General features: G+C 44.2%; 11 protein-coding genes and 2 long non-coding RNA genes across 14 annotated transcripts; 4 read left to right on the top strand and 9 right to left on the bottom strand.

Annotated features, from left to right (window-relative positions):
• Window positions 1-60720: 60720 nt before the first annotated feature.
• LOC309704331 (uncharacterized protein) lies at window positions 60721-76494 on the bottom strand. Of its 2 annotated transcripts, XM_082529415.1 has the most exons (8): window positions 76001-76494; window positions 74979-75130; window positions 73472-73672; window positions 71432-71610; window positions 67088-67288; window positions 64900-65100; window positions 62768-62968; window positions 60721-60900 (listed from the first exon to the last, which is right to left on the bottom strand). In XM_082529415.1, exons 4-8 carry the CDS (start codon window positions 71600-71602, stop codon window positions 60889-60891), a joined length of 786 nt encoding a protein of 261 aa, XP_082385541.1. In that variant the 5' UTR covers window positions 71603-71610; window positions 73472-73672; window positions 74979-75130; window positions 76001-76494; the 3' UTR covers window positions 60721-60888. The 2 variants fall into 2 exon arrangements, with proteins under 2 accessions (XP_082385541.1, XP_082385540.1); XM_082529414.1 differs by lacking the exons at window positions 74979-75130; window positions 76001-76494 and adding an exon at window positions 74639-74904.
• Window positions 75521-77703, top strand: LOC309705628 (nanos homolog 3-like; the record flags this gene model as incomplete). The annotated part of the gene is made up of 3 exons (XM_082531540.1): window positions 75521-75536; window positions 75936-76029; window positions 76482-77703. 3 exons carry the CDS (start codon window positions 75521-75523, stop codon window positions 77173-77175), a joined length of 804 nt encoding a protein of 267 aa, XP_082387666.1. The 3' UTR covers window positions 77176-77703.
• Window positions 77704-78865: 1162 nt separating this feature from the next.
• On the top strand, window positions 78866-81742 carry LOC309704332. Its single transcript, XR_014276192.1, has 3 exons — window positions 78866-79283; window positions 80018-80078; window positions 80565-81742. It is a non-coding gene; the product is annotated as an uncharacterized lncRNA (long non-coding RNA).
• Window positions 81743-84959: 3217 nt separating this feature from the next.
• Window positions 84960-107365, bottom strand: LOC309705578 (uncharacterized protein; the record flags this gene model as incomplete). The annotated part of the gene is made up of 8 exons (XM_082531501.1): window positions 84960-84991; window positions 85200-85317; window positions 86074-86274; window positions 99324-99524; window positions 105709-105909; window positions 106246-106300; window positions 106878-106938; window positions 107218-107365. 8 exons carry the CDS (start codon window positions 107363-107365, stop codon window positions 84960-84962), a joined length of 1017 nt encoding a protein of 338 aa, XP_082387627.1.
• On the bottom strand, window positions 86934-87946 carry LOC309705812 (cytosolic arginine sensor for mTORC1 subunit 2-like). Its single transcript, XM_082531801.1, has one exon. It carries the CDS (start codon window positions 87794-87796, stop codon window positions 87224-87226), a length of 573 nt encoding a protein of 190 aa, XP_082387927.1. The 5' UTR covers window positions 87797-87946; the 3' UTR covers window positions 86934-87223.
• On the bottom strand, window positions 88211-89753 carry LOC309704899 (thioredoxin-interacting protein-like). Its single transcript, XM_082530388.1, has one exon. It carries the CDS (start codon window positions 89730-89732, stop codon window positions 89163-89165), a length of 570 nt encoding a protein of 189 aa, XP_082386514.1. The 5' UTR covers window positions 89733-89753; the 3' UTR covers window positions 88211-89162.
• On the bottom strand, window positions 89815-91857 carry LOC309704897 (uncharacterized protein). Its single transcript, XM_082530386.1, has one exon. It carries the CDS (start codon window positions 90824-90826, stop codon window positions 89918-89920), a length of 909 nt encoding a protein of 302 aa, XP_082386512.1. The 5' UTR covers window positions 90827-91857; the 3' UTR covers window positions 89815-89917.
• On the bottom strand, window positions 91928-93007 carry LOC309704898 (uncharacterized protein). Its single transcript, XM_082530387.1, has one exon. The coding sequence runs from the start codon at window positions 92954-92956 to the stop codon at window positions 92048-92050; it is 909 nt and encodes a 302-aa protein (XP_082386513.1). The 5' UTR covers window positions 92957-93007; the 3' UTR covers window positions 91928-92047.
• LOC309705576 (uncharacterized protein) lies at window positions 93977-109942 on the top strand (the record flags this gene model as incomplete). Its single annotated transcript, XM_082531499.1, has 3 exons — window positions 93977-94132; window positions 96264-96343; window positions 108721-109942. The coding sequence occupies 3 exons, from the start codon at window positions 93977-93979 to the stop codon at window positions 109412-109414; spliced, it is 930 nt and encodes a 309-aa protein (XP_082387625.1). The 3' UTR covers window positions 109415-109942.
• Window positions 109943-111104: 1162 nt separating this feature from the next.
• On the top strand, window positions 111105-113981 carry LOC309704333. The gene is made up of 3 exons (XR_014276193.1): window positions 111105-111522; window positions 112257-112317; window positions 112804-113981. It is a non-coding gene; the product is annotated as an uncharacterized lncRNA (long non-coding RNA).
• A 5191-nt stretch (window positions 113982-119172) lies between these two features.
• LOC309705462 (cytosolic arginine sensor for mTORC1 subunit 2-like) lies at window positions 119173-120185 on the bottom strand. Its single transcript, XM_082531299.1, has one exon. The coding sequence runs from the start codon at window positions 120033-120035 to the stop codon at window positions 119463-119465; it is 573 nt and encodes a 190-aa protein (XP_082387425.1). The 5' UTR covers window positions 120036-120185; the 3' UTR covers window positions 119173-119462.
• A 1873-nt stretch (window positions 120186-122058) lies between these two features.
• Window positions 122059-124096, bottom strand: LOC309704324 (uncharacterized protein). The gene has a single exon (XM_082529406.1). The coding sequence runs from the start codon at window positions 123063-123065 to the stop codon at window positions 122157-122159; it is 909 nt and encodes a 302-aa protein (XP_082385532.1). The 5' UTR covers window positions 123066-124096; the 3' UTR covers window positions 122059-122156.
• A 70-nt stretch (window positions 124097-124166) lies between these two features.
• Window positions 124167-125246, bottom strand: LOC309704329 (uncharacterized protein). The gene has a single exon (XM_082529412.1). The coding sequence runs from the start codon at window positions 125193-125195 to the stop codon at window positions 124287-124289; it is 909 nt and encodes a 302-aa protein (XP_082385538.1). The 5' UTR covers window positions 125196-125246; the 3' UTR covers window positions 124167-124286.
• Window positions 125247-144179: the final 18933 nt, after the last annotated feature.

Here is a 144179-nt window from a genome sequence, read left to right as displayed (position 1 = left end):
GCCCGTATCCCTAGTCCAGTGCACACAATCACTTTCGGTGCGGAAGTGGTTGTAGTCCAAGGCTGGAATGAATGGCATATTCCGTTCAATGTGTCCATTCAAGATCCGGAGATTGGTCCGCTCCTCACTGGACAAGAGAGTGGAGAAGTTGATGACCGGAACCCATATCTCAGAGTAAGGGAACTTCCGTTTGGCTGCCCTTACTGCCGCCTGCATCTGTTTGATGGCAGTCTGTTTCGGTTTCTGCAACCTACAGTTGATCCCAAATGCGAGGACCACCTTTTCCACTGTCACTTGGGATGTTGCGGCCGAGATAAAGGCTTGTGCGTGTCTGAAATTACCCCCAGGATAACTATCTACCTGAAGGTCACGGATTGTGAATGGGGGAATCCGGGCGAGGTTCGAATCCCCTACAATCAACCATTTTTTGTTGACACTCAAGGTCCAGTCGACCATCTTCCTATCAGTGTTAATGTGTCGCGTGACTTTGTTTTTGAACCGCAGTGGGGTACTCGTCACCTCCCCTGAGCCATCTTCCATTCTATCAAACAATGGACTCCACTCCAGGTCAGGTGAATCCTGGTGCGCAGTGGGGTCCAGGTGCACCATCGCCGACACTTGAATGCTATCTCGGTTTCCCGGTTGGGGACGTGTGCCAGCGACAGCGGGGACCAATGGAGGAGTGCCGCCTAGCCTATTGCCCTCCTCCCCATCCAGGGGCTCAAACTGTGTCAATGGACGTTGTGCACAAGTGGCACCCAGTCCGTCTATCTCCCCCTCCATGTTCACTATGTCAAAGTCAAAACTGTCGTCCTGTACCACTACCCCCCGACGGGCCCTCCTCCCCTGTCTTTCGGGCCTGGGGTCGCTATGTTCCATGAGTGGGGCAGCCTGAACACTTGGTTCAGCCTGTCCATCTTGGGGGGGCCCTGGTGTCCCCTCAGACACATCACCAGTCATAGTTGCCACTGTCCGGTTTTTCTGGACATGTGGGGCATCGATGGTGACAAAGTTAGCCCGTGGAGGACGCACTTGTGGTCGTTTCTGTGGGCGTGCCCGTTGTGGTGGTTCATGTACGTCTTCTGACTGTTGTTCCGTGTCCAGGGGAACTGGTGTTGGTTGCGTTTCGAGGTCCATTTCCACCTCGGTACATGTTGCGACCAATGCCTCCGCATGGTCGATCACCTCCTGGGTGATTCGGGGCAAGTTTTTCTTTGCCCATCTGGTGGCCACCTCAAAGGCCGTTTGCCAGTCAGATGGCAGAGTCCCACTGAGTTCTGACAAAACATCTTCCAATATGGTTGTGTAATGATCCTCAAGAATGATGAGTGTGGTATGTCCCCAATTCCTGGCATTGCCGTCAATCAAGTCCCTTGTTGTTCGATTGGGGCATGCAGGCTTAATCATGGTGGACAGGGTCTCGACCATGCGAGAGATCATGACAGGTTCAGGTTTCCCTGGTTCCTGGGAAACGTTCTGTAAATGGTGGACCACTTTGATGACCGAATGAAGTTGTCTGACCAACTTGGCAAATTTTGGGTCCGTGGGTTGCCGTTGACGGCCTTGGTTCAAGCGCTGAGGTCCGGCAACTGAACCAAAAGTTCCGTGTCGGGTCACTGAAGCGTAGGACCGTGATTGAGGTCCCAGATATCTAGCTGAGGTACCGAAGGGAGGCGCAGGCCGGTTAGGATGAGTGTTTGGGCCCCTCCTCCAATTGGAGGCGGGCGGTGCACGGGCCATCCCTCGGTAAGGGGCCTGGACCTTGGATTGTCCACGGCGTCCGCCATGGCGCACCAGGGTCCAGTCAGAAGTCCATCCAACCATGGTGAGTTGGATGGAGGCGAGTGGTTTTTTAATTGGTTTTTCTACCAAATTTAAATTAAATTTTTAAAGTAAATTTTTAAAGCTTTAACTTAAATATGTAATTTTTAACTTAAATTTTTAAAGAAATAAAATCAAAAAATGAATTGGTTTTGAAAAAAACCTTTTAGTTATTAAAGAAAAAAGAAATCAAATTATAATAGGCCAAATGAATATGAATTTGTGTGCCTATGTGGCAACGTTTCGACCTGTGAAGGTCTTCTTCAGGCCAGGCACACAGAAAAACAAATGAAAAACAGGCTTGCTCTCAGAGGTCTGCTCTGTCCGATGGCTTGGAATGAAATGAGCAGCGAGTGCCTTCCCCTTCTATTTATACCCTCCCACTTTTTTTCAGTTTGAATTTAGTTTTAGAAAGCCAAATTAGTGTTTTTACCCTTTCGCTTTTAATTTTTCGAATAGAATTTTTACAAATGTATTTTTTAATCACTCCTCACTGGCAAAAACATATTTTTAGAAAGATTTTAACTTTTTAACCATGTAAATAATTTATAATCGTAGAAACAATTTTTTAACCACATTTAACCATGTCTACTGTATTTTTTTTATTATTGTGTATGTAGTATTTTGTTGTAAGTCATGAATTGAGTGTTTTTAATTAATTGTAAATAATTTTTATCCAGTAATTAGGGTTAGGGCCAAATCAAAAAATATTTAATTATGAATTATGAACCCAATTAATTAGGGTTAAGGCCAGAACATCAAGTGGTTAGGATTAGGGTTTGTCACGTGGGTTGGGGCTAAAGTAAGGAATAGGGTTGGGGCCAGATTAAGGTTAATTAGGTTAGGGTTAGGGCCAGATTAATGGAGTGGTTAGGGTTAGGGCCAGAATATGGGTTGGGGCCCATTTTTTAAGGGTTTTGGGACAAATTAGTATTCAAGTGGGTGGGATTAGGGCCAAATTGGGTTAGGGTTAGGATTCAGTGTTTGGGTGGGGCTTAATTTACCTTCAGATTTCAATTGCTTTTAATATTTAATCCATGAGGCTGTTTGGTATCTAGCCAATAGATCCAACGCCTTTCCAATTTTTTTCTCTCTACTTCCGTCCAGGAAGAGTTGCTTTGGATTCCCGACACTCTGACTGATTGTAAGCCATGCAAAACAAAATGATGAACTAACGGAATGTGAACATTCTTTTGGTTTCTCACATTAAATCTATGTTGGGTCATTCTAAGAAGGATTGAATTTTTGGTTTGTCCAATGTATTGCTTACCGCATCTCGCACAAAATATGAGATAAATGCAATTGGTTGTGTGCGGTGAAAAAACTTGTTTGATTTCAAAAATAGTCTTTTTCACCCTATTTCTCACAAATTTGAGTCTCACAAACATTCCCGAAAGGGTATTCCTTTTCTGAAATGCTTGTACAGATGGTAATCTTGCTCTTACCAGAATGTCTTTCAAATTTTGATGTCTCCTATATGCCGAAATAACCGAATAATCCTGTAATAGACCCGAATTTTTGATGATCAGTTGGTAATTGTCCTTAAATTTGTGATGAAACCTTCCAGTCATAGTACCAAAATCAGTAACTAATGGAATAATGTTCTTCTGTTCTCTTTGTTTAGAGACCTGGAAGGTTTTAAGACATTCTCTCAAAAAAGGCCTTGAGTAACCCCTGCTCCTTAGAGCCCTGAAGAGAATGGTTACAGCTTCCCGAAAGTCCTTGTCCTCCGTGCAAATCCTTTTAAATCTCATTAATTGTGACTTCACTAATCCTCTATAGATGTGTTTCGGATGGAAACTGTTTTTAAATAACAATGCATGTGTATCAGTGTCTTTAAAATAAACTTTGATGTCCAATTTCTGGTCCGAATTGAAGGATTCCCCTTTATACACCGTCGTATCCAGAAAATGGATAGATCTTTCACCTATTTCGTACTTTACCCGAATTGACGGATCATGGGCATCTAAAATTTGGATAAAATCTGCAAAATCCTCTTTTGAATAAGTCCAAATTCCAAAGATATCATCGAGATATCTGAGATAATGGAGAGGTTTCTTATGGCACTTGTCTAGGGCTTTCCCCTCCCAGTCCGCCATAAAGATGTTTGCGTAGGCCGGGGCAAAAGTTTTGCCCATGGCCGTGCCTTTAATTTGTAAGAAATACTCCCCATTAAACTCAAAATCGTTTTTGGTCAAATTGATTTCTAGAAGCTGTAACAATTCCGTGTCCGGTCTGTCCGGATCTGGATACTCCAAGAACACATTTTCGACAGTAGACAGTCCTGACCTGATGTCTATATTCGTGTATAGACTGTCTATGTCTATGGTGAAAAAGAAGGACTCCACTGGAATTTTTAATCCATGAATTATGCTGATGAAATGATATGTGTCTTTGAGGTATGCCGGATGCTTCATCGACAGTGGAGTCAAAAAGTAATCAATAAATTTGGCGGTCTGATATGTCTCGCTCCCGCAATCAGAGACGATGGGTCTACCCGGAGGAATTTCGAAGGGCACTGTCCACTTTATTGGATCCTTATGAATCTTGGGCAGGATGTAAAATCTACGTGGCCGGGGTTCACAATCACCCTTCAAATATTGTCGTTGTCTGTTATTAATGTATTTTTTATTGTACAAATCATCAATTATCCTATGAACTTCAGGAACAGTTTTTAAATAAATTGGTTCTTTTAATTTGGTGTAATATATTTTATCACTTAATTGGCGATCGACTTCCCTTATGTACTGATCCCGATCGAGGATCACCACCACACTGCCCTTATCCGCGGGTTTGATCACTATGTGCGTATTTTTCATCAATTGTTGTAATTCGTCTTGTTCTTCTGGTAATAAATTCGGTTTCTCTGTATAATTTTTAAAGTGTTTATTAAAATCCTTTTGATCTTTTTTAACCAAGAAATTGATTTCTGGCGGCAGCTTCTCTGCAGGTGGTGTCCAATGAGATTTAGCCATGGGAAATGAGACCTTATGCTGTTTTGTCGAATTCCTGAAGTATGCAGCCAATTTGAGTCTCCGGTGGTAATTTTGCATGTCAAATTCAAATTTAGTTCTCTGATTCCAATTAAAGTCCATCGTCGGAACAAAGGTCAACCCCCTGTTTAGGAGAGACTTCTGCGTGTCCGACAAGGTAAAGTTTTTGGCTAAGACCATTACATTTTGGGAGAGAAGGGGCATCACTCCCTCATTCCCGTCCTGTAAGGGGCTTAACGGGGGTTCAAGTTTAAATAAGTCGCCCAATGGTCCAACATTGCCCGGCCCGTATCCCTAGTCCAGTGCACACAATCACTTTCGGTGCGGAAGTGGTTGTAGTCCAAGGCTGGAATGAATGGCATATTCCGTTCAATGTGTCCATTCAAGATCCGGAGATTGGTCCGCTCCTCACTGGACAAGAGAGTGGAGAAGTTGATGACCGGAACCCATATCTCAGAGTAAGGGAACTTCCGTTTGGCTGCCCTTACTGCCGCCTGCATCTGTTTGATGGCAGTCTGTTTCGGTTTCTGCAACCTACAGTTGATCCCAAATGCGAGGACCACCTTTTCCACTGTCACTTGGGATGTTGCGGCCGAGATAAAGGCTTGTGCGTGTCTGAAATTACCCCCAGGATAACTATCTACCTGAAGGTCACGGATTGTGAATGGGGGAATCCGGGCGAGGTTCGAATCCCCTACAATCAACCATTTTTTGTTGACACTCAAGGTCCAGTCGACCATCTTCCTATCAGTGTTAATGTGTCGCGTGACTTTGTTTTTGAACCGCAGTGGGGTACTCGTCACCTCCCCTGAGCCATCTTCCATTCTATCAAACAATGGACTCCACTCCAGGTCAGGTGAATCCTGGTGCGCAGTGGGGTCCAGGTGCACCATCGCCGACACTTGAATGCTATCTCGGTTTCCCGGTTGGGGACGTGTGCCAGCGACAGCGGGGACCAATGGAGGAGTGCCGCCTAGCCTATTGCCCTCCTCCCCATCCAGGGGCTCAAACTGTGTCAATGGACGTTGTGCACAAGTGGCACCCAGTCCGTCTATCTCCCCCTCCATGTTCACTATGTCAAAGTCAAAACTGTCGTCCTGTACCACTACCCCCCGACGGGCCCTCCTCCCCTGTCTTTCGGGCCTGGGGTCGCTATGTTCCATGAGTGGGGCAGCCTGAACACTTGGTTCAGCCTGTCCATCTTGGGGGGGCCCTGGTGTCCCCTCAGACACATCACCAGTCATAGTTGCCACTGTCCGGTTTTTCTGGACATGTGGGGCATCGATGGTGACAAAGTTAGCCCGTGGAGGACGCACTTGTGGTCGTTTCTGTGGGCGTGCCCGTTGTGGTGGTTCATGTACGTCTTCTGACTGTTGTTCCGTGTCCAGGGGAACTGGTGTTGGTTGCGTTTCGAGGTCCATTTCCACCTCGGTACATGTTGCGACCAATGCCTCCGCATGGTCGATCACCTCCTGGGTGATTCGGGGCAAGTTTTTCTTTGCCCATCTGGTGGCCACCTCAAAGGCCGTTTGCCAGTCAGATGGCAGAGTCCCACTGAGTTCTGACAAAACATCTTCCAATATGGTTGTGTAATGATCCTCAAGAATGATGAGTGTGGTATGTCCCCAATTCCTGGCATTGCCGTCAATCAAGTCCCTTGTTGTTCGATTGGGGCATGCAGGCTTAATCATGGTGGACAGGGTCTCGACCATGCGAGAGATCATGACAGGTTCAGGTTTCCCTGGTTCCTGGGAAACGTTCTGTAAATGGTGGACCACTTTGATGACCGAATGAAGTTGTCTGACCAACTTGGCAAATTTTGGGTCCGTGGGTTGCCGTTGACGGCCTTGGTTCAAGCGCTGAGGTCCGGCAACTGAACCAAAAGTTCCGTGTCGGGTCACTGAAGCGTAGGACCGTGATTGAGGTCCCAGATATCTAGCTGAGGTACCGAAGGGAGGCGCAGGCCGGTTAGGATGAGTGTTTGGGCCCCTCCTCCAATTGGAGGCGGGCGGTGCACGGGCCATCCCTCGGTAAGGGGCCTGGACCTTGGATTGTCCACGGCGTCCGCCATGGCGCACCAGGGTCCAGTCAGAAGTCCATCCAACCATGGTGAGTTGGATGGAGGCGAGTGGTTTTTTAATTGGTTTTTCTACCAAATTTAAATTAAATTTTTAAAGTAAATTTTTAAAGCTTTAACTTAAATATGTAATTTTTAACTTAAATTTTTAAAGAAATAAAATCAAAAAATGAATTGGTTTTGAAAAAAACCTTTTAGTTATTAAAGAAAAAAGAAATCAAATTATAATAGGCCAAATGAATATGAATTTGTGTGCCTATGTGGCAACGTTTCGACCTGTGAAGGTCTTCTTCAGGCCAGGCACACAGAAAAACAAATGAAAAACAGGCTTGCTCTCAGAGGTCTGCTCTGTCCGATGGCTTGGAATGAAATGAGCAGCGAGTGCCTTCCCCTTCTATTTATACCCTCCCACTTTTTTTCAGTTTGAATTTAGTTTTAGAAAGCCAAATTAGTGTTTTTACCCTTTCGCTTTTAATTTTTCGAATAGAATTTTTACAAATGTATTTTTTAATCACTCCTCACTGGCAAAAACATATTTTTAGAAAGATTTTAACTTTTTAACCATGTAAATAATTTATAATCGTAGAAACAATTTTTTAACCACATTTAACCATGTCTACTGTATTTTTTTTATTATTGTGTATGTAGTATTTTGTTGTAAGTCATGAATTGAGTGTTTTTAATTAATTGTAAATAATTTTTATCCAGTAATTAGGGTTAGGGCCAAATCAAAAAATATTTAATTATGAATTATGAACCCAATTAATTAGGGTTAAGGCCAGAACATCAAGTGGTTAGGATTAGGGTTTGTCACGTGGGTTGGGGCTAAAGTAAGGAATAGGGTTGGGGCCAGATTAAGGTTAATTAGGTTAGGGTTAGGGCCAGATTAATGGAGTGGTTAGGGTTAGGGCCAGAATATGGGTTGGGGCCCATTTTTTAAGGGTTTTGGGACAAATTAGTATTCAAGTGGGTGGGATTAGGGCCAAATTGGGTTAGGGTTAGGATTCAGTGTTTGGGTGGGGCTTAATTTACCTTCAGATTTCAATTGCTTTTAATATTTAATCCATGAGGCTGTTTGGTATCTAGCCAATAGATCCAACGCCTTTCCAATTTTTTTCTCTCTACTTCCGTCCAGGAAGAGTTGCTTTGGATTCCCGACACTCTGACTGATTGTAAGCCATGCAAAACAAAATGATGAACTAACGGAATGTGAACATTCTTTTGGTTTCTCACATTAAATCTATGTTGGGTCATTCTAAGAAGGATTGAATTTTTGGTTTGTCCAATGTATTGCTTACCGCATCTCGCACAAAATATGAGATAAATGCAATTGGTTGTGTGCGGTGAAAAAACTTGTTTGATTTCAAAAATAGTCTTTTTCACCCTATTTCTCACAAATTTGAGTCTCACAAACATTCCCGAAAGGGTATTCCTTTTCTGAAATGCTTGTACAGATGGTAATCTTGCTCTTACCAGAATGTCTTTCAAATTTTGATGTCTCCTATATGCCGAAATAACCGAATAATCCTGTAATAGACCCGAATTTTTGATGATCAGTTGGTAATTGTCCTTAAATTTGTGATGAAACCTTCCAGTCATAGTACCAAAATCAGTAACTAATGGAATAATGTTCTTCTGTTCTCTTTGTTTAGAGACCTGGAAGGTTTTAAGACATTCTCTCAAAAAAGGCCTTGAGTAACCCCTGCTCCTTAGAGCCCTGAAGAGAATGGTTACAGCTTCCCGAAAGTCCTTGTCCTCCGTGCAAATCCTTTTAAATCTCATTAATTGTGACTTCACTAATCCTCTATAGATGTGTTTCGGATGGAAACTGTTTTTAAATAACAATGCATGTGTATCAGTGTCTTTAAAATAAACTTTGATGTCCAATTTCTGGTCCGAATTGAAGGATTCCCCTTTATACACCGTCGTATCCAGAAAATGGATAGATCTTTCACCTATTTCGTACTTTACCCGAATTGACGGATCATGGGCATCTAAAATTTGGATAAAATCTGCAAAATCCTCTTTTGAATAAGTCCAAATTCCAAAGATATCATCGAGATATCTGAGATAATGGAGAGGTTTCTTATGGCACTTGTCTAGGGCTTTCCCCTCCCAGTCCGCCATAAAGATGTTTGCGTAGGCCGGGGCAAAAGTTTTGCCCATGGCCGTGCCTTTAATTTGTAAGAAATACTCCCCATTAAACTCAAAATCGTTTTTGGTCAAATTGATTTCTAGAAGCTGTAACAATTCCGTGTCCGGTCTGTCCGGATCTGGATACTCCAAGAACACATTTTCGACAGTAGACAGTCCTGACCTGATGTCTATATTCGTGTATAGACTGTCTATGTCTATGGTGAAAAAGAAGGACTCCACTGGAATTTTTAATCCATGAATTATGCTGATGAAATGATATGTGTCTTTGAGGTATGCCGGATGCTTCATCGACAGTGGAGTCAAAAAGTAATCAATAAATTTGGCGGTCTGATATGTCTCGCTCCCGCAATCAGAGACGATGGGTCTACCCGGAGGAATTTCGAAGGGCACTGTCCACTTTATTGGATCCTTATGAATCTTGGGCAGGATGTAAAATCTACGTGGCCGGGGTTCACAATCACCCTTCAAATATTGTCGTTGTCTGTTATTAATGTATTTTTTATTGTACAAATCATCAATTATCCTATGAACTTCAGGAACAGTTTTTAAATAAATTGGTTCTTTTAATTTGGTGTAATATATTTTATCACTTAATTGGCGATCGACTTCCCTTATGTACTGATCCCGATCGAGGATCACCACCACACTGCCCTTATCCGCGGGTTTGATCACTATGTGCGTATTTTTCATCAATTGTTGTAATTCGTCTTGTTCTTCTGGTAATAAATTCGGTTTCTCTGTATAATTTTTAAAGTGTTTATTAAAATCCTTTTGATCTTTTTTAACCAAGAAATTGATTTCTGGCGGCAGCTTCTCTGCAGGTGGTGTCCAATGAGATTTAGCCATGGGAAATGAGACCTTATGCTGTTTTGTCGAATTCCTGAAGTATGCAGCCAATTTGAGTCTCCGGTGGTAATTTTGCATGTCAAATTCAAATTTAGTTCTCTGATTCCAATTAAAGTCCATCGTCGGAACAAAGGTCAACCCCCTGTTTAGGAGAGACTTTTGCGTGTCCGACAAGGTAAAGTTTTTGGCTAAGACCATTACATTTTGGGAGAGAAGGGGCATCACTCCCTCATTCCCGTCCTGTAAGGGGCTTAACGGGGGTTCAAGTTTAAATAAGTCGCCCAATGGTCCAACATTGCCCGGCCCGTATCCCTAGTCCAGTGCACACAATCACTTTCGGTGCGGAAGTGGTTGTAGTCCAAGGCTGGAATGAATGGCATATTCCGTTCAATGTGTCCATTCAAGATCCGGAGATTGGTCCGCTCCTCACTGGACAAGAGAGTGGAGAAGTTGATGACCGGAACCCATATCTCAGAGTAAGGGAACTTCCGTTTGGCTGCCCTTACTGCCGCCTGCATCTGTTTGATGGCAGTCTGTTTCGGTTTCTGCAACCTACAGTTGATCCCAAATGCGAGGACCACCTTTTCCACTGTCACTTGGGATGTTGCGGCCGAGATAAAGGCTTGTGCGTGTCTGAAATTACCCCCAGGATAACTATCTACCTGAAGGTCACGGATTGTGAATGGGGGAATCCGGGCGAGGTTCGAATCCCCTACAATCAACCATTTTTTGTTGACACTCAAGGTCCAGTCGACCATCTTCCTATCAGTGTTAATGTGTCGCGTGACTTTGTTTTTGAACCGCAGTGGGGTACTCGTCACCTCCCCTGAGCCATCTTCCATTCTATCAAACAATGGACTCCACTCCAGGTCAGGTGAATCCTGGTGCGCAGTGGGGTCCAGGTGCACCATCGCCGACACTTGAATGCTATCTCGGTTTCCCGGTTGGGGACGTGTGCCAGCGACAGCGGGGACCAATGGAGGAGTGCCGCCTAGCCTATTGCCCTCCTCCCCATCCAGGGGCTCAAACTGTGTCAATGGACGTTGTGCACAAGTGGCACCCAGTCCGTCTAGGGTTAGGGGTTAGGGGGGTTAGGGTTAGGGTTAGGGTTAGGGGGTTAGGGTTAGGGGTTAGGGTTAGGTATTAGGAGATTGTGTCTTTGTTGTCTCCACCTGGAGCTAGGTTGCACGGTCCTAGCGGTTGACTGGACCCTCAATCTCCTTGTGATCTTATAGTGTTGTATAAGTGCTTGTCCTCTCCAATATATAATCCCTGTTTGATTATGTTTATCCAGGGAAATGGCTAAAAGTGCTCAGGTCTTAAATAAAAAATAGGCTTAATTAAAAACTAACATGTGAACAGACCCTCCCACACCTCCATAGGGGAAATCTCACCCGTTTATATAAGAAATTAATTTAATTTTTGGAATTAGTAAATATAATAATACATGCAGCTGTTGTGGAAACCAGCAAACACAATCAATTATTTTTCAAAACTTTTATTTACACATCCTGTTAGTACATTTTTTGGAGGCTAAGGAAGATCTGCTGACATATCAGTATATTTCTTGATCCCCTTGTTTGGGTTGGATCTACTATAAAAAATAAATAAATAATAATACCTAAAAAACCGAAAAGCACAACCTATTCCCCCTCTCACAATGTTAAAATTTACATAAATGAGCTAAACATAACATTTACCCAGGGAATTATAATAAAAATAAAAACGGAGGCCATTCCACTGACCGCCAGGCTATCCGAAGTGGATTTAAAAGACCAGCTCAATGAAGCTAACAAATACTAAAAACCCACAGGATGACATTTATATTAAAATTCTCTTCATCCTGGGTGGTCCTAAGGTCAGCTAGTTTTTCATCCTTAAAAGTATCCAGCCCGCTCCCAAGTGCATCCATTTTAACTAACCTATGCCTCCACATGACTATGTGATATGATTTTTTTCATTGGCAGCAGTGTTACTTTAAACTACGCCGCCTCAAATCAAGCCTCACTTTTTACTGATATATTAAAATGAATGGGGATCTGTGCAGTCACATGAAGTATTTACTCCTATGTGGACCGCATTGGCCCAGTTTGGGCCATTTCTCATCATCTCCCCAATGTACTGCCTGTTTCGGCTGTAGCTATATATCCTGTCATGTGGAGTGGATGTCCCTGTCGAGCCAGGCCAGATAAAAAGAACAAAGTTAAAAGAGACCAATAAGACCAAAAAATCTCTTCAATAAAGCGATCTATTTAAAACACAATCCACTTAATCCCACCCTCATTATTTTCCTTCCCTCCCTTCTCCTCAAACCATAAAAATTAAAACAACACCTGACCATATTCAAACTATGTGTTATATGTTAGCAGCCCACTTGGTTTAAAATTCCTATTAGAACGTCAAAACATATGTCCCTGTCTCCCCCAGGCCTCACCTCCCCTCCCAGACCAGTCTTTGAGCCTTCTCCTAAAACCCTCATCATTCTGGATTCCAAGATTAAAAAGTCTTACCGGGGAACTCACCTGCCTTTACATCTGCGGTTAGGCTTTCCACTGGATCTTGTTAGAATAGTCTTTATTTGCTGTTCCAGGGTCTGTGAGCAGGGTGGTGTACTTTTTAAGTGTCTCTGAACCAAGTCTCTTCTTACTGTTGCTCCTTCACACAGTCTCGTTTTTGTGGAGGTCGTAGTTGACTATGGTTCATACACACGCTGCAAACTCTTTATGCCATACAGGATATATTACAGGTAAAAAAACATTGGAGTTCCCCTCTTAAAATCCAGAAAATTAAAAGGGCTAAAAGAATAAAAATCTCTCCTCCTCTCCCCCAGAGGTTAATCTTAAAAACCGGGAGGGCTAATTCTGCTTCATCCCACTAAAAAAACCTTTAAGAAATATGAGTAGGGAGGGCTAGACTTGCTTATTCCCAACTCTATATTAAAACTCTCAGTCGGGAGGGCTAACTTGCTTATTCCCGCTGATTTGCGTTTAAAAAGGTTTAAATAAAAGTGGGAAGCGTAAGTTCCTCACTCCCTGGTTCAATTATCCAATTTAGCCTTCAATGGGAGAACAAAGTGCGTTTCACTCCCACTAAAAACTAAGGCTAAAAAAGGCTATTAAGATCTCAATCACCTTGTTCTGGGGGAGGTAAAAATCCTTGCTCATGCCGGTCTGAGAGGCATCCCTTACGTTTCGCGATACTCTCGCTTCTTCAGAGGGAACAGCGCAAGTGAGGCCAGGAGAGACAAAACAACAGTTTAAATGATTCTCTGAGGGACGCCCACCTGTGTGGGCCCTCCTCAGGATAGGTCGCACCGGGTCACATGATCGTGTTCCTCCCATGGTGCATTCACAATCACTTTCTTAATCATGTACGTTCTATTATCCACAGGCTATAAAATACATTTCAAAACACATAAGAAAAGGACAGATGTAAATTCTAAAAAATAAAATAAAAGCTGTTTAAAACAATATATCCTCAATTAAAACCTTTATTAAGATCAAGTTAAAAGGAGGAGGAGGAGGGAAGGAATTCCACCCTCTTCTGAGGACCTGCCTGGCAGCCAGTGAGAGGCTTACATGATTGTTCATAACATTTAAGCATAGCCCATCTTAAAATTAAGGTTAGGGCTCCCACCCTCACGGGTTATGTTTAGGGCAACTGATCCTGGGTCAGGGTTCATATCACGGCCCTCTCATGGTTAAGGTCAGGGCCTTATGTCCAGGTCAGGTTATCAGAATCTGATTTCCACACATCAAGGGTTTACATTGTAGCTCATATCATTTCAATCATGTCCTTATATAGGATAGCCTGTATCCATCAAAGTCCAAGGTCCACAAAGCACTTTCTCAATTTAAGTTCATTCCACACTTTATTTCAGATCAACGTCCGGAGGGGTCCAGCATAACAAACCACTGGCACAGGCTGGTTAGGTATTAGGAGATTGTGTCTTTGTTGTCTCCACCTGGAGCTAGGTTGCACGGTCCTAGCGGTTGACTGGACCCTCAATCTCCTTGTGATCTTATAGTGTTGTATAAGTGCTTGTCCTCTCCAATATATAATCCCTGTTTGATTATGTTTATCCAGGGAAATGGCTAAAAGTGCTCAGGTCTTAAATAAAAAATAGGCTTAATTAAAAACTAACATGTGAACAGACCCTCCCACACCTCCATAGGGGAAATCTCACCCGTTTATATAAGAAATTAATTTAATTTTTGGAATTAGTAAATATAATAATACATGCAGCTGTTGTGGAAACCAGCAAACACAATCAATTATTTTTCAAAACTTTTATTTACACATCCTGTTAGTACATTTTTTGGAGGCTAAGGAAGATCTGCTGACATATCAGTATATTTCTTGATCCCCTTGTTTGGGTTGGATCTACTATAAAAAATAAATAAATAATAATACCTAAAAAACCGAAAAGCACAACCTATTCCCCCTCTCACAATGTTAAAATTTACATAAATGAGCTAAACATAACATTTACCCAGGGAATTATAATAAAAATAAAAACGGAGGCCATTCCACTGACCGCCAGGCTATCCGAAGTGGATTTAAAAGACCAGCTCAATGAAGCTAACAAATACTAAAAACCCACAGGATGACATTTATATTAAAATTCTCTTCATCCTGGGTGGTCCTAAGGTCAGCTAGTTTTTCATCCTTAAAAGTATCCAGCCCGCTCCCAAGTGCATCCATTTTAACTAACCTATGCCTCCACATGACTATGTGATATGATTTTTTTCATTGGCAGCAGTGTTACTTTAAACTACGCCGCCTCAAATCAAGCCTCACTTTTTACTGATATATTAAAATGAATGGGGATCTGTGCAGTCACATGAAGTATTTACTCCTATGTGGACCGCATTGGCCCAGTTTGGGCCATTTCTCATCATCTCCCCAATGTACTGCCTGTTTCGGCTGTAGCTATATATCCTGTCATGTGGAGTGGATGTCCCTGTCGAGCCAGGCCAGATAAAAAGAACAAAGTTAAAAGAGACCAATAAGACCAAAAAATCTCTTCAATAAAGCGATCTATTTAAAACACAATCCACTTAATCCCACCCTCATTATTTTCCTTCCCTCCCTTCTCCTCAAACCATAAAAATTAAAACAACACCTGACCATATTCAAACTATGTGTTATATGTTAGCAGCCCACTTGGTTTAAAATTCCTATTAGAACGTCAAAACATATGTCCCTGTCTCCCCCAGGCCTCACCTCCCCTCCCAGACCAGTCTTTGAGCCTTCTCCTAAAACCCTCATCATTCTGGATTCCAAGATTAAAAAGTCTTACCGGGGAACTCACCTGCCTTTACATCTGCGGTTAGGCTTTCCACTGGATCTTGTTAGAATAGTCTTTATTTGCTGTTCCAGGGTCTGTGAGCAGGGTGGTGTACTTTTTAAGTGTCTCTGAACCAAGTCTCTTCTTACTGTTGCTCCTTCACACAGTCTCGTTTTTGTGGAGGTCGTAGTTGACTATGGTTCATACACACGCTGCAAACTCTTTATGCCATACAGGATATATTACAGGTAAAAAAACATTGGAGTTCCCCTCTTAAAATCCAGAAAATTAAAAGGGCTAAAAGAATAAAAATCTCTCCTCCTCTCCCCCAGAGGTTAATCTTAAAAACCGGGAGGGCTAATTCTGCTTCATCCCACTAAAAAAACCTTTAAGAAATATGAGTAGGGAGGGCTAGACTTGCTTATTCCCAACTCTATATTAAAACTCTCAGTCGGGAGGGCTAACTTGCTTATTCCCGCTGATTTGCGTTTAAAAAGGTTTAAATAAAAGTGGGAAGCGTAAGTTCCTCACTCCCTGGTTCAATTATCCAATTTAGCCTTCAATGGGAGAACAAAGTGCGTTTCACTCCCACTAAAAACTAAGGCTAAAAAAGGCTATTAAGATCTCAATCACCTTGTTCTGGGGGAGGTAAAAATCCTTGCTCATGCCGGTCTGAGAGGCATCCCTTACGTTTCGCGATACTCTCGCTTCTTCAGAGGGAACAGCGCAAGTGAGGCCAGGAGAGACAAAACAACAGTTTAAATGATTCTCTGAGGGACGCCCACCTGTGTGGGCCCTCCTCAGGATAGGTCGCACCGGGTCACATGATCGTGTTCCTCCCATGGTGCATTCACAATCACTTTCTTAATCATGTACGTTCTATTATCCACAGGCTATAAAATACATTTCAAAACACATAAGAAAAGGACAGATGTAAATTCTAAAAAATAAAATAAAAGCTGTTTAAAACAATATATCCTCAATTAAAACCTTTATTAAGATCAAGTTAAAAGGAGGAGGAGGAGGGAAGGAATTCCACCCTCTTCTGAGGACCTGCCTGGCAGCCAGTGAGAGGCTTACATGATTGTTCATAACATTTAAGCATAGCCCATCTTAAAATTAAGGTTAGGGCTCCCACCCTCACGGGTTATGTTTAGGGCAACTGATCCTGGGTCAGGGTTCATATCACGGCCCTCTCATGGTTAAGGTCAGGGCCTTATGTCCAGGTCAGGTTATCAGAATCTGATTTCCACACATCAAGGGTTTACATTGTAGCTCATATCATTTCAATCATGTCCTTATATAGGATAGCCTGTATCCATCAAAGTCCAAGGTCCACAAAGCACTTTCTCAATTTAAGTTCATTCCACACTTTATTTCAGATCAACGTCCGGAGGGGTCCAGCATAACAAACCACTGGCACAGGCTGGTTAGGTATTAGGAGATTGTGTCTTTGTTGTCTCCACCTGGAGCTAGGTTGCACGGTCCTAGCGGTTGACTGGACCCTCAATCTCCTTGTGATCTTATAGTGTTGTATAAGTGCTTGTCCTCTCCAATATATAATCCCTGTTTGATTATGTTTATCCAGGGAAATGGCTAAAAGTGCTCAGGTCTTAAATAAAAAATAGGCTTAATTAAAAACTAACATGTGAACAGACCCTCCCACACCTCCATAGGGGAAATCTCACCCGTTTATATAAGAAATTAATTTAATTTTTGGAATTAGTAAATATAATAATACATGCAGCTGTTGTGGAAACCAGCAAACACAATCAATTATTTTTCAAAACTTTTATTTACACATCCTGTTAGTACATTTTTTGGAGGCTAAGGAAGATCTGCTGACATATCAGTATATTTCTTGATCCCCTTGTTTGGGTTGGATCTACTATAAAAAATAAATAAATAATAATACCTAAAAAACCGAAAAGCACAACCTATTCCCCCTCTCACAATGTTAAAATTTACATAAATGAGCTAAACATAACATTTACCCAGGGAATTATAATAAAAATAAAAACGGAGGCCATTCCACTGACCGCCAGGCTATCCGAAGTGGATTTAAAAGACCAGCTCAATGAAGCTAACAAATACTAAAAACCCACAGGATGACATTTATATTAAAATTCTCTTCATCCTGGGTGGTCCTAAGGTCAGCTAGTTTTTCATCCTTAAAAGTATCCAGCCCGCTCCCAAGTGCATCCATTTTAACTAACCTATGCCTCCACATGACTATGTGATATGATTTTTTTCATTGGCAGCAGTGTTACTTTAAACTACGCCGCCTCAAATCAAGCCTCACTTTTTACTGATATATTAAAATGAATGGGGATCTGTGCAGTCACATGAAGTATTTACTCCTATGTGGACCGCATTGGCCCAGTTTGGGCCATTTCTCATCATCTCCCCAATGTACTGCCTGTTTCGGCTGTAGCTATATATCCTGTCATGTGGAGTGGATGTCCCTGTCGAGCCAGGCCAGATAAAAAGAACAAAGTTAAAAGAGACCAATAAGACCAAAAAATCTCTTCAATAAAGCGATCTATTTAAAACACAATCCACTTAATCCCACCCTCATTATTTTCCTTCCCTCCCTTCTCCTCAAACCATAAAAATTAAAACAACACCTGACCATATTCAAACTATGTGTTATATGTTAGCAGCCCACTTGGTTTAAAATTCCTATTAGAACGTCAAAACATATGTCCCTGTCTCCCCCAGGCCTCACCTCCCCTCCCAGACCAGTCTTTGAGCCTTCTCCTAAAACCCTCATCATTCTGGATTCCAAGATTAAAAAGTCTTACCGGGGAACTCACCTGCCTTTACATCTGCGGTTAGGCTTTCCACTGGATCTTGTTAGAATAGTCTTTATTTGCTGTTCCAGGGTCTGTGAGCAGGGTGGTGTACTTTTTAAGTGTCTCTGAACCAAGTCTCTTCTTACTGTTGCTCCTTCACACAGTCTCGTTTTTGTGGAGGTCGTAGTTGACTATGGTTCATACACACGCTGCAAACTCTTTATGCCATACAGGATATATTACAGGTAAAAAAACATTGGAGTTCCCCTCTTAAAATCCAGAAAATTAAAAGGGCTAAAAGAATAAAAATCTCTCCTCCTCTCCCCCAGAGGTTAATCTTAAAAACCGGGAGGGCTAATTCTGCTTCATCCCACTAAAAAAACCTTTAAGAAATATGAGTAGGGAGGGCTAGACTTGCTTATTCCCAACTCTATATTAAAACTCTCAGTCGGGAGGGCTAACTTGCTTATTCCCGCTGATTTGCGTTTAAAAAGGTTTAAATAAAAGTGGGAAGCGTAAGTTCCTCACTCCCTGGTTCAATTATCCAATTTAGCCTTCAATGGGAGAACAAAGTGCGTTTCACTCCCACTAAAAACTAAGGCTAAAAAAGGCTATTAAGATCTCAATCACCTTGTTCTGGGGGAGGTAAAAATCCTTGCTCATGCCGGTCTGAGAGGCATCCCTTACGTTTCGCGATACTCTCGCTTCTTCAGAGGGAACAGCGCAAGTGAGGCCAGGAGAGACAAAACAACAGTTTAAATGATTCTCTGAGGGACGCCCACCTGTGTGGGCCCTCCTCAGGATAGGTCGCACCGGGTCACATGATCGTGTTCCTCCCATGGTGCATTCACAATCACTTTCTTAATCATGTACGTTCTATTATCCACAGGCTATAAAATACATTTCAAAACACATAAGAAAAGGACAGATGTAAATTCTAAAAAATAAAATAAAAGCTGTTTAAAACAATATATCCTCAATTAAAACCTTTATTAAGATCAAGTTAAAAGGAGGAGGAGGAGGGAAGGAATTCCACCCTCTTCTGAGGACCTGCCTGGCAGCCAGTGAGAGGCTTACATGATTGTTCATAACATTTAAGCATAGCCCATCTTAAAATTAAGGTTAGGGCTCCCACCCTCACGGGTTATGTTTAGGGCAACTGATCCTGGGTCAGGGTTCATATCACGGCCCTCTCATGGTTAAGGTCAGGGCCTTATGTCCAGGTCAGGTTATCAGAATCTGATTTCCACACATCAAGGGTTTACATTGTAGCTCATATCATTTCAATCATGTCCTTATATAGGATAGCCTGTATCCATCAAAGTCCAAGGTCCACAAAGCACTTTCTCAATTTAAGTTCATTCCACACTTTATTTCAGATCAACGTCCGGAGGGGTCCAGCATAACAAACCACTGGCACAGGCTGGTTAGGTATTAGGAGATTGTGTCTTTGTTGTCTCCACCTGGAGCTAGGTTGCACGGTCCTAGCGGTTGACTGGACCCTCAATCTCCTTGTGATCTTATAGTGTTGTATAAGTGCTTGTCCTCTCCAATATATAATCCCTGTTTGATTATGTTTATCCAGGGAAATGGCTAAAAGTGCTCAGGTCTTAAATAAAAAATAGGCTTAATTAAAAACTAACATGTGAACAGACCCTCCCACACCTCCATAGGGGAAATCTCACCCGTTTATATAAGAAATTAATTTAATTTTTGGAATTAGTAAATATAATAATACATGCAGCTGTTGTGGAAACCAGCAAACACAATCAATTATTTTTCAAAACTTTTATTTACACATCCTGTTAGTACATTTTTTGGAGGCTAAGGAAGATCTGCTGACATATCAGTATATTTCTTGATCCCCTTGTTTGGGTTGGATCTACTATAAAAAATAAATAAATAATAATACCTAAAAAACCGAAAAGCACAACCTATTCCCCCTCTCACAATGTTAAAATTTACATAAATGAGCTAAACATAACATTTACCCAGGGAATTATAATAAAAATAAAAACGGAGGCCATTCCACTGACCGCCAGGCTATCCGAAGTGGATTTAAAAGACCAGCTCAATGAAGCTAACAAATACTAAAAACCCACAGGATGACATTTATATTAAAATTCTCTTCATCCTGGGTGGTCCTAAGGTCAGCTAGTTTTTCATCCTTAAAAGTATCCAGCCCGCTCCCAAGTGCATCCATTTTAACTAACCTATGCCTCCACATGACTATGTGATATGATTTTTTTCATTGGCAGCAGTGTTACTTTAAACTACGCCGCCTCAAATCAAGCCTCACTTTTTACTGATATATTAAAATGAATGGGGATCTGTGCAGTCACATGAAGTATTTACTCCTATGTGGACCGCATTGGCCCAGTTTGGGCCATTTCTCATCATCTCCCCAATGTACTGCCTGTTTCGGCTGTAGCTATATATCCTGTCATGTGGAGTGGATGTCCCTGTCGAGCCAGGCCAGATAAAAAGAACAAAGTTAAAAGAGACCAATAAGACCAAAAAATCTCTTCAATAAAGCGATCTATTTAAAACACAATCCACTTAATCCCACCCTCATTATTTTCCTTCCCTCCCTTCTCCTCAAACCATAAAAATTAAAACAACACCTGACCATATTCAAACTATGTGTTATATGTTAGCAGCCCACTTGGTTTAAAATTCCTATTAGAACGTCAAAACATATGTCCCTGTCTCCCCCAGGCCTCACCTCCCCTCCCAGACCAGTCTTTGAGCCTTCTCCTAAAACCCTCATCATTCTGGATTCCAAGATTAAAAAGTCTTACCGGGGAACTCACCTGCCTTTACATCTGCGGTTAGGCTTTCCACTGGATCTTGTTAGAATAGTCTTTATTTGCTGTTCCAGGGTCTGTGAGCAGGGTGGTGTACTTTTTAAGTGTCTCTGAACCAAGTCTCTTCTTACTGTTGCTCCTTCACACAGTCTCGTTTTTGTGGAGGTCGTAGTTGACTATGGTTCATACACACGCTGCAAACTCTTTATGCCATACAGGATATATTACAGGTAAAAAAACATTGGAGTTCCCCTCTTAAAATCCAGAAAATTAAAAGGGCTAAAAGAATAAAAATCTCTCCTCCTCTCCCCCAGAGGTTAATCTTAAAAACCGGGAGGGCTAATTCTGCTTCATCCCACTAAAAAAACCTTTAAGAAATATGAGTAGGGAGGGCTAGACTTGCTTATTCCCAACTCTATATTAAAACTCTCAGTCGGGAGGGCTAACTTGCTTATTCCCGCTGATTTGCGTTTAAAAAGGTTTAAATAAAAGTGGGAAGCGTAAGTTCCTCACTCCCTGGTTCAATTATCCAATTTAGCCTTCAATGGGAGAACAAAGTGCGTTTCACTCCCACTAAAAACTAAGGCTAAAAAAGGCTATTAAGATCTCAATCACCTTGTTCTGGGGGAGGTAAAAATCCTTGCTCATGCCGGTCTGAGAGGCATCCCTTACGTTTCGCGATACTCTCGCTTCTTCAGAGGGAACAGCGCAAGTGAGGCCAGGAGAGACAAAACAACAGTTTAAATGATTCTCTGAGGGACGCCCACCTGTGTGGGCCCTCCTCAGGATAGGTCGCACCGGGTCACATGATCGTGTTCCTCCCATGGTGCATTCACAATCACTTTCTTAATCATGTACGTTCTATTATCCACAGGCTATAAAATACATTTCAAAACACATAAGAAAAGGACAGATGTAAATTCTAAAAAATAAAATAAAAGCTGTTTAAAACAATATATCCTCAATTAAAACCTTTATTAAGATCAAGTTAAAAGGAGGAGGAGGAGGGAAGGAATTCCACCCTCTTCTGAGGACCTGCCTGGCAGCCAGTGAGAGGCTTACATGATTGTTCATAACATTTAAGCATAGCCCATCTTAAAATTAAGGTTAGGGCTCCCACCCTCACGGGTTATGTTTAGGGCAACTGATCCTGGGTCAGGGTTCATATCACGGCCCTCTCATGGTTAAGGTCAGGGCCTTATGTCCAGGTCAGGTTATCAGAATCTGATTTCCACACATCAAGGGTTTACATTGTAGCTCATATCATTTCAATCATGTCCTTATATAGGATAGCCTGTATCCATCAAAGTCCAAGGTCCACAAAGCACTTTCTCAATTTAAGTTCATTCCACACTTTATTTCAGATCAACGTCCGGAGGGGTCCAGCATAACAAACCACTGGCACAGGCTGGTTAGGTATTAGGAGATTGTGTCTTTGTTGTCTCCACCTGGAGCTAGGTTGCACGGTCCTAGCGGTTGACTGGACCCTCAATCTCCTTGTGATCTTATAGTGTTGTATAAGTGCTTGTCCTCTCCAATATATAATCCCTGTTTGATTATGTTTATCCAGGGAAATGGCTAAAAGTGCTCAGGTCTTAAATAAAAAATAGGCTTAATTAAAAACTAACATGTGAACAGACCCTCCCACACCTCCATAGGGGAAATCTCACCCGTTTATATAAGAAATTAATTTAATTTTTGGAATTAGTAAATATAATAATACATGCAGCTGTTGTGGAAACCAGCAAACACAATCAATTATTTTTCAAAACTTTTATTTACACATCCTGTTAGTACATTTTTTGGAGGCTAAGGAAGATCTGCTGACATATCAGTATATTTCTTGATCCCCTTGTTTGGGTTGGATCTACTATAAAAAATAAATAAATAATAATACCTAAAAAACCGAAAAGCACAACCTATTCCCCCTCTCACAATGTTAAAATTTACATAAATGAGCTAAACATAACATTTACCCAGGGAATTATAATAAAAATAAAAACGGAGGCCATTCCACTGACCGCCAGGCTATCCGAAGTGGATTTAAAAGACCAGCTCAATGAAGCTAACAAATACTAAAAACCCACAGGATGACATTTATATTAAAATTCTCTTCATCCTGGGTGGTCCTAAGGTCAGCTAGTTTTTCATCCTTAAAAGTATCCAGCCCGCTCCCAAGTGCATCCATTTTAACTAACCTATGCCTCCACATGACTATGTGATATGATTTTTTTCATTGGCAGCAGTGTTACTTTAAACTACGCCGCCTCAAATCAAGCCTCACTTTTTACTGATATATTAAAATGAATGGGGATCTGTGCAGTCACATGAAGTATTTACTCCTATGTGGACCGCATTGGCCCAGTTTGGGCCATTTCTCATCATCTCCCCAATGTACTGCCTGTTTCGGCTGTAGCTATATATCCTGTCATGTGGAGTGGATGTCCCTGTCGAGCCAGGCCAGATAAAAAGAACAAAGTTAAAAGAGACCAATAAGACCAAAAAATCTCTTCAATAAAGCGATCTATTTAAAACACAATCCACTTAATCCCACCCTCATTATTTTCCTTCCCTCCCTTCTCCTCAAACCATAAAAATTAAAACAACACCTGACCATATTCAAACTATGTGTTATATGTTAGCAGCCCACTTGGTTTAAAATTCCTATTAGAACGTCAAAACATATGTCCCTGTCTCCCCCAGGCCTCACCTCCCCTCCCAGACCAGTCTTTGAGCCTTCTCCTAAAACCCTCATCATTCTGGATTCCAAGATTAAAAAGTCTTACCGGGGAACTCACCTGCCTTTACATCTGCGGTTAGGCTTTCCACTGGATCTTGTTAGAATAGTCTTTATTTGCTGTTCCAGGGTCTGTGAGCAGGGTGGTGTACTTTTTAAGTGTCTCTGAACCAAGTCTCTTCTTACTGTTGCTCCTTCACACAGTCTCGTTTTTGTGGAGGTCGTAGTTGACTATGGTTCATACACACGCTGCAAACTCTTTATGCCATACAGGATATATTACAGGTAAAAAAACATTGGAGTTCCCCTCTTAAAATCCAGAAAATTAAAAGGGCTAAAAGAATAAAAATCTCTCCTCCTCTCCCCCAGAGGTTAATCTTAAAAACCGGGAGGGCTAATTCTGCTTCATCCCACTAAAAAAACCTTTAAGAAATATGAGTAGGGAGGGCTAGACTTGCTTATTCCCAACTCTATATTAAAACTCTCAGTCGGGAGGGCTAACTTGCTTATTCCCGCTGATTTGCGTTTAAAAAGGTTTAAATAAAAGTGGGAAGCGTAAGTTCCTCACTCCCTGGTTCAATTATCCAATTTAGCCTTCAATGGGAGAACAAAGTGCGTTTCACTCCCACTAAAAACTAAGGCTAAAAAAGGCTATTAAGATCTCAATCACCTTGTTCTGGGGGAGGTAAAAATCCTTGCTCATGCCGGTCTGAGAGGCATCCCTTACGTTTCGCGATACTCTCGCTTCTTCAGAGGGAACAGCGCAAGTGAGGCCAGGAGAGACAAAACAACAGTTTAAATGATTCTCTGAGGGACGCCCACCTGTGTGGGCCCTCCTCAGGATAGGTCGCACCGGGTCACATGATCGTGTTCCTCCCATGGTGCATTCACAATCACTTTCTTAATCATGTACGTTCTATTATCCACAGGCTATAAAATACATTTCAAAACACATAAGAAAAGGACAGATGTAAATTCTAAAAAATAAAATAAAAGCTGTTTAAAACAATATATCCTCAATTAAAACCTTTATTAAGATCAAGTTAAAAGGAGGAGGAGGAGGGAAGGAATTCCACCCTCTTCTGAGGACCTGCCTGGCAGCCAGTGAGAGGCTTACATGATTGTTCATAACATTTAAGCATAGCCCATCTTAAAATTAAGGTTAGGGCTCCCACCCTCACGGGTTATGTTTAGGGCAACTGATCCTGGGTCAGGGTTCATATCACGGCCCTCTCATGGTTAAGGTCAGGGCCTTATGTCCAGGTCAGGTTATCAGAATCTGATTTCCACACATCAAGGGTTTACATTGTAGCTCATATCATTTCAATCATGTCCTTATATAGGATAGCCTGTATCCATCAAAGTCCAAGGTCCACAAAGCACTTTCTCAATTTAAGTTCATTCCACACTTTATTTCAGATCAACGTCCGGAGGGGTCCAGCATAACAAACCACTGGCACAGGCTGGTTAGGTATTAGGAGATTGTGTCTTTGTTGTCTCCACCTGGAGCTAGGTTGCACGGTCCTAGCGGTTGACTGGACCCTCAATCTCCTTGTGATCTTATAGTGTTGTATAAGTGCTTGTCCTCTCCAATATATAATCCCTGTTTGATTATGTTTATCCAGGGAAATGGCTAAAAGTGCTCAGGTCTTAAATAAAAAATAGGCTTAATTAAAAACTAACATGTGAACAGACCCTCCCACACCTCCATAGGGGAAATCTCACCCGTTTATATAAGAAATTAATTTAATTTTTGGAATTAGTAAATATAATAATACATGCAGCTGTTGTGGAAACCAGCAAACACAATCAATTATTTTTCAAAACTTTTATTTACACATCCTGTTAGTACATTTTTTGGAGGCTAAGGAAGATCTGCTGACATATCAGTATATTTCTTGATCCCCTTGTTTGGGTTGGATCTACTATAAAAAATAAATAAATAATAATACCTAAAAAACCGAAAAGCACAACCTATTCCCCCTCTCACAATGTTAAAATTTACATAAATGAGCTAAACATAACATTTACCCAGGGAATTATAATAAAAATAAAAACGGAGGCCATTCCACTGACCGCCAGGCTATCCGAAGTGGATTTAAAAGACCAGCTCAATGAAGCTAACAAATACTAAAAACCCACAGGATGACATTTATATTAAAATTCTCTTCATCCTGGGTGGTCCTAAGGTCAGCTAGTTTTTCATCCTTAAAAGTATCCAGCCCGCTCCCAAGTGCATCCATTTTAACTAACCTATGCCTCCACATGACTATGTGATATGATTTTTTTCATTGGCAGCAGTGTTACTTTAAACTACGCCGCCTCAAATCAAGCCTCACTTTTTACTGATATATTAAAATGAATGGGGATCTGTGCAGTCACATGAAGTATTTACTCCTATGTGGACCGCATTGGCCCAGTTTGGGCCATTTCTCATCATCTCCCCAATGTACTGCCTGTTTCGGCTGTAGCTATATATCCTGTCATGTGGAGTGGATGTCCCTGTCGAGCCAGGCCAGATAAAAAGAACAAAGTTAAAAGAGACCAATAAGACCAAAAAATCTCTTCAATAAAGCGATCTATTTAAAACACAATCCACTTAATCCCACCCTCATTATTTTCCTTCCCTCCCTTCTCCTCAAACCATAAAAATTAAAACAACACCTGACCATATTCAAACTATGTGTTATATGTTAGCAGCCCACTTGGTTTAAAATTCCTATTAGAACGTCAAAACATATGTCCCTGTCTCCCCCAGGCCTCACCTCCCCTCCCAGACCAGTCTTTGAGCCTTCTCCTAAAACCCTCATCATTCTGGATTCCAAGATTAAAAAGTCTTACCGGGGAACTCACCTGCCTTTACATCTGCGGTTAGGCTTTCCACTGGATCTTGTTAGAATAGTCTTTATTTGCTGTTCCAGGGTCTGTGAGCAGGGTGGTGTACTTTTTAAGTGTCTCTGAACCAAGTCTCTTCTTACTGTTGCTCCTTCACACAGTCTCGTTTTTGTGGAGGTCGTAGTTGACTATGGTTCATACACACGCTGCAAACTCTTTATGCCATACAGGATATATTACAGGTAAAAAAACATTGGAGTTCCCCTCTTAAAATCCAGAAAATTAAAAGGGCTAAAAGAATAAAAATCTCTCCTCCTCTCCCCCAGAGGTTAATCTTAAAAACCGGGAGGGCTAATTCTGCTTCATCCCACTAAAAAAACCTTTAAGAAATATGAGTAGGGAGGGCTAGACTTGCTTATTCCCAACTCTATATTAAAACTCTCAGTCGGGAGGGCTAACTTGCTTATTCCCGCTGATTTGCGTTTAAAAAGGTTTAAATAAAAGTGGGAAGCGTAAGTTCCTCACTCCCTGGTTCAATTATCCAATTTAGCCTTCAATGGGAGAACAAAGTGCGTTTCACTCCCACTAAAAACTAAGGCTAAAAAAGGCTATTAAGATCTCAATCACCTTGTTCTGGGGGAGGTAAAAATCCTTGCTCATGCCGGTCTGAGAGGCATCCCTTACGTTTCGCGATACTCTCGCTTCTTCAGAGGGAACAGCGCAAGTGAGGCCAGGAGAGACAAAACAACAGTTTAAATGATTCTCTGAGGGACGCCCACCTGTGTGGGCCCTCCTCAGGATAGGTCGCACCGGGTCACATGATCGTGTTCCTCCCATGGTGCATTCACAATCACTTTCTTAATCATGTACGTTCTATTATCCACAGGCTATAAAATACATTTCAAAACACATAAGAAAAGGACAGATGTAAATTCTAAAAAATAAAATAAAAGCTGTTTAAAACAATATATCCTCAATTAAAACCTTTATTAAGATCAAGTTAAAAGGAGGAGGAGGAGGGAAGGAATTCCACCCTCTTCTGAGGACCTGCCTGGCAGCCAGTGAGAGGCTTACATGATTGTTCATAACATTTAAGCATAGCCCATCTTAAAATTAAGGTTAGGGCTCCCACCCTCACGGGTTATGTTTAGGGCAACTGATCCTGGGTCAGGGTTCATATCACGGCCCTCTCATGGTTAAGGTCAGGGCCTTATGTCCAGGTCAGGTTATCAGAATCTGATTTCCACACATCAAGGGTTTACATTGTAGCTCATATCATTTCAATCATGTCCTTATATAGGATAGCCTGTATCCATCAAAGTCCAAGGTCCACAAAGCACTTTCTCAATTTAAGTTCATTCCACACTTTATTTCAGATCAACGTCCGGAGGGGTCCAGCATAACAAACCACTGGCACAGGCTGGTTAGGTATTAGGAGATTGTGTCTTTGTTGTCTCCACCTGGAGCTAGGTTGCACGGTCCTAGCGGTTGACTGGACCCTCAATCTCCTTGTGATCTTATAGTGTTGTATAAGTGCTTGTCCTCTCCAATATATAATCCCTGTTTGATTATGTTTATCCAGGGAAATGGCTAAAAGTGCTCAGGTCTTAAATAAAAAATAGGCTTAATTAAAAACTAACATGTGAACAGACCCTCCCACACCTCCATAGGGGAAATCTCACCCGTTTATATAAGAAATTAATTTAATTTTTGGAATTAGTAAATATAATAATACATGCAGCTGTTGTGGAAACCAGCAAACACAATCAATTATTTTTCAAAACTTTTATTTACACATCCTGTTAGTACATTTTTTGGAGGCTAAGGAAGATCTGCTGACATATCAGTATATTTCTTGATCCCCTTGTTTGGGTTGGATCTACTATAAAAAATAAATAAATAATAATACCTAAAAAACCGAAAAGCACAACCTATTCCCCCTCTCACAATGTTAAAATTTACATAAATGAGCTAAACATAACATTTACCCAGGGAATTATAATAAAAATAAAAACGGAGGCCATTCCACTGACCGCCAGGCTATCCGAAGTGGATTTAAAAGACCAGCTCAATGAAGCTAACAAATACTAAAAACCCACAGGATGACATTTATATTAAAATTCTCTTCATCCTGGGTGGTCCTAAGGTCAGCTAGTTTTTCATCCTTAAAAGTATCCAGCCCGCTCCCAAGTGCATCCATTTTAACTAACCTATGCCTCCACATGACTATGTGATATGATTTTTTTCATTGGCAGCAGTGTTACTTTAAACTACGCCGCCTCAAATCAAGCCTCACTTTTTACTGATATATTAAAATGAATGGGGATCTGTGCAGTCACATGAAGTATTTACTCCTATGTGGACCGCATTGGCCCAGTTTGGGCCATTTCTCATCATCTCCCCAATGTACTGCCTGTTTCGGCTGTAGCTATATATCCTGTCATGTGGAGTGGATGTCCCTGTCGAGCCAGGCCAGATAAAAAGAACAAAGTTAAAAGAGACCAATAAGACCAAAAAATCTCTTCAATAAAGCGATCTATTTAAAACACAATCCACTTAATCCCACCCTCATTATTTTCCTTCCCTCCCTTCTCCTCAAACCATAAAAATTAAAACAACACCTGACCATATTCAAACTATGTGTTATATGTTAGCAGCCCACTTGGTTTAAAATTCCTATTAGAACGTCAAAACATATGTCCCTGTCTCCCCCAGGCCTCACCTCCCCTCCCAGACCAGTCTTTGAGCCTTCTCCTAAAACCCTCATCATTCTGGATTCCAAGATTAAAAAGTCTTACCGGGGAACTCACCTGCCTTTACATCTGCGGTTAGGCTTTCCACTGGATCTTGTTAGAATAGTCTTTATTTGCTGTTCCAGGGTCTGTGAGCAGGGTGGTGTACTTTTTAAGTGTCTCTGAACCAAGTCTCTTCTTACTGTTGCTCCTTCACACAGTCTCGTTTTTGTGGAGGTCGTAGTTGACTATGGTTCATACACACGCTGCAAACTCTTTATGCCATACAGGATATATTACAGGTAAAAAAACATTGGAGTTCCCCTCTTAAAATCCAGAAAATTAAAAGGGCTAAAAGAATAAAAATCTCTCCTCCTCTCCCCCAGAGGTTAATCTTAAAAACCGGGAGGGCTAATTCTGCTTCATCCCACTAAAAAAACCTTTAAGAAATATGAGTAGGGAGGGCTAGACTTGCTTATTCCCAACTCTATATTAAAACTCTCAGTCGGGAGGGCTAACTTGCTTATTCCCGCTGATTTGCGTTTAAAAAGGTTTAAATAAAAGTGGGAAGCGTAAGTTCCTCACTCCCTGGTTCAATTATCCAATTTAGCCTTCAATGGGAGAACAAAGTGCGTTTCACTCCCACTAAAAACTAAGGCTAAAAAAGGCTATTAAGATCTCAATCACCTTGTTCTGGGGGAGGTAAAAATCCTTGCTCATGCCGGTCTGAGAGGCATCCCTTACGTTTCGCGATACTCTCGCTTCTTCAGAGGGAACAGCGCAAGTGAGGCCAGGAGAGACAAAACAACAGTTTAAATGATTCTCTGAGGGACGCCCACCTGTGTGGGCCCTCCTCAGGATAGGTCGCACCGGGTCACATGATCGTGTTCCTCCCATGGTGCATTCACAATCACTTTCTTAATCATGTACGTTCTATTATCCACAGGCTATAAAATACATTTCAAAACACATAAGAAAAGGACAGATGTAAATTCTAAAAAATAAAATAAAAGCTGTTTAAAACAATATATCCTCAATTAAAACCTTTATTAAGATCAAGTTAAAAGGAGGAGGAGGAGGGAAGGAATTCCACCCTCTTCTGAGGACCTGCCTGGCAGCCAGTGAGAGGCTTACATGATTGTTCATAACATTTAAGCATAGCCCATCTTAAAATTAAGGTTAGGGCTCCCACCCTCACGGGTTATGTTTAGGGCAACTGATCCTGGGTCAGGGTTCATATCACGGCCCTCTCATGGTTAAGGTCAGGGCCTTATGTCCAGGTCAGGTTATCAGAATCTGATTTCCACACATCAAGGGTTTACATTGTAGCTCATATCATTTCAATCATGTCCTTATATAGGATAGCCTGTATCCATCAAAGTCCAAGGTCCACAAAGCACTTTCTCAATTTAAGTTCATTCCACACTTTATTTCAGATCAACGTCCGGAGGGGTCCAGCATAACAAACCACTGGCACAGGCTGGTTAGGTATTAGGAGATTGTGTCTTTGTTGTCTCCACCTGGAGCTAGGTTGCACGGTCCTAGCGGTTGACTGGACCCTCAATCTCCTTGTGATCTTATAGTGTTGTATAAGTGCTTGTCCTCTCCAATATATAATCCCTGTTTGATTATGTTTATCCAGGGAAATGGCTAAAAGTGCTCAGGTCTTAAATAAAAAATAGGCTTAATTAAAAACTAACATGTGAACAGACCCTCCCACACCTCCATAGGGGAAATCTCACCCGTTTATATAAGAAATTAATTTAATTTTTGGAATTAGTAAATATAATAATACATGCAGCTGTTGTGGAAACCAGCAAACACAATCAATTATTTTTCAAAACTTTTATTTACACATCCTGTTAGTACATTTTTTGGAGGCTAAGGAAGATCTGCTGACATATCAGTATATTTCTTGATCCCCTTGTTTGGGTTGGATCTACTATAAAAAATAAATAAATAATAATACCTAAAAAACCGAAAAGCACAACCTATTCCCCCTCTCACAATGTTAAAATTTACATAAATGAGCTAAACATAACATTTACCCAGGGAATTATAATAAAAATAAAAACGGAGGCCATTCCACTGACCGCCAGGCTATCCGAAGTGGATTTAAAAGACCAGCTCAATGAAGCTAACAAATACTAAAAACCCACAGGATGACATTTATATTAAAATTCTCTTCATCCTGGGTGGTCCTAAGGTCAGCTAGTTTTTCATCCTTAAAAGTATCCAGCCCGCTCCCAAGTGCATCCATTTTAACTAACCTATGCCTCCACATGACTATGTGATATGATTTTTTTCATTGGCAGCAGTGTTACTTTAAACTACGCCGCCTCAAATCAAGCCTCACTTTTTACTGATATATTAAAATGAATGGGGATCTGTGCAGTCACATGAAGTATTTACTCCTATGTGGACCGCATTGGCCCAGTTTGGGCCATTTCTCATCATCTCCCCAATGTACTGCCTGTTTCGGCTGTAGCTATATATCCTGTCATGTGGAGTGGATGTCCCTGTCGAGCCAGGCCAGATAAAAAGAACAAAGTTAAAAGAGACCAATAAGACCAAAAAATCTCTTCAATAAAGCGATCTATTTAAAACACAATCCACTTAATCCCACCCTCATTATTTTCCTTCCCTCCCTTCTCCTCAAACCATAAAAATTAAAACAACACCTGACCATATTCAAACTATGTGTTATATGTTAGCAGCCCACTTGGTTTAAAATTCCTATTAGAACGTCAAAACATATGTCCCTGTCTCCCCCAGGCCTCACCTCCCCTCCCAGACCAGTCTTTGAGCCTTCTCCTAAAACCCTCATCATTCTGGATTCCAAGATTAAAAAGTCTTACCGGGGAACTCACCTGCCTTTACATCTGCGGTTAGGCTTTCCACTGGATCTTGTTAGAATAGTCTTTATTTGCTGTTCCAGGGTCTGTGAGCAGGGTGGTGTACTTTTTAAGTGTCTCTGAACCAAGTCTCTTCTTACTGTTGCTCCTTCACACAGTCTCGTTTTTGTGGAGGTCGTAGTTGACTATGGTTCATACACACGCTGCAAACTCTTTATGCCATACAGGATATATTACAGGTAAAAAAACATTGGAGTTCCCCTCTTAAAATCCAGAAAATTAAAAGGGCTAAAAGAATAAAAATCTCTCCTCCTCTCCCCCAGAGGTTAATCTTAAAAACCGGGAGGGCTAATTCTGCTTCATCCCACTAAAAAAACCTTTAAGAAATATGAGTAGGGAGGGCTAGACTTGCTTATTCCCAACTCTATATTAAAACTCTCAGTCGGGAGGGCTAACTTGCTTATTCCCGCTGATTTGCGTTTAAAAAGGTTTAAATAAAAGTGGGAAGCGTAAGTTCCTCACTCCCTGGTTCAATTATCCAATTTAGCCTTCAATGGGAGAACAAAGTGCGTTTCACTCCCACTAAAAACTAAGGCTAAAAAAGGCTATTAAGATCTCAATCACCTTGTTCTGGGGGAGGTAAAAATCCTTGCTCATGCCGGTCTGAGAGGCATCCCTTACGTTTCGCGATACTCTCGCTTCTTCAGAGGGAACAGCGCAAGTGAGGCCAGGAGAGACAAAACAACAGTTTAAATGATTCTCTGAGGGACGCCCACCTGTGTGGGCCCTCCTCAGGATAGGTCGCACCGGGTCACATGATCGTGTTCCTCCCATGGTGCATTCACAATCACTTTCTTAATCATGTACGTTCTATTATCCACAGGCTATAAAATACATTTCAAAACACATAAGAAAAGGACAGATGTAAATTCTAAAAAATAAAATAAAAGCTGTTTAAAACAATATATCCTCAATTAAAACCTTTATTAAGATCAAGTTAAAAGGAGGAGGAGGAGGGAAGGAATTCCACCCTCTTCTGAGGACCTGCCTGGCAGCCAGTGAGAGGCTTACATGATTGTTCATAACATTTAAGCATAGCCCATCTTAAAATTAAGGTTAGGGCTCCCACCCTCACGGGTTATGTTTAGGGCAACTGATCCTGGGTCAGGGTTCATATCACGGCCCTCTCATGGTTAAGGTCAGGGCCTTATGTCCAGGTCAGGTTATCAGAATCTGATTTCCACACATCAAGGGTTTACATTGTAGCTCATATCATTTCAATCATGTCCTTATATAGGATAGCCTGTATCCATCAAAGTCCAAGGTCCACAAAGCACTTTCTCAATTTAAGTTCATTCCACACTTTATTTCAGATCAACGTCCGGAGGGGTCCAGCATAACAAACCACTGGCACAGGCTGGTTAGGTATTAGGAGATTGTGTCTTTGTTGTCTCCACCTGGAGCTAGGTTGCACGGTCCTAGCGGTTGACTGGACCCTCAATCTCCTTGTGATCTTATAGTGTTGTATAAGTGCTTGTCCTCTCCAATATATAATCCCTGTTTGATTATGTTTATCCAGGGAAATGGCTAAAAGTGCTCAGGTCTTAAATAAAAAATAGGCTTAATTAAAAACTAACATGTGAACAGACCCTCCCACACCTCCATAGGGGAAATCTCACCCGTTTATATAAGAAATTAATTTAATTTTTGGAATTAGTAAATATAATAATACATGCAGCTGTTGTGGAAACCAGCAAACACAATCAATTATTTTTCAAAACTTTTATTTACACATCCTGTTAGTACATTTTTTGGAGGCTAAGGAAGATCTGCTGACATATCAGTATATTTCTTGATCCCCTTGTTTGGGTTGGATCTACTATAAAAAATAAATAAATAATAATACCTAAAAAACCGAAAAGCACAACCTATTCCCCCTCTCACAATGTTAAAATTTACATAAATGAGCTAAACATAACATTTACCCAGGGAATTATAATAAAAATAAAAACGGAGGCCATTCCACTGACCGCCAGGCTATCCGAAGTGGATTTAAAAGACCAGCTCAATGAAGCTAACAAATACTAAAAACCCACAGGATGACATTTATATTAAAATTCTCTTCATCCTGGGTGGTCCTAAGGTCAGCTAGTTTTTCATCCTTAAAAGTATCCAGCCCGCTCCCAAGTGCATCCATTTTAACTAACCTATGCCTCCACATGACTATGTGATATGATTTTTTTCATTGGCAGCAGTGTTACTTTAAACTACGCCGCCTCAAATCAAGCCTCACTTTTTACTGATATATTAAAATGAATGGGGATCTGTGCAGTCACATGAAGTATTTACTCCTATGTGGACCGCATTGGCCCAGTTTGGGCCATTTCTCATCATCTCCCCAATGTACTGCCTGTTTCGGCTGTAGCTATATATCCTGTCATGTGGAGTGGATGTCCCTGTCGAGCCAGGCCAGATAAAAAGAACAAAGTTAAAAGAGACCAATAAGACCAAAAAATCTCTTCAATAAAGCGATCTATTTAAAACACAATCCACTTAATCCCACCCTCATTATTTTCCTTCCCTCCCTTCTCCTCAAACCATAAAAATTAAAACAACACCTGACCATATTCAAACTATGTGTTATATGTTAGCAGCCCACTTGGTTTAAAATTCCTATTAGAACGTCAAAACATATGTCCCTGTCTCCCCCAGGCCTCACCTCCCCTCCCAGACCAGTCTTTGAGCCTTCTCCTAAAACCCTCATCATTCTGGATTCCAAGATTAAAAAGTCTTACCGGGGAACTCACCTGCCTTTACATCTGCGGTTAGGCTTTCCACTGGATCTTGTTAGAATAGTCTTTATTTGCTGTTCCAGGGTCTGTGAGCAGGGTGGTGTACTTTTTAAGTGTCTCTGAACCAAGTCTCTTCTTACTGTTGCTCCTTCACACAGTCTCGTTTTTGTGGAGGTCGTAGTTGACTATGGTTCATACACACGCTGCAAACTCTTTATGCCATACAGGATATATTACAGGTAAAAAAACATTGGAGTTCCCCTCTTAAAATCCAGAAAATTAAAAGGGCTAAAAGAATAAAAATCTCTCCTCCTCTCCCCCAGAGGTTAATCTTAAAAACCGGGAGGGCTAATTCTGCTTCATCCCACTAAAAAAACCTTTAAGAAATATGAGTAGGGAGGGCTAGACTTGCTTATTCCCAACTCTATATTAAAACTCTCAGTCGGGAGGGCTAACTTGCTTATTCCCGCTGATTTGCGTTTAAAAAGGTTTAAATAAAAGTGGGAAGCGTAAGTTCCTCACTCCCTGGTTCAATTATCCAATTTAGCCTTCAATGGGAGAACAAAGTGCGTTTCACTCCCACTAAAAACTAAGGCTAAAAAAGGCTATTAAGATCTCAATCACCTTGTTCTGGGGGAGGTAAAAATCCTTGCTCATGCCGGTCTGAGAGGCATCCCTTACGTTTCGCGATACTCTCGCTTCTTCAGAGGGAACAGCGCAAGTGAGGCCAGGAGAGACAAAACAACAGTTTAAATGATTCTCTGAGGGACGCCCACCTGTGTGGGCCCTCCTCAGGATAGGTCGCACCGGGTCACATGATCGTGTTCCTCCCATGGTGCATTCACAATCACTTTCTTAATCATGTACGTTCTATTATCCACAGGCTATAAAATACATTTCAAAACACATAAGAAAAGGACAGATGTAAATTCTAAAAAATAAAATAAAAGCTGTTTAAAACAATATATCCTCAATTAAAACCTTTATTAAGATCAAGTTAAAAGGAGGAGGAGGAGGGAAGGAATTCCACCCTCTTCTGAGGACCTGCCTGGCAGCCAGTGAGAGGCTTACATGATTGTTCATAACATTTAAGCATAGCCCATCTTAAAATTAAGGTTAGGGCTCCCACCCTCACGGGTTATGTTTAGGGCAACTGATCCTGGGTCAGGGTTCATATCACGGCCCTCTCATGGTTAAGGTCAGGGCCTTATGTCCAGGTCAGGTTATCAGAATCTGATTTCCACACATCAAGGGTTTACATTGTAGCTCATATCATTTCAATCATGTCCTTATATAGGATAGCCTGTATCCATCAAAGTCCAAGGTCCACAAAGCACTTTCTCAATTTAAGTTCATTCCACACTTTATTTCAGATCAACGTCCGGAGGGGTCCAGCATAACAAACCACTGGCACAGGCTGGTTAGGTATTAGGAGATTGTGTCTTTGTTGTCTCCACCTGGAGCTAGGTTGCACGGTCCTAGCGGTTGACTGGACCCTCAATCTCCTTGTGATCTTATAGTGTTGTATAAGTGCTTGTCCTCTCCAATATATAATCCCTGTTTGATTATGTTTATCCAGGGAAATGGCTAAAAGTGCTCAGGTCTTAAATAAAAAATAGGCTTAATTAAAAACTAACATGTGAACAGACCCTCCCACACCTCCATAGGGGAAATCTCACCCGTTTATATAAGAAATTAATTTAATTTTTGGAATTAGTAAATATAATAATACATGCAGCTGTTGTGGAAACCAGCAAACACAATCAATTATTTTTCAAAACTTTTATTTACACATCCTGTTAGTACATTTTTTGGAGGCTAAGGAAGATCTGCTGACATATCAGTATATTTCTTGATCCCCTTGTTTGGGTTGGATCTACTATAAAAAATAAATAAATAATAATACCTAAAAAACCGAAAAGCACAACCTATTCCCCCTCTCACAATGTTAAAATTTACATAAATGAGCTAAACATAACATTTACCCAGGGAATTATAATAAAAATAAAAACGGAGGCCATTCCACTGACCGCCAGGCTATCCGAAGTGGATTTAAAAGACCAGCTCAATGAAGCTAACAAATACTAAAAACCCACAGGATGACATTTATATTAAAATTCTCTTCATCCTGGGTGGTCCTAAGGTCAGCTAGTTTTTCATCCTTAAAAGTATCCAGCCCGCTCCCAAGTGCATCCATTTTAACTAACCTATGCCTCCACATGACTATGTGATATGATTTTTTTCATTGGCAGCAGTGTTACTTTAAACTACGCCGCCTCAAATCAAGCCTCACTTTTTACTGATATATTAAAATGAATGGGGATCTGTGCAGTCACATGAAGTATTTACTCCTATGTGGACCGCATTGGCCCAGTTTGGGCCATTTCTCATCATCTCCCCAATGTACTGCCTGTTTCGGCTGTAGCTATATATCCTGTCATGTGGAGTGGATGTCCCTGTCGAGCCAGGCCAGATAAAAAGAACAAAGTTAAAAGAGACCAATAAGACCAAAAAATCTCTTCAATAAAGCGATCTATTTAAAACACAATCCACTTAATCCCACCCTCATTATTTTCCTTCCCTCCCTTCTCCTCAAACCATAAAAATTAAAACAACACCTGACCATATTCAAACTATGTGTTATATGTTAGCAGCCCACTTGGTTTAAAATTCCTATTAGAACGTCAAAACATATGTCCCTGTCTCCCCCAGGCCTCACCTCCCCTCCCAGACCAGTCTTTGAGCCTTCTCCTAAAACCCTCATCATTCTGGATTCCAAGATTAAAAAGTCTTACCGGGGAACTCACCTGCCTTTACATCTGCGGTTAGGCTTTCCACTGGATCTTGTTAGAATAGTCTTTATTTGCTGTTCCAGGGTCTGTGAGCAGGGTGGTGTACTTTTTAAGTGTCTCTGAACCAAGTCTCTTCTTACTGTTGCTCCTTCACACAGTCTCGTTTTTGTGGAGGTCGTAGTTGACTATGGTTCATACACACGCTGCAAACTCTTTATGCCATACAGGATATATTACAGGTAAAAAAACATTGGAGTTCCCCTCTTAAAATCCAGAAAATTAAAAGGGCTAAAAGAATAAAAATCTCTCCTCCTCTCCCCCAGAGGTTAATCTTAAAAACCGGGAGGGCTAATTCTGCTTCATCCCACTAAAAAAACCTTTAAGAAATATGAGTAGGGAGGGCTAGACTTGCTTATTCCCAACTCTATATTAAAACTCTCAGTCGGGAGGGCTAACTTGCTTATTCCCGCTGATTTGCGTTTAAAAAGGTTTAAATAAAAGTGGGAAGCGTAAGTTCCTCACTCCCTGGTTCAATTATCCAATTTAGCCTTCAATGGGAGAACAAAGTGCGTTTCACTCCCACTAAAAACTAAGGCTAAAAAAGGCTATTAAGATCTCAATCACCTTGTTCTGGGGGAGGTAAAAATCCTTGCTCATGCCGGTCTGAGAGGCATCCCTTACGTTTCGCGATACTCTCGCTTCTTCAGAGGGAACAGCGCAAGTGAGGCCAGGAGAGACAAAACAACAGTTTAAATGATTCTCTGAGGGACGCCCACCTGTGTGGGCCCTCCTCAGGATAGGTCGCACCGGGTCACATGATCGTGTTCCTCCCATGGTGCATTCACAATCACTTTCTTAATCATGTACGTTCTATTATCCACAGGCTATAAAATACATTTCAAAACACATAAGAAAAGGACAGATGTAAATTCTAAAAAATAAAATAAAAGCTGTTTAAAACAATATATCCTCAATTAAAACCTTTATTAAGATCAAGTTAAAAGGAGGAGGAGGAGGGAAGGAATTCCACCCTCTTCTGAGGACCTGCCTGGCAGCCAGTGAGAGGCTTACATGATTGTTCATAACATTTAAGCATAGCCCATCTTAAAATTAAGGTTAGGGCTCCCACCCTCACGGGTTATGTTTAGGGCAACTGATCCTGGGTCAGGGTTCATATCACGGCCCTCTCATGGTTAAGGTCAGGGCCTTATGTCCAGGTCAGGTTATCAGAATCTGATTTCCACACATCAAGGGTTTACATTGTAGCTCATATCATTTCAATCATGTCCTTATATAGGATAGCCTGTATCCATCAAAGTCCAAGGTCCACAAAGCACTTTCTCAATTTAAGTTCATTCCACACTTTATTTCAGATCAACGTCCGGAGGGGTCCAGCATAACAAACCACTGGCACAGGCTGGTTAGGTATTAGGAGATTGTGTCTTTGTTGTCTCCACCTGGAGCTAGGTTGCACGGTCCTAGCGGTTGACTGGACCCTCAATCTCCTTGTGATCTTATAGTGTTGTATAAGTGCTTGTCCTCTCCAATATATAATCCCTGTTTGATTATGTTTATCCAGGGAAATGGCTAAAAGTGCTCAGGTCTTAAATAAAAAATAGGCTTAATTAAAAACTAACATGTGAACAGACCCTCCCACACCTCCATAGGGGAAATCTCACCCGTTTATATAAGAAATTAATTTAATTTTTGGAATTAGTAAATATAATAATACATGCAGCTGTTGTGGAAACCAGCAAACACAATCAATTATTTTTCAAAACTTTTATTTACACATCCTGTTAGTACATTTTTTGGAGGCTAAGGAAGATCTGCTGACATATCAGTATATTTCTTGATCCCCTTGTTTGGGTTGGATCTACTATAAAAAATAAATAAATAATAATACCTAAAAAACCGAAAAGCACAACCTATTCCCCCTCTCACAATGTTAAAATTTACATAAATGAGCTAAACATAACATTTACCCAGGGAATTATAATAAAAATAAAAACGGAGGCCATTCCACTGACCGCCAGGCTATCCGAAGTGGATTTAAAAGACCAGCTCAATGAAGCTAACAAATACTAAAAACCCACAGGATGACATTTATATTAAAATTCTCTTCATCCTGGGTGGTCCTAAGGTCAGCTAGTTTTTCATCCTTAAAAGTATCCAGCCCGCTCCCAAGTGCATCCATTTTAACTAACCTATGCCTCCACATGACTATGTGATATGATTTTTTTCATTGGCAGCAGTGTTACTTTAAACTACGCCGCCTCAAATCAAGCCTCACTTTTTACTGATATATTAAAATGAATGGGGATCTGTGCAGTCACATGAAGTATTTACTCCTATGTGGACCGCATTGGCCCAGTTTGGGCCATTTCTCATCATCTCCCCAATGTACTGCCTGTTTCGGCTGTAGCTATATATCCTGTCATGTGGAGTGGATGTCCCTGTCGAGCCAGGCCAGATAAAAAGAACAAAGTTAAAAGAGACCAATAAGACCAAAAAATCTCTTCAATAAAGCGATCTATTTAAAACACAATCCACTTAATCCCACCCTCATTATTTTCCTTCCCTCCCTTCTCCTCAAACCATAAAAATTAAAACAACACCTGACCATATTCAAACTATGTGTTATATGTTAGCAGCCCACTTGGTTTAAAATTCCTATTAGAACGTCAAAACATATGTCCCTGTCTCCCCCAGGCCTCACCTCCCCTCCCAGACCAGTCTTTGAGCCTTCTCCTAAAACCCTCATCATTCTGGATTCCAAGATTAAAAAGTCTTACCGGGGAACTCACCTGCCTTTACATCTGCGGTTAGGCTTTCCACTGGATCTTGTTAGAATAGTCTTTATTTGCTGTTCCAGGGTCTGTGAGCAGGGTGGTGTACTTTTTAAGTGTCTCTGAACCAAGTCTCTTCTTACTGTTGCTCCTTCACACAGTCTCGTTTTTGTGGAGGTCGTAGTTGACTATGGTTCATACACACGCTGCAAACTCTTTATGCCATACAGGATATATTACAGGTAAAAAAACATTGGAGTTCCCCTCTTAAAATCCAGAAAATTAAAAGGGCTAAAAGAATAAAAATCTCTCCTCCTCTCCCCCAGAGGTTAATCTTAAAAACCGGGAGGGCTAATTCTGCTTCATCCCACTAAAAAAACCTTTAAGAAATATGAGTAGGGAGGGCTAGACTTGCTTATTCCCAACTCTATATTAAAACTCTCAGTCGGGAGGGCTAACTTGCTTATTCCCGCTGATTTGCGTTTAAAAAGGTTTAAATAAAAGTGGGAAGCGTAAGTTCCTCACTCCCTGGTTCAATTATCCAATTTAGCCTTCAATGGGAGAACAAAGTGCGTTTCACTCCCACTAAAAACTAAGGCTAAAAAAGGCTATTAAGATCTCAATCACCTTGTTCTGGGGGAGGTAAAAATCCTTGCTCATGCCGGTCTGAGAGGCATCCCTTACGTTTCGCGATACTCTCGCTTCTTCAGAGGGAACAGCGCAAGTGAGGCCAGGAGAGACAAAACAACAGTTTAAATGATTCTCTGAGGGACGCCCACCTGTGTGGGCCCTCCTCAGGATAGGTCGCACCGGGTCACATGATCGTGTTCCTCCCATGGTGCATTCACAATCACTTTCTTAATCATGTACGTTCTATTATCCACAGGCTATAAAATACATTTCAAAACACATAAGAAAAGGACAGATGTAAATTCTAAAAAATAAAATAAAAGCTGTTTAAAACAATATATCCTCAATTAAAACCTTTATTAAGATCAAGTTAAAAGGAGGAGGAGGAGGGAAGGAATTCCACCCTCTTCTGAGGACCTGCCTGGCAGCCAGTGAGAGGCTTACATGATTGTTCATAACATTTAAGCATAGCCCATCTTAAAATTAAGGTTAGGGCTCCCACCCTCACGGGTTATGTTTAGGGCAACTGATCCTGGGTCAGGGTTCATATCACGGCCCTCTCATGGTTAAGGTCAGGGCCTTATGTCCAGGTCAGGTTATCAGAATCTGATTTCCACACATCAAGGGTTTACATTGTAGCTCATATCATTTCAATCATGTCCTTATATAGGATAGCCTGTATCCATCAAAGTCCAAGGTCCACAAAGCACTTTCTCAATTTAAGTTCATTCCACACTTTATTTCAGATCAACGTCCGGAGGGGTCCAGCATAACAAACCACTGGCACAGGCTGGTTAGGTATTAGGAGATTGTGTCTTTGTTGTCTCCACCTGGAGCTAGGTTGCACGGTCCTAGCGGTTGACTGGACCCTCAATCTCCTTGTGATCTTATAGTGTTGTATAAGTGCTTGTCCTCTCCAATATATAATCCCTGTTTGATTATGTTTATCCAGGGAAATGGCTAAAAGTGCTCAGGTCTTAAATAAAAAATAGGCTTAATTAAAAACTAACATGTGAACAGACCCTCCCACACCTCCATAGGGGAAATCTCACCCGTTTATATAAGAAATTAATTTAATTTTTGGAATTAGTAAATATAATAATACATGCAGCTGTTGTGGAAACCAGCAAACACAATCAATTATTTTTCAAAACTTTTATTTACACATCCTGTTAGTACATTTTTTGGAGGCTAAGGAAGATCTGCTGACATATCAGTATATTTCTTGATCCCCTTGTTTGGGTTGGATCTACTATAAAAAATAAATAAATAATAATACCTAAAAAACCGAAAAGCACAACCTATTCCCCCTCTCACAATGTTAAAATTTACATAAATGAGCTAAACATAACATTTACCCAGGGAATTATAATAAAAATAAAAACGGAGGCCATTCCACTGACCGCCAGGCTATCCGAAGTGGATTTAAAAGACCAGCTCAATGAAGCTAACAAATACTAAAAACCCACAGGATGACATTTATATTAAAATTCTCTTCATCCTGGGTGGTCCTAAGGTCAGCTAGTTTTTCATCCTTAAAAGTATCCAGCCCGCTCCCAAGTGCATCCATTTTAACTAACCTATGCCTCCACATGACTATGTGATATGATTTTTTTCATTGGCAGCAGTGTTACTTTAAACTACGCCGCCTCAAATCAAGCCTCACTTTTTACTGATATATTAAAATGAATGGGGATCTGTGCAGTCACATGAAGTATTTACTCCTATGTGGACCGCATTGGCCCAGTTTGGGCCATTTCTCATCATCTCCCCAATGTACTGCCTGTTTCGGCTGTAGCTATATATCCTGTCATGTGGAGTGGATGTCCCTGTCGAGCCAGGCCAGATAAAAAGAACAAAGTTAAAAGAGACCAATAAGACCAAAAAATCTCTTCAATAAAGCGATCTATTTAAAACACAATCCACTTAATCCCACCCTCATTATTTTCCTTCCCTCCCTTCTCCTCAAACCATAAAAATTAAAACAACACCTGACCATATTCAAACTATGTGTTATATGTTAGCAGCCCACTTGGTTTAAAATTCCTATTAGAACGTCAAAACATATGTCCCTGTCTCCCCCAGGCCTCACCTCCCCTCCCAGACCAGTCTTTGAGCCTTCTCCTAAAACCCTCATCATTCTGGATTCCAAGATTAAAAAGTCTTACCGGGGAACTCACCTGCCTTTACATCTGCGGTTAGGCTTTCCACTGGATCTTGTTAGAATAGTCTTTATTTGCTGTTCCAGGGTCTGTGAGCAGGGTGGTGTACTTTTTAAGTGTCTCTGAACCAAGTCTCTTCTTACTGTTGCTCCTTCACACAGTCTCGTTTTTGTGGAGGTCGTAGTTGACTATGGTTCATACACACGCTGCAAACTCTTTATGCCATACAGGATATATTACAGGTAAAAAAACATTGGAGTTCCCCTCTTAAAATCCAGAAAATTAAAAGGGCTAAAAGAATAAAAATCTCTCCTCCTCTCCCCCAGAGGTTAATCTTAAAAACCGGGAGGGCTAATTCTGCTTCATCCCACTAAAAAAACCTTTAAGAAATATGAGTAGGGAGGGCTAGACTTGCTTATTCCCAACTCTATATTAAAACTCTCAGTCGGGAGGGCTAACTTGCTTATTCCCGCTGATTTGCGTTTAAAAAGGTTTAAATAAAAGTGGGAAGCGTAAGTTCCTCACTCCCTGGTTCAATTATCCAATTTAGCCTTCAATGGGAGAACAAAGTGCGTTTCACTCCCACTAAAAACTAAGGCTAAAAAAGGCTATTAAGATCTCAATCACCTTGTTCTGGGGGAGGTAAAAATCCTTGCTCATGCCGGTCTGAGAGGCATCCCTTACGTTTCGCGATACTCTCGCTTCTTCAGAGGGAACAGCGCAAGTGAGGCCAGGAGAGACAAAACAACAGTTTAAATGATTCTCTGAGGGACGCCCACCTGTGTGGGCCCTCCTCAGGATAGGTCGCACCGGGTCACATGATCGTGTTCCTCCCATGGTGCATTCACAATCACTTTCTTAATCATGTACGTTCTATTATCCACAGGCTATAAAATACATTTCAAAACACATAAGAAAAGGACAGATGTAAATTCTAAAAAATAAAATAAAAGCTGTTTAAAACAATATATCCTCAATTAAAACCTTTATTAAGATCAAGTTAAAAGGAGGAGGAGGAGGGAAGGAATTCCACCCTCTTCTGAGGACCTGCCTGGCAGCCAGTGAGAGGCTTACATGATTGTTCATAACATTTAAGCATAGCCCATCTTAAAATTAAGGTTAGGGCTCCCACCCTCACGGGTTATGTTTAGGGCAACTGATCCTGGGTCAGGGTTCATATCACGGCCCTCTCATGGTTAAGGTCAGGGCCTTATGTCCAGGTCAGGTTATCAGAATCTGATTTCCACACATCAAGGGTTTACATTGTAGCTCATATCATTTCAATCATGTCCTTATATAGGATAGCCTGTATCCATCAAAGTCCAAGGTCCACAAAGCACTTTCTCAATTTAAGTTCATTCCACACTTTATTTCAGATCAACGTCCGGAGGGGTCCAGCATAACAAACCACTGGCACAGGCTGGTTAGGTATTAGGAGATTGTGTCTTTGTTGTCTCCACCTGGAGCTAGGTTGCACGGTCCTAGCGGTTGACTGGACCCTCAATCTCCTTGTGATCTTATAGTGTTGTATAAGTGCTTGTCCTCTCCAATATATAATCCCTGTTTGATTATGTTTATCCAGGGAAATGGCTAAAAGTGCTCAGGTCTTAAATAAAAAATAGGCTTAATTAAAAACTAACATGTGAACAGACCCTCCCACACCTCCATAGGGGAAATCTCACCCGTTTATATAAGAAATTAATTTAATTTTTGGAATTAGTAAATATAATAATACATGCAGCTGTTGTGGAAACCAGCAAACACAATCAATTATTTTTCAAAACTTTTATTTACACATCCTGTTAGTACATTTTTTGGAGGCTAAGGAAGATCTGCTGACATATCAGTATATTTCTTGATCCCCTTGTTTGGGTTGGATCTACTATAAAAAATAAATAAATAATAATACCTAAAAAACCGAAAAGCACAACCTATTCCCCCTCTCACAATGTTAAAATTTACATAAATGAGCTAAACATAACATTTACCCAGGGAATTATAATAAAAATAAAAACGGAGGCCATTCCACTGACCGCCAGGCTATCCGAAGTGGATTTAAAAGACCAGCTCAATGAAGCTAACAAATACTAAAAACCCACAGGATGACATTTATATTAAAATTCTCTTCATCCTGGGTGGTCCTAAGGTCAGCTAGTTTTTCATCCTTAAAAGTATCCAGCCCGCTCCCAAGTGCATCCATTTTAACTAACCTATGCCTCCACATGACTATGTGATATGATTTTTTTCATTGGCAGCAGTGTTACTTTAAACTACGCCGCCTCAAATCAAGCCTCACTTTTTACTGATATATTAAAATGAATGGGGATCTGTGCAGTCACATGAAGTATTTACTCCTATGTGGACCGCATTGGCCCAGTTTGGGCCATTTCTCATCATCTCCCCAATGTACTGCCTGTTTCGGCTGTAGCTATATATCCTGTCATGTGGAGTGGATGTCCCTGTCGAGCCAGGCCAGATAAAAAGAACAAAGTTAAAAGAGACCAATAAGACCAAAAAATCTCTTCAATAAAGCGATCTATTTAAAACACAATCCACTTAATCCCACCCTCATTATTTTCCTTCCCTCCCTTCTCCTCAAACCATAAAAATTAAAACAACACCTGACCATATTCAAACTATGTGTTATATGTTAGCAGCCCACTTGGTTTAAAATTCCTATTAGAACGTCAAAACATATGTCCCTGTCTCCCCCAGGCCTCACCTCCCCTCCCAGACCAGTCTTTGAGCCTTCTCCTAAAACCCTCATCATTCTGGATTCCAAGATTAAAAAGTCTTACCGGGGAACTCACCTGCCTTTACATCTGCGGTTAGGCTTTCCACTGGATCTTGTTAGAATAGTCTTTATTTGCTGTTCCAGGGTCTGTGAGCAGGGTGGTGTACTTTTTAAGTGTCTCTGAACCAAGTCTCTTCTTACTGTTGCTCCTTCACACAGTCTCGTTTTTGTGGAGGTCGTAGTTGACTATGGTTCATACACACGCTGCAAACTCTTTATGCCATACAGGATATATTACAGGTAAAAAAACATTGGAGTTCCCCTCTTAAAATCCAGAAAATTAAAAGGGCTAAAAGAATAAAAATCTCTCCTCCTCTCCCCCAGAGGTTAATCTTAAAAACCGGGAGGGCTAATTCTGCTTCATCCCACTAAAAAAACCTTTAAGAAATATGAGTAGGGAGGGCTAGACTTGCTTATTCCCAACTCTATATTAAAACTCTCAGTCGGGAGGGCTAACTTGCTTATTCCCGCTGATTTGCGTTTAAAAAGGTTTAAATAAAAGTGGGAAGCGTAAGTTCCTCACTCCCTGGTTCAATTATCCAATTTAGCCTTCAATGGGAGAACAAAGTGCGTTTCACTCCCACTAAAAACTAAGGCTAAAAAAGGCTATTAAGATCTCAATCACCTTGTTCTGGGGGAGGTAAAAATCCTTGCTCATGCCGGTCTGAGAGGCATCCCTTACGTTTCGCGATACTCTCGCTTCTTCAGAGGGAACAGCGCAAGTGAGGCCAGGAGAGACAAAACAACAGTTTAAATGATTCTCTGAGGGACGCCCACCTGTGTGGGCCCTCCTCAGGATAGGTCGCACCGGGTCACATGATCGTGTTCCTCCCATGGTGCATTCACAATCACTTTCTTAATCATGTACGTTCTATTATCCACAGGCTATAAAATACATTTCAAAACACATAAGAAAAGGACAGATGTAAATTCTAAAAAATAAAATAAAAGCTGTTTAAAACAATATATCCTCAATTAAAACCTTTATTAAGATCAAGTTAAAAGGAGGAGGAGGAGGGAAGGAATTCCACCCTCTTCTGAGGACCTGCCTGGCAGCCAGTGAGAGGCTTACATGATTGTTCATAACATTTAAGCATAGCCCATCTTAAAATTAAGGTTAGGGCTCCCACCCTCACGGGTTATGTTTAGGGCAACTGATCCTGGGTCAGGGTTCATATCACGGCCCTCTCATGGTTAAGGTCAGGGCCTTATGTCCAGGTCAGGTTATCAGAATCTGATTTCCACACATCAAGGGTTTACATTGTAGCTCATATCATTTCAATCATGTCCTTATATAGGATAGCCTGTATCCATCAAAGTCCAAGGTCCACAAAGCACTTTCTCAATTTAAGTTCATTCCACACTTTATTTCAGATCAACGTCCGGAGGGGTCCAGCATAACAAACCACTGGCACAGGCTGGTTAGGTATTAGGAGATTGTGTCTTTGTTGTCTCCACCTGGAGCTAGGTTGCACGGTCCTAGCGGTTGACTGGACCCTCAATCTCCTTGTGATCTTATAGTGTTGTATAAGTGCTTGTCCTCTCCAATATATAATCCCTGTTTGATTATGTTTATCCAGGGAAATGGCTAAAAGTGCTCAGGTCTTAAATAAAAAATAGGCTTAATTAAAAACTAACATGTGAACAGACCCTCCCACACCTCCATAGGGGAAATCTCACCCGTTTATATAAGAAATTAATTTAATTTTTGGAATTAGTAAATATAATAATACATGCAGCTGTTGTGGAAACCAGCAAACACAATCAATTATTTTTCAAAACTTTTATTTACACATCCTGTTAGTACATTTTTTGGAGGCTAAGGAAGATCTGCTGACATATCAGTATATTTCTTGATCCCCTTGTTTGGGTTGGATCTACTATAAAAAATAAATAAATAATAATACCTAAAAAACCGAAAAGCACAACCTATTCCCCCTCTCACAATGTTAAAATTTACATAAATGAGCTAAACATAACATTTACCCAGGGAATTATAATAAAAATAAAAACGGAGGCCATTCCACTGACCGCCAGGCTATCCGAAGTGGATTTAAAAGACCAGCTCAATGAAGCTAACAAATACTAAAAACCCACAGGATGACATTTATATTAAAATTCTCTTCATCCTGGGTGGTCCTAAGGTCAGCTAGTTTTTCATCCTTAAAAGTATCCAGCCCGCTCCCAAGTGCATCCATTTTAACTAACCTATGCCTCCACATGACTATGTGATATGATTTTTTTCATTGGCAGCAGTGTTACTTTAAACTACGCCGCCTCAAATCAAGCCTCACTTTTTACTGATATATTAAAATGAATGGGGATCTGTGCAGTCACATGAAGTATTTACTCCTATGTGGACCGCATTGGCCCAGTTTGGGCCATTTCTCATCATCTCCCCAATGTACTGCCTGTTTCGGCTGTAGCTATATATCCTGTCATGTGGAGTGGATGTCCCTGTCGAGCCAGGCCAGATAAAAAGAACAAAGTTAAAAGAGACCAATAAGACCAAAAAATCTCTTCAATAAAGCGATCTATTTAAAACACAATCCACTTAATCCCACCCTCATTATTTTCCTTCCCTCCCTTCTCCTCAAACCATAAAAATTAAAACAACACCTGACCATATTCAAACTATGTGTTATATGTTAGCAGCCCACTTGGTTTAAAATTCCTATTAGAACGTCAAAACATATGTCCCTGTCTCCCCCAGGCCTCACCTCCCCTCCCAGACCAGTCTTTGAGCCTTCTCCTAAAACCCTCATCATTCTGGATTCCAAGATTAAAAAGTCTTACCGGGGAACTCACCTGCCTTTACATCTGCGGTTAGGCTTTCCACTGGATCTTGTTAGAATAGTCTTTATTTGCTGTTCCAGGGTCTGTGAGCAGGGTGGTGTACTTTTTAAGTGTCTCTGAACCAAGTCTCTTCTTACTGTTGCTCCTTCACACAGTCTCGTTTTTGTGGAGGTCGTAGTTGACTATGGTTCATACACACGCTGCAAACTCTTTATGCCATACAGGATATATTACAGGTAAAAAAACATTGGAGTTCCCCTCTTAAAATCCAGAAAATTAAAAGGGCTAAAAGAATAAAAATCTCTCCTCCTCTCCCCCAGAGGTTAATCTTAAAAACCGGGAGGGCTAATTCTGCTTCATCCCACTAAAAAAACCTTTAAGAAATATGAGTAGGGAGGGCTAGACTTGCTTATTCCCAACTCTATATTAAAACTCTCAGTCGGGAGGGCTAACTTGCTTATTCCCGCTGATTTGCGTTTAAAAAGGTTTAAATAAAAGTGGGAAGCGTAAGTTCCTCACTCCCTGGTTCAATTATCCAATTTAGCCTTCAATGGGAGAACAAAGTGCGTTTCACTCCCACTAAAAACTAAGGCTAAAAAAGGCTATTAAGATCTCAATCACCTTGTTCTGGGGGAGGTAAAAATCCTTGCTCATGCCGGTCTGAGAGGCATCCCTTACGTTTCGCGATACTCTCGCTTCTTCAGAGGGAACAGCGCAAGTGAGGCCAGGAGAGACAAAACAACAGTTTAAATGATTCTCTGAGGGACGCCCACCTGTGTGGGCCCTCCTCAGGATAGGTCGCACCGGGTCACATGATCGTGTTCCTCCCATGGTGCATTCACAATCACTTTCTTAATCATGTACGTTCTATTATCCACAGGCTATAAAATACATTTCAAAACACATAAGAAAAGGACAGATGTAAATTCTAAAAAATAAAATAAAAGCTGTTTAAAACAATATATCCTCAATTAAAACCTTTATTAAGATCAAGTTAAAAGGAGGAGGAGGAGGGAAGGAATTCCACCCTCTTCTGAGGACCTGCCTGGCAGCCAGTGAGAGGCTTACATGATTGTTCATAACATTTAAGCATAGCCCATCTTAAAATTAAGGTTAGGGCTCCCACCCTCACGGGTTATGTTTAGGGCAACTGATCCTGGGTCAGGGTTCATATCACGGCCCTCTCATGGTTAAGGTCAGGGCCTTATGTCCAGGTCAGGTTATCAGAATCTGATTTCCACACATCAAGGGTTTACATTGTAGCTCATATCATTTCAATCATGTCCTTATATAGGATAGCCTGTATCCATCAAAGTCCAAGGTCCACAAAGCACTTTCTCAATTTAAGTTCATTCCACACTTTATTTCAGATCAACGTCCGGAGGGGTCCAGCATAACAAACCACTGGCACAGGCTGGTTAGGTATTAGGAGATTGTGTCTTTGTTGTCTCCACCTGGAGCTAGGTTGCACGGTCCTAGCGGTTGACTGGACCCTCAATCTCCTTGTGATCTTATAGTGTTGTATAAGTGCTTGTCCTCTCCAATATATAATCCCTGTTTGATTATGTTTATCCAGGGAAATGGCTAAAAGTGCTCAGGTCTTAAATAAAAAATAGGCTTAATTAAAAACTAACATGTGAACAGACCCTCCCACACCTCCATAGGGGAAATCTCACCCGTTTATATAAGAAATTAATTTAATTTTTGGAATTAGTAAATATAATAATACATGCAGCTGTTGTGGAAACCAGCAAACACAATCAATTATTTTTCAAAACTTTTATTTACACATCCTGTTAGTACATTTTTTGGAGGCTAAGGAAGATCTGCTGACATATCAGTATATTTCTTGATCCCCTTGTTTGGGTTGGATCTACTATAAAAAATAAATAAATAATAATACCTAAAAAACCGAAAAGCACAACCTATTCCCCCTCTCACAATGTTAAAATTTACATAAATGAGCTAAACATAACATTTACCCAGGGAATTATAATAAAAATAAAAACGGAGGCCATTCCACTGACCGCCAGGCTATCCGAAGTGGATTTAAAAGACCAGCTCAATGAAGCTAACAAATACTAAAAACCCACAGGATGACATTTATATTAAAATTCTCTTCATCCTGGGTGGTCCTAAGGTCAGCTAGTTTTTCATCCTTAAAAGTATCCAGCCCGCTCCCAAGTGCATCCATTTTAACTAACCTATGCCTCCACATGACTATGTGATATGATTTTTTTCATTGGCAGCAGTGTTACTTTAAACTACGCCGCCTCAAATCAAGCCTCACTTTTTACTGATATATTAAAATGAATGGGGATCTGTGCAGTCACATGAAGTATTTACTCCTATGTGGACCGCATTGGCCCAGTTTGGGCCATTTCTCATCATCTCCCCAATGTACTGCCTGTTTCGGCTGTAGCTATATATCCTGTCATGTGGAGTGGATGTCCCTGTCGAGCCAGGCCAGATAAAAAGAACAAAGTTAAAAGAGACCAATAAGACCAAAAAATCTCTTCAATAAAGCGATCTATTTAAAACACAATCCACTTAATCCCACCCTCATTATTTTCCTTCCCTCCCTTCTCCTCAAACCATAAAAATTAAAACAACACCTGACCATATTCAAACTATGTGTTATATGTTAGCAGCCCACTTGGTTTAAAATTCCTATTAGAACGTCAAAACATATGTCCCTGTCTCCCCCAGGCCTCACCTCCCCTCCCAGACCAGTCTTTGAGCCTTCTCCTAAAACCCTCATCATTCTGGATTCCAAGATTAAAAAGTCTTACCGGGGAACTCACCTGCCTTTACATCTGCGGTTAGGCTTTCCACTGGATCTTGTTAGAATAGTCTTTATTTGCTGTTCCAGGGTCTGTGAGCAGGGTGGTGTACTTTTTAAGTGTCTCTGAACCAAGTCTCTTCTTACTGTTGCTCCTTCACACAGTCTCGTTTTTGTGGAGGTCGTAGTTGACTATGGTTCATACACACGCTGCAAACTCTTTATGCCATACAGGATATATTACAGGTAAAAAAACATTGGAGTTCCCCTCTTAAAATCCAGAAAATTAAAAGGGCTAAAAGAATAAAAATCTCTCCTCCTCTCCCCCAGAGGTTAATCTTAAAAACCGGGAGGGCTAATTCTGCTTCATCCCACTAAAAAAACCTTTAAGAAATATGAGTAGGGAGGGCTAGACTTGCTTATTCCCAACTCTATATTAAAACTCTCAGTCGGGAGGGCTAACTTGCTTATTCCCGCTGATTTGCGTTTAAAAAGGTTTAAATAAAAGTGGGAAGCGTAAGTTCCTCACTCCCTGGTTCAATTATCCAATTTAGCCTTCAATGGGAGAACAAAGTGCGTTTCACTCCCACTAAAAACTAAGGCTAAAAAAGGCTATTAAGATCTCAATCACCTTGTTCTGGGGGAGGTAAAAATCCTTGCTCATGCCGGTCTGAGAGGCATCCCTTACGTTTCGCGATACTCTCGCTTCTTCAGAGGGAACAGCGCAAGTGAGGCCAGGAGAGACAAAACAACAGTTTAAATGATTCTCTGAGGGACGCCCACCTGTGTGGGCCCTCCTCAGGATAGGTCGCACCGGGTCACATGATCGTGTTCCTCCCATGGTGCATTCACAATCACTTTCTTAATCATGTACGTTCTATTATCCACAGGCTATAAAATACATTTCAAAACACATAAGAAAAGGACAGATGTAAATTCTAAAAAATAAAATAAAAGCTGTTTAAAACAATATATCCTCAATTAAAACCTTTATTAAGATCAAGTTAAAAGGAGGAGGAGGAGGGAAGGAATTCCACCCTCTTCTGAGGACCTGCCTGGCAGCCAGTGAGAGGCTTACATGATTGTTCATAACATTTAAGCATAGCCCATCTTAAAATTAAGGTTAGGGCTCCCACCCTCACGGGTTATGTTTAGGGCAACTGATCCTGGGTCAGGGTTCATATCACGGCCCTCTCATGGTTAAGGTCAGGGCCTTATGTCCAGGTCAGGTTATCAGAATCTGATTTCCACACATCAAGGGTTTACATTGTAGCTCATATCATTTCAATCATGTCCTTATATAGGATAGCCTGTATCCATCAAAGTCCAAGGTCCACAAAGCACTTTCTCAATTTAAGTTCATTCCACACTTTATTTCAGATCAACGTCCGGAGGGGTCCAGCATAACAAACCACTGGCACAGGCTGGTTAGGTATTAGGAGATTGTGTCTTTGTTGTCTCCACCTGGAGCTAGGTTGCACGGTCCTAGCGGTTGACTGGACCCTCAATCTCCTTGTGATCTTATAGTGTTGTATAAGTGCTTGTCCTCTCCAATATATAATCCCTGTTTGATTATGTTTATCCAGGGAAATGGCTAAAAGTGCTCAGGTCTTAAATAAAAAATAGGCTTAATTAAAAACTAACATGTGAACAGACCCTCCCACACCTCCATAGGGGAAATCTCACCCGTTTATATAAGAAATTAATTTAATTTTTGGAATTAGTAAATATAATAATACATGCAGCTGTTGTGGAAACCAGCAAACACAATCAATTATTTTTCAAAACTTTTATTTACACATCCTGTTAGTACATTTTTTGGAGGCTAAGGAAGATCTGCTGACATATCAGTATATTTCTTGATCCCCTTGTTTGGGTTGGATCTACTATAAAAAATAAATAAATAATAATACCTAAAAAACCGAAAAGCACAACCTATTCCCCCTCTCACAATGTTAAAATTTACATAAATGAGCTAAACATAACATTTACCCAGGGAATTATAATAAAAATAAAAACGGAGGCCATTCCACTGACCGCCAGGCTATCCGAAGTGGATTTAAAAGACCAGCTCAATGAAGCTAACAAATACTAAAAACCCACAGGATGACATTTATATTAAAATTCTCTTCATCCTGGGTGGTCCTAAGGTCAGCTAGTTTTTCATCCTTAAAAGTATCCAGCCCGCTCCCAAGTGCATCCATTTTAACTAACCTATGCCTCCACATGACTATGTGATATGATTTTTTTCATTGGCAGCAGTGTTACTTTAAACTACGCCGCCTCAAATCAAGCCTCACTTTTTACTGATATATTAAAATGAATGGGGATCTGTGCAGTCACATGAAGTATTTACTCCTATGTGGACCGCATTGGCCCAGTTTGGGCCATTTCTCATCATCTCCCCAATGTACTGCCTGTTTCGGCTGTAGCTATATATCCTGTCATGTGGAGTGGATGTCCCTGTCGAGCCAGGCCAGATAAAAAGAACAAAGTTAAAAGAGACCAATAAGACCAAAAAATCTCTTCAATAAAGCGATCTATTTAAAACACAATCCACTTAATCCCACCCTCATTATTTTCCTTCCCTCCCTTCTCCTCAAACCATAAAAATTAAAACAACACCTGACCATATTCAAACTATGTGTTATATGTTAGCAGCCCACTTGGTTTAAAATTCCTATTAGAACGTCAAAACATATGTCCCTGTCTCCCCCAGGCCTCACCTCCCCTCCCAGACCAGTCTTTGAGCCTTCTCCTAAAACCCTCATCATTCTGGATTCCAAGATTAAAAAGTCTTACCGGGGAACTCACCTGCCTTTACATCTGCGGTTAGGCTTTCCACTGGATCTTGTTAGAATAGTCTTTATTTGCTGTTCCAGGGTCTGTGAGCAGGGTGGTGTACTTTTTAAGTGTCTCTGAACCAAGTCTCTTCTTACTGTTGCTCCTTCACACAGTCTCGTTTTTGTGGAGGTCGTAGTTGACTATGGTTCATACACACGCTGCAAACTCTTTATGCCATACAGGATATATTACAGGTAAAAAAACATTGGAGTTCCCCTCTTAAAATCCAGAAAATTAAAAGGGCTAAAAGAATAAAAATCTCTCCTCCTCTCCCCCAGAGGTTAATCTTAAAAACCGGGAGGGCTAATTCTGCTTCATCCCACTAAAAAAACCTTTAAGAAATATGAGTAGGGAGGGCTAGACTTGCTTATTCCCAACTCTATATTAAAACTCTCAGTCGGGAGGGCTAACTTGCTTATTCCCGCTGATTTGCGTTTAAAAAGGTTTAAATAAAAGTGGGAAGCGTAAGTTCCTCACTCCCTGGTTCAATTATCCAATTTAGCCTTCAATGGGAGAACAAAGTGCGTTTCACTCCCACTAAAAACTAAGGCTAAAAAAGGCTATTAAGATCTCAATCACCTTGTTCTGGGGGAGGTAAAAATCCTTGCTCATGCCGGTCTGAGAGGCATCCCTTACGTTTCGCGATACTCTCGCTTCTTCAGAGGGAACAGCGCAAGTGAGGCCAGGAGAGACAAAACAACAGTTTAAATGATTCTCTGAGGGACGCCCACCTGTGTGGGCCCTCCTCAGGATAGGTCGCACCGGGTCACATGATCGTGTTCCTCCCATGGTGCATTCACAATCACTTTCTTAATCATGTACGTTCTATTATCCACAGGCTATAAAATACATTTCAAAACACATAAGAAAAGGACAGATGTAAATTCTAAAAAATAAAATAAAAGCTGTTTAAAACAATATATCCTCAATTAAAACCTTTATTAAGATCAAGTTAAAAGGAGGAGGAGGAGGGAAGGAATTCCACCCTCTTCTGAGGACCTGCCTGGCAGCCAGTGAGAGGCTTACATGATTGTTCATAACATTTAAGCATAGCCCATCTTAAAATTAAGGTTAGGGCTCCCACCCTCACGGGTTATGTTTAGGGCAACTGATCCTGGGTCAGGGTTCATATCACGGCCCTCTCATGGTTAAGGTCAGGGCCTTATGTCCAGGTCAGGTTATCAGAATCTGATTTCCACACATCAAGGGTTTACATTGTAGCTCATATCATTTCAATCATGTCCTTATATAGGATAGCCTGTATCCATCAAAGTCCAAGGTCCACAAAGCACTTTCTCAATTTAAGTTCATTCCACACTTTATTTCAGATCAACGTCCGGAGGGGTCCAGCATAACAAACCACTGGCACAGGCTGGTTAGGTATTAGGAGATTGTGTCTTTGTTGTCTCCACCTGGAGCTAGGTTGCACGGTCCTAGCGGTTGACTGGACCCTCAATCTCCTTGTGATCTTATAGTGTTGTATAAGTGCTTGTCCTCTCCAATATATAATCCCTGTTTGATTATGTTTATCCAGGGAAATGGCTAAAAGTGCTCAGGTCTTAAATAAAAAATAGGCTTAATTAAAAACTAACATGTGAACAGACCCTCCCACACCTCCATAGGGGAAATCTCACCCGTTTATATAAGAAATTAATTTAATTTTTGGAATTAGTAAATATAATAATACATGCAGCTGTTGTGGAAACCAGCAAACACAATCAATTATTTTTCAAAACTTTTATTTACACATCCTGTTAGTACATTTTTTGGAGGCTAAGGAAGATCTGCTGACATATCAGTATATTTCTTGATCCCCTTGTTTGGGTTGGATCTACTATAAAAAATAAATAAATAATAATACCTAAAAAACCGAAAAGCACAACCTATTCCCCCTCTCACAATGTTAAAATTTACATAAATGAGCTAAACATAACATTTACCCAGGGAATTATAATAAAAATAAAAACGGAGGCCATTCCACTGACCGCCAGGCTATCCGAAGTGGATTTAAAAGACCAGCTCAATGAAGCTAACAAATACTAAAAACCCACAGGATGACATTTATATTAAAATTCTCTTCATCCTGGGTGGTCCTAAGGTCAGCTAGTTTTTCATCCTTAAAAGTATCCAGCCCGCTCCCAAGTGCATCCATTTTAACTAACCTATGCCTCCACATGACTATGTGATATGATTTTTTTCATTGGCAGCAGTGTTACTTTAAACTACGCCGCCTCAAATCAAGCCTCACTTTTTACTGATATATTAAAATGAATGGGGATCTGTGCAGTCACATGAAGTATTTACTCCTATGTGGACCGCATTGGCCCAGTTTGGGCCATTTCTCATCATCTCCCCAATGTACTGCCTGTTTCGGCTGTAGCTATATATCCTGTCATGTGGAGTGGATGTCCCTGTCGAGCCAGGCCAGATAAAAAGAACAAAGTTAAAAGAGACCAATAAGACCAAAAAATCTCTTCAATAAAGCGATCTATTTAAAACACAATCCACTTAATCCCACCCTCATTATTTTCCTTCCCTCCCTTAGGGGGGGTTAGGGTTAGGGTTAGGGTTAGGGGTTAGGGTTAGGGGTTAGGGTTAGGGTTAGGGTTAGGGGGTTAGGATGAGTGTTAGGGGTTAGGGGTTAGGGTAGGGTTAGGGTCAGGGTTAGGGTTAGGGGTTAGGGTTAGGGTTAGGGTTAGGGGGGGTTAGGGTTAGGTTAGGGGGTAATAGCCAGAGCTTGACGGAATAAAATGGAATAACTGGGAAAGTAAGTGTCGTAGAGGGATGAAAGTGGTGTCTACGGGGGGGTTTCGGGGTGCTCCGGACACCCTGGTGAAGACCCCATGTCGATAGCACCAACGGTTCTGGACTTGGTGTAAATGGGTCCAAATTTGACGGAATAAAAAGGTCAAAGTGGCAGATAGGAGTGTCCGATCGGGCCGATTCCACCACCACTGTACTCAGCAGGCCCTGCCGGGTCGTTCGACACGCAGCATGGCAGGGATCGGTGACATAACATGTAGCAGTTTCCCTTCACAGAAGCGTCTGCAGCAGGTGGGTGGAGGAGGAGGCAGCAGAACCAGGCCTTTGGAGCACTGTGTCATCTCCTGGTCCTGATGCTTTGAATCTCCCTCTCTGTCTGTCTGTCTGTCTGTCTGTCACACACACACACACACACACACAGAAGCTGGTCAAGTGCTGTGCAACTGGGATTGCACCTGTCGTCCACAGGAGGGCGCCTAGCTGGGAAGTCCAGTACATTCCATATTAAAGTTGTTGCAAGTGCATTTTTTGTGTAAAAGACAGACACACACACACACACACACACACACACACACACACAGTAAGGTCTGAAGTGCAAAATTTGAATTACATTCCTTTGTATCTCTCCCTCTCTCTCTCTCTCTCTCTCTCTCTCTCTCTCTGTCTCTCTCTCTCTCTCTCTGTCAACACACACACACACACACACACACTCACACACACCAAAGCACACAGACAGAAGCTGGTCACAACTGCTGTGCAACTGGGATTGAACCAGGGGGGCTCCCTCTGCTGGCTCAATGCGGTACAAAGTGTCAGAAGCTGTTAGATATCTGCTTTTGACAATCAATTGCACCTGTCATCCACAGGAGGGCGCCTAGCTGGGAAGTCCAGTACATTCCATATTAAAGTTGTTGCAAGTGCATTTTTTGTGTAAAAGACAGACACACACACACACACACACACACACACACTGTAAGGTCTGAAGTGCAAAATTTGAATTACATTCCTTTGTATCTCTCCCTCTCTCTCTCTCTCTCTCTCTCTCTCTGTCTCTCTCTCTCTCTCTCTCTCTGTCAACACACACACACACACACACACACACACACACACACACACACACACACACACTGTAAGGTCTGAAGTGCAAAATTTGAATTACATTCCTTTGTATCTCTCCCTCTCTCTCTCTCTCTCTGTCTCTCTCTCTCTCTCTCTGTCAACACACACACACACACACACACGCACACACACACGCTCAATGGAGTATAAAATAAAGACCGGGGCAGTTCTCTCACTGGAGTCTCTTAGAGTGGAGGCTGCCCTTGCTAGCAAGAAGTTCTGTGTGTTTCTCTTCTCTGAGTCTTTACTGAAGAAGTGTTTTATAACATTTTCCTTAACAACTGACATGTGTTTTTTGTGTAAAAGAGAGAGAGACACACACACACACACACACACACACACACACACACACACACACACACACTCACACTCAGCGGCTCAGAGATGAGGGAAAAACAACAGAAATCAGGATAGATTTTAATGTCAGGAGATGCCCTGTGATGCTGGGGCCATTGTGTAAGATTGGAATGTGTACCAGTGGCTGGTGGGTGGTCCTTGAAGGTCCCAGGAGGAGGCGGCGAGGAGGCAGCGGGTGGCTGGGCTTCGGCCTTGGCCCAGGAACGTCATTTATTCTGCGTGGTGCCGCGTGTGCCCTGTGCAGCTTCGATGTGTGCGGCTGACGCTCTGTGGTTCCTGTTCCTGTCATAAAAGGCCCTGTACAAGGGGATAAGAAATGCATCATTGGTTACCAAAATAAAACAGTGTCTTTCTGCCTGTGTCATTCTGTTTGGTTTCTTTGAGCGTTTGTTTCTTAAATACACAGCAAGTGTCACTCTCTCTCTCTCTCTCTCTGTCACACACACACACACACACACACACCAAAGCACACACACCAAAGCGCGCACACACACACACACACACACACACACCAAAGCGCGCACACACACACACACACAGACACAGACACTGTGAGGTTTGCAGTGCAAAATTTGAATTTTAGTGCATGGTGATTTGTCTCCCTCCAGTGGCCCACGGCAGGTATGATGAGGCTTAAATGATAGGTTATGGGGAAAAAGCCAGGAGAGGATGGGACAAAAGTGGAATAACTGAAAAAGTAAGAGGTGTAGAGGGCTGATGTTGGTGTCTAGGTGGGGGTTTTGGTGGGTGCCGGACGCTGTGGCGAAGAGGCCACGCCGATGGCTTCTTCGGTTCTGGAGATATGGCGAATCGGACCAAAAAGGATGGGACAAAACGGTCCCAGTCGGAGAAAGGAAGGTGCAGAGGGCCTGGGTCCACCACCACTGTACTCAGCAGGCCCTGCCGGGTCGTTCGACACGCAGCATGGCAGGGATCGGTGACATAACATGTAGCAGTTTCCCTTCACAGAAGCGTCTGCAGCAGGTGGGTGGAGGAGGAGGCAGCAGAACCAGGCCTTTGGAGCACTGTGTCATCTCCTGGTCCTGATGCTTTGAATCTCCCTCTCTGTCTGTCTGTCTGTCTGTCTGTCACACACACACACACACACACACACACACACACACACACAGAAGCTGGTCAAGTGCTGTGCAACTGGGATTGCACCTGTCGTCCACAGGAGGGCGCCTAGCTGGGAAGTCCAGTACATTCCATATTAAAGTTGTTGCAAGTGCATTTTTTGTGTAAAAGACAGACACACACACACACACACACACACACACACACACACACACACACACAGTAAGGTCTGAAGTGCAAAATTTGAATTACATTCCTTTGTATCTCTCCCTCTCTCTCTCTCTCTCTCTCTCTCTCTCTCTCTCTCTCTCTCTGTCAACACACACACACACACACACACTCACACACACCAAAGCACACAGACAGAAGCTGGTCACAACTGCTGTGCAACTGGGATTGAACCAGGGGGGCTCCCTCTGCTGGCTCAATGCGGTACAAAGTGTCAGAAGCTGTTAGATATCTGCTTTTGACAATCAATTGCACCTGTCATCCACAGGAGGGCGCCTAGCTGGGAAGTCCAGTACATTCCATATTAAAGTTGTTGCAAGTGCATTTTTTGTGTAAAAGACAGACACACACACACACACACACACACACACACACACACTGTAAGGTCTGAAGTGCAAAATTTGAATTACATTCCTTTGTATCTCTCCCTCTCTCTCTCTCTCTCTCTCTCTCTGTCTCTCTCTCTCTCTCTCTCTCTCTGTCAACACACACACACACACACACACACACACACACACACACTCAATGGAGTATAAAATAAAGACCGGGGCAGTTCTCTCACTGGAGTCTCTTAGAGTGGAGGCTGCCCTTGCTAGCAAGAAGTTCTGTGTGTTTCTCTTCTCTGAGTCTTTACTGAAGAAGTGTTTTATAACATTTTCCTTAACAACTGACATGTGTTTTTTGTGTAAAAGAGAGAGAGACACACACACACACACACACACACACACACACACACACACTCACACTCAGCGGCTCAGAGATGAGGGAAAAACAACAGAAATCAGGATAGATTTTAATGTCAGGAGATGCCCTGTGATGCTGGGGCCATTGTGTAAGATTGGAATGTGTACCAGTGGCTGGTGGGTGGTCCTTGAAGGTCCCGGGAGGAGGCGGCGAGGAGGCAGCGGGTGGCTGGGCTTCGGCCTTGGCCCAGGAACGTCATTTATTCTGCGTGGTGCCGCGTGTGCCCTGTGCAGCTTCGATGTGTGCGGCTGACGCTCTGTGGTTCCTGTTCCTGTCATAAAAGGCCCTGTACAAGGGGATAAGAAATGCATCATTGGTTACCAAAATAAAACAGTGTCTTTCTGCCTGTGTCATTCTGTTTGGTTTCTTTGAGCGTTTGTTTCTTAAATACACAGCAAGTGTCACTCTCTCTCTCTCTCTCTCTGTCACACACACACACACACACCAAAGCACACACACCAAAGCGCGCACACACACACACACACACACACACACCAAAGCGCGCACACACACACACACACACACACACACACACAGACACAGACACTGTGAGGTTTGCAGTGCAAAATTTGAATTTTAGTGCATGGTGATTTGTCTCCCTCCAGTGGCCCACGGCAGGTATGATGAGGCTTAAATGATAGGTTATGGGGAAAAAGCCAGGAGAGGATGGGACAAAAGTGGAATAACTGAAAAAGTAAGAGGTGTAGAGGGCTGATGTTGGTGTCTAGGTGGGGGTTTTGGTGGGTGCCGGACGCTGTGGCGAAGAGGCCACGCCGATGGCTTCTTCGGTTCTGGAGATATGGCGAATCGGACCAAAAAGGATGGGACAAAACGGTCCCAGTCGGAGAAAGGAAGGTGCAGAGGGCCTGGGTCCACCACCACTGTACTCAGCAGGCCCTGCCGGGTCGTTCGACACGCAGCATGGCAGGGATCGGTGACATAACATGTAGCAGTTTCCCTTCACAGAAGCGTCTGCAGCAGGTGGGTGGAGGAGGAGGCAGCAGAACCAGGCCTTTGGAGCACTGTGTCATCTCCTGGTCCTGATGCTTTGAATCTCCCTCTCTGTCTGTCTGTCTGTCTGTCTGTCACACACACACACACACACACACACACACACACACAGAAGCTGGTCAAGTGCTGTGCAACTGGGATTGCACCTGTCGTCCACAGGAGGGCGCCTAGCTGGGAAGTCCAGTACATTCCATATTAAAGTTGTTGCAAGTGCATTTTTTGTGTAAAAGACAGACACACACACACACACACACACACACACACACACACACACACACACACACAGAGTAAGGTCTGAAGTGCAAAATTTGAATTACATTCCTTTGTATCTCTCCCTCTCTCTCTCTGTCTCTCTCTCTCTCTCTCTGTCTCTCTCTCTCTCTCTCTGTCAACACACACACACACACACACACTCACACACACCAAAGCACACAGACAGAAGCTGGTCACAACTGCTGTGCAACTGGGATTGAACCAGGGGGGCTCCCTCTGCTGGCTCAATGCGGTACAAAGTGTCAGAAGCTGTTAGATATCTGCTTTTGACAATCAATTGCACCTGTCATCCACAGGAGGGCGCCTAGCTGGGAAGTCCAGTACATTCCATATTAAAGTTGTTGCAAGTGCATTTTTTGTGTAAAAGACAGACACACACACACACACACACACACACACACACACACTGTAAGGTCTGAAGTGCAAAATTTGAATTACATTCCTTTGTATCTCTCCCTCTCTCTCTCTCTCTCTCTCTCTCTGTCTCTCTCTCTCTCTCTCTCTCTCTGTCAACACACACACACACACACACACACACACACACACTCAATGGAGTATAAAATAAAGACCGGGGCAGTTCTCTCACTGGAGTCTCTTAGAGTGGAGGCTGCCCTTGCTAGCAAGAAGTTCTGTGTGTTTCTCTTCTCTGAGTCTTTACTGAAGAAGTGTTTTATAACATTTTCCTTAACAACTGACATGTGTTTTTTGTGTAAAAGAGAGAGAGACACACACACACACACACACACACACACACACACACACACTCAGCGGCTCAGAGATGAGGGAAAAACAACAGAAATCAGGATAGATTTTAATGTCAGGAGATGCCCTGTGATGCTGGGGCCATTGTGTAAGATTGGAATGTGTACCAGTGGCTGGTGGGTGGTCCTTGAAGGTCCCGGGAGGAGGCGGCGAGGAGGCAGCGGGTGGCTGGGCTTGAGCTGTGGATCAGGGACGTCATTAATTCTGCCTGGTGCTGCGTGTGCCCTGTGCAGCTTGGATGTCTGCCGCTGACGCTCTGTGGTTCCTGTTCTGCTGATCTCCTGGTCCACACACGGCTTCAGGGTGTACTGTACAAGGGGAGAAGAAATGCATCATTGGTTACCAAAATAAAACAGTGTCTTTCTGCCTGTGTCATTCTGTTTGGTTTCTTTGAGCGTTTGTTTCTTAAATACACAGCAAGTGTCACTCTCTCTCTCTCTCTGTCACACACACACACACACACACACACACACACACACACACACACACACACACACACACACACAGACACTGTGAGGTCTGCAGTTCAAAATTTGAATCTCAGAGCTTGGTGTTTTTGTCTCCCTCCAGTGGACAAATGCAGGTATGATGAGGGTTGGTTAGGTTAGGGGGTAATAGCCAGAGCTTGACGGAATAAAATGGAATAACTGGGAAAGTAAGTGTCGTAGAGGGATGAAAGTGGTGTCTACGGGGGGGTTTCGGGGTGCTCCGGACACCCTGGTGAAGACCCCATGTCGATAGCACCAACGGTTCTGGACTTGGTGTAAATGGGTCCAAATTTGACGGAATAAAAAGGTCAAAGTGGCAGATAGGAGTGTCCGATCGGGCCGATTCCACCACCACTGTACTCAGCAGGCCCTGCCGGGTCGTTCGACACGCAGCATGGCAGGGATCGGTGACATAACATGTAGCAGTTTCCCTTCACAGAAGCGTCTGCAGCAGGTGGGTGGAGGAGGAGGCAGCAGAACCAGGCCTTTGGAGCACTGTGTCATCTCCTGGTCCTGATGCTTTGAATCTCCCTCTCTGTCTGTCTGTCTGTCTGTCTGTCACACACACACACACACACACAGAAGCTGGTCAAGTGCTGTGCAACTGGGATTGCACCTGTCGTCCACAGGAGGGCGCCTAGCTGGGAAGTCCAGTACATTCCATATTAAAGTTGTTGCAAGTGCATTTTTTGTGTAAAAGACAGACACACACACACACACACACACACACACACACACACACAGTAAGGTCTGAAGTGCAAAATTTGAATTACATTCCTTTGTATCTCTCCCTCTCTCTCTCTCTCTCTCTCTCTCTCTCTCTCTGTCTCTCTCTCTCTCTCTCTGTCAACACACACACACACACACACACACTCACACACACCAAAGCACACAGACAGAAGCTGGTCACAACTGCTGTGCAACTGGGATTGAACCAGGGGGGCTCCCTCTGCTGGCTCAATGCGGTACAAAGTGTCAGAAGCTGTTAGATATCTGCTTTTGACAATCAATTGCACCTGTCATCCACAGGAGGGCGCCTAGCTGGGAAGTCCAGTACATTCCATATTAAAGTTGTTGCAAGTGCATTTTTTGTGTAAAAGACAGACACACACACACACACACACACACACACACACTGTAAGGTCTGAAGTGCAAAATTTGAATTACATTCCTTTGTATCTCTCCCTCTCTCTCTCTCTCTCTCTCTCTCTCTGTCTCTCTCTCTCTCTCTCTCTCTCTGTCAACACACACACACACACACACACACACACACACACACACACACACACACACACACTGTAAGGTCTGAAGTGCAAAATTTGAATTACATTCCTTTGTATCTCTCCCTCTCTCTCTCTGTCTCTCTCTCTCTCTCTCTGTCAACACACACACACACACACACACGCACACACACACGCTCAATGGAGTATAAAATAAAGACCGGGGCAGTTCTCTCACTGGAGTCTCTTAGAGTGGAGGCTGCCCTTGCTAGCAAGAAGTTCTGTGTGTTTCTCTTCTCTGAGTCTTTACTGAAGAAGTGTTTTATAACATTTTCCTTAACAACTGACATGTGTTTTTTGTGTAAAAGAGAGAGAGACACACACACACACACACACACACACACACACACACACACACACTCACACTCAGCGGCTCAGAGATGAGGGAAAAACAACAGAAATCAGGATAGATTTTAATGTCAGGAGATGCCCTGTGATGCTGGGGCCATTGTGTAAGATTGGAATGTGTACCAGTGGCTGGTGGGTGGTCCTTGAAGGTCCCGGGAGGAGGCGGCGAGGAGGCAGCGGGTGGCTGGGCTTCGGCCTTGGCCCAGGAACGTCATTTATTCTGCGTGGTGCCGCGTGTGCCCTGTGCAGCTTCGATGTCTGCCGCTGACGCTCTGTGGTTCCTGTTCTGCTGATCTCCTGGTCCACACACGGCTTCAGGGTGTACTGTACAAGGGGAGAAGAAATGCATCATTGGTTACCAAAATAAAACAGTGTCTTTCTGCCTGTGTCATTCTGTTTGGTTTCTTTGAGCGTTTGTTTCTTAAATACACAGCAAGTGTCACTCTCTCTCTCTCTCTGTCACACACACACACACACACACACACACACACACACACACACACACACACACACACACACACACACACACACACACACACACACACACACACACACACACACACACAGACACTGTGAGGTCTGCAGTTCAAAATTTGAATCTCAGAGCTTGGTGTTTTTGTCTCCCTCCAGTGGACAAATGCAGGTATGATGAGGGTTGGTTAGGTTAGGGGGTAATAGCCAGAGCTTGACGGAATAAAATGGAATAACTGGGAAAGTAAGTGTCGTAGAGGGATGAAAGTGGTGTCTACGGGGGGGTTTCGGGGTGCTCCGGACACCCTGGTGAAGACCCCATGTCGATAGCACCAACGGTTCTGGACTTGGTGTAAATGGGTCCAAATTTGACGGAATAAAAAGGTCAAAGTGGCAGATAGGAGTGTCCGATCGGGCCGATTCCACCACCACTGTACTCAGCAGGCCCTGCCGGGTCGTTCGACACGCAGCATGGCAGGGATCGGTGACATAACATGTAGCAGTTTCCCTTCACAGAAGCGTCTGCAGCAGGTGGGTGGAGGAGGAGGCAGCAGAACCAGGCCTTTGGAGCACTGTGTCATCTCCTGGTCCTGATGCTTTGAATCTCCCTCTCTGTCTGTCTGTCTGTCTGTCTGTCACACACACACACACACACACAGAAGCTGGTCAAGTGCTGTGCAACTGGGATTGCACCTGTCGTCCACAGGAGGGCGCCTAGCTGGGAAGTCCAGTACATTCCATATTAAAGTTGTTGCAAGTGCATTTTTTGTGTAAAAGACAGACACACACACACACACACACACACACACACACACACACAGTAAGGTCTGAAGTGCAAAATTTGAATTACATTCCTTTGTATCTCTCCCTCTCTCTCTCTCTCTCTCTCTCTCTCTCTCTCTGTCTCTCTCTCTCTCTCTCTGTCAACACACACACACACACACACACACACTCACACACACCAAAGCACACAGACAGAAGCTGGTCACAACTGCTGTGCAACTGGGATTGAACCAGGGGGGCTCCCTCTGCTGGCTCAATGCGGTACAAAGTGTCAGAAGCTGTTAGATATCTGCTTTTGACAATCAATTGCACCTGTCATCCACAGGAGGGCGCCTAGCTGGGAAGTCCAGTACATTCCATATTAAAGTTGTTGCAAGTGCATTTTTTGTGTAAAAGACAGACACACACACACACACACACACACACACACACACTGTAAGGTCTGAAGTGCAAAATTTGAATTACATTCCTTTGTATCTCTCCCTCTCTCTCTCTCTCTCTCTCTCTCTCTGTCTCTCTCTCTCTCTCTCTCTCTCTGTCAACACACACACACACACACACACACACACACACACACACACACACACACACACACACACTGTAAGGTCTGAAGTGCAAAATTTGAATTACATTCCTTTGTATCTCTCCCTCTCTCTCTCTCTCTCTGTCTCTCTCTCTCTCTCTCTGTCAACACACACACACACACACACACGCACACACACACGCTCAATGGAGTATAAAATAAAGACCGGGGCAGTTCTCTCACTGGAGTCTCTTAGAGTGGAGGCTGCCCTTGCTAGCAAGAAGTTCTGTGTGTTTCTCTTCTCTGAGTCTTTACTGAAGAAGTGTTTTATAACATTTTCCTTAACAACTGACATGTGTTTTTTGTGTAAAAGAGAGAGAGACACACACACACACACACACACACACACACACACACACACACTCACACTCACAGGCTCAGAGATGAGGGAAAAACAACAGAAATCAGGATAGATTTTAATGTCAGGAGATGCCCTGTGATGCTGGGGCCATTGTGTAAGATTGGAATGTGTACCAGTGGCTGGTGGGTGGTCCTTGAAGGTCCCGGGAGGAGGCGGCGAGGAGGCAGCGGGTGGCTGGGCTTGAGCTGTGGATCAGGGACGTCATTAATTCTGCCTGGTGCTGCGTGTGCCCTGTGCAGCTTGGATGTCTGCCGCTGACGCTCTGTGGTTCCTGTTCTGCTGATCTCCTGGTCCACACACGGCTTCAGGGTGTACTGTACAAGGGGAGAAGAAATGCATCATTGGTTACCAAAATAAAACAGTGTCTTTCTGCCTGTGTCATTCTGTTTGGTTTCTTTGAGCGTTTGTTTCTTAAATACACAGCAAGTGTCACTCTCTCTCTCTCTCTGTCACACACACACACACACACACACACACACACACACACACACACACACACACACACACACACACACACAGACACTGTGAGGTCTGCAGTTCAAAATTTGAATCTCAGAGCTTGGTGTTTTTGTCTCCCTCCAGTGGACAAATGCAGGTATGATGAGGGTTGGTTAGGTTAGGTTAGGGGGTAATAGCCAGAGCTTGACGGAATAAAATGGAATAACTGGGAAAGTAAGTGTCGTAGAGGGATGAAAGTGGTGTCTACGGGGGGGTTTCGGGGTGCTCCGGACACCCTGGTGAAGACCCCATGTCGATAGCACCAACGGTTCTGGACTTGGTGTAAATGGGTCCAAATTTGACGGAATAAAAAGGTCAAAGTGGCAGATAGGAGTGTCCGATCGGGCCGATTCCACCACCACTGTACTCAGCAGGCCCTGCCGGGTCGTTCGACACGCAGCATGGCAGGGATCGGTGACATAACATGTAGCAGTTTCCCTTCACAGAAGCGTCTGCAGCAGGTGGGTGGAGGAGGAGGCAGCAGAACCAGGCCTTTGGAGCACTGTGTCATCTCCTGGTCCTGATGCTTTGAATCTCCCTCTCTGTCTGTCTGTCTGTCTGTCTGTCACACACACACACACACACACACAGAAGCTGGTCAAGTGCTGTGCAACTGGGATTGCACCTGTCGTCCACAGGAGGGCGCCTAGCTGGGAAGTCCAGTACATTCCATATTAAAGTTGTTGCAAGTGCATTTTTTGTGTAAAAGACAGACACACACACACACACACACACACACACACACACACAGTAAGGTCTGAAGTGCAAAATTTGAATTACATTCCTTTGTATCTCTCCCTCTCTCTCTCTCTCTCTCTCTCTCTCTCTCTCTGTCTCTCTCTCTCTCTCTCTGTCAACACACACACACACACACACACACTCACACACACCAAAGCACACAGACAGAAGCTGGTCACAACTGCTGTGCAACTGGGATTGAACCAGGGGGGCTCCCTCTGCTGGCTCAATGCGGTACAAAGTGTCAGAAGCTGTTAGATATCTGCTTTTGACAATCAATTGCACCTGTCATCCACAGGAGGGCGCCTAGCTGGGAAGTCCAGTACATTCCATATTAAAGTTGTTGCAAGTGCATTTTTTGTGTAAAAGACAGACACACACACACACACACACACACACACACTGTAAGGTCTGAAGTGCAAAATTTGAATTACATTCCTTTGTATCTCTCCCTCTCTCTCTCTCTCTCTCTCTCTCTCTGTCTCTCTCTCTCTCTCTCTCTCTGTCAACACACACACACACACACACACACACACACACACACACACACACACACACACACACACTGTAAGGTCTGAAGTGCAAAATTTGAATTACATTCCTTTGTATCTCTCCCTCTCTCTCTCTCTCTCTGTCTCTCTCTCTCTCTCTCTGTCAACACACACACACACACACACACGCACACACACACGCTCAATGGAGTATAAAATAAAGACCGGGGCAGTTCTCTCACTGGAGTCTCTTAGAGTGGAGGCTGCCCTTGCTAGCAAGAAGTTCTGTGTGTTTCTCTTCTCTGAGTCTTTACTGAAGAAGTGTTTTATAACATTTTCCTTAACAACTGACATGTGTTTTTTGTGTAAAAGAGAGAGAGACACACACACACACACACACACACACACACACACACACACACACACTCACACTCAGCGGCTCAGAGATGAGGGAAAAACAACAGAAATCAGGATAGATTTTAATGTCAGGAGATGCCCTGTGATGCTGGGGCCATTGTGTAAGATTGGAATGTGTACCAGTGGCTGGTGGGTGGTCCTTGAAGGTCCCAGGAGGAGGCGGCGAGGAGGCAGCGGGTGGCTGGGCTTCGGCCTTGGCCCAGGAACGTCATTTATTCTGCGTGGTGCCGCGTGTGCCCTGTGCAGCTTCGATGTGTGCGGCTGACGCTCTGTGGTTCCTGTTCCTGTCATAAAAGGCCCTGTACAAGGGGATAAGAAATGCATCATTGGTTACCAAAATAAAACAGTGTCTTTCTGCCTGTGTCATTCTGTTTGGTTTCTTTGAGCGTTTGTTTCTTAAATACACAGCAAGTGTCACTCTCTCTCTCTCTCTCTCTGTCACACACACACACACACACACACACCAAAGCACACACACCAAAGCGCGCACACACACACACACACACACACACACCAAAGCGCGCACACACACACACACACAGACACAGACACTGTGAGGTTTGCAGTGCAAAATTTGAATTTTAGTGCATGGTGATTTGTCTCCCTCCAGTGGCCCACGGCAGGTATGATGAGGCTTAAATGATAGGTTATGGGGAAAAAGCCAGGAGAGGATGGGACAAAAGTGGAATAACTGAAAAAGTAAGAGGTGTAGAGGGCTGATGTTGGTGTCTAGGTGGGGGTTTTGGTGGGTGCCGGACGCTGTGGCGAAGAGGCCACGCCGATGGCTTCTTCGGTTCTGGAGATATGGCGAATCGGACCAAAAAGGATGGGACAAAACGGTCCCAGTCGGAGAAAGGAAGGTGCAGAGGGCCTGGGTCCACCACCACTGTACTCAGCAGGCCCTGCCGGGTCGTTCGACACGCAGCATGGCAGGGATCGGTGACATAACATGTAGCAGTTTCCCTTCACAGAAGCGTCTGCAGCAGGTGGGTGGAGGAGGAGGCAGCAGAACCAGGCCTTTGGAGCACTGTGTCATCTCCTGGTCCTGATGCTTTGAATCTCCCTCTCTGTCTGTCTGTCTGTCTGTCTGTCACACACACACACACACACACACACACACACACACACACACACAGAAGCTGGTCAAGTGCTGTGCAACTGGGATTGCACCTGTCGTCCACAGGAGGGCGCCTAGCTGGGAAGTCCAGTACATTCCATATTAAAGTTGTTGCAAGTGCATTTTTTGTGTAAAAGACAGACACACACACACACACACACACACACACACACACACACACACACACAGTAAGGTCTGAAGTGCAAAATTTGAATTACATTCCTTTGTATCTCTCCCTCTCTCTCTCTCTCTCTCTCTCTCTCTCTCTCTCTCTCTCTCTGTCAACACACACACACACACACACACTCACACACACCAAAGCACACAGACAGAAGCTGGTCACAACTGCTGTGCAACTGGGATTGAACCAGGGGGGCTCCCTCTGCTGGCTCAATGCGGTACAAAGTGTCAGAAGCTGTTAGATATCTGCTTTTGACAATCAATTGCACCTGTCATCCACAGGAGGGCGCCTAGCTGGGAAGTCCAGTACATTCCATATTAAAGTTGTTGCAAGTGCATTTTTTGTGTAAAAGACAGACACACACACACACACACACACACACACACACACACTGTAAGGTCTGAAGTGCAAAATTTGAATTACATTCCTTTGTATCTCTCCCTCTCTCTCTCTCTCTCTCTCTCTCTCTGTCTCTCTCTCTCTCTCTCTCTCTCTGTCAACACACACACACACACACACACACACACACACTGTAAGGTCTGAAGTGCAAAATTTGAATTACATTCCTTTGTATCTCTCCCTCTCTCTCTCTCTCTCTCTCTCTCTGTCTCTCTCTCTCTCTCTCTCTCTCTGTCAACACACACACACACACACACACACACACACACACACACTCAATGGAGTATAAAATAAAGACCGGGGCAGTTCTCTCACTGGAGTCTCTTAGAGTGGAGGCTGCCCTTGCTAGCAAGAAGTTCTGTGTGTTTCTCTTCTCTGAGTCTTTACTGAAGAAGTGTTTTATAACATTTTCCTTAACAACTGACATGTGTTTTTTGTGTAAAAGAGAGAGAGACACACACACACACACACACACACACACACACACACACACACACACACACACTCACACTCAGCGGCTCAGAGATGAGGGAAAAACAACAGAAATCAGGATAGATTTTAATGTCAGGAGATGCCCTGTGATGCTGGGGCCATTGTGTAAGATTGGAATGTGTACCAGTGGCTGGTGGGTGGTCCTTGAAGGTCCCGGGAGGAGGCGGCGAGGAGGCAGCGGGTGGCTGGGCTTCGGCCTTGGCCCAGGAACGTCATTTATTCTGCGTGGTGCCGCGTGTGCCCTGTGCAGCTTCGATGTGTGCGGCTGACGCTCTGTGGTTCCTGTTCCTGTCATAAAAGGCCCTGTACAAGGGGATAAGAAATGCATCATTGGTTACCAAAATAAAACAGTGTCTTTCTGCCTGTGTCATTCTGTTTGGTTTCTTTGAGCGTTTGTTTCTTAAATACACAGCAAGTGTCACTCTCTCTCTCTCTCTCTCTGTCACACACACACACACACACCAAAGCACACACACCAAAGCGCGCACACACACACACACACACACACACACCAAAGCGCGCACACACACACACACACACACACACACACACAGACACAGACACTGTGAGGTTTGCAGTGCAAAATTTGAATTTTAGTGCATGGTGATTTGTCTCCCTCCAGTGGCCCACGGCAGGTATGATGAGGCTTAAATGATAGGTTATGGGGAAAAAGCCAGGAGAGGATGGGACAAAAGTGGAATAACTGAAAAAGTAAGAGGTGTAGAGGGCTGATGTTGGTGTCTAGGTGGGGGTTTTGGTGGGTGCCGGACGCTGTGGCGAAGAGGCCACGCCGATGGCTTCTTCGGTTCTGGAGATATGGCGAATCGGACCAAAAAGGATGGGACAAAACGGTCCCAGTCGGAGAAAGGAAGGTGCAGAGGGCCTGGGTCCACCACCACTGTACTCAGCAGGCCCTGCCGGGTCGTTCGACACGCAGCATGGCAGGGATCGGTGACATAACATGTAGCAGTTTCCCTTCACAGAAGCGTCTGCAGCAGGTGGGTGGAGGAGGAGGCAGCAGAACCAGGCCTTTGGAGCACTGTGTCATCTCCTGGTCCTGATGCTTTGAATCTCCCTCTCTGTCTGTCTGTCTGTCTGTCTGTCACACACACACACACACACACAGAAGCTGGTCAAGTGCTGTGCAACTGGGATTGCACCTGTCGTCCACAGGAGGGCGCCTAGCTGGGAAGTCCAGTACATTCCATATTAAAGTTGTTGCAAGTGCATTTTTTGTGTAAAAGACAGACACACACACACACACACACACACACACACACACACACACACACACAGTAAGGTCTGAAGTGCAAAATTTGAATTACATTCCTTTGTATCTCTCCCTCTCTCTCTCTCTCTCTCTCTCTCTCTCTCTCTCTCTGTCAACACACACACACACACACACACTCACACACACCAAAGCACACAGACAGAAGCTGGTCACAACTGCTGTGCAACTGGGATTGAACCAGGGGGGCTCCCTCTGCTGGCTCAATGCGGTACAAAGTGTCAGAAGCTGTTAGATATCTGCTTTTGACAATCAATTGCACCTGTCATCCACAGGAGGGCGCCTAGCTGGGAAGTCCAGTACATTCCATATTAAAGTTGTTGCAAGTGCATTTTTTGTGTAAAAGACAGACACACACACACACACACACACACACACACACACACTGTAAGGTCTGAAGTGCAAAATTTGAATTACATTCCTTTGTATCTCTCCCTCTCTCTCTCTCTCTCTCTCTCTCTGTCTCTCTCTCTCTCTCTCTCTCTCTGTCAACACACACACACACACACACACACACACACACACACACTCAATGGAGTATAAAATAAAGACCGGGGCAGTTCTCTCACTGGAGTCTCTTAGAGTGGAGGCTGCCCTTGCTAGCAAGAAGTTCTGTGTGTTTCTCTTCTCTGAGTCTTTACTGAAGAAGTGTTTTATAACATTTTCCTTAACAACTGACATGTGTTTTTTGTGTAAAAGAGAGAGAGACACACACACACACACACACACACACACACACACACACACACACACACACACACACACTCACACTCAGCGGCTCAGAGATGAGGGAAAAACAACAGAAATCAGGATAGATTTTAATGTCAGGAGATGCCCTGTGATGCTGGGGCCATTGTGTAAGATTGGAATGTGTACCAGTGGCTGGTGGGTGGTCCTTGAAGGTCCCGGGAGGAGGCGGCGAGGAGGCAGCGGGTGGCTGGGCTTGAGCTGTGGATCAGGGACGTCATTAATTCTGCCTGGTGCTGCGTGTGCCCTGTGCAGCTTGGATGTCTGCCGCTGACGCTCTGTGGTTCCTGTTCTGCTGATCTCCTGGTCCACACACGGCTTCAGGGTGCACTGTACAAGCGGAGAAGAAATGCATCATTGGTTACCAAAATAAAACAGTGTCTTTCTGCCTGTGTCATTCTGTTTGGTTTCTTTGAGCGTTTGTTTCTTAAATACACAGCAAGTGTCACTCTCTCTCTCTCTGTCACACACACACACACACACACACCAAAGCACACACACCAAAGCACACACACACACACACACACACACACACACACACACACACACACACACTGTGTATCATCACTGATTTCTATAATCCACATAATCCAGATTCGATTTGGTGCAATTTTTACTCAGAAAGTGAGAGATCTTATAATTCTGATCATTTATCAGTACTGACACTAAACTTTATCAGAGATGTGACCATCACAGCACATGCCGTTGTGTCAAAGTAACTGAGAATAAAAAAATAAAAAAATAAAAACATAAAGGAGATTTTCCTGGCATGGATTTTATAGCAGATAACCTTAAAAATATTCTGCAATTATACCTAATTTGAAAAAGTTTACATTTCTTCAGTATTAAACAGCAGAAATTAAGCTTTATTATCCGACGTCATTTACAAAGGAAAGAAAAGACAGCGGCCGCCAGCGCTGTAAACAACGGTAGACTGATGGGTAATAAGCGAATGAGTAATGCAGAAAACACATGTTTGAGATGGGAAACTTTTCTTGAAGTTTCTCTCACAGTTCACGCACAGCTGTGGGTTTTATCGTGTTGGAAGCAAAACAGCAAAAGTAAGAAGGAATTAAGGATGATATTAGCCCCCACGCCGACTAAGCTAATTCTGATGCGTCGGTCCGCTCTGTTTACGTCTTCGTGTGGAATGCGTTTCCTGCTCTCATTTGCTGGTTGTTGTTGAAATAGTTTTGTGAGCTTTAACCTGAGATTCTGGCGTTTCTGGTAAAACACATTTATATTCATTCAATTCAGGATTTAATGAATCGATATCGCTTCATTCAAGCTACTCACCCGTCTCTATCCACCTCCACGTCCAGCTCGACCACGGACAGAGGTCCCGCCCCGACTATCTCTGATTGGTTTAGACCACGAAGGGGAATGACGTGTGTCTGTTGTTGAACACATGGACGTCTGTCGCTTGGCGAGCGATCGGGTGGTTTAGCGAGTGTCAGCCTCTTAAGTTTAAGACAAGCCCGGCTGCTTTTTAAGCGACGCGGCGCTAGCTACCCAGCTAGCTCAGTACACAGGAACTACTTCCGGTAGTTATACAAAATAAAAGCGTCCCCCCGCCGTTGATATATACCTTGGCTTTACATTAATTGTGAGAAAACAAAACAAACAAATAACTCACCGTTGAGTCGATTGTGAGGTAGTGTAAAGACGAATGAATCGGCTGGGTTATTGCACGCTGTCAACTGGTCTGTAGTGTAGGATTTGTCGATATCTGACAAGTATGCCAACCACAGGGACACAGCGGCCGCCTCCATTACTCCCGACATACCACTAGAGTGAGCCAGCACACCACAAATGAAGTTTTCTTGTTCTCCATTCATTTCAATGGGAAAAAACTTGCATTAAAATATTCATATTTAAAAAACTATAGAAGTAATAAACACCAAAAGTCATAGCAACTCATTCCAGCTCCAGCCGCACACAATGATATATCATATGTGAACCTTGTCTCAAAACTGTGGGGCGAGTTAAGGTCCAAAATAAACACCAAAAGTCATAGCAATTAGATGGAGTCATTGCTTTGGCAATGACTCCATCTAATGGTTAAATTTCTGAACTGCAGGCTCAGTAAGTAAGTAAGTAAGTAAACTTTATTTATTAAGCGCTTTTCACAGACAGACATTCACAAAGCAGCAGTGATGAGACGCAGGTCTTGCGTCCATGACTGCCCTCGCGAGTTAAAGACAGCTGCAGTGTTTGTGTTTTCTAACTCAGGTGTCTCAGCTGAAGAACTGCGGGGTGATTTTAAGAAATCCCCTGTCAATTGGTTATGAGCAAAAATTGTTTCTATAAAAAAAAAAAACAAAAAAAAAAAAAAACCAGTTTCAACCGTAACGTGAAGTACACATTTTATTATTTTTTTCCTTTTAGTGAAAGGAAACAGCCGTCGCCGGTATGCTAGTGCGCACGCTCCACCCCCTCCTACGCCTCTTTCCCCCCTTCTTTTTGCTTTGTAAATAAACAGAAATGTGACTTTTGCTTCATAAACAGTTTGACAAACAAGTGGTGCCTGCAGGGTGTATATTCATGGTATAACCGGCATAAACACAGCCTCACTTCGTGTGTGATTGTGCAGGAAATACAACTGTGCGCTCAGCTTCGAAAAAGGACCGCATCTATCCATTTATCCTCATACCTCACCTCTATGTATGTGCTCTCTTTGAGCGCAGGTGCGGCTCTTTGCTGTGACACATCTCTAATGTAGTCTAGACGCTCCGGCGCCAGGGGTCATCGGGTGACACACACACACACACACACACAAACAACAAGTAACACAACATGGACCATGAACTCTGCGTGACTCAACTATACCAAGACAGTTCACCTATTACGAGCCTTTAAAGTAAGCTTATTGCTAAATAGTCTTGATATTTAATCAACAGGTAAGGTAACACCTGATTCTGTTCACATGGACGGAGTTTTTTCAGTGCTAAATAGTCTGCACATCCCGGCTCTTATTATTTATTTTGCTGCGTTATTTTGCAAAATTATCTAATCTAAAAATAAACTACATAAATGAGTGCGATGCAATATTTTGCTCTTGGTGTTTTCAGTCCTTTATGTCCATCTTATGTGTCCTTTTTTTCTGTTATCAATCAACCAACCGATCATTCGATTAAAGGCCTGTCAACGGGCTTCGTAAAGGTTCTTTTAAGGTCACCAGAAAGCTACATAAAAGACTGCACCTGCACCTGCACCAAAGTTCTTTTTTTTTTCTCTCTATCTCCGAACATTGTTGCATTTTAAAACCTTCTTCAGTGAGCTATAAATATGAGGCGCTCCAAACACACTCTCAGTTTTACTTCTGCCAAAAAATGACCACAATGCCGAGACAACTGGAGGTCCAGAACTCGATCCTCACTGGTGGGGACAGCTTTAACATGTGGCACGACTACATGAATCTGAGCCAAGTGTTCGAGAAACTGTGCAGCAACCGTGAGGTTGATAACCGAGACACCGAGCGTCCAAAGAAGGGACAAGCGCCCCCTTGGAGTAAGGTCCACACTTCCACTCGGGGGAAGAAATCCTCCAAAAACTCATCACAGTCCAGTCCGACCAGCAGCGCGTCGGACACCAGCAGCAGCGCCTCATCCTCGGACTACTGCCGCTTATGCAAGCAGAACGGGGAGACTCCGAGGGTGTACCTATCTCACAAGCTCAAATCAGACGACGGGATAGTTTTCTGCCCCGTCCTCCGGAACTACACTTGCCCGATCTGCGAAGCCACCGGTGACAGCGCTCACACACGCAAGTACTGCCCGCAGATGAAGTGCGAGGCTGCTGGGAGGATGCAGACGGTAGGCAAGTTCTGGTAGCTGCTGAAAACTGAAGCTGCGAGAAACTGTACATATTTACCGAACTGTTTGGGGTATGTGTTCGTGTTGGCAGAGACCGTTTCAGTTCCAAAGACTGTTTCAAGTTTGACTGTCAAACACTCCGCTGCAGTCTGCAGCAAGGAGCTCTCATCCAGCACATCTGTGGAGCCCCGAGCCGGGGTGAGCGCTCTCAAACCTCGGAAAAAATTAAACTCTTTAAAGTCCTCGAGTGTTTATTGTTGTTGTTATTGTTGTTGTTGTTGTTTAATATGATACAATTTCGGGGGTACTTCATAGGTCACAAGTGAAACACTAAAGTGGCTAACCTTTCTGTGGAATTAAATAGATTTCTAAAAATGTGCCCATAGTGTCAGTGCGCGAGTCTTTTAGTTAAAATGCAAATGCTATATTATCCCTCATGTCAGACAGATTATTCGACAAAAACGTCAGTATTTTGTCTTTTTTTTTTTTTTTTTTTGGTATTATAGAAAATTTTTAACTCACATGCAACTATTCCACTTGAAGTTACAGATGTACCTGAACTCACCAGAGAACATGCGTCATAAAAAAATAATTAAATTAAATTAAAAGTAACACTTCAAGGCAAAAGTGAAACGATTATGTGAAGTGAGAAATTGAATTAAGGTTCAATAGTTTTAGTTTCAAAATAGAGGGGCTGGGGAAATACAGTATACAAGGTCAAAACAGAGTTTGTACAAGTTTGTACAAAGACAGCTGCAGTGTTTGTGTTTTCTAACTCAGGTGTCTCAGCTGAAGAACTGCGGGGTGATTTTAAGAAATCCCCTGTCAATTGGTTATGAGCAAAAATTGTTTCTATAAAATAAAAATAAAAAAAAACACAAAAAAAACCCCAGTTTCAACCGTAACGTGAAGTACACATTTTATTATTTTTTTCCTTTTAGTGAAAGGAAACAGCCGTCGCCGGTATGCTAGTGCGCACGCTCCACCCCCTCCTACGCCTCTTTCCCCCCCTTCTTTTTGCTTTGTAAATAAACAGAAATGTGACTTTTGCTTCATAAACAGTTTGACAAACAAGTGGTGCCTGCAGGGTGTATATTCATGGTATAACCGGCATAAACACAGCCTCACTTCGTGTGTGATTGTGCAGGAAATACAACTGTGCGCTCAGCTTCGAAAAAGGACCGCATCTATCCATTTATCCTCATACCTCACCTCTATGTATGTGCTCTCTTTGAGCGCAGGTGCGGCTCTTTGCTGTGACACATCTCTAATGTAGTCTAGACGCTCCGGCGCCAGGGGTCATCGGGTGACACACACACACACACACAAACAACAAGTAACACAACATGGACCATGAACTCTGCGTGACTCAACTATACCAAGACAGTTCACCTATTACGAGCCTTTAAAGTAAGCTTATTGCTAAATAGTCTTGATATTTAATCAACAGGTAAGGTAACACCTGATTCTGTTCACATGGACGGAGTTTTTTCAGTGCTAAATAGTCTGCACATCCCGGCTCTTATTATTTATTTTGCTGCGTTATTTTGCAAAATTATCTAATCTAAAAATAAACTACATAAATGAGTGCGATGCAATATTTTGCTCTTGGTGTTTTCAGTCCTTTATGTCCATCTTATGTGTCATTTTTTTCTGTTATCAATCAACCAACCGATCATTCGATTAAAGGCCTGTCAACGGGCTTCGTAAAGGTTCTTTTAAGGTCACCAGAAAGCTACATAAAGACTGCACCTGCACCTGCACCAAAGTTCTTTTTTTTTTCTCTCTATCTCCGAACATTGTTGCATTTTAAAACCTTCTTCAGTGAGCTATAAATAGGTCACAAGTGAAACACTAAAGTGGCTAACCTTTCTGTGGAATTAAATAGATTTCTAAAAATGTGCCCATAGTGTCAGTACAGGATTGTGAACATCGCAACGCAAAGTTTTTGATTTCTCTCAAAACATATATTTCTTTTCATGTTGAACAGATAATATCTTTAATTTGAGTCAAAGTGATTTGCACTTGAACACGCCCACCAGAAATAGACCGGGACCCATTTTTATTCTGCATGGCTGCTGGAAACATCATGTCACATCTTTGATTAATTTCATCTGAAAATAAACGTAAGTAAAGCCAAGTGTGTTACAAAAGCTTTTATAATTTGTATTGCCAAAATCGCAGAAAATAACCCCATTTAAGCTGGGTCGACAGCCACCCCTAATTTTTGCATGATTGTAGCTGCTAGCTATAAGCTAGCTAGCTATCCTGCGCAACGTTAGAACTGGTTACCAGAAACCGACCATCACAGTCGGGAATACAAGTTAGTATACTGGTAAAACACGGCTTTTTGCCTAACTAGCTAGCGTTACCACGATGCATCGGTGGTGGATAAAGCTAGCTAGCATAAGTTCATAGTTCATAACATTCATAGTATAACTCCGTGCTCCGCTTCGTTTGAATTTTTCTGGTGAGCTCGCGGTTTCTAGACACAAGCTTGTGTTTGTGCGCGCACGTTTGTCTCTCTTCATATAAATATCTGTGTGTTATGTGTGTGTACACCGAGCGCAAAAGATAATTATTAATGTGCATGATTTAGAGACAGAAATAACAAGCCAGCATATAAGATCAATGACATAAGACTAATTCCTTTAATTGACTTTCAGGCGCGGCTCGGAAAAATGTGCATTTTCTGAAGAAATTTTAATTTTAACAGCAAAAAATTGACCCTATGCCAAACTTAGTCGCTAATGGCTGGTCTGTAGACTGTTTGGTATGTCATGTTACGTATTTCTTGGTTTTTCTATGTAATGTGTTTTATAGAGAAGTAACATTATTCTTTTTTTCTGTATGCTTTCAGAACCACAGATCGCTCCATCCATTCCATGGCTGAAGCATACATTTTCATTTAATCTGAACAGGTATCATTTTGCATTTACACTGCACATCCTTTTTAAACATTTCATAATAATCTAGACTCTCCCTCATTATCCTCTCATTCACCTTGCTGATGTGTTGAGGACTTGATAAAAGAATACATGGTATGTCCATATCTGTTCTGTCTCTACATGAGATGCAGTCTCTTGATGTAAATTTGACAACTCTGCTATTAAATGCAGTGATTAATGTAGGACAGCAACGATTAATCAACTCATCAAGTTAATATCTTAGGGTTCTGTATTGTTTTCTTTTTTTTTTCTTGGGCTTTGTGGAACATTTATGAAAATGTTCCACCATTGATTTAATTTAATGATTATGCAATTCACAATCTGATTAGTCAAATAATTGTTCTAATAGTCTGTGACCAAACAACTATCAAAATAGTAGTTTATTATGGTCAAAGATTTATCAGGTGTGCCAGACTTCAGTTCTTCACTTGTACATTTTGTTCCATATTTTACCTCAAGATATCCCAGAAAGATGAAGCTGAGGAAGAGCTGCAGAGTACCACCATGGCACTCTTCGTCTTCAGGGACAACTCAAGCCTCCTACATCAGCCTCGAGACATCGGGATAATCATTGATGGTGTGGAAGTCCTGAATGAGTTGCCTTCTGTGGCAGCTGGAGTGGCAATGGTCTTTGGACTCTGTTATGCTCTTAATATGGAATATCCACGAGGATTCAGGTTCACCTTTGAGGCTCTTCAAAAGATTATGATGGAGCTTGACTTTAACAAGATGACCTCTAAGATTCGCAAACTTAATTGTGAACTTAACACTGCACAGTAGTGTGTTTGCATGCATGTGTGCATGTGTATGTGCACATGCATGTGCATGTGTGCTTGGTTATTTTGCTTGGTTGGCCTGCAGTGGTATTCTACATTCAAAATTTATAAGAACACCCATTTGAAAGGGAGATTTAAGTTGATTTCATTGATACATGTGTAGATTTTTTTTTTTTTTACATTGTACAGGCACAGTGCACATATAAACATTTTTGAGTACTTGCAAATTGGTTTAAAAAGAGTTTTTATAATGGTTTTATGCCAGTTCTTTTAGACAGGTTGCAGGTTTTATACTGGTTTTCAAAAGATTGCAGGTTTTATACTGGTTTTCAAAAGATTGCAGGTTTTATAAAACAAACATTTCTCTAATCATTTCTGCTGTAGCACTAAATCTGTATATTACTAATCCTCTCTATTGATTATAGTTAAAATGGTTTGGAACAATAAATAATTTTGAAATAATTGGTTGGCCAACTGTCTTGTTTTTTATAGGAAATGCAGAGCATTTTTGAACTGAAATGAAATGTAAAAAATATAGTTTGAATATATGTAAATCAATTACCTGGCTTCAACACAAACATATTAGTTCATGTTAATTTGGTTCGATGTGAATACATTAGGTTGGTTAAATTTCAATATATTAGCTTGGTTCAATAATTAAAATATGGTTCTATGTAAAAAAATCAATTTGGATCAATGCAAAATTTAAAGTTTCAGTCAAGTCTAGTAATATTGTTTATATCAACATAAAAGTATCAGGTCATATCAAGTGACTCAATTTGGATTCTATAAAGCCAAATATTTTGGATGTGACAACTGGACATCATTTTTTTTAATTTGAATAGGGTTATTTTTTTTACAGTGTAGTTTATTTCTCACAGTTTTTTAAAAATTCTCTTGCTTTATGGTTCTTAGCGCTGTTACCAGTCTTTGCATTTATCATCGTTTTTTCTCTTTTTTCTTTCATGTTACACAAACATGATTACATATTGCATATGAATCAAGGTTGCGCAGAGGTGGTTGCATTTCCCAGACAATCATGCAAAATATATACATTTCTTTTTTAAAAAATGACATGGTGCGACAGGACTGTAGCACAGTAATACAGCAACATCAGAGGCAAATTCCATTCAAGTTTTGCAAGCCTAGCTTTGAACTTTATTTAAATAAACGGCAGTGACTCGTTATGACAAGGATCATTCTTAATCTCACTCAAACCATGCTGAACGGCTCTAACCCAATTAGGAACATAGGGTTGTTGTTTTTTTTGTTTTTTTTAAAAAGAAAAGAAAAACATAACTGAACACAACAGTATGTCAGTGCAGTGACTAATCAGGCAGTACAGTTTCAGGAACCGTTTTAACTGAGGCAGGATGGCATTTTGGTTTTTAAATGGGCATTTAAAACCTGAAATAATCCTAAAGGCTTAGACAAAAAGGTGACATTTGTTTTCGAAATTGAGGTGATGGGCATCTTAGTCGCTGTCACTCCTCTCTCCTCTCTGGAGCAGCCTCTTTCCACTGGAGGGCACGGGAACCTCATGCTTCACTGAGACCTTTGACTTGCTTTTGCTGTCCTTGTCAAGCAGCTCCAAACCGTCATTGATCTTCTTCAACATCTCGTAACGCTCACGCCCACGAACAGGGAGGAGAAAAACCTCCTTGTCGTCCCCCTCAGCACTGGAGGTACATTTGGACTTCTTTGTGGATGTGGTGTCAGGAGGTGGTGCGCTCTTTCGTTTTTTCGCCTCTTTGGTGCCGCTCTCCTTCTTCTGTTTATTGTCCTCCTGTAGCTGTAACAAAGAGGGACGAAATAACAAAAAAGAGAAACATATTTGTCAAGTAATTTTACCCCCCCCCCCCCCCCCCCCCCAAAAGTGGCATTTAACATGATGATATTCTACTGCCTTCTGGGGGAGGGAAGGAACAGCGGTTTTTCTTTTGAGTTTATATTCAAGTTTTCTCCTTCTTGCCCCCTCTGGTGTACAATTTCTTCCTTTTTCCTGTTTAAAAAGAGTTCACATATTTTGTCATTTGACTGTAAGCAGTGCAAGGAGGAGATGCTCGCTTTTTGCATGACAGTCTGCCACTTCAGTCTTCCCTTTCTTTATAAGGCTGGAAAATACTTCAGACCCCTCCTCAGGCAGTAAGGGGCCTGAGGTGGGGTCTGAACTGTGGGTGGTATGAGGAGAGAAGGGGGACAGGACTGGATAGTGGCTTAAAGTTAGGATTTGGTTTGATTAGGTGAGCCGGTTTTTGGTTGTGTCTGCTTATGATTTGAAACAGGTCTGAAATGAGAGAAAGAGGAGTTTGTTCCTGGGGAATTATAAGACAGTGGTGTCCCGTTTTCCTTCTCATTAATCATATGAGAAGAATGAAGGCGTTTTAAAGATTTTTGAGTTGAGGTTTGTCCTTCTGCAGCTATCAGTTTTCTAAAGAACTCGTCCTCCTCATACTGCAGACTGTTTAGGAAACTTGGCTCAGAGCTGCAGAAGTTCTTGACTGTCGTACATTTGTGGTTAGTCTGATGAAACTCATTTTCAGTGTACTGACTGAAAGTGAACAGCGGGTCCTGACTCCACGTCTGTGGTAAAGGGTTAGGGTGTTGAAAAAAGATCAGGGAACCAGCAATCGCCGGTTCCTTGAGATGCACTCTCCACCGTGGGACAGGATGGTGGTACCCCTGCCCCAGTTCAAAAAATTGCCCATCTTGGGTTTACTAATTAAACGGCGCATAACCACAGGGCAACAAAGACAGTTGGCATTACTTGTTCAACCAGCTATTCTTATAAACCAGTAAAAAGCGTTGGCACTAACAGCACAACTGAGTTACCTCAAAACTACAGGAAGACAATAGTCCTAATGCTTCACAAGTCTGGGCACCACATACGTACATTTCTCAAAATAAAAAAGGATAGATGAGGCTGAAAAACAGCACCAAAGACAATATGGTAAAAATTTTATTAATTACATACAGTATTTATAGTTTTTTTATTGCACTCTCAAGTTAGTTTCAAAACAAACAATAGTGCAATTAACTATACACAAATAGAAAGGTACCATGCAACATACAAACAAGCGTAATACAAAGAAAAAACGTGTAGTTTGATTTTTCTTCTTTCCTTTTCATACAGCTTGGAGCTGCCTGCAGCTGCAGTAGAAAAAGCAAAGACCTGCTTCTGAGCAGGATACAGGGCAGACTGCAATGACTTGTCAAGGCCTTCCATGGTGAGAAAAAAAAATGAAAATTAGGCTGGTTATATTGCATGGGGCAGTGTAGCAGACAGTACTGGACTATTATCTTTACAAAGCATCTACTGTCTTAAATACTACACTAAGAAGACGTGTACAGCAGGAAAATGTTAATACAAGTGGAAAGAGTTGCATATAAATTAGGGAATCTGTCCGCATTTGGTTAATTTCTTCTTGTAAAAGCTTATTAAAATACGCACATCTTTGGTCCGTGCTCAAACCCACGACTTGGTGAAACTTTGGCTTCAGAATAACCAGTGAACACAAAGGAGGAGCTACATAAGATTTACACATAAGAGCTGCTTTAGGGAGCATCTACAGCTCTGATCAGTTAAAGCAAACTTCAAATGAATATATGTATGGGTCTGAAATTAAGACATAAAAGGAGCGTTGAAACAAAATAATACTAAGACAGCATCTGTGGCCTGATTAGAAAAGTGTTTCTTTAAAGTAGGGGCACTGTTCGATGATCCACATTGCCGACTGGGGCTGAGATTTTTATATTTATATATGTATAACATAAAAGCACCTTTTTTTTCAGCAGACTACAGCTGCATTAGGATATTTGTCAACATAAGCAAAATTACACACGTAAACCGCGTACACACACACACACACACACACACACACACACACACACACACACACACACTGTGAGGTCTGCAGTTCAAAATTTGAATCTCAGAGCTTGGTGTTTTTGTCTCCCTCCAGTGGACAAATGCAGGTATGATTAGGGTTGGTTAGGGTTAGGGGGTAATAGCCAGAATTTGACGGAATAAAATGGAATAACTGGGAAAGTAAGTGTCGTAGAGGGATGAAAGTTGTGTCTACGGGGGTGTTTCGGGGTGCTCCGGACACCCTGGTGAAGACCCCATGTCGATAGCACCAACGGTTCTGGACTTGGTGTAAATGGGTCCAAATTTGACGGAATAAAAAGGTCAAAGTGGCAGATAGGAGTGTCCGATCGGGCCGATTCCACCACCACTGTACTCAGCAGGCCCTGCCGGGTCGTTAGACACGCAGCATGGCAGGGATCGGTGACATAACATGTAGCAGTTTCCCTTCACAGAAGCGTCTGCAGCAGGTGGGTGGAGGAGGAGGCAGCAGAACCAGGCCTTTGGAGCACTGTGTCATCTCCTGGTCCTGATGCTTTGAATCTCCCTCTCTGTCTGTCTGTCTGTCTGTCTGTCTGTCACACACACACACACACACACACAGAAGCTGGTCAAGTGCTGTGCAACTGGGATTGCACCTGTCGTCCACAGGAGGGCGCCTAGCTGGGAAGTCCAGTACATTCCATATTAAAGTTGTTGCAAGTGCATTTTTTGTGTAAAAGACAGACACACACACACACACACACACACACACAGTAAGGTCTGAAGTGCAAAATTTGAATTACATTCCTTTGTATCTCTCCCTCTCTCTCTCTCTCTCTCTGTCAACACACACACACACACACACACACACACACACACACAGTAAGGTCTGAAGTGCAAAATTTGAATTACATTCCTTTGTATCTCTCCCTCTCTCTCTCTCTCTCTCTCTCTCTCTCTGTCTCTCTCTCTCTCTGTCAACACACACACACACACACACACACACACACACACACGCTCAATGGAGTATAAAATAAAGACCGGGGCAGTTCTCTCACTGGAGTCTCTTAGAGTGGAGGCTGCCCTTGCTAGCAAGAAGTTCTGTGTGTTTCTCTTCTCTGAGTCTTTACTGAAGAAGTGTTTTATAACATTTTCCTTAACAATTGACATGTGTTTTTTGTGTAAAAGAGAGAGAGACACACACACACACACACACACACACACACACACACACACACACTCAGCGGCTCAGAGATGAGGGAAAAACAACAGAAATCAGGATAGATTTTAATGTCAGGAGATGCCCTGTGATGCTGGGGCCATTGTGTAAGATTGGAATGTGTACCAGTGGCTGGTGGGTGGTCCTTGAAGGTCCCGGGAGGAGGCGGCGAGGAGGCAGCGGGTGGCTGGGCTTGAGCTGTGGATCAGGGACGTCATTAATTCTGCCTGGTGCTGCGTGTGCCCTGTGCAGCTTGGATGTCTGCCGCTGACGCTCTGTGGTTCCTGTTCTGCTGATCTCCTGGTCCACACACGGCTTCAGGGTGTACTGTACAAGCGGAGAAGAAATGCATCATTGGTTACCAAAATAAAACAGTGTCTTTCTGCCTGTGTCATTCTGTTTGGTTTCTTTGAGCGTTTGTTTCTTAAATACACAGCAAGTGTCACTCTCTCTCTCTCTCTCTCTGTCACACACACACACACACACACACACACCAAAGCAAACACACCAAAGCGCGCGCACACACACACACACACACACAGACACTGTGAGGTCTGCAGTTCAAAATTTGAATCTCAGAGCTTGGTGTTTTTGTCTCCCTCCAGTGGACAAATGCAGGTATGATTAGGGTTGGTTAGGGATGAGGAAAGGGCACGCTCACGACGAATGAAGTGGGCAGACGTCCCCCGTTCAAAAAATTGCCCATATAGGGTGATAATTGGCCAATGCGCATCGTTGGGCCTTCGCGACGTTTCGGCGTATTTGTGCCTTTTTCAAGCTGGCCCAACGTGTCTTCTGTTTCTGTTTCTTGCCTGTCTCGGCTTTTATATACTCTCTGTCTCCACCCACTTTGGGCTTTCTGTTTTCTTTCTTTTCTTTATATTTCTGTTTCTCTGTTTGTTCTTTAACTTTCTTCTATTTCTCAACTTGTACGTTTTCTTTTCTTATTTCTCAACTTGTACGTGTTCTTTTTCTTATTCTTTCTTTCTTTTCTTTATATTTCTGTTTCTCTGTTTGTTCTTTAACTTTCTTATATTTCTCAACTTGTACGTTTTCTTTTCTTATTTCTCAACTTGTACGTTTTCTTTTTCTTATTCTTTCTTTAACTTTTTCATTCTGTTTATATTTTTAATTTTTAAATGGCACCCCCTGCTTTATTGACATCCCGTCCTGTATTTTTCCTCTCTGGCACCCCCTTCTCATTTGTCCTTTCCAGTTCTACGGCTTTTACGTGTTTCTTCCATTTCTCAACTTGTACGTTTTTCTTTTTCTTATTTCACAACTTGTACGTTTTCTGTTTCTTATGACTGGATAAGGGGTGAATGATAGGACGGGGCACTAGTTTTGGTTTCACAAAGCCATTGGTCACCCCCAGATTGTGAGCAGCAACAGTCTCCCCGTTGACCACTCGAAACAAAGTGAATTCGGAAGACAGAGTGTGCATGACCATCGGGAGGTCTCGCTCTCGAACCAGGATGAAGTCCGTCTGATACGTCGACAGCATGAAAACAGAAATGTTGTGGTCGGCCAGTGGTGCGATGACTGATTTAGCGATTTTGGTGACTCCTATGGGTTGTGAAGTGGATGTGTTGCTACCTCCTGACACCACGTTAAGGGCCACCCACGTGGCGTCGGCAACGCTGATGTGCTCCGACTGGGGCAGCTCTTTAAATCCTTCCTCGTCGACGATGATGGTATAGTCCTCTGGAGTCTCTGTCAAACTGAAAAACTTGCATCTTGTTTTGGAGGCCAGGAAGGCGAGTTTTATTAATCCGTGAGTGCAAATCTGGATCCCTTCTTTCTCTATACTCGCCACTTTCAAGCTGTGCTCTAAAATATGAAGCTCCATCTTTTACGTCTTCTCATTTGAGGAAGGACTAAAATGGGTTAGGGTGGGGAAGATAATCCCTTCTCCGAAAGGAAAAGGAGCGTGCACGGTCCATCCCTCCCTGCGGCCCTCCGTACCCGTCCCAGAAGACTTGGCGGTCACGTTGGCGGCGGCGGCCATAGCGTACCACCGTCCAGCCGTCGTCCATGGCGTCCAGAATTTTTTTCTTCTTTTCTTTTTTCCAAAAAAAATTAAATGTGCTTCAAAAAATATTTATTTAATTTTAATGTGAACAAAAAACGCTTTCCAAAATGTGGAAAGGAAAAAGTCACGTAAAAACAGTAAACAACAAAAGAAGGTGTGCCAAAAAAAACTGTTTATTTAAAAATAAACACAAAAAACACAACGTTTCGACCGTACACGGTCTTCTTCAGGTGTGGCACACAGAAAACTGTAAGCTAGGTTAGCTGGCAACAGTTGGACTGGCAGAGATGTGCTCTCATCGAGTGCCGAGTGGAAAATGAGCTCCTGTGTGAGCTCCGCCTTTTATATTCTCCCCTCGGCTTTCATACAAAAACATCTGCACGTATCAAGAGCGTATTACAAACATATTTTCTCACAAATGAGTCATTAACAGTGATTTCCCTGCGCCCTGAAAGAACAGAAGTTGTGAATTCACAGAAGTGGAACTCTTAAATGAAATGTTGCCTGGGACAACTGCAGATCAGATACAAGGATCCTCAGATAAAGTGCGTTCCATCGAGAGCGTGTGGTATGGACGGCACTCGCAGTAATTAGCACCAGTCACCAAGCTGTGGTGACTGGTGGAAGTTGCATATCTCCACATCAAAAACATTGTTCAGTTGAACAGAGTCTTCTGGGCAGTAGGAGAGTCAAAAGCAACAATATAGGAATAAAGGACTTTTTTCAAACACTGGTAACACTACTGACATTTAAGGAAGAAATTTACATGCTGTGATTCTGAAAAGCAACAGTGTTCCCAACAATTTCGTAACAGCGATGCAAACTGAGTGGACTGGTAAAAGGATGTTTCCTTTTGAGTAGTCCTGTAAAAATACAGTCTTGGAGTGCAATGAGAAAAAGCCACGGTGCCACAGCAGGCCAGTGCTCGGCCCAGTAACAAAGTCATAGTGGCTGTAAATGGAGAGTCTCTGGAAAGGGCAGCTTATTCAGAAATGCAGCATATCACTGTGCCATCGGGCCTCAACATCTCTGGTCTGAGGAGCACGAGCAGGAAGACTCATAAGCGATGAAGCAGGTTGAAGGCAGCTGACATAACAAACGACCAACATTTCAGTCCACCTCCACACTCGTGCCTTTACTTCTCCATCCAACCTCCTCTGGAGTTCAGACCTTCTGCCTGTTTTCAAGTTTGGTCCTTAACAGGTGGACCACAGTTCCACGGTTCCCACTGGTGGACTTCAGCCGACCGGCAGCATGCGAGCATTGCCGTTGAACTCCTCCTCCGCCTCACAGTCCCATCTTTATGAACGCACCAGCCTTCCAGTACCCAGGGACCGTCAGGGATGAACATGCAGGTGACTTTCTTCTGCTTCATGCCACCTGCTGGAGACAGCAGGTCTGGGGTGTTGACATCCAGTGGCTCCTCCACCTCGAAACATTTCTTGCACTCTAGCACGGGCTGCTGCGGCCTCTCCATCAGGGCTTTGACACAGTACTGGACGTAGCCGAACTTCCCCTTGTATGACGACACCAGTTGCCCTTGCTGAGGGAGCTCGAATCCAAACGTGTACTCGTACTTGTTGCCAGGTCTCAACACCACAGAGCCGTCAGAGTCTGTGGGCTGGTCTTGCAGCCGCAGGACCGTTTCATGTCTGAGGTACTCGGCCTCCTGTCGGCACCGCTGCTTGCCTTTAGCGTACTCCACCTTGGCGCAGCCCAGACCCAGAAGCTTCAGCGCGGACACCCGCATCATTAGGGTTAGGGCGTTGGTTACGGCCCCGTCCCCCCTGGGGGGGACCGAGGAATGCGCGGTCCTTCCCTCCTGGGTTAGGATTATGGTGATAGCAGGCCACCAGGGGCCTGAGTGCACTGTCCATCAATGGGGGCCGGGAGGTGGAGACCCTGCCCAGCAGGTCCAAAAATTACCCATGTCTTGGGTTAGATCTTTCTTATCTCCGTCAGGACAAGTTCTGTGAGGTTTTCACACTCGCCTATTGAATCAGTCAGATGGGTCAGTCTGTTCTGGTCCACCTTCAGGATGGACAGCTGTTTCAGAGACCCTATGCTGTCCGGGACGACCTCCAGCAGGTTCTGTGTGAGCAGCAGGTCTGTGAGAGCCAGGAGGCCATTCAGCTCTGACGGGAGCTCCTCCAGACGATTCTCCGACACATCCAGACACACCAACCTACGAAGGTTTCCCAGCTCTGGTGGTAATGAGGACAACTGGTTACGGTCCAGCCACAGCTCCCTTAGGTTGGGGAGAGCGCCGAGGGTATCCGGCAAAACTTCCAGTTCATTGCTGCCCAGGTCCAGCTGTTCCAGTTTCACCAGGAAAGAGAGCGACGTGGGCAGAGACTTCAACAGGTTCTCCCTGAGCTCCAACGTCACCAGGTTGGCCAAATTTCCAATGTCATTGGGCAACATCTGTAATGACACATCATTGAGGGCCAGGTGAGCGAGCGCTCGGAGTTCAGTGAAACCATCCGGCAATCTGGAGAGGGGGTTTCCACTGAAGTCTGCAATCTCCAAGGCCCTGCAAAACTTAATGCTCTCTGGGATCTCAGAAATATCGTTCCTGGAGATGTCCAATTCCACCAGTTGCATGAAGTTAGCCACCTCAGGCGGGAGTCTCTGGATCTCATTGTCGCTCAGGCCAAGTTTCCGGAGGTTCAGTAGTCTGAAGAAAGGCTTTGGTAGCTCTTTGAGTTGATTGGCATCAAGGAGAAGCTCCTCCAAACTGCGGCTGTATCGAAATATTTCATCAGGAACCGTCTGCAAGTTGCAATGCCGCTTGTCCACCGACTCGACGTGGCGGTTGCAGCGCCACAGGGGGATACACTTCAGCATGTCCGGCCGCCGGAGGGGAGGGGGGTCTGGTTAGGGGGTTAGGATTATGGTGATAGCAGGCCACCCTTTCAGGGGCCTGAGTGCACTGTCCATCAATGGGGGCCGGGAGGTGGAGACCCTGCCCAGCGGGTCCAAAAATTACCCATGTCTTGGGTTCGATCTGCAATGAGCCATCGCGACGTTTCGGCATCGTAGTGCCTTCCTCAGGCTGGCTCAGGTCAGTACTGGTTGCAGGTAAGTGTTTTTCTCTCCCTTTTATACAGGTTTTACAGGTAAGTATTTCTTTTAATTTTCACCGCCATTTATTTAAGTTTTTACATTCCTTTTACTTAGGTTTTTGCAGGTAAGCACTTTTTTCTTCCTTTTATACAGGTTTTTTCCTTTAGGGTTGCAGGTAAGCATTTCTTTAATTCCTTTTATTTAGGGTTTGCAGGTAAGCACTTTTTTCTAACTTTTTTCTCTCCTTTTTCTTCAGGTATTGCAGGTAAGCATTTCTTTTAATTTTTCTTCCTTTTACTTAGGCTTTTTTTACTCCTTTTTTTTATGGATTTTGCATCTCCCAAAAACTTTTTTTTAATGATTTTCTCATATTCAAACATACTACAACAAGTCAAGTGTGAGAGGAAAAGCACATTTCCACCATTTTTGATTAGCCTTAAAGGGCAAGAACTACTGAATGGTTGCCTTTCTTCTTCTTCTTTTTTCCTTTTTTAATTTCACTTTTTACACTAGTGGTACAGCAAAATATATTTTTTTCAGCTGTTACTTTGACAACAGTTAAATGTGCAATAGAGAGCCTTCACAGTCCACATTTGTCTGGCCTCAGATGGGATGTGTTTTGTGTGTTAATGAGATCTGTGTGCAAAAGTCATGTATTCATTCATTCCTTTTTCCACCCAACAACTTTTCACTTCTTGTCCTGACACAAAGAACAGAAAATATAAGGCCTGAGTCTGAATTAGTGGTTTCTTAACTTTACAGTCCTGACTGTGTAGTGGAGCCACACTAGTTCTAGCTCTGCACTTCTTGTAACCCCCCCCCTGGTTAGGGTTAGGGTTTTAGGGCCAGGCAGGGGCATCTCCCACCCCCACGAGGCACGGGCTGGTTAGGATTATGGTGATAGCAGGCCACCCTTTCAGGGGCCTGAGTGCACTGTCCATCAATGGGGGCCGGGAGGTGGAGACCCTGCCCAGCGGGTCCAAAAATTACCCATGTCTTGGGTTAGATCTTTCTTATCTCCGTCAGGACAAGTTCTGTGAGGTTTTCACACTCGCCTATTGAATCAGTCAGATGGGTCAGTCTGTTCTGGTCCACCTTCAGGATGGACAGCTGTTTCAGAGACCCTATGCTGTCCGGGACGACCTCCAGCAGGTTCTGTGTGAGCAGCAGGTCTGTGAGAGCCAGGAGGCCATTCAGCTCTGACGGGAGCTCCTCCAGACGATTCTCCGACACATCCAGACACACCAACCTACGAAGGTTTCCCAGCTCTGGTGGTAATGAGGACAATTGGTTACGGTCCAGCCACAGCTCCCTTAGGTTGGGGAGAGCGCCGAGGGTATCCGGCAAAACTTCCAGTTCATTGCTGCCCAGGTCCAGCTGTTCCAGTTTCACCAGGAAAGAGAGCGACATGGGCAGAGACTTCAACAGGTTCTCCCTGAGCTCCAACGTCACCAGGTTGGCCAAATTTCCAATGTCATTGGGCAACATCTGTAATGACACATCATTGAGGGCCAGGTGAGCGAGCGCTCGGAGTTCAGTGAAACCATCCGGCAATCTGGAGAGGGGGTTTCCACTGAAGTCTGCAATCTCCAAGGCCCTGCAAAACTTAATGCTCTCTGGGATCTCAGAAATATCGTTCCTGGAGATGTCCAATTCCACCAGTTGCATGAAGTTAGCCACCTCAGGCGGGAGTCTCTGGATCTCATTGTCGCTCAGGCCAAGTTTCCGGAGGTTCAGTAGTCTGAAGAAAGGCTTTGGTAGCTCTTTGAGTTGATTGGCATCAAGGAGAAGCTCCTCCAAACTGCGGCTGTATCGAAATATTTCATCAGGAACCGTCTGCAAGTTGCAATGCCGCTTGTCCACCGACTCGACGTGGCGGTTGCAGCGCCACAGGGGGATACACTTCAGCATGTCCGGCCGCCGGAGGGGAGGGGGGTCTGGTTAGGGGGTTAGGGTTTAGGTGATAACAGGCCACCAAGGGCCTGAGTGCACTGTCCATCAATGGGGGCCGGGAGGTGGAGACCCTGCCCGGCGGTTCCAAAAATTACCCATGTCTTGGGTTTGAGAGCTAATGGGCTATCGCGAGACGTTTCGGCATAGAAGTGCCTTCTTCAGTCGAGCCCAGGTGAATAAGTGTTTTCCTTTTTGTTTCTTTCCTTTATACAGGCTTTATTTTAACAGGTAAGTTTTTTCTTTCCTTTATACAGGCTTTATTTTAACAGGTAAGTTTTTTTCTAGGGTTGTGCCCTCCCACCCCGATCGACTGGCAAACGTGGCCTGCCATCAGAGGGCTGCCGCCGGGCCCGGCACCTTCGCCGGCGCCTTCGGGCGGTCAGCTCCTCCGGCCCGCAGGCTCGCCTCTAGCGCTGGCCGGGGGTTACAGCGCGAAGGTCGAAGGGGGTGGTGGTTCTCGGACCCCGCCCTGTCCTCCCCACGCTTCCCCCCCCCCGCCAGACGCGATCGCTCGGTAGCGAGACCGAGACGCCCGGTCCGTCCCGGTGGTCATACCACGGCGGGCCTCGTCGCAGAGTGGGTAGGCAAACCCAGAGTTTGCCCACCCCGCGAGGGCGACGGGGCCCCGTCCGGCAAACACGGTTTCTCGAACCCTCGCCCCGGTCCACACGTGCATCCGGAAAGCCTCGCCCTGGTCGACAGGGCTCAGTAGCCCCGAGCGAGCGAGCGAGCGCGTGCGTGCGCGCCGCTGCCGCCGCCTGAGGGGCTACCTGGTTGATCCTGCCAGTAGCATATGCTTGTCTCAAAGATTAAGCCATGCAGGTCTAAGTACACGCGGCCGGTACAGTGAAACTGTGAATGGCTCATTAAATCAGTTATGGTTCCTTTGATCGCTCATCCGTTACTTGGATAACTGTGGCAATTCTAGAGCTAATACATGCAAACGAGCGCTGACCCTCCGAGAAGAAAGTCACCTGCATGTTCATCCCTGACGGTCAGGTGTCATTGAATGCAAAAATTGACCGGCGTGGATTCTGTGAAGGCGAAGAGATCTGCATCAATGCGAAGTTTGAGAACACCTGCTCCCGCATTGTTGTGCCCAAGGCTGCCATCATAGCCAAACACACCTACCAGGCAAACGGCCGCACCAAGATCCTACGCCAGAAGCATTTATTAGGATTGTCTCTTTATCTTTTTATGGCACCCCCTGTCTTTTTTGACATCCCGTCCTTTGTTCACTGTACTTTTGTTTATGGCACCCCCTTCCTTTAAATCCTTTCCGTGTGTATTTACATTATTTTCTTTGTTTTATCTTACGTGACTTCTTGTCTTTTTCTGTTTCTGTTTATCTTTCTTTCTTGTACGTGACTTCTTGTCTTTTTCTTTTTCTGACTACTTGTCTTTCTCTCTTGTACGTGACTTCTTGTCTTTTGCTTTTTCTGCTTATCTTTCTTTCTTGTACGTGACTTCTTGTCTTTTTCTTTTTCTACTTGTTTTTCTTTCTTACGTGACTTCTTGTCTTCGTTTTTTGTGTTAGGGACCCCCCTGTGGTTAGGGTTAGGGTAAGATAGAGGGCAGGGGCACCCCCAACCCCACGAGGCACTGGCTGGTTAGGTGTTAAGAAAAGAATCAGGCCACCAGCAAGCTGGTAGCCTGAGGTGCACGGGCCATCGATGGGGCCGGGTGGTGGTGTCCCTGCCCTGGTTCAAAAAATTGCCCATATCTAGGGTTTTAGTGCACATTTAGCATTCACTGGGCCGTTCGCGACGTTTCGGCATGTTTTTGCCTTCTTCAGGCCGACCCAGTGTGTCTTGTCTTTGTCTCTCTGTTTTCTGTTTGCCTCTCTTGGCCTTTTATACTCATGTTAGCTCCTCCCACTTGGGCTTTTTTAAGTTGACTGCTTGTCCTTTTCTTTTTCTGACTTCTTGTCTTTTTCTTTTTCTGCTTTTCTTTCTATTTTACGTGACTTCTTGTCTTTCATATCTTTAGTTTTCTTACTATTTTTCTCTTTGTTTTCCCCTTGTTTTTTCTTGTCTTTCTGTGTTTACTCCATATTCAGACAAGGCGAGCAGGAGAAAGAAAACCAGCTTTCTAGAAATTTTAGTGCAAATTGCTGGAGTCAGATACATTTATTAGGATTGTCTCTTTATCTTTTTATGGCACCCCCTGTCTTTTTTGACATCCCGTCCTTTGTTCACTGTACTTTTGTTTATGGCACCCCCTTCCTTTAAATCCTTTCCGTGTGTATTTACATTATTTTCTTTGTTTTATCTTACGTGACTTCTTGTCTTTTTCTGTTTCTGTTTATCTTTCTTTCTTGTACGTGACTTCTTGTCTTTTTCTTTTTCTGACTACTTGTCTTTCTCTCTTGTACGTGACTTCTTGTCTTTTGCTTTTTCTGCTTATCTTTCTTTCTTGTACGTGACTTCTTGTCTTTTTCTTTTTCTACTTGTTTTTCTTTCTTACGTGACTTCTTGTCTTCGTTTTTTGTGTTAGGGACCCCCCTGTGGTTAGGGTTAGGGTAAGATAGAGGGCAGGGGCACCCCCAACCCCACGAGGCACTGGCTGGTTAGGTGTTAAGAAAAGAATCAGGCCACCAGCAAGCTGGTAGCCTGAGGTGCACGGGCCATCGATGGGGCCGGGTGGTGGTGTCCCTGCCCTGGTTCAAAAAATTGCCCATATCTAGGGTTTTAGTGCACATTTAGCATTCACTGGGCCGTTCGCGACGTTTCGGCATGTTTTTGCCTTCTTCAGGCCGACCCAGTGTGTCTTGTCTTTGTCTCTCTGTTTTCTGTTTGCCTCTCTTGGCCTTTTATACTCTTGTTAGCTCCTCCCACTTGGGCTTTTTTAAGTTGACTGCTTGTCCTTTTCTTTTTCTGACTTCTTGTCTTTTTCTTTTTCTGCTTTTCTTTCTATTTTACGTGACTTCTTGTCTTTCATATCTTTAGTTTTCTTACTATTTTTCTCTTTGTTTTCCCCTTGTTTTTTCTTGTCTTTCTGTGTTTACTCCATATTCAGACAAGGCGAGCAGGAGAAAGAAAACCAGCTTTCTAGAAATTTTAGTGCAAATTGCTGGAGTCAGATACATTTATTAGGATTGTCTCTTTATCTTTTTATGGCACCCCCTGTCTTTTTTGACATCCCGTCCTTTGTTCACTGTACTTTTGTTTATGGCACCCCCTTCCTTTAAATCCTTTCCGTGTGTATTTACATTATTTTCTTTGTTTTATCTTACGTGACTTCTTGTCTTTTTCTGTTTCTGCAGCAGGTTGGTACAGGAGCAGGCACCAGAAGCAGGCCTGTGGAGCACTATGTCATCTGCTCGGCCTTGCTTCAGGATGCACTGTACAATTCGATAGCAAGACCTCATGGGTTACCACAAAAAAAACAGTGTCTTTCTGCCTCTGTCGTTCTCTTTGGTTTGTTTGAGCGCTTGTTTTTTAAATACACAGCAAGTGTCTCTCTCTCTCTCTCTCTCTGTCTGTCTCTCTGTCACACACACACACACACACACACACACACACACACAGAAGCAGAGCAGCTGCTGTGCCACTGGGATTGAACAAGAGGTGCTCCCTCTGCTGGCTCAATGCGGTACAAAGTGTCAGAAGGTGTTATACCGGCGAAAATAACATCTTTCAATTGCATGTTTGGTCCACAGGATGGCGCCTAGCAAGCAAGTCCTGTACATTGCATATTAAAAGTTGTTGCAAGTGCACTCACATGTATTTTTTGTGTAAAAGAGACACACACACACACACACACACACACACACACACACACACGCTCAATGGAGTATAAAATAAAGACCGGGGCAGTTCTCTCACTGGAGTCTCTTAGAGTGGAGGCTGCCCTTGCTAGCAAGAAGTTCTGTGTGTTTCTCTTCTCTGAGTCTTTACTGAAGAAGTGTTTTATAACATTTTCCTTAACAACTGACATGTGTTTTTTGTGTAAAAGAGAGAGAGACACACACACACACACACACACACACACACACACACACACACACACACTCAGCGGCTCAGAGATGAGGGAAAAACAACAGAAATCAGGATAGATTTTAATGTCAGGAGATGCCCTGTGATGCTGGGGCCATTGTGTAAGATTGGAATGTGTACCAGTGGCTGGTGGGTGGTCCTTGAAGGTCCCGGGAGGAGGCGGCGAGGAGGCAGCGGGTGGCTGGGCTTCGGCCTTGGCCCAGGAACGTCATTTATTCTGCGTGGTGCCGCGTGTGCCCTGTGCAGCTTCGATGTGTGCGGCTGACGCTCTGTGGTTCCTGTTCCTGTCATAAAAGGCCCTGTACAAGGGGATAAGAAATGCATCATTGGTTACCAAAATAAAACAGTGTCTTTCTGCCTGTGTCATTCTGTTTGGTTTCTTTGAGCGTTTGTTTCTTAAATACACAGCAAGTGTCACTCTCTCTCTCTCTCTCTCTGTCACACACACACACACACACACACCAAAGCACACACACCAAAGCGCGCACACACACACACACACACACCAAAGCGCGCACACACACACACACACACACACACACACACACAGACACAGACACTGTGAGGTTTGCAGTGCAAAATTTGAATTTTAGTGCATGGTGATTTGTCTCCCTCCAGTGGCCCACGGCAGGTATGATGAGGCTTAAATGATAGGTTATGGGGAAAAAGCCAGGAGAGGATGGGACAAAAGTGGAATAACTGAAAAAGTAAGAGGTGTAGAGGGCTGATGTTGGTGTCTAGGTGGGGGTTTTGGTGGGTGCCGGACGCTGTGGCGAAGAGGCCACGCCGATGGCTTCTTCGGTTCTGGAGATATGGCGAATCGGACCAAAAAGGATGGGACAAAACGGTCCCAGTCGGAGAAAGGAAGGTGCAGAGGGCCTGGGTCCACCACCACTGTACTCAGCAGGCCCTGCCGGGTCGTTCGACACGCAGCATGGCAGGGATCGGTGACATAACATGTAGCAGTTTCCCTTCACAGAAGCGTCTGCAGCAGGTGGGTGGAGGAGGAGGCAGCAGAACCAGGCCTTTGGAGCACTGTGTCATCTCCTGGTCCTGATGCTTTGAATCTCCCTCTCTGTCTGTCTGTCTGTCTGTCTGTCACACACACACACACACACACACACACACACACACACACACACACACACAGAAGCTGGTCAAGTGCTGTGCAACTGGGATTGCACCTGTCGTCCACAGGAGGGCGCCTAGCTGGGAAGTCCAGTACATTCCATATTAAAGTTGTTGCAAGTGCATTTTTTGTGTAAAAGACAGACACACACACACACACACACACACACACACACACACACACACACACAGTAAGGTCTGAAGTGCAAAATTTGAATTACATTCCTTTGTATCTCTCCCTCTCTCTCTCTCTCTCTCTGTCTCTCTCTCTCTCTCTCTGTCAACACACACACACACACACACACACACTCACACACACCAAAGCACACAGACAGAAGCTGGTCACAACTGCTGTGCAACTGGGATTGAACCAGGGGGGCTCCCTCTGCTGGCTCAATGCGGTACAAAGTGTCAGAAGCTGTTAGATATCTGCTTTTGACAATCAATTGCACCTGTCATCCACAGGAGGGCGCCTAGCTGGGAAGTCCAGTACATTCCATATTAAAGTTGTTGCAAGTGCATTTTTTGTGTAAAAGACAGACACACACACACACACACACACACACACACACACACACACACACACACACACACACAGAGTAAGGTCTGAAGTGCAAAATTTGAATTACATTCCTTTGTATCTCTCCCTCTCTCTCTCTCTCTCTCTCTCTCTCTGTCAACACACACACACACACACACACACACACACACACACACACACACACACACACACACACACACACACACACACACTGTAAGGTCTGAAGTGCAAAATTTGAATTACATTCCTTTGTATCTCTCCCTCTCTCTCTCTCTCTCTCTCTCTGTCAACACACACACACACACACACACACGCACACACACACGCTCAATGGAGTATAAAATAAAGACCGGGGCAGTTCTCTCACTGGAGTCTCTTAGAGTGGAGGCTGCCCTTGCTAGCAAGAAGTTCTGTGTGTTTCTCTTCTCTGAGTCTTTACTGAAGAAGTGTTTTATAACATTTTCCTTAACAACTGACATGTGTTTTTTGTGTAAAAGAGAGAGAGACACACACACACACACACACACACACACACACACACACACACTCACACTCACAGGCTCAGAGATGAGGGAAAAACAACAGAAATCAGGATAGATTTTAATGTCAGGAGATGCCCTGTGATGCTGGGGCCATTGTGTAAGATTGGAATGTGTACCAGTGGCTGGTGGGTGGTCCTTGAAGGTCCCGGGAGGAGGCGGCGAGGAGGCAGCGGGTGGCTGGGCTTGAGCTGTGGATCAGGGACGTCATTAATTCTGCCTGGTGCTGCGTGTGCCCTGTGCAGCTTGGATGTCTGCCGCTGACGCTCTGTGGTTCCTGTTCTGCTGATCTCCTGGTCCACACACGGCTTCAGGGTGTACTGTACAAGGGGAGAAGAAATGCATCATTGGTTACCAAAATAAAACAGTGTCTTTCTGCCTGTGTCATTCTGTTTGGTTTCTTTGAGCGTTTGTTTCTTAAATACACAGCAAGTGTCACTCTCTCTCTCTCTCTGTCACACACACACACACACACACACACACACACACACACACACACACACACACACACACACACACACACAGACACTGTGAGGTCTGCAGTTCAAAATTTGAATCTCAGAGCTTGGTGTTTTTGTCTCCCTCCAGTGGACAAATGCAGGTATGATGAGGGTTGGTTAGGTTAGGTTAGGGGGTAATAGCCAGAGCTTGACGGAATAAAATGGAATAACTGGGAAAGTAAGTGTCGTAGAGGGATGAAAGTGGTGTCTACGGGGGGGTTTCGGGGTGCTCCGGACACCCTGGTGAAGACCCCATGTCGATAGCACCAACGGTTCTGGACTTGGTGTAAATGGGTCCAAATTTGACGGAATAAAAAGGTCAAAGTGGCAGATAGGAGTGTCCGATCGGGCCGATTCCACCACCACTGTACTCAGCAGGCCCTGCCGGGTCGTTCGACACGCAGCATGGCAGGGATCGGTGACATAACATGTAGCAGTTTCCCTTCACAGAAGCGTCTGCAGCAGGTGGGTGGAGGAGGAGGCAGCAGAACCAGGCCTTTGGAGCACTGTGTCATCTCCTGGTCCTGATGCTTTGAATCTCCCTCTCTGTCTGTCTGTCTGTCTGTCTGTCACACACACACACACACACACACAGAAGCTGGTCAAGTGCTGTGCAACTGGGATTGCACCTGTCGTCCACAGGAGGGCGCCTAGCTGGGAAGTCCAGTACATTCCATATTAAAGTTGTTGCAAGTGCATTTTTTGTGTAAAAGACAGACACACACACACACACACACACACACACACACACACAGTAAGGTCTGAAGTGCAAAATTTGAATTACATTCCTTTGTATCTCTCCCTCTCTCTCTCTCTCTCTCTCTCTCTCTCTCTCTGTCTCTCTCTCTCTCTCTCTGTCAACACACACACACACACACACACACTCACACACACCAAAGCACACAGACAGAAGCTGGTCACAACTGCTGTGCAACTGGGATTGAACCAGGGGGGCTCCCTCTGCTGGCTCAATGCGGTACAAAGTGTCAGAAGCTGTTAGATATCTGCTTTTGACAATCAATTGCACCTGTCATCCACAGGAGGGCGCCTAGCTGGGAAGTCCAGTACATTCCATATTAAAGTTGTTGCAAGTGCATTTTTTGTGTAAAAGACAGACACACACACACACACACACACACACACACTGTAAGGTCTGAAGTGCAAAATTTGAATTACATTCCTTTGTATCTCTCCCTCTCTCTCTCTCTCTCTCTCTCTCTCTGTCTCTCTCTCTCTCTCTCTCTCTGTCAACACACACACACACACACACACACACACACACACACACACACACACACACACACACACTGTAAGGTCTGAAGTGCAAAATTTGAATTACATTCCTTTGTATCTCTCCCTCTCTCTCTCTCTCTCTGTCTCTCTCTCTCTCTCTCTGTCAACACACACACACACACACACACGCACACACACACGCTCAATGGAGTATAAAATAAAGACCGGGGCAGTTCTCTCACTGGAGTCTCTTAGAGTGGAGGCTGCCCTTGCTAGCAAGAAGTTCTGTGTGTTTCTCTTCTCTGAGTCTTTACTGAAGAAGTGTTTTATAACATTTTCCTTAACAACTGACATGTGTTTTTTGTGTAAAAGAGAGAGAGACACACACACACACACACACACACACACACACACACACACACACACACTCACACTCAGCGGCTCAGAGATGAGGGAAAAACAACAGAAATCAGGATAGATTTTAATGTCAGGAGATGCCCTGTGATGCTGGGGCCATTGTGTAAGATTGGAATGTGTACCAGTGGCTGGTGGGTGGTCCTTGAAGGTCCCAGGAGGAGGCGGCGAGGAGGCAGCGGGTGGCTGGGCTTCGGCCTTGGCCCAGGAACGTCATTTATTCTGCGTGGTGCCGCGTGTGCCCTGTGCAGCTTCGATGTGTGCGGCTGACGCTCTGTGGTTCCTGTTCCTGTCATAAAAGGCCCTGTACAAGGGGATAAGAAATGCATCATTGGTTACCAAAATAAAACAGTGTCTTTCTGCCTGTGTCATTCTGTTTGGTTTCTTTGAGCGTTTGTTTCTTAAATACACAGCAAGTGTCACTCTCTCTCTCTCTCTCTCTGTCACACACACACACACACACACACACCAAAGCACACACACCAAAGCGCGCACACACACACACACACACACACACACCAAAGCGCGCACACACACACACACACAGACACAGACACTGTGAGGTTTGCAGTGCAAAATTTGAATTTTAGTGCATGGTGATTTGTCTCCCTCCAGTGGCCCACGGCAGGTATGATGAGGCTTAAATGATAGGTTATGGGGAAAAAGCCAGGAGAGGATGGGACAAAAGTGGAATAACTGAAAAAGTAAGAGGTGTAGAGGGCTGATGTTGGTGTCTAGGTGGGGGTTTTGGTGGGTGCCGGACGCTGTGGCGAAGAGGCCACGCCGATGGCTTCTTCGGTTCTGGAGATATGGCGAATCGGACCAAAAAGGATGGGACAAAACGGTCCCAGTCGGAGAAAGGAAGGTGCAGAGGGCCTGGGTCCACCACCACTGTACTCAGCAGGCCCTGCCGGGTCGTTCGACACGCAGCATGGCAGGGATCGGTGACATAACATGTAGCAGTTTCCCTTCACAGAAGCGTCTGCAGCAGGTGGGTGGAGGAGGAGGCAGCAGAACCAGGCCTTTGGAGCACTGTGTCATCTCCTGGTCCTGATGCTTTGAATCTCCCTCTCTGTCTGTCTGTCTGTCTGTCTGTCACACACACACACACACACACACACACACACACACACACACACAGAAGCTGGTCAAGTGCTGTGCAACTGGGATTGCACCTGTCGTCCACAGGAGGGCGCCTAGCTGGGAAGTCCAGTACATTCCATATTAAAGTTGTTGCAAGTGCATTTTTTGTGTAAAAGACAGACACACACACACACACACACACACACACACACACACACACACACACAGTAAGGTCTGAAGTGCAAAATTTGAATTACATTCCTTTGTATCTCTCCCTCTCTCTCTCTCTCTCTCTCTCTCTCTCTCTCTCTCTCTCTCTGTCAACACACACACACACACACACACTCACACACACCAAAGCACACAGACAGAAGCTGGTCACAACTGCTGTGCAACTGGGATTGAACCAGGGGGGCTCCCTCTGCTGGCTCAATGCGGTACAAAGTGTCAGAAGCTGTTAGATATCTGCTTTTGACAATCAATTGCACCTGTCATCCACAGGAGGGCGCCTAGCTGGGAAGTCCAGTACATTCCATATTAAAGTTGTTGCAAGTGCATTTTTTGTGTAAAAGACAGACACACACACACACACACACACACACACACACACACTGTAAGGTCTGAAGTGCAAAATTTGAATTACATTCCTTTGTATCTCTCCTCTCTCTCTCTCTCTCTCTCTCTCTCTGTCTCTCTCTCTCTCTCTCTCTCTCTGTCAACACACACACACACACACACACACACACACACTGTAAGGTCTGAAGTGCAAAATTTGAATTACATTCCTTTGTATCTCTCCCTCTCTCTCTCTCTCTCTCTCTCTCTGTCTCTCTCTCTCTCTCTCTCTCTCTGTCAACACACACACACACACACACACACACACACACACACACTCAATGGAGTATAAAATAAAGACCGGGGCAGTTCTCTCACTGGAGTCTCTTAGAGTGGAGGCTGCCCTTGCTAGCAAGAAGTTCTGTGTGTTTCTCTTCTCTGAGTCTTTACTGAAGAAGTGTTTTATAACATTTTCCTTAACAACTGACATGTGTTTTTTGTGTAAAAGAGAGAGAGACACACACACACACACACACACACACACACACACACACACACACACACACACTCACACTCAGCGGCTCAGAGATGAGGGAAAAACAACAGAAATCAGGATAGATTTTAATGTCAGGAGATGCCCTGTGATGCTGGGGCCATTGTGTAAGATTGGAATGTGTACCAGTGGCTGGTGGGTGGTCCTTGAAGGTCCCGGGAGGAGGCGGCGAGGAGGCAGCGGGTGGCTGGGCTTCGGCCTTGGCCCAGGAACGTCATTTATTCTGCGTGGTGCCGCGTGTGCCCTGTGCAGCTTCGATGTGTGCGGCTGACGCTCTGTGGTTCCTGTTCCTGTCATAAAAGGCCCTGTACAAGGGGATAAGAAATGCATCATTGGTTACCAAAATAAAACAGTGTCTTTCTGCCTGTGTCATTCTGTTTGGTTTCTTTGAGCGTTTGTTTCTTAAATACACAGCAAGTGTCACTCTCTCTCTCTCTCTCTCTGTCACACACACACACACACACCAAAGCACACACACCAAAGCGCGCACACACACACACACACACACACACACCAAAGCGCGCACACACACACACACACACACACACACACACAGACACAGACACTGTGAGGTTTGCAGTGCAAAATTTGAATTTTAGTGCATGGTGATTTGTCTCCCTCCAGTGGCCCACGGCAGGTATGATGAGGCTTAAATGATAGGTTATGGGGAAAAAGCCAGGAGAGGATGGGACAAAAGTGGAATAACTGAAAAAGTAAGAGGTGTAGAGGGCTGATGTTGGTGTCTAGGTGGGGGTTTTGGTGGGTGCCGGACGCTGTGGCGAAGAGGCCACGCCGATGGCTTCTTCGGTTCTGGAGATATGGCGAATCGGACCAAAAAGGATGGGACAAAACGGTCCCAGTCGGAGAAAGGAAGGTGCAGAGGGCCTGGGTCCACCACCACTGTACTCAGCAGGCCCTGCCGGGTCGTTCGACACGCAGCATGGCAGGGATCGGTGACATAACATGTAGCAGTTTCCCTTCACAGAAGCGTCTGCAGCAGGTGGGTGGAGGAGGAGGCAGCAGAACCAGGCCTTTGGAGCACTGTGTCATCTCCTGGTCCTGATGCTTTGAATCTCCCTCTCTGTCTGTCTGTCTGTCTGTCTGTCACACACACACACACACACACAGAAGCTGGTCAAGTGCTGTGCAACTGGGATTGCACCTGTCGTCCACAGGAGGGCGCCTAGCTGGGAAGTCCAGTACATTCCATATTAAAGTTGTTGCAAGTGCATTTTTTGTGTAAAAGACAGACACACACACACACACACACACACACACACACACACACACACACACAGTAAGGTCTGAAGTGCAAAATTTGAATTACATTCCTTTGTATCTCTCCCTCTCTCTCTCTCTCTCTCTCTCTCTCTCTCTCTCTCTGTCAACACACACACACACACACACACTCACACACACCAAAGCACACAGACAGAAGCTGGTCACAACTGCTGTGCAACTGGGATTGAACCAGGGGGGCTCCCTCTGCTGGCTCAATGCGGTACAAAGTGTCAGAAGCTGTTAGATATCTGCTTTTGACAATCAATTGCACCTGTCATCCACAGGAGGGCGCCTAGCTGGGAAGTCCAGTACATTCCATATTAAAGTTGTTGCAAGTGCATTTTTTGTGTAAAAGACAGACACACACACACACACACACACACACACACACACACTGTAAGGTCTGAAGTGCAAAATTTGAATTACATTCCTTTGTATCTCTCCCTCTCTCTCTCTCTCTCTCTCTCTCTGTCTCTCTCTCTCTCTCTCTCTCTCTGTCACCACACACACACACACACACACACACACACACACACACTCAATGGAGTATAAAATAAAGACCGGGGCAGTTCTCTCACTGGAGTCTCTTAGAGTGGAGGCTGCCCTTGCTAGCAAGAAGTTCTGTGTGTTTCTCTTCTCTGAGTCTTTACTGAAGAAGTGTTTTATAACATTTTCCTTAACAACTGACATGTGTTTTTTGTGTAAAAGAGAGAGAGACACACACACACACACACACACACACACACACACACACACACACACACACACACACACTCACACTCAGCGGCTCAGAGATGAGGGAAAAACAACAGAAATCAGGATAGATTTTAATGTCAGGAGATGCCCTGTGATGCTGGGGCCATTGTGTAAGATTGGAATGTGTACCAGTGGCTGGTGGGTGGTCCTTGAAGGTCCCGGGAGGAGGCGGCGAGGAGGCAGCGGGTGGCTGGGCTTGAGCTGTGGATCAGGGACGTCATTAATTCTGCCTGGTGCTGCGTGTGCCCTGTGCAGCTTGGATGTCTGCCGCTGACGCTCTGTGGTTCCTGTTCTGCTGATCTCCTGGTCCACACACGGCTTCAGGGTGCACTGTACAAGCGGAGAAGAAATGCATCATTGGTTACCAAAATAAAACAGTGTCTTTCTGCCTGTGTCATTCTGTTTGGTTTCTTTGAGCGTTTGTTTCTTAAATACACAGCAAGTGTCACTCTCTCTCTCTCTGTCACACACACACACACACACACACCAAAGCACACACACCAAAGCACACACACACACACACACACACACACACACACACACACACACACACACACTGTGTATCATCACTGATTTCTATAATCCACATAATCCAGATTCGATTTGGTGCAATTTTTACTCAGAAAGTGAGAGATCTTATAATTCTGATCATTTATCAGTACTGACACTAAACTTTATCAGAGATGTGACCATCACAGCACATGCCGTTGTGTCAAAGTAACTGAGAATAAAAAAATAAAAAAATAAAAACATAAAGGAGATTTTCCTGGCATGGATTTTATAGCAGATAACCTTAAAAATATTCTGCAATTATACCTAATTTGAAAAAGTTTACATTTCTTCAGTATTAAACAGCAGAAATTAAGCTTTATTATCCGACGTCATTTACAAAGGAAAGAAAAGACAGCGGCCGCCAGCGCTGTAAACAACGGTAGACTGATGGGTAATAAGCGAATGAGTAATGCAGAAAACACATGTTTGAGATGGGAAACTTTTCTTGAAGTTTCTCTCACAGTTCACGCACAGCTGTGGGTTTTATCGTGTTGGAAGCAAAACAGCAAAAGTAAGAAGGAATTAAGGATGATATTAGCCCCCACGCCGACTAAGCTAATTCTGATGCGTCGGTCCGCTCTGTTTACGTCTTCGTGTGGAATGCGTTTCCTGCTCTCATTTGCTGGTTGTTGTTGAAATAGTTTTGTGAGCTTTAACCTGAGATTCTGGCGTTTCTGGTAAAACACATTTATATTCATTCAATTCAGGATTTAATGAATCGATATCGCTTCATTCAAGCTACTCACCCGTCTCTATCCACCTCCACGTCCAGCTCGACCACGGACAGAGGTCCCGCCCCGACTATCTCTGATTGGTTTAGACCACGAAGGGGAATGACGTGTGTCTGTTGTTGAACACATGGACGTCTGTCGCTTGGCGAGCGATCGGGTGGTTTAGCGAGTGTCAGCCTCTTAAGTTTAAGACAAGCCCGGCTGCTTTTTAAGCGACGCGGCGCTAGCTACCCAGCTAGCTCAGTACACAGGAACTACTTCCGGTAGTTATACAAAATAAAAGCGTCCCCCCGCCGTTGATATATACCTTGGCTTTACATTAATTGTGAGAAAACAAAACAAACAAATAACTCACCGTTGAGTCGATTGTGAGGTAGTGTAAAGACGAATGAATCGGCTGGGTTATTGCACGCTGTCAACTGGTCTGTAGTGTAGGATTTGTCGATATCTGACAAGTATGCCAACCACAGGGACACAGCGGCCGCCTCCATTACTCCCGACATACCACTAGAGTGAGCCAGCACACCACAAATGAAGTTTTCTTGTTCTCCATTCATTTCAATGGGAAAAAACTTGCATTAAAATATTCATATTTAAAAAACTATAGAAGTAATAAACACCAAAAGTCATAGCAACTCATTCCAGCTCCAGCCGCACACAATGATATATCATATGTGAACCTTGTCTCAAAACTGTGGGGCGAGTTAAGGTCCAAAATAAACACCAAAAGTCATAGCAATTAGATGGAGTCATTGCTTTGGCAATGACTCCATCTAATGGTTAAATTTCTGAACTGCAGGCTCAGTAAGTAAGTAAGTAAGTAAACTTTATTTATTAAGCGCTTTTCACAGACAGACATTCACAAAGCAGCAGTGATGAGACGCAGGTCTTGCGTCCATGACTGCCCTCGCGAGTTAAAGACAGCTGCAGTGTTTGTGTTTTCTAACTCAGGTGTCTCAGCTGAAGAACTGCGGGGTGATTTTAAGAAATCCCCTGTCAATTGGTTATGAGCAAAAATTGTTTCTATAAAAAAAAAAAACAAAAAAAAAAAAAAACCAGTTTCAACCGTAACGTGAAGTACACATTTTATTATTTTTTTCCTTTTAGTGAAAGGAAACAGCCGTCGCCGGTATGCTAGTGCGCACGCTCCACCCCCTCCTACGCCTCTTTCCCCCCTTCTTTTTGCTTTGTAAATAAACAGAAATGTGACTTTTGCTTCATAAACAGTTTGACAAACAAGTGGTGCCTGCAGGGTGTATATTCATGGTATAACCGGCATAAACACAGCCTCACTTCGTGTGTGATTGTGCAGGAAATACAACTGTGCGCTCAGCTTCGAAAAAGGACCGCATCTATCCATTTATCCTCATACCTCACCTCTATGTATGTGCTCTCTTTGAGCGCAGGTGCGGCTCTTTGCTGTGACACATCTCTAATGTAGTCTAGACGCTCCGGCGCCAGGGGTCATCGGGTGACACACACACACACACACACACAAACAACAAGTAACACAACATGGACCATGAACTCTGCGTGACTCAACTATACCAAGACAGTTCACCTATTACGAGCCTTTAAAGTAAGCTTATTGCTAAATAGTCTTGATATTTAATCAACAGGTAAGGTAACACCTGATTCTGTTCACATGGACGGAGTTTTTTCAGTGCTAAATAGTCTGCACATCCCGGCTCTTATTATTTATTTTGCTGCGTTATTTTGCAAAATTATCTAATCTAAAAATAAACTACATAAATGAGTGCGATGCAATATTTTGCTCTTGGTGTTTTCAGTCCTTTATGTCCATCTTATGTGTCCTTTTTTTCTGTTATCAATCAACCAACCGATCATTCGATTAAAGGCCTGTCAACGGGCTTCGTAAAGGTTCTTTTAAGGTCACCAGAAAGCTACATAAAAGACTGCACCTGCACCTGCACCAAAGTTCTTTTTTTTTTCTCTCTATCTCCGAACATTGTTGCATTTTAAAACCTTCTTCAGTGAGCTATAAATATGAGGCGCTCCAAACACACTCTCAGTTTTACTTCTGCCAAAAAATGACCACAATGCCGAGACAACTGGAGGTCCAGAACTCGATCCTCACTGGTGGGGACAGCTTTAACATGTGGCACGACTACATGAATCTGAGCCAAGTGTTCGAGAAACTGTGCAGCAACCGTGAGGTTGATAACCGAGACACCGAGCGTCCAAAGAAGGGACAAGCGCCCCCTTGGAGTAAGGTCCACACTTCCACTCGGGGGAAGAAATCCTCCAAAAACTCATCACAGTCCAGTCCGACCAGCAGCGCGTCGGACACCAGCAGCAGCGCCTCATCCTCGGACTACTGCCGCTTATGCAAGCAGAACGGGGAGACTCCGAGGGTGTACCTATCTCACAAGCTCAAATCAGACGACGGGATAGTTTTCTGCCCCGTCCTCCGGAACTACACTTGCCCGATCTGCGAAGCCACCGGTGACAGCGCTCACACACGCAAGTACTGCCCGCAGATGAAGTGCGAGGCTGCTGGGAGGATGCAGACGGTAGGCAAGTTCTGGTAGCTGCTGAAAACTGAAGCTGCGAGAAACTGTACATATTTACCGAACTGTTTGGGGTATGTGTTCGTGTTGGCAGAGACCGTTTCAGTTCCAAAGACTGTTTCAAGTTTGACTGTCAAACACTCCGCTGCAGTCTGCAGCAAGGAGCTCTCATCCAGCACATCTGTGGAGCCCCGAGCCGGGGTGAGCGCTCTCAAACCTCGGAAAAAATTAAACTCTTTAAAGTCCTCGAGTGTTTATTGTTGTTGTTATTGTTGTTGTTGTTGTTTAATATGATACAATTTCGGGGGTACTTCATAGGTCACAAGTGAAACACTAAAGTGGCTAACCTTTCTGTGGAATTAAATAGATTTCTAAAAATGTGCCCATAGTGTCAGTGCGCGAGTCTTTTAGTTAAAATGCAAATGCTATATTATCCCTCATGTCAGACAGATTATTCGACAAAAACGTCAGTATTTTGTCTTTTTTTTTTTTTTTTTTTGGTATTATAGAAAATTTTTAACTCACATGCAACTATTCCACTTGAAGTTACAGATGTACCTGAACTCACCAGAGAACATGCGTCATAAAAAAATAATTAAATTAAATTAAAAGTAACACTTCAAGGCAAAAGTGAAACGATTATGTGAAGTGAGAAATTGAATTAAGGTTCAATAGTTTTAGTTTCAAAATAGAGGGGCTGGGGAAATACAGTATACAAGGTCAAAACAGAGTTTGTACAAGTTTGTACAAAGACAGCTGCAGTGTTTGTGTTTTCTAACTCAGGTGTCTCAGCTGAAGAACTGCGGGGTGATTTTAAGAAATCCCCTGTCAATTGGTTATGAGCAAAAATTGTTTCTATAAAATAAAAATAAAAAAAAACACAAAAAAAACCCCAGTTTCAACCGTAACGTGAAGTACACATTTTATTATTTTTTTCCTTTTAGTGAAAGGAAACAGCCGTCGCCGGTATGCTAGTGCGCACGCTCCACCCCCTCCTACGCCTCTTTCCCCCCCTTCTTTTTGCTTTGTAAATAAACAGAAATGTGACTTTTGCTTCATAAACAGTTTGACAAACAAGTGGTGCCTGCAGGGTGTATATTCATGGTATAACCGGCATAAACACAGCCTCACTTCGTGTGTGATTGTGCAGGAAATACAACTGTGCGCTCAGCTTCGAAAAAGGACCGCATCTATCCATTTATCCTCATACCTCACCTCTATGTATGTGCTCTCTTTGAGCGCAGGTGCGGCTCTTTGCTGTGACACATCTCTAATGTAGTCTAGACGCTCCGGCGCCAGGGGTCATCGGGTGACACACACACACACACACAAACAACAAGTAACACAACATGGACCATGAACTCTGCGTGACTCAACTATACCAAGACAGTTCACCTATTACGAGCCTTTAAAGTAAGCTTATTGCTAAATAGTCTTGATATTTAATCAACAGGTAAGGTAACACCTGATTCTGTTCACATGGACGGAGTTTTTTCAGTGCTAAATAGTCTGCACATCCCGGCTCTTATTATTTATTTTGCTGCGTTATTTTGCAAAATTATCTAATCTAAAAATAAACTACATAAATGAGTGCGATGCAATATTTTGCTCTTGGTGTTTTCAGTCCTTTATGTCCATCTTATGTGTCATTTTTTTCTGTTATCAATCAACCAACCGATCATTCGATTAAAGGCCTGTCAACGGGCTTCGTAAAGGTTCTTTTAAGGTCACCAGAAAGCTACATAAAGACTGCACCTGCACCTGCACCAAAGTTCTTTTTTTTTTCTCTCTATCTCCGAACATTGTTGCATTTTAAAACCTTCTTCAGTGAGCTATAAATAGGTCACAAGTGAAACACTAAAGTGGCTAACCTTTCTGTGGAATTAAATAGATTTCTAAAAATGTGCCCATAGTGTCAGTACAGGATTGTGAACATCGCAACGCAAAGTTTTTGATTTCTCTCAAAACATATATTTCTTTTCATGTTGAACAGATAATATCTTTAATTTGAGTCAAAGTGATTTGCACTTGAACACGCCCACCAGAAATAGACCGGGACCCATTTTTATTCTGCATGGCTGCTGGAAACATCATGTCACATCTTTGATTAATTTCATCTGAAAATAAACGTAAGTAAAGCCAAGTGTGTTACAAAAGCTTTTATAATTTGTATTGCCAAAATCGCAGAAAATAACCCCATTTAAGCTGGGTCGACAGCCACCCCTAATTTTTGCATGATTGTAGCTGCTAGCTATAAGCTAGCTAGCTATCCTGCGCAACGTTAGAACTGGTTACCAGAAACCGACCATCACAGTCGGGAATACAAGTTAGTATACTGGTAAAACACGGCTTTTTGCCTAACTAGCTAGCGTTACCACGATGCATCGGTGGTGGATAAAGCTAGCTAGCATAAGTTCATAGTTCATAACATTCATAGTATAACTCCGTGCTCCGCTTCGTTTGAATTTTTCTGGTGAGCTCGCGGTTTCTAGACACAAGCTTGTGTTTGTGCGCGCACGTTTGTCTCTCTTCATATAAATATCTGTGTGTTATGTGTGTGTACACCGAGCGCAAAAGATAATTATTAATGTGCATGATTTAGAGACAGAAATAACAAGCCAGCATATAAGATCAATGACATAAGACTAATTCCTTTAATTGACTTTCAGGCGCGGCTCGGAAAAATGTGCATTTTCTGAAGAAATTTTAATTTTAACAGCAAAAAATTGACCCTATGCCAAACTTAGTCGCTAATGGCTGGTCTGTAGACTGTTTGGTATGTCATGTTACGTATTTCTTGGTTTTTCTATGTAATGTGTTTTATAGAGAAGTAACATTATTCTTTTTTTCTGTATGCTTTCAGAACCACAGATCGCTCCATCCATTCCATGGCTGAAGCATACATTTTCATTTAATCTGAACAGGTATCATTTTGCATTTACACTGCACATCCTTTTTAAACATTTCATAATAATCTAGACTCTCCCTCATTATCCTCTCATTCACCTTGCTGATGTGTTGAGGACTTGATAAAAGAATACATGGTATGTCCATATCTGTTCTGTCTCTACATGAGATGCAGTCTCTTGATGTAAATTTGACAACTCTGCTATTAAATGCAGTGATTAATGTAGGACAGCAACGATTAATCAACTCATCAAGTTAATATCTTAGGGTTCTGTATTGTTTTCTTTTTTTTTTCTTGGGCTTTGTGGAACATTTATGAAAATGTTCCACCATTGATTTAATTTAATGATTATGCAATTCACAATCTGATTAGTCAAATAATTGTTCTAATAGTCTGTGACCAAACAACTATCAAAATAGTAGTTTATTATGGTCAAAGATTTATCAGGTGTGCCAGACTTCAGTTCTTCACTTGTACATTTTGTTCCATATTTTACCTCAAGATATCCCAGAAAGATGAAGCTGAGGAAGAGCTGCAGAGTACCACCATGGCACTCTTCGTCTTCAGGGACAACTCAAGCCTCCTACATCAGCCTCGAGACATCGGGATAATCATTGATGGTGTGGAAGTCCTGAATGAGTTGCCTTCTGTGGCAGCTGGAGTGGCAATGGTCTTTGGACTCTGTTATGCTCTTAATATGGAATATCCACGAGGATTCAGGTTCACCTTTGAGGCTCTTCAAAAGATTATGATGGAGCTTGACTTTAACAAGATGACCTCTAAGATTCGCAAACTTAATTGTGAACTTAACACTGCACAGTAGTGTGTTTGCATGCATGTGTGCATGTGTATGTGCACATGCATGTGCATGTGTGCTTGGTTATTTTGCTTGGTTGGCCTGCAGTGGTATTCTACATTCAAAATTTATAAGAACACCCATTTGAAAGGGAGATTTAAGTTGATTTCATTGATACATGTGTAGATTTTTTTTTTTTTTACATTGTACAGGCACAGTGCACATATAAACATTTTTGAGTACTTGCAAATTGGTTTAAAAAGAGTTTTTATAATGGTTTTATGCCAGTTCTTTTAGACAGGTTGCAGGTTTTATACTGGTTTTCAAAAGATTGCAGGTTTTATACTGGTTTTCAAAAGATTGCAGGTTTTATAAAACAAACATTTCTCTAATCATTTCTGCTGTAGCACTAAATCTGTATATTACTAATCCTCTCTATTGATTATAGTTAAAATGGTTTGGAACAATAAATAATTTTGAAATAATTGGTTGGCCAACTGTCTTGTTTTTTATAGGAAATGCAGAGCATTTTTGAACTGAAATGAAATGTAAAAAATATAGTTTGAATATATGTAAATCAATTACCTGGCTTCAACACAAACATATTAGTTCATGTTAATTTGGTTCGATGTGAATACATTAGGTTGGTTAAATTTCAATATATTAGCTTGGTTCAATAATTAAAATATGGTTCTATGTAAAAAAATCAATTTGGATCAATGCAAAATTTAAAGTTTCAGTCAAGTCTAGTAATATTGTTTATATCAACATAAAAGTATCAGGTCATATCAAGTGACTCAATTTGGATTCTATAAAGCCAAATATTTTGGATGTGACAACTGGACATCATTTTTTTTAATTTGAATAGGGTTATTTTTTTTACAGTGTAGTTTATTTCTCACAGTTTTTTAAAAATTCTCTTGCTTTATGGTTCTTAGCGCTGTTACCAGTCTTTGCATTTATCATCGTTTTTTCTCTTTTTTCTTTCATGTTACACAAACATGATTACATATTGCATATGAATCAAGGTTGCGCAGAGGTGGTTGCATTTCCCAGACAATCATGCAAAATATATACATTTCTTTTTTAAAAAATGACATGGTGCGACAGGACTGTAGCACAGTAATACAGCAACATCAGAGGCAAATTCCATTCAAGTTTTGCAAGCCTAGCTTTGAACTTTATTTAAATAAACGGCAGTGACTCGTTATGACAAGGATCATTCTTAATCTCACTCAAACCATGCTGAACGGCTCTAACCCAATTAGGAACATAGGGTTGTTGTTTTTTTTGTTTTTTTTAAAAAGAAAAGAAAAACATAACTGAACACAACAGTATGTCAGTGCAGTGACTAATCAGGCAGTACAGTTTCAGGAACCGTTTTAACTGAGGCAGGATGGCATTTTGGTTTTTAAATGGGCATTTAAAACCTGAAATAATCCTAAAGGCTTAGACAAAAAGGTGACATTTGTTTTCGAAATTGAGGTGATGGGCATCTTAGTCGCTGTCACTCCTCTCTCCTCTCTGGAGCAGCCTCTTTCCACTGGAGGGCACGGGAACCTCATGCTTCACTGAGACCTTTGACTTGCTTTTGCTGTCCTTGTCAAGCAGCTCCAAACCGTCATTGATCTTCTTCAACATCTCGTAACGCTCACGCCCACGAACAGGGAGGAGAAAAACCTCCTTGTCGTCCCCCTCAGCACTGGAGGTACATTTGGACTTCTTTGTGGATGTGGTGTCAGGAGGTGGTGCGCTCTTTCGTTTTTTCGCCTCTTTGGTGCCGCTCTCCTTCTTCTGTTTATTGTCCTCCTGTAGCTGTAACAAAGAGGGACGAAATAACAAAAAAGAGAAACATATTTGTCAAGTAATTTTACCCCCCCCCCCCCCCCCCCCCCAAAAGTGGCATTTAACATGATGATATTCTACTGCCTTCTGGGGGAGGGAAGGAACAGCGGTTTTTCTTTTGAGTTTATATTCAAGTTTTCTCCTTCTTGCCCCCTCTGGTGTACAATTTCTTCCTTTTTCCTGTTTAAAAAGAGTTCACATATTTTGTCATTTGACTGTAAGCAGTGCAAGGAGGAGATGCTCGCTTTTTGCATGACAGTCTGCCACTTCAGTCTTCCCTTTCTTTATAAGGCTGGAAAATACTTCAGACCCCTCCTCAGGCAGTAAGGGGCCTGAGGTGGGGTCTGAACTGTGGGTGGTATGAGGAGAGAAGGGGGACAGGACTGGATAGTGGCTTAAAGTTAGGATTTGGTTTGATTAGGTGAGCCGGTTTTTGGTTGTGTCTGCTTATGATTTGAAACAGGTCTGAAATGAGAGAAAGAGGAGTTTGTTCCTGGGGAATTATAAGACAGTGGTGTCCCGTTTTCCTTCTCATTAATCATATGAGAAGAATGAAGGCGTTTTAAAGATTTTTGAGTTGAGGTTTGTCCTTCTGCAGCTATCAGTTTTCTAAAGAACTCGTCCTCCTCATACTGCAGACTGTTTAGGAAACTTGGCTCAGAGCTGCAGAAGTTCTTGACTGTCGTACATTTGTGGTTAGTCTGATGAAACTCATTTTCAGTGTACTGACTGAAAGTGAACAGCGGGTCCTGACTCCACGTCTGTGGTAAAGGGTTAGGGTGTTGAAAAAAGATCAGGGAACCAGCAATCGCCGGTTCCTTGAGATGCACTCTCCACCGTGGGACAGGATGGTGGTACCCCTGCCCCAGTTCAAAAAATTGCCCATCTTGGGTTTACTAATTAAACGGCGCATAACCACAGGGCAACAAAGACAGTTGGCATTACTTGTTCAACCAGCTATTCTTATAAACCAGTAAAAAGCGTTGGCACTAACAGCACAACTGAGTTACCTCAAAACTACAGGAAGACAATAGTCCTAATGCTTCACAAGTCTGGGCACCACATACGTACATTTCTCAAAATAAAAAAGGATAGATGAGGCTGAAAAACAGCACCAAAGACAATATGGTAAAAATTTTATTAATTACATACAGTATTTATAGTTTTTTTATTGCACTCTCAAGTTAGTTTCAAAACAAACAATAGTGCAATTAACTATACACAAATAGAAAGGTACCATGCAACATACAAACAAGCGTAATACAAAGAAAAAACGTGTAGTTTGATTTTTCTTCTTTCCTTTTCATACAGCTTGGAGCTGCCTGCAGCTGCAGTAGAAAAAGCAAAGACCTGCTTCTGAGCAGGATACAGGGCAGACTGCAATGACTTGTCAAGGCCTTCCATGGTGAGAAAAAAAAATGAAAATTAGGCTGGTTATATTGCATGGGGCAGTGTAGCAGACAGTACTGGACTATTATCTTTACAAAGCATCTACTGTCTTAAATACTACACTAAGAAGACGTGTACAGCAGGAAAATGTTAATACAAGTGGAAAGAGTTGCATATAAATTAGGGAATCTGTCCGCATTTGGTTAATTTCTTCTTGTAAAAGCTTATTAAAATACGCACATCTTTGGTCCGTGCTCAAACCCACGACTTGGTGAAACTTTGGCTTCAGAATAACCAGTGAACACAAAGGAGGAGCTACATAAGATTTACACATAAGAGCTGCTTTAGGGAGCATCTACAGCTCTGATCAGTTAAAGCAAACTTCAAATGAATATATGTATGGGTCTGAAATTAAGACATAAAAGGAGCGTTGAAACAAAATAATACTAAGACAGCATCTGTGGCCTGATTAGAAAAGTGTTTCTTTAAAGTAGGGGCACTGTTCGATGATCCACATTGCCGACTGGGGCTGAGATTTTTATATTTATATATGTATAACATAAAAGCACCTTTTTTTTCAGCAGACTACAGCTGCATTAGGATATTTGTCAACATAAGCAAAATTACACACGTAAACCGCGTACACACACACACACACACACACACACACACACACACACACACACACACACTGTGAGGTCTGCAGTTCAAAATTTGAATCTCAGAGCTTGGTGTTTTTGTCTCCCTCCAGTGGACAAATGCAGGTATGATTAGGGTTGGTTAGGGTTAGGGGGTAATAGCCAGAATTTGACGGAATAAAATGGAATAACTGGGAAAGTAAGTGTCGTAGAGGGATGAAAGTTGTGTCTACGGGGGTGTTTCGGGGTGCTCCGGACACCCTGGTGAAGACCCCATGTCGATAGCACCAACGGTTCTGGACTTGGTGTAAATGGGTCCAAATTTGACGGAATAAAAAGGTCAAAGTGGCAGATAGGAGTGTCCGATCGGGCCGATTCCACCACCACTGTACTCAGCAGGCCCTGCCGGGTCGTTAGACACGCAGCATGGCAGGGATCGGTGACATAACATGTAGCAGTTTCCCTTCACAGAAGCGTCTGCAGCAGGTGGGTGGAGGAGGAGGCAGCAGAACCAGGCCTTTGGAGCACTGTGTCATCTCCTGGTCCTGATGCTTTGAATCTCCCTCTCTGTCTGTCTGTCTGTCTGTCTGTCTGTCACACACACACACACACACACACAGAAGCTGGTCAAGTGCTGTGCAACTGGGATTGCACCTGTCGTCCACAGGAGGGCGCCTAGCTGGGAAGTCCAGTACATTCCATATTAAAGTTGTTGCAAGTGCATTTTTTGTGTAAAAGACAGACACACACACACACACACACACACACACAGTAAGGTCTGAAGTGCAAAATTTGAATTACATTCCTTTGTATCTCTCCCTCTCTCTCTCTCTCTCTCTGTCAACACACACACACACACACACACACACACACACACACAGTAAGGTCTGAAGTGCAAAATTTGAATTACATTCCTTTGTATCTCTCCCTCTCTCTCTCTCTCTCTCTCTCTCTCTCTGTCTCTCTCTCTCTCTGTCAACACACACACACACACACACACACACACACACACACGCTCAATGGAGTATAAAATAAAGACCGGGGCAGTTCTCTCACTGGAGTCTCTTAGAGTGGAGGCTGCCCTTGCTAGCAAGAAGTTCTGTGTGTTTCTCTTCTCTGAGTCTTTACTGAAGAAGTGTTTTATAACATTTTCCTTAACAATTGACATGTGTTTTTTGTGTAAAAGAGAGAGAGACACACACACACACACACACACACACACACACACACACACACACTCAGCGGCTCAGAGATGAGGGAAAAACAACAGAAATCAGGATAGATTTTAATGTCAGGAGATGCCCTGTGATGCTGGGGCCATTGTGTAAGATTGGAATGTGTACCAGTGGCTGGTGGGTGGTCCTTGAAGGTCCCGGGAGGAGGCGGCGAGGAGGCAGCGGGTGGCTGGGCTTGAGCTGTGGATCAGGGACGTCATTAATTCTGCCTGGTGCTGCGTGTGCCCTGTGCAGCTTGGATGTCTGCCGCTGACGCTCTGTGGTTCCTGTTCTGCTGATCTCCTGGTCCACACACGGCTTCAGGGTGTACTGTACAAGCGGAGAAGAAATGCATCATTGGTTACCAAAATAAAACAGTGTCTTTCTGCCTGTGTCATTCTGTTTGGTTTCTTTGAGCGTTTGTTTCTTAAATACACAGCAAGTGTCACTCTCTCTCTCTCTCTCTCTGTCACACACACACACACACACACACACACCAAAGCAAACACACCAAAGCGCGCGCACACACACACACACACACACAGACACTGTGAGGTCTGCAGTTCAAAATTTGAATCTCAGAGCTTGGTGTTTTTGTCTCCCTCCAGTGGACAAATGCAGGTATGATTAGGGTTGGTTAGGGATGAGGAAAGGGCACGCTCACGACGAATGAAGTGGGCAGACGTCCCCCGTTCAAAAAATTGCCCATATAGGGTGATAATTGGCCAATGCGCATCGTTGGGCCTTCGCGACGTTTCGGCGTATTTGTGCCTTTTTCAAGCTGGCCCAACGTGTCTTCTGTTTCTGTTTCTTGCCTGTCTCGGCTTTTATATACTCTCTGTCTCCACCCACTTTGGGCTTTCTGTTTTCTTTCTTTTCTTTATATTTCTGTTTCTCTGTTTGTTCTTTAACTTTCTTCTATTTCTCAACTTGTACGTTTTCTTTTCTTATTTCTCAACTTGTACGTGTTCTTTTTCTTATTCTTTCTTTCTTTTCTTTATATTTCTGTTTCTCTGTTTGTTCTTTAACTTTCTTATATTTCTCAACTTGTACGTTTTCTTTTCTTATTTCTCAACTTGTACGTTTTCTTTTTCTTATTCTTTCTTTAACTTTTTCATTCTGTTTATATTTTTAATTTTTAAATGGCACCCCCTGCTTTATTGACATCCCGTCCTGTATTTTTCCTCTCTGGCACCCCCTTCTCATTTGTCCTTTCCAGTTCTACGGCTTTTACGTGTTTCTTCCATTTCTCAACTTGTACGTTTTTCTTTTTCTTATTTCACAACTTGTACGTTTTCTGTTTCTTATGACTGGATAAGGGGTGAATGATAGGACGGGGCACTAGTTTTGGTTTCACAAAGCCATTGGTCACCCCCAGATTGTGAGCAGCAACAGTCTCCCCGTTGACCACTCGAAACAAAGTGAATTCGGAAGACAGAGTGTGCATGACCATCGGGAGGTCTCGCTCTCGAACCAGGATGAAGTCCGTCTGATACGTCGACAGCATGAAAACAGAAATGTTGTGGTCGGCCAGTGGTGCGATGACTGATTTAGCGATTTTGGTGACTCCTATGGGTTGTGAAGTGGATGTGTTGCTACCTCCTGACACCACGTTAAGGGCCACCCACGTGGCGTCGGCAACGCTGATGTGCTCCGACTGGGGCAGCTCTTTAAATCCTTCCTCGTCGACGATGATGGTATAGTCCTCTGGAGTCTCTGTCAAACTGAAAAACTTGCATCTTGTTTTGGAGGCCAGGAAGGCGAGTTTTATTAATCCGTGAGTGCAAATCTGGATCCCTTCTTTCTCTATACTCGCCACTTTCAAGCTGTGCTCTAAAATATGAAGCTCCATCTTTTACGTCTTCTCATTTGAGGAAGGACTAAAATGGGTTAGGGTGGGGAAGATAATCCCTTCTCCGAAAGGAAAAGGAGCGTGCACGGTCCATCCCTCCCTGCGGCCCTCCGTACCCGTCCCAGAAGACTTGGCGGTCACGTTGGCGGCGGCGGCCATAGCGTACCACCGTCCAGCCGTCGTCCATGGCGTCCAGAATTTTTTTCTTCTTTTCTTTTTTCCAAAAAAAATTAAATGTGCTTCAAAAAATATTTATTTAATTTTAATGTGAACAAAAAACGCTTTCCAAAATGTGGAAAGGAAAAAGTCACGTAAAAACAGTAAACAACAAAAGAAGGTGTGCCAAAAAAAACTGTTTATTTAAAAATAAACACAAAAAACACAACGTTTCGACCGTACACGGTCTTCTTCAGGTGTGGCACACAGAAAACTGTAAGCTAGGTTAGCTGGCAACAGTTGGACTGGCAGAGATGTGCTCTCATCGAGTGCCGAGTGGAAAATGAGCTCCTGTGTGAGCTCCGCCTTTTATATTCTCCCCTCGGCTTTCATACAAAAACATCTGCACGTATCAAGAGCGTATTACAAACATATTTTCTCACAAATGAGTCATTAACAGTGATTTCCCTGCGCCCTGAAAGAACAGAAGTTGTGAATTCACAGAAGTGGAACTCTTAAATGAAATGTTGCCTGGGACAACTGCAGATCAGATACAAGGATCCTCAGATAAAGTGCGTTCCATCGAGAGCGTGTGGTATGGACGGCACTCGCAGTAATTAGCACCAGTCACCAAGCTGTGGTGACTGGTGGAAGTTGCATATCTCCACATCAAAAACATTGTTCAGTTGAACAGAGTCTTCTGGGCAGTAGGAGAGTCAAAAGCAACAATATAGGAATAAAGGACTTTTTTCAAACACTGGTAACACTACTGACATTTAAGGAAGAAATTTACATGCTGTGATTCTGAAAAGCAACAGTGTTCCCAACAATTTCGTAACAGCGATGCAAACTGAGTGGACTGGTAAAAGGATGTTTCCTTTTGAGTAGTCCTGTAAAAATACAGTCTTGGAGTGCAATGAGAAAAAGCCACGGTGCCACAGCAGGCCAGTGCTCGGCCCAGTAACAAAGTCATAGTGGCTGTAAATGGAGAGTCTCTGGAAAGGGCAGCTTATTCAGAAATGCAGCATATCACTGTGCCATCGGGCCTCAACATCTCTGGTCTGAGGAGCACGAGCAGGAAGACTCATAAGCGATGAAGCAGGTTGAAGGCAGCTGACATAACAAACGACCAACATTTCAGTCCACCTCCACACTCGTGCCTTTACTTCTCCATCCAACCTCCTCTGGAGTTCAGACCTTCTGCCTGTTTTCAAGTTTGGTCCTTAACAGGTGGACCACAGTTCCACGGTTCCCACTGGTGGACTTCAGCCGACCGGCAGCATGCGAGCATTGCCGTTGAACTCCTCCTCCGCCTCACAGTCCCATCTTTATGAACGCACCAGCCTTCCAGTACCCAGGGACCGTCAGGGATGAACATGCAGGTGACTTTCTTCTGCTTCATGCCACCTGCTGGAGACAGCAGGTCTGGGGTGTTGACATCCAGTGGCTCCTCCACCTCGAAACATTTCTTGCACTCTAGCACGGGCTGCTGCGGCCTCTCCATCAGGGCTTTGACACAGTACTGGACGTAGCCGAACTTCCCCTTGTATGACGACACCAGTTGCCCTTGCTGAGGGAGCTCGAATCCAAACGTGTACTCGTACTTGTTGCCAGGTCTCAACACCACAGAGCCGTCAGAGTCTGTGGGCTGGTCTTGCAGCCGCAGGACCGTTTCATGTCTGAGGTACTCGGCCTCCTGTCGGCACCGCTGCTTGCCTTTAGCGTACTCCACCTTGGCGCAGCCCAGACCCAGAAGCTTCAGCGCGGACACCCGCATCATTAGGGTTAGGGCGTTGGTTACGGCCCCGTCCCCCCTGGGGGGGACCGAGGAATGCGCGGTCCTTCCCTCCTGGGTTAGGATTATGGTGATAGCAGGCCACCAGGGGCCTGAGTGCACTGTCCATCAATGGGGGCCGGGAGGTGGAGACCCTGCCCAGCAGGTCCAAAAATTACCCATGTCTTGGGTTAGATCTTTCTTATCTCCGTCAGGACAAGTTCTGTGAGGTTTTCACACTCGCCTATTGAATCAGTCAGATGGGTCAGTCTGTTCTGGTCCACCTTCAGGATGGACAGCTGTTTCAGAGACCCTATGCTGTCCGGGACGACCTCCAGCAGGTTCTGTGTGAGCAGCAGGTCTGTGAGAGCCAGGAGGCCATTCAGCTCTGACGGGAGCTCCTCCAGACGATTCTCCGACACATCCAGACACACCAACCTACGAAGGTTTCCCAGCTCTGGTGGTAATGAGGACAACTGGTTACGGTCCAGCCACAGCTCCCTTAGGTTGGGGAGAGCGCCGAGGGTATCCGGCAAAACTTCCAGTTCATTGCTGCCCAGGTCCAGCTGTTCCAGTTTCACCAGGAAAGAGAGCGACGTGGGCAGAGACTTCAACAGGTTCTCCCTGAGCTCCAACGTCACCAGGTTGGCCAAATTTCCAATGTCATTGGGCAACATCTGTAATGACACATCATTGAGGGCCAGGTGAGCGAGCGCTCGGAGTTCAGTGAAACCATCCGGCAATCTGGAGAGGGGGTTTCCACTGAAGTCTGCAATCTCCAAGGCCCTGCAAAACTTAATGCTCTCTGGGATCTCAGAAATATCGTTCCTGGAGATGTCCAATTCCACCAGTTGCATGAAGTTAGCCACCTCAGGCGGGAGTCTCTGGATCTCATTGTCGCTCAGGCCAAGTTTCCGGAGGTTCAGTAGTCTGAAGAAAGGCTTTGGTAGCTCTTTGAGTTGATTGGCATCAAGGAGAAGCTCCTCCAAACTGCGGCTGTATCGAAATATTTCATCAGGAACCGTCTGCAAGTTGCAATGCCGCTTGTCCACCGACTCGACGTGGCGGTTGCAGCGCCACAGGGGGATACACTTCAGCATGTCCGGCCGCCGGAGGGGAGGGGGGTCTGGTTAGGGGGTTAGGATTATGGTGATAGCAGGCCACCCTTTCAGGGGCCTGAGTGCACTGTCCATCAATGGGGGCCGGGAGGTGGAGACCCTGCCCAGCGGGTCCAAAAATTACCCATGTCTTGGGTTCGATCTGCAATGAGCCATCGCGACGTTTCGGCATCGTAGTGCCTTCCTCAGGCTGGCTCAGGTCAGTACTGGTTGCAGGTAAGTGTTTTTCTCTCCCTTTTATACAGGTTTTACAGGTAAGTATTTCTTTTAATTTTCACCGCCATTTATTTAAGTTTTTACATTCCTTTTACTTAGGTTTTTGCAGGTAAGCACTTTTTTCTTCCTTTTATACAGGTTTTTTCCTTTAGGGTTGCAGGTAAGCATTTCTTTAATTCCTTTTATTTAGGGTTTGCAGGTAAGCACTTTTTTCTAACTTTTTTCTCTCCTTTTTCTTCAGGTATTGCAGGTAAGCATTTCTTTTAATTTTTCTTCCTTTTACTTAGGCTTTTTTTACTCCTTTTTTTTATGGATTTTGCATCTCCCAAAAACTTTTTTTTAATGATTTTCTCATATTCAAACATACTACAACAAGTCAAGTGTGAGAGGAAAAGCACATTTCCACCATTTTTGATTAGCCTTAAAGGGCAAGAACTACTGAATGGTTGCCTTTCTTCTTCTTCTTTTTTCCTTTTTTAATTTCACTTTTTACACTAGTGGTACAGCAAAATATATTTTTTTCAGCTGTTACTTTGACAACAGTTAAATGTGCAATAGAGAGCCTTCACAGTCCACATTTGTCTGGCCTCAGATGGGATGTGTTTTGTGTGTTAATGAGATCTGTGTGCAAAAGTCATGTATTCATTCATTCCTTTTTCCACCCAACAACTTTTCACTTCTTGTCCTGACACAAAGAACAGAAAATATAAGGCCTGAGTCTGAATTAGTGGTTTCTTAACTTTACAGTCCTGACTGTGTAGTGGAGCCACACTAGTTCTAGCTCTGCACTTCTTGTAACCCCCCCCCTGGTTAGGGTTAGGGTTTTAGGGCCAGGCAGGGGCATCTCCCACCCCCACGAGGCACGGGCTGGTTAGGATTATGGTGATAGCAGGCCACCCTTTCAGGGGCCTGAGTGCACTGTCCATCAATGGGGGCCGGGAGGTGGAGACCCTGCCCAGCGGGTCCAAAAATTACCCATGTCTTGGGTTAGATCTTTCTTATCTCCGTCAGGACAAGTTCTGTGAGGTTTTCACACTCGCCTATTGAATCAGTCAGATGGGTCAGTCTGTTCTGGTCCACCTTCAGGATGGACAGCTGTTTCAGAGACCCTATGCTGTCCGGGACGACCTCCAGCAGGTTCTGTGTGAGCAGCAGGTCTGTGAGAGCCAGGAGGCCATTCAGCTCTGACGGGAGCTCCTCCAGACGATTCTCCGACACATCCAGACACACCAACCTACGAAGGTTTCCCAGCTCTGGTGGTAATGAGGACAATTGGTTACGGTCCAGCCACAGCTCCCTTAGGTTGGGGAGAGCGCCGAGGGTATCCGGCAAAACTTCCAGTTCATTGCTGCCCAGGTCCAGCTGTTCCAGTTTCACCAGGAAAGAGAGCGACATGGGCAGAGACTTCAACAGGTTCTCCCTGAGCTCCAACGTCACCAGGTTGGCCAAATTTCCAATGTCATTGGGCAACATCTGTAATGACACATCATTGAGGGCCAGGTGAGCGAGCGCTCGGAGTTCAGTGAAACCATCCGGCAATCTGGAGAGGGGGTTTCCACTGAAGTCTGCAATCTCCAAGGCCCTGCAAAACTTAATGCTCTCTGGGATCTCAGAAATATCGTTCCTGGAGATGTCCAATTCCACCAGTTGCATGAAGTTAGCCACCTCAGGCGGGAGTCTCTGGATCTCATTGTCGCTCAGGCCAAGTTTCCGGAGGTTCAGTAGTCTGAAGAAAGGCTTTGGTAGCTCTTTGAGTTGATTGGCATCAAGGAGAAGCTCCTCCAAACTGCGGCTGTATCGAAATATTTCATCAGGAACCGTCTGCAAGTTGCAATGCCGCTTGTCCACCGACTCGACGTGGCGGTTGCAGCGCCACAGGGGGATACACTTCAGCATGTCCGGCCGCCGGAGGGGAGGGGGGTCTGGTTAGGGGGTTAGGGTTTAGGTGATAACAGGCCACCAAGGGCCTGAGTGCACTGTCCATCAATGGGGGCCGGGAGGTGGAGACCCTGCCCGGCGGTTCCAAAAATTACCCATGTCTTGGGTTTGAGAGCTAATGGGCTATCGCGAGACGTTTCGGCATAGAAGTGCCTTCTTCAGTCGAGCCCAGGTGAATAAGTGTTTTCCTTTTTGTTTCTTTCCTTTATACAGGCTTTATTTTAACAGGTAAGTTTTTTCTTTCCTTTATACAGGCTTTATTTTAACAGGTAAGTTTTTTTCTAGGGTTGTGCCCTCCCACCCCGATCGACTGGCAAACGTGGCCTGCCATCAGAGGGCTGCCGCCGGGCCCGGCACCTTCGCCGGCGCCTTCGGGCGGTCAGCTCCTCCGGCCCGCAGGCTCGCCTCTAGCGCTGGCCGGGGGTTACAGCGCGAAGGTCGAAGGGGGTGGTGGTTCTCGGACCCCGCCCTGTCCTCCCCACGCTTCCCCCCCCCCGCCAGACGCGATCGCTCGGTAGCGAGACCGAGACGCCCGGTCCGTCCCGGTGGTCATACCACGGCGGGCCTCGTCGCAGAGTGGGTAGGCAAACCCAGAGTTTGCCCACCCCGCGAGGGCGACGGGGCCCCGTCCGGCAAACACGGTTTCTCGAACCCTCGCCCCGGTCCACACGTGCATCCGGAAAGCCTCGCCCTGGTCGACAGGGCTCAGTAGCCCCGAGCGAGCGAGCGAGCGCGTGCGTGCGCGCCGCTGCCGCCGCCTGAGGGGCTACCTGGTTGATCCTGCCAGTAGCATATGCTTGTCTCAAAGATTAAGCCATGCAGGTCTAAGTACACGCGGCCGGTACAGTGAAACTGTGAATGGCTCATTAAATCAGTTATGGTTCCTTTGATCGCTCATCCGTTACTTGGATAACTGTGGCAATTCTAGAGCTAATACATGCAAACGAGCGCTGACCCTCCGAGAAGAAAGTCACCTGCATGTTCATCCCTGACGGTCAGGTGTCATTGAATGCAAAAATTGACCGGCGTGGATTCTGTGAAGGCGAAGAGATCTGCATCAATGCGAAGTTTGAGAACACCTGCTCCCGCATTGTTGTGCCCAAGGCTGCCATCATAGCCAAACACACCTACCAGGCAAACGGCCGCACCAAGATCCTACGCCAGAAGCATTTATTAGGATTGTCTCTTTATCTTTTTATGGCACCCCCTGTCTTTTTTGACATCCCGTCCTTTGTTCACTGTACTTTTGTTTATGGCACCCCCTTCCTTTAAATCCTTTCCGTGTGTATTTACATTATTTTCTTTGTTTTATCTTACGTGACTTCTTGTCTTTTTCTGTTTCTGTTTATCTTTCTTTCTTGTACGTGACTTCTTGTCTTTTTCTTTTTCTGACTACTTGTCTTTCTCTCTTGTACGTGACTTCTTGTCTTTTGCTTTTTCTGCTTATCTTTCTTTCTTGTACGTGACTTCTTGTCTTTTTCTTTTTCTACTTGTTTTTCTTTCTTACGTGACTTCTTGTCTTCGTTTTTTGTGTTAGGGACCCCCCTGTGGTTAGGGTTAGGGTAAGATAGAGGGCAGGGGCACCCCCAACCCCACGAGGCACTGGCTGGTTAGGTGTTAAGAAAAGAATCAGGCCACCAGCAAGCTGGTAGCCTGAGGTGCACGGGCCATCGATGGGGCCGGGTGGTGGTGTCCCTGCCCTGGTTCAAAAAATTGCCCATATCTAGGGTTTTAGTGCACATTTAGCATTCACTGGGCCGTTCGCGACGTTTCGGCATGTTTTTGCCTTCTTCAGGCCGACCCAGTGTGTCTTGTCTTTGTCTCTCTGTTTTCTGTTTGCCTCTCTTGGCCTTTTATACTCATGTTAGCTCCTCCCACTTGGGCTTTTTTAAGTTGACTGCTTGTCCTTTTCTTTTTCTGACTTCTTGTCTTTTTCTTTTTCTGCTTTTCTTTCTATTTTACGTGACTTCTTGTCTTTCATATCTTTAGTTTTCTTACTATTTTTCTCTTTGTTTTCCCCTTGTTTTTTCTTGTCTTTCTGTGTTTACTCCATATTCAGACAAGGCGAGCAGGAGAAAGAAAACCAGCTTTCTAGAAATTTTAGTGCAAATTGCTGGAGTCAGATACATTTATTAGGATTGTCTCTTTATCTTTTTATGGCACCCCCTGTCTTTTTTGACATCCCGTCCTTTGTTCACTGTACTTTTGTTTATGGCACCCCCTTCCTTTAAATCCTTTCCGTGTGTATTTACATTATTTTCTTTGTTTTATCTTACGTGACTTCTTGTCTTTTTCTGTTTCTGTTTATCTTTCTTTCTTGTACGTGACTTCTTGTCTTTTTCTTTTTCTGACTACTTGTCTTTCTCTCTTGTACGTGACTTCTTGTCTTTTGCTTTTTCTGCTTATCTTTCTTTCTTGTACGTGACTTCTTGTCTTTTTCTTTTTCTACTTGTTTTTCTTTCTTACGTGACTTCTTGTCTTCGTTTTTTGTGTTAGGGACCCCCCTGTGGTTAGGGTTAGGGTAAGATAGAGGGCAGGGGCACCCCCAACCCCACGAGGCACTGGCTGGTTAGGTGTTAAGAAAAGAATCAGGCCACCAGCAAGCTGGTAGCCTGAGGTGCACGGGCCATCGATGGGGCCGGGTGGTGGTGTCCCTGCCCTGGTTCAAAAAATTGCCCATATCTAGGGTTTTAGTGCACATTTAGCATTCACTGGGCCGTTCGCGACGTTTCGGCATGTTTTTGCCTTCTTCAGGCCGACCCAGTGTGTCTTGTCTTTGTCTCTCTGTTTTCTGTTTGCCTCTCTTGGCCTTTTATACTCTTGTTAGCTCCTCCCACTTGGGCTTTTTTAAGTTGACTGCTTGTCCTTTTCTTTTTCTGACTTCTTGTCTTTTTCTTTTTCTGCTTTTCTTTCTATTTTACGTGACTTCTTGTCTTTCATATCTTTAGTTTTCTTACTATTTTTCTCTTTGTTTTCCCCTTGTTTTTTCTTGTCTTTCTGTGTTTACTCCATATTCAGACAAGGCGAGCAGGAGAAAGAAAACCAGCTTTCTAGAAATTTTAGTGCAAATTGCTGGAGTCAGATACATTTATTAGGATTGTCTCTTTATCTTTTTATGGCACCCCCTGTCTTTTTTGACATCCCGTCCTTTGTTCACTGTACTTTTGTTTATGGCACCCCCTTCCTTTAAATCCTTTCCGTGTGTATTTACATTATTTTCTTTGTTTTATCTTACGTGACTTCTTGTCTTTTTCTGTTTCTGCAGCAGGTTGGTACAGGAGCAGGCACCAGAAGCAGGCCTGTGGAGCACTATGTCATCTGCTCGGCCTTGCTTCAGGATGCACTGTACAATTCGATAGCAAGACCTCATGGGTTACCACAAAAAAAACAGTGTCTTTCTGCCTCTGTCGTTCTCTTTGGTTTGTTTGAGCGCTTGTTTTTTAAATACACAGCAAGTGTCTCTCTCTCTCTCTCTCTCTGTCTGTCTCTCTGTCACACACACACACACACACACACACACACACACACAGAAGCAGAGCAGCTGCTGTGCCACTGGGATTGAACAAGAGGTGCTCCCTCTGCTGGCTCAATGCGGTACAAAGTGTCAGAAGGTGTTATACCGGCGAAAATAACATCTTTCAATTGCATGTTTGGTCCACAGGATGGCGCCTAGCAAGCAAGTCCTGTACATTGCATATTAAAAGTTGTTGCAAGTGCACTCACATGTATTTTTTGTGTAAAAGAGACACACACACACACACACACACACACACACACACACACACGCTCAATGGAGTATAAAATAAAGACCGGGGCAGTTCTCTCACTGGAGTCTCTTAGAGTGGAGGCTGCCCTTGCTAGCAAGAAGTTCTGTGTGTTTCTCTTCTCTGAGTCTTTACTGAAGAAGTGTTTTATAACATTTTCCTTAACAACTGACATGTGTTTTTTGTGTAAAAGAGAGAGAGACACACACACACACACACACACACACACACACACACACACACACACACTCAGCGGCTCAGAGATGAGGGAAAAACAACAGAAATCAGGATAGATTTTAATGTCAGGAGATGCCCTGTGATGCTGGGGCCATTGTGTAAGATTGGAATGTGTACCAGTGGCTGGTGGGTGGTCCTTGAAGGTCCCGGGAGGAGGCGGCGAGGAGGCAGCGGGTGGCTGGGCTTCGGCCTTGGCCCAGGAACGTCATTTATTCTGCGTGGTGCCGCGTGTGCCCTGTGCAGCTTCGATGTGTGCGGCTGACGCTCTGTGGTTCCTGTTCCTGTCATAAAAGGCCCTGTACAAGGGGATAAGAAATGCATCATTGGTTACCAAAATAAAACAGTGTCTTTCTGCCTGTGTCATTCTGTTTGGTTTCTTTGAGCGTTTGTTTCTTAAATACACAGCAAGTGTCACTCTCTCTCTCTCTCTCTCTGTCACACACACACACACACACACACCAAAGCACACACACCAAAGCGCGCACACACACACACACACACACACCAAAGCGCGCACACACACACACACACACACACACACACACACAGACACAGACACTGTGAGGTTTGCAGTGCAAAATTTGAATTTTAGTGCATGGTGATTTGTCTCCCTCCAGTGGCCCACGGCAGGTATGATGAGGCTTAAATGATAGGTTATGGGGAAAAAGCCAGGAGAGGATGGGACAAAAGTGGAATAACTGAAAAAGTAAGAGGTGTAGAGGGCTGATGTTGGTGTCTAGGTGGGGGTTTTGGTGGGTGCCGGACGCTGTGGCGAAGAGGCCACGCCGATGGCTTCTTCGGTTCTGGAGATATGGCGAATAGGGTTAGGGGTTAGGGGGGGGTTTAGGGTTAGGGGTTAGGGTTAGGGGGTTAGGGTTAGGGGGGGTTAGGGGTTAGGGTTAGGGTTAGGGGGTTAGGGTTAGGGTCAGGGGTTAGGGGGGGTTAGGGTTAGGGGGTTAGGGGGTTAGGGTTAGGGTTAGGTTAGGGGGTAATAGCCAGAGCTTGACGGAATAAAATGGAATAACTGGGAAAGTAAGTGTCGTAGAGGGATGAAAGTGGTGTCTACGGGGGGGTTTCGGGGTGCTCCGGACACCCTGGTGAAGACCCCATGTCGATAGCACCAACGGTTCTGGACTTGGTGTAAATGGGTCCAAATTTGACGGAATAAAAAGGTCAAAGTGGCAGATAGGAGTGTCCGATCGGGCCGATTCCACCACCACTGTACTCAGCAGGCCCTGCCGGGTCGTTCGACACGCAGCATGGCAGGGATCGGTGACATAACATGTAGCAGTTTCCCTTCACAGAAGCGTCTGCAGCAGGTGGGTGGAGGAGGAGGCAGCAGAACCAGGCCTTTGGAGCACTGTGTCATCTCCTGGTCCTGATGCTTTGAATCTCCCTCTCTGTCTGTCTGTCTGTCTGTCTGTCACACACACACACACACACACAGAAGCTGGTCAAGTGCTGTGCAACTGGGATTGCACCTGTCGTCCACAGGAGGGCGCCTAGCTGGGAAGTCCAGTACATTCCATATTAAAGTTGTTGCAAGTGCATTTTTTGTGTAAAAGACAGACACACACACACACACACACACACACACACACACACACAGTAAGGTCTGAAGTGCAAAATTTGAATTACATTCCTTTGTATCTCTCCCTCTCTCTCTCTCTCTCTCTCTCTCTCTCTCTCTCTGTCTCTCTCTCTCTCTCTCTGTCAACACACACACACACACACACACACTCACACACACCAAAGCACACAGACAGAAGCTGGTCACAACTGCTGTGCAACTGGGATTGAACCAGGGGGGCTCCCTCTGCTGGCTCAATGCGGTACAAAGTGTCAGAAGCTGTTAGATATCTGCTTTTGACAATCAATTGCACCTGTCATCCACAGGAGGGCGCCTAGCTGGGAAGTCCAGTACATTCCATATTAAAGTTGTTGCAAGTGCATTTTTTGTGTAAAAGACAGACACACACACACACACACACACACACACACACTGTAAGGTCTGAAGTGCAAAATTTGAATTACATTCCTTTGTATCTCTCCCTCTCTCTCTCTCTCTCTCTCTCTCTCTCTCTCTCTCTCTCTGTCAACACACACACACACACACACACACACACACACACACACACACACACACACACTGTAAGGTCTGAAGTGCAAAATTTGAATTACATTCCTTTGTATCTCTCCCTCTCTCTCTCTCTCTCTGTCTCTCTCTCTCTCTCTCTGTCAACACACACACACACACACACACGCACACACACACGCTCAATGGAGTATAAAATAAAGACCGGGGCAGTTCTCTCACTGGAGTCTCTTAGAGTGGAGGCTGCCCTTGCTAGCAAGAAGTTCTGTGTGTTTCTCTTCTCTGAGTCTTTACTGAAGAAGTGTTTTATAACATTTTCCTTAACAACTGACATGTGTTTTTTGTGTAAAAGAGAGAGAGACACACACACACACACACACACACACACACACACACACACACACTCACACTCAGCGGCTCAGAGATGAGGGAAAAACAACAGAAATCAGGATAGATTTTAATGTCAGGAGATGCCCTGTGATGCTGGGGCCATTGTGTAAGATTGGAATGTGTACCAGTGGCTGGTGGGTGGTCCTTGAAGGTCCCGGGAGGAGGCGGCGAGGAGGCAGCGGGTGGCTGGGCTTCGGCCTTGGCCCAGGAACGTCATTTATTCTGCGTGGTGCCGCGTGTGCCCTGTGCAGCTTCGATGTGTGCGGCTGACGCTCTGTGGTTCCTGTTCCTGTCATAAAAGGCCCTGTACAAGGGGATAAGAAATGCATCATTGGTTACCAAAATAAAACAGTGTCTTTCTGCCTGTGTCATTCTGTTTGGTTTCTTTGAGCGTTTGTTTCTTAAATACACAGCAAGTGTCACTCTCTCTCTCTCTCTCTCTGTCACACACACACACACACACACACCAAAGCACACACACACACACACACACACACCAAAGCGCGCACACACACACACACACACACACACACACACAGACACAGACACTGTGAGGTTTGCAGTGCAAAATTTGAATTTTAGTGCATGGTGATTTGTCTCCCTCCAGTGGCCCACGGCAGGTATGATGAGGCTTAAATGATAGGTTATGGGGAAAAAGCCAGGAGAGGATGGGACAAAAGTGGAATAACTGAAAAAGTAAGAGGTGTAGAGGGCTGATGTTGGTGTCTAGGTGGGGGTTTTGGTGGGTGCCGGACGCTGTGGCGAAGAGGCCACGCCGATGGCTTCTTCGGTTCTGGAGATATGGCGAATCGGACCAAAAAGGATGGGACAAAACGGTCCCAGTCGGAGAAAGGAAGGTGCAGAGGGCCTGGGTCCACCACCACTGTACTCAGCAGGCCCTGCCGGGTCGTTCGACACGCAGCATGGCAGGGATCGGTGACATAACATGTAGCAGTTTCCCTTCACAGAAGCGTCTGCAGCAGGTGGGTGGAGGAGGAGGCAGCAGAACCAGGCCTTTGGAGCACTGTGTCATCTCCTGGTCCTGATGCTTTGAATCTCCCTCTCTGTCTGTCTGTCTGTCTGTCTGTCTGTCACACACACACACACACACACAGAAGCTGGTCAAGTGCTGTGCAACTGGGATTGCACCTGTCGTCCACAGGAGGGCGCCTAGCTGGGAAGTCCAGTACATTCCATATTAAAGTTGTTGCAAGTGCATTTTTTGTGTAAAAGACAGACACACACACACACACACACACACACACACACACAGTAAGGTCTGAAGTGCAAAATTTGAATTACATTCCTTTGTATCTCTCCCTCTCTCTCTCTCTCTCTCTCTCTCTCTCTCTGTCTCTCTCTCTCTCTCTCTGTCAACACACACACACACACACACACACACTCACACACACCAAAGCACACAGACAGAAGCTGGTCACAACTGCTGTGCAACTGGGATTGAACCAGGGGGGCTCCCTCTGCTGGCTCAATGCGGTACAAAGTGTCAGAAGCTGTTAGATATCTGCTTTTGACAATCAATTGCACCTGTCATCCACAGGAGGGCGCCTAGCTGGGAAGTCCAGTACATTCCATATTAAAGTTGTTGCAAGTGCATTTTTTGTGTAAAAGACAGACACACACACACACACACACACACACACACACACTGTAAGGTCTGAAGTGCAAAATTTGAATTACATTCCTTTGTATCTCTCCCTCTCTCTCTCTCTCTCTCTCTCTCTCTGTCTCTCTCTCTCTCTCTCTCTCTCTGTCAACACACACACACACACACACACACACACACACACACACACACACACACACACACACTGTAAGGTCTGAAGTGCAAAATTTGAATTACATTCCTTTGTATCTCTCCCTCTCTCTCTCTCTCTCTGTCTCTCTCTCTCTCTCTCTGTCAACACACACACACACACACACACGCACACACACACGCTCAATGGAGTATAAAATAAAGACCGGGGCAGTTCTCTCACTGGAGTCTCTTAGAGTGGAGGCTGCCCTTGCTAGCAAGAAGTTCTGTGTGTTTCTCTTCTCTGAGTCTTTACTGAAGAAGTGTTTTATAACATTTTCCTTAACAACTGACATGTGTTTTTTGTGTAAAAGAGAGAGAGACACACACACACACACACACACACACACACACACACACACACTCACACTCAGCGGCTCAGAGATGAGGGAAAAACAACAGAAATCAGGATAGATTTTAATGTCAGGAGATGCCCTGTGATGCTGGGGCCATTGTGTAAGATTGGAATGTGTACCAGTGGCTGGTGGGTGGTCCTTGAAGGTCCCGGGAGGAGGCGGCGAGGAGGCAGCGGGTGGCTGGGCTTCGGCCTTGGCCCAGGAACGTCATTTATTCTGCGTGGTGCCGCGTGTGCCCTGTGCAGCTTCGATGTGTGCGGCTGACGCTCTGTGGTTCCTGTTCCTGTCATAAAAGGCCCTGTACAAGGGGATAAGAAATGCATCATTGGTTACCAAAATAAAACAGTGTCTTTCTGCCTGTGTCATTCTGTTTGGTTTCTTTGAGCGTTTGTTTCTTAAATACACAGCAAGTGTCACTCTCTCTCTCTCTCTCTCTGTCACACACACACACACACACACACCAAAGCACACACACCAAAGCGCGCACACACACACACACACACACCAAAGCGCGCACACACACACACACACACACACACACACACACAGACACAGACACTGTGAGGTTTGCAGTGCAAAATTTGAATTTTAGTGCATGGTGATTTGTCTCCCTCCAGTGGCCCACGGCAGGTATGATGAGGCTTAAATGATAGGTTATGGGGAAAAAGCCAGGAGAGGATGGGACAAAAGTGGAATAACTGAAAAAGTAAGAGGTGTAGAGGGCTGATGTTGGTGTCTAGGTGGGGGTTTTGGTGGGTGCCGGACGCTGTGGCGAAGAGGCCACGCCGATGGCTTCTTCGGTTCTGGAGATATGGCGAATCGGACCAAAAAGGATGGGACAAAACGGTCCCAGTCGGAGAAAGGAAGGTGCAGAGGGCCTGGGTCCACCACCACTGTACTCAGCAGGCCCTGCCGGGTCGTTCGACACGCAGCATGGCAGGGATCGGTGACATAACATGTAGCAGTTTCCCTTCACAGAAGCGTCTGCAGCAGGTGGGTGGAGGAGGAGGCAGCAGAACCAGGCCTTTGGAGCACTGTGTCATCTCCTGGTCCTGATGCTTTGAATCTCCCTCTCTGTCTGTCTGTCTGTCTGTCTGTCACACACACACACACACACACACACACACACACACACACACACACACACAGAAGCTGGTCAAGTGCTGTGCAACTGGGATTGCACCTGTCGTCCACAGGAGGGCGCCTAGCTGGGAAGTCCAGTACATTCCATATTAAAGTTGTTGCAAGTGCATTTTTTGTGTAAAAGACAGACACACACACACACACACACACACACACACACACACACACACACACAGTAAGGTCTGAAGTGCAAAATTTGAATTACATTCCTTTGTATCTCTCCCTCTCTCTCTCTCTCTCTCTGTCTCTCTCTCTCTCTCTCTGTCAACACACACACACACACACACACACACTCACACACACCAAAGCACACAGACAGAAGCTGGTCACAACTGCTGTGCAACTGGGATTGAACCAGGGGGGCTCCCTCTGCTGGCTCAATGCGGTACAAAGTGTCAGAAGCTGTTAGATATCTGCTTTTGACAATCAATTGCACCTGTCATCCACAGGAGGGCGCCTAGCTGGGAAGTCCAGTACATTCCATATTAAAGTTGTTGCAAGTGCATTTTTTGTGTAAAAGACAGACACACACACACACACACACACACACACACACACACACACACACACACACACACACAGAGTAAGGTCTGAAGTGCAAAATTTGAATTACATTCCTTTGTATCTCTCCCTCTCTCTCTCTCTCTCTCTCTCTCTCTGTCACACACACACACACACACACACACACACACACACACACACACACACACACACACACACACACACACACTGTAAGGTCTGAAGTGCAAAATTTGAATTACATTCCTTTGTATCTCTCCCTCTCTCTCTCTCTCTCTCTCTCTGTCAACACACACACACACACACACACACGCACACACACACGCTCAATGGAGTATAAAATAAAGACCGGGGCAGTTCTCTCACTGGAGTCTCTTAGAGTGGAGGCTGCCCTTGCTAGCAAGAAGTTCTGTGTGTTTCTCTTCTCTGAGTCTTTACTGAAGAAGTGTTTTATAACATTTTCCTTAACAACTGACATGTGTTTTTTGTGTAAAAGAGAGAGAGACACACACACACACACACACACACACACACACACACACACACTCACACTCACAGGCTCAGAGATGAGGGAAAAACAACAGAAATCAGGATAGATTTTAATGTCAGGAGATGCCCTGTGATGCTGGGGCCATTGTGTAAGATTGGAATGTGTACCAGTGGCTGGTGGGTGGTCCTTGAAGGTCCCGGGAGGAGGCGGCGAGGAGGCAGCGGGTGGCTGGGCTTGAGCTGTGGATCAGGGACGTCATTAATTCTGCCTGGTGCTGCGTGTGCCCTGTGCAGCTTGGATGTCTGCCGCTGACGCTCTGTGGTTCCTGTTCTGCTGATCTCCTGGTCCACACACGGCTTCAGGGTGTACTGTACAAGGGGAGAAGAAATATCATTGGTTACCAAAATAAAACAGTGTCTTTCTGCCTGTGTCATTCTGTTTGGTTTCTTTGAGCGTTTGTTTCTTAAATACACAGCAAGTGTCACTCTCTCTCTCTCTCTGTCACACACACACACACACACACACACACACACACACACACACACACACACACACACACACACACACACAGACACTGTGAGGTCTGCAGTTCAAAATTTGAATCTCAGAGCTTGGTGTTTTTGTCTCCCTCCAGTGGACAAATGCAGGTATGATGAGGGTTGGTTAGGTTAGGTTAGGGGGTAATAGCCAGAGCTTGACGGAATAAAATGGAATAACTGGGAAAGTAAGTGTCGTAGAGGGATGAAAGTGGTGTCTACGGGGGGGTTTCGGGGTGCTCCGGACACCCTGGTGAAGACCCCATGTCGATAGCACCAACGGTTCTGGACTTGGTGTAAATGGGTCCAAATTTGACGGAATAAAAAGGTCAAAGTGGCAGATAGGAGTGTCCGATCGGGCCGATTCCACCACCACTGTACTCAGCAGGCCCTGCCGGGTCGTTCGACACGCAGCATGGCAGGGATCGGTGACATAACATGTAGCAGTTTCCCTTCACAGAAGCGTCTGCAGCAGGTGGGTGGAGGAGGAGGCAGCAGAACCAGGCCTTTGGAGCACTGTGTCATCTCCTGGTCCTGATGCTTTGAATCTCCCTCTCTGTCTGTCTGTCTGTCTGTCTGTCACACACACACACACACACACACAGAAGCTGGTCAAGTGCTGTGCAACTGGGATTGCACCTGTCGTCCACAGGAGGGCGCCTAGCTGGGAAGTCCAGTACATTCCATATTAAAGTTGTTGCAAGTGCATTTTTTGTGTAAAAGACAGACACACACACACACACACACACACACACACACACACAGTAAGGTCTGAAGTGCAAAATTTGAATTACATTCCTTTGTATCTCTCCCTCTCTCTCTCTCTCTCTCTCTCTCTCTCTCTCTGTCTCTCTCTCTCTCTCTCTGTCAACACACACACACACACACACACACTCACACACACCAAAGCACACAGACAGAAGCTGGTCACAACTGCTGTGCAACTGGGATTGAACCAGGGGGGCTCCCTCTGCTGGCTCAATGCGGTACAAAGTGTCAGAAGCTGTTAGATATCTGCTTTTGACAATCAATTGCACCTGTCATCCACAGGAGGGCGCCTAGCTGGGAAGTCCAGTACATTCCATATTAAAGTTGTTGCAAGTGCATTTTTTGTGTAAAAGACAGACACACACACACACACACACACACACACACTGTAAGGTCTGAAGTGCAAAATTTGAATTACATTCCTTTGTATCTCTCCCTCTCTCTCTCTCTCTCTCTCTCTCTCTGTCTCTCTCTCTCTCTCTCTCTCTGTCAACACACACACACACACACACACACACACACACACACACACACACACACACACACACACTGTAAGGTCTGAAGTGCAAAATTTGAATTACATTCCTTTGTATCTCTCCCTCTCTCTCTCTCTCTCTGTCTCTCTCTCTCTCTCTCTGTCAACACACACACACACACACACACGCACACACACACGCTCAATGGAGTATAAAATAAAGACCGGGGCAGTTCTCTCACTGGAGTCTCTTAGAGTGGAGGCTGCCCTTGCTAGCAAGAAGTTCTGTGTGTTTCTCTTCTCTGAGTCTTTACTGAAGAAGTGTTTTATAACATTTTCCTTAACAACTGACATGTGTTTTTTGTGTAAAAGAGAGAGAGACACACACACACACACACACACACACACACACACACACACACACACACTCACACTCAGCGGCTCAGAGATGAGGGAAAAACAACAGAAATCAGGATAGATTTTAATGTCAGGAGATGCCCTGTGATGCTGGGGCCATTGTGTAAGATTGGAATGTGTACCAGTGGCTGGTGGGTGGTCCTTGAAGGTCCCAGGAGGAGGCGGCGAGGAGGCAGCGGGTGGCTGGGCTTCGGCCTTGGCCCAGGAACGTCATTTATTCTGCGTGGTGCCGCGTGTGCCCTGTGCAGCTTCGATGTGTGCGGCTGACGCTCTGTGGTTCCTGTTCCTGTCATAAAAGGCCCTGTACAAGGGGATAAGAAATGCATCATTGGTTACCAAAATAAAACAGTGTCTTTCTGCCTGTGTCATTCTGTTTGGTTTCTTTGAGCGTTTGTTTCTTAAATACACAGCAAGTGTCACTCTCTCTCTCTCTCTCTCTGTCACACACACACACACACACACACACCAAAGCACACACACCAAAGCGCGCACACACACACACACACACACACACACCAAAGCGCGCACACACACACACACACAGACACAGACACTGTGAGGTTTGCAGTGCAAAATTTGAATTTTAGTGCATGGTGATTTGTCTCCCTCCAGTGGCCCACGGCAGGTATGATGAGGCTTAAATGATAGGTTATGGGGAAAAAGCCAGGAGAGGATGGGACAAAAGTGGAATAACTGAAAAAGTAAGAGGTGTAGAGGGCTGATGTTGGTGTCTAGGTGGGGGTTTTGGTGGGTGCCGGACGCTGTGGCGAAGAGGCCACGCCGATGGCTTCTTCGGTTCTGGAGATATGGCGAATCGGACCAAAAAGGATGGGACAAAACGGTCCCAGTCGGAGAAAGGAAGGTGCAGAGGGCCTGGGTCCACCACCACTGTACTCAGCAGGCCCTGCCGGGTCGTTCGACACGCAGCATGGCAGGGATCGGTGACATAACATGTAGCAGTTTCCCTTCACAGAAGCGTCTGCAGCAGGTGGGTGGAGGAGGAGGCAGCAGAACCAGGCCTTTGGAGCACTGTGTCATCTCCTGGTCCTGATGCTTTGAATCTCCCTCTCTGTCTGTCTGTCTGTCTGTCTGTCACACACACACACACACACACACACACACACACACACACACACAGAAGCTGGTCAAGTGCTGTGCAACTGGGATTGCACCTGTCGTCCACAGGAGGGCGCCTAGCTGGGAAGTCCAGTACATTCCATATTAAAGTTGTTGCAAGTGCATTTTTTGTGTAAAAGACAGACACACACACACACACACACACACACACACACACACACACACACACAGTAAGGTCTGAAGTGCAAAATTTGAATTACATTCCTTTGTATCTCTCCCTCTCTCTCTCTCTCTCTCTCTCTCTCTCTCTCTCTCTCTCTCTGTCAACACACACACACACACACACACTCACACACACCAAAGCACACAGACAGAAGCTGGTCACAACTGCTGTGCAACTGGGATTGAACCAGGGGGGCTCCCTCTGCTGGCTCAATGCGGTACAAAGTGTCAGAAGCTGTTAGATATCTGCTTTTGACAATCAATTGCACCTGTCATCCACAGGAGGGCGCCTAGCTGGGAAGTCCAGTACATTCCATATTAAAGTTGTTGCAAGTGCATTTTTTGTGTAAAAGACAGACACACACACACACACACACACACACACACACACACTGTAAGGTCTGAAGTGCAAAATTTGAATTACATTCCTTTGTATCTCTCCTCTCTCTCTCTCTCTCTCTCTCTCTCTGTCTCTCTCTCTCTCTCTCTCTCTCTGTCAACACACACACACACACACACACACACACACACTGTAAGGTCTGAAGTGCAAAATTTGAATTACATTCCTTTGTATCTCTCCCTCTCTCTCTCTCTCTCTCTCTCTCTGTCTCTCTCTCTCTCTCTCTCTCTCTGTCAACACACACACACACACACACACACACACACACACACACTCAATGGAGTATAAAATAAAGACCGGGGCAGTTCTCTCACTGGAGTCTCTTAGAGTGGAGGCTGCCCTTGCTAGCAAGAAGTTCTGTGTGTTTCTCTTCTCTGAGTCTTTACTGAAGAAGTGTTTTATAACATTTTCCTTAACAACTGACATGTGTTTTTTGTGTAAAAGAGAGAGAGACACACACACACACACACACACACACACACACACACACACACACACACACACTCACACTCAGCGGCTCAGAGATGAGGGAAAAACAACAGAAATCAGGATAGATTTTAATGTCAGGAGATGCCCTGTGATGCTGGGGCCATTGTGTAAGATTGGAATGTGTACCAGTGGCTGGTGGGTGGTCCTTGAAGGTCCCGGGAGGAGGCGGCGAGGAGGCAGCGGGTGGCTGGGCTTCGGCCTTGGCCCAGGAACGTCATTTATTCTGCGTGGTGCCGCGTGTGCCCTGTGCAGCTTCGATGTGTGCGGCTGACGCTCTGTGGTTCCTGTTCCTGTCATAAAAGGCCCTGTACAAGGGGATAAGAAATGCATCATTGGTTACCAAAATAAAACAGTGTCTTTCTGCCTGTGTCATTCTGTTTGGTTTCTTTGAGCGTTTGTTTCTTAAATACACAGCAAGTGTCACTCTCTCTCTCTCTCTCTCTGTCACACACACACACACACACCAAAGCACACACACCAAAGCGCGCACACACACACACACACACACACACACCAAAGCGCGCACACACACACACACACACACACACACACACAGACACAGACACTGTGAGGTTTGCAGTGCAAAATTTGAATTTTAGTGCATGGTGATTTGTCTCCCTCCAGTGGCCCACGGCAGGTATGATGAGGCTTAAATGATAGGTTATGGGGAAAAAGCCAGGAGAGGATGGGACAAAAGTGGAATAACTGAAAAAGTAAGAGGTGTAGAGGGCTGATGTTGGTGTCTAGGTGGGGGTTTTGGTGGGTGCCGGACGCTGTGGCGAAGAGGCCACGCCGATGGCTTCTTCGGTTCTGGAGATATGGCGAATCGGACCAAAAAGGATGGGACAAAACGGTCCCAGTCGGAGAAAGGAAGGTGCAGAGGGCCTGGGTCCACCACCACTGTACTCAGCAGGCCCTGCCGGGTCGTTCGACACGCAGCATGGCAGGGATCGGTGACATAACATGTAGCAGTTTCCCTTCACAGAAGCGTCTGCAGCAGGTGGGTGGAGGAGGAGGCAGCAGAACCAGGCCTTTGGAGCACTGTGTCATCTCCTGGTCCTGATGCTTTGAATCTCCCTCTCTGTCTGTCTGTCTGTCTGTCTGTCACACACACACACACACACACAGAAGCTGGTCAAGTGCTGTGCAACTGGGATTGCACCTGTCGTCCACAGGAGGGCGCCTAGCTGGGAAGTCCAGTACATTCCATATTAAAGTTGTTGCAAGTGCATTTTTTGTGTAAAAGACAGACACACACACACACACACACACACACACACACACACACACACACACAGTAAGGTCTGAAGTGCAAAATTTGAATTACATTCCTTTGTATCTCTCCCTCTCTCTCTCTCTCTCTCTCTCTCTCTCTCTCTCTCTGTCAACACACACACACACACACACACTCACACACACCAAAGCACACAGACAGAAGCTGGTCACAACTGCTGTGCAACTGGGATTGAACCAGGGGGGCTCCCTCTGCTGGCTCAATGCGGTACAAAGTGTCAGAAGCTGTTAGATATCTGCTTTTGACAATCAATTGCACCTGTCATCCACAGGAGGGCGCCTAGCTGGGAAGTCCAGTACATTCCATATTAAAGTTGTTGCAAGTGCATTTTTTGTGTAAAAGACAGACACACACACACACACACACACACACACACACACACTGTAAGGTCTGAAGTGCAAAATTTGAATTACATTCCTTTGTATCTCTCCCTCTCTCTCTCTCTCTCTCTCTCTCTGTCTCTCTCTCTCTCTCTCTCTCTCTGTCACCACACACACACACACACACACACACACACACACACACTCAATGGAGTATAAAATAAAGACCGGGGCAGTTCTCTCACTGGAGTCTCTTAGAGTGGAGGCTGCCCTTGCTAGCAAGAAGTTCTGTGTGTTTCTCTTCTCTGAGTCTTTACTGAAGAAGTGTTTTATAACATTTTCCTTAACAACTGACATGTGTTTTTTGTGTAAAAGAGAGAGAGACACACACACACACACACACACACACACACACACACACACACACACACACACACACACTCACACTCAGCGGCTCAGAGATGAGGGAAAAACAACAGAAATCAGGATAGATTTTAATGTCAGGAGATGCCCTGTGATGCTGGGGCCATTGTGTAAGATTGGAATGTGTACCAGTGGCTGGTGGGTGGTCCTTGAAGGTCCCGGGAGGAGGCGGCGAGGAGGCAGCGGGTGGCTGGGCTTGAGCTGTGGATCAGGGACGTCATTAATTCTGCCTGGTGCTGCGTGTGCCCTGTGCAGCTTGGATGTCTGCCGCTGACGCTCTGTGGTTCCTGTTCTGCTGATCTCCTGGTCCACACACGGCTTCAGGGTGCACTGTACAAGCGGAGAAGAAATGCATCATTGGTTACCAAAATAAAACAGTGTCTTTCTGCCTGTGTCATTCTGTTTGGTTTCTTTGAGCGTTTGTTTCTTAAATACACAGCAAGTGTCACTCTCTCTCTCTCTGTCACACACACACACACACACACACCAAAGCACACACACCAAAGCACACACACACACACACACACACACACACACACACACACACACACACACACTGTGTATCATCACTGATTTCTATAATCCACATAATCCAGATTCGATTTGGTGCAATTTTTACTCAGAAAGTGAGAGATCTTATAATTCTGATCATTTATCAGTACTGACACTAAACTTTATCAGAGATGTGACCATCACAGCACATGCCGTTGTGTCAAAGTAACTGAGAATAAAAAAATAAAAAAATAAAAACATAAAGGAGATTTTCCTGGCATGGATTTTATAGCAGATAACCTTAAAAATATTCTGCAATTATACCTAATTTGAAAAAGTTTACATTTCTTCAGTATTAAACAGCAGAAATTAAGCTTTATTATCCGACGTCATTTACAAAGGAAAGAAAAGACAGCGGCCGCCAGCGCTGTAAACAACGGTAGACTGATGGGTAATAAGCGAATGAGTAATGCAGAAAACACATGTTTGAGATGGGAAACTTTTCTTGAAGTTTCTCTCACAGTTCACGCACAGCTGTGGGTTTTATCGTGTTGGAAGCAAAACAGCAAAAGTAAGAAGGAATTAAGGATGATATTAGCCCCCACGCCGACTAAGCTAATTCTGATGCGTCGGTCCGCTCTGTTTACGTCTTCGTGTGGAATGCGTTTCCTGCTCTCATTTGCTGGTTGTTGTTGAAATAGTTTTGTGAGCTTTAACCTGAGATTCTGGCGTTTCTGGTAAAACACATTTATATTCATTCAATTCAGGATTTAATGAATCGATATCGCTTCATTCAAGCTACTCACCCGTCTCTATCCACCTCCACGTCCAGCTCGACCACGGACAGAGGTCCCGCCCCGACTATCTCTGATTGGTTTAGACCACGAAGGGGAATGACGTGTGTCTGTTGTTGAACACATGGACGTCTGTCGCTTGGCGAGCGATCGGGTGGTTTAGCGAGTGTCAGCCTCTTAAGTTTAAGACAAGCCCGGCTGCTTTTTAAGCGACGCGGCGCTAGCTACCCAGCTAGCTCAGTACACAGGAACTACTTCCGGTAGTTATACAAAATAAAAGCGTCCCCCCGCCGTTGATATATACCTTGGCTTTACATTAATTGTGAGAAAACAAAACAAACAAATAACTCACCGTTGAGTCGATTGTGAGGTAGTGTAAAGACGAATGAATCGGCTGGGTTATTGCACGCTGTCAACTGGTCTGTAGT

The sequence above is a fragment of the Aulonocara stuartgranti genome, assembly GCF_965226115.1.
Source record: "Aulonocara stuartgranti genome assembly, chromosome: 4".
Lineage (NCBI taxonomy): Eukaryota > Metazoa > Chordata > Actinopteri > Cichliformes > Cichlidae > Aulonocara > Aulonocara stuartgranti.
The sequence above is the reverse complement of the archived record's forward strand: the minus strand, read 5'-3'. Positions and strand labels throughout refer to the sequence as shown.

What these genes read in the sequence shown, in the direction of transcription:
- LOC309704331 (XM_082529415.1), bottom strand. Translation starts at nt 71,602, where the DNA reads ATGACAGGAACAGGAACCACAGAGCGTCAGCCGCACACATCGAAGCTG. An exon ending in GGACCACCCACCAGCCACTG is followed by an intron (nt 67,289 to 71,431) that starts GTACACATTCCA and finishes CCCCTTGTACAG; the next exon opens with TACACCCTGAAGCCGTGTGT. An exon ending in GGACCACCCACCAGCCACTG is followed by an intron (nt 62,969 to 64,899) that starts GTACACATTCCA and finishes CCCCTTGTACAG; the next exon opens with TACACCCTGAAGCCGTGTGT.
- LOC309705812 (XM_082531801.1), bottom strand. Translation starts at nt 87,796, where the DNA reads ATGGAGCTTCATATTTTAGAGCACAGCTTGAAAGTGGCGAGTATAGAG.
- LOC309704899 (XM_082530388.1), bottom strand. Translation starts at nt 89,732, where the DNA reads ATGATGCGGGTGTCCGCGCTGAAGCTTCTGGGTCTGGGCTGCGCCAAG.
- LOC309704897 (XM_082530386.1), bottom strand. Translation starts at nt 90,826, where the DNA reads ATGCTGAAGTGTATCCCCCTGTGGCGCTGCAACCGCCACGTCGAGTCG.
- LOC309704898 (XM_082530387.1), bottom strand. Translation starts at nt 92,956, where the DNA reads ATGCTGAAGTGTATCCCCCTGTGGCGCTGCAACCGCCACGTCGAGTCG.
- LOC309705462 (XM_082531299.1), bottom strand. Translation starts at nt 120,035, where the DNA reads ATGGAGCTTCATATTTTAGAGCACAGCTTGAAAGTGGCGAGTATAGAG.
- LOC309704324 (XM_082529406.1), bottom strand. Translation starts at nt 123,065, where the DNA reads ATGCTGAAGTGTATCCCCCTGTGGCGCTGCAACCGCCACGTCGAGTCG.
- LOC309704329 (XM_082529412.1), bottom strand. Translation starts at nt 125,195, where the DNA reads ATGCTGAAGTGTATCCCCCTGTGGCGCTGCAACCGCCACGTCGAGTCG.